The 107,012-nt window shown below is 37.6% G+C and overlaps 5 protein-coding genes, 1 long non-coding RNA gene and 2 pseudogenes across 7 annotated transcripts; 2 read left to right on the top strand and 6 right to left on the bottom strand.

The window, feature by feature from the left end:
- The first annotated feature begins 18,292 nt into the window (after nucleotides 1-18,292).
- LOC143634584 (G-type lectin S-receptor-like serine/threonine-protein kinase At4g27290 pseudogene) lies at nucleotides 18,293-19,865 on the top strand (annotated as a pseudogene).
- Nucleotides 19,866-42,543: 22,678 nt separating this feature from the next.
- On the top strand, nucleotides 42,544-43,116 carry LOC143634592 (uncharacterized). The gene is made up of 2 exons (XR_013153890.1): nucleotides 42,544-42,718; nucleotides 42,904-43,116. It is a non-coding gene; the product is annotated as an uncharacterized LOC143634592 (long non-coding RNA).
- Nucleotides 43,117-49,595: 6,479 nt separating this feature from the next.
- Nucleotides 49,596-65,730, bottom strand: LOC143634583 (TMV resistance protein N-like). The gene is made up of 8 exons (XM_077102615.1): nucleotides 65,240-65,730; nucleotides 64,601-65,207; nucleotides 57,511-58,052; nucleotides 56,626-57,244; nucleotides 51,910-52,157; nucleotides 50,947-51,559; nucleotides 50,373-50,843; nucleotides 49,596-49,643 (listed from the first exon to the last, which is right to left on the bottom strand). Exons 1-8 carry the CDS (start codon nucleotides 65,728-65,730, stop codon nucleotides 49,596-49,598), a joined length of 3,639 nt encoding a protein of 1,212 aa, XP_076958730.1.
- Nucleotides 65,731-68,727: 2,997 nt separating this feature from the next.
- On the bottom strand, nucleotides 68,728-73,178 carry LOC143634581 (TMV resistance protein N-like). Its single transcript, XM_077102614.1, has 5 exons — nucleotides 73,126-73,178; nucleotides 71,926-72,518; nucleotides 70,860-71,816; nucleotides 69,932-70,234; nucleotides 68,728-69,288 (listed from the first exon to the last, which is right to left on the bottom strand). Exons 2-5 carry the CDS (start codon nucleotides 72,514-72,516, stop codon nucleotides 68,728-68,730), a joined length of 2,412 nt encoding a protein of 803 aa, XP_076958729.1. The 5' UTR covers nucleotides 72,517-72,518; nucleotides 73,126-73,178.
- A 4,496-nt stretch (nucleotides 73,179-77,674) lies between these two features.
- LOC143634580 (TMV resistance protein N-like) lies at nucleotides 77,675-78,777 on the bottom strand. Its single transcript, XM_077102613.1, has 2 exons — nucleotides 78,332-78,777; nucleotides 77,675-78,239 (listed from the first exon to the last, which is right to left on the bottom strand). Exons 1-2 carry the CDS (start codon nucleotides 78,775-78,777, stop codon nucleotides 77,675-77,677), a joined length of 1,011 nt encoding a protein of 336 aa, XP_076958728.1.
- A 2,949-nt stretch (nucleotides 78,778-81,726) lies between these two features.
- On the bottom strand, nucleotides 81,727-86,295 carry LOC143634579 (TMV resistance protein N-like). Its single transcript, XM_077102612.1, has 6 exons — nucleotides 86,243-86,295; nucleotides 85,043-85,635; nucleotides 83,977-84,933; nucleotides 83,317-83,595; nucleotides 82,399-83,235; nucleotides 81,727-82,287 (listed from the first exon to the last, which is right to left on the bottom strand). The coding sequence occupies exons 2-6, from the start codon at nucleotides 85,631-85,633 to the stop codon at nucleotides 81,727-81,729; spliced, it is 3,225 nt and encodes a 1,074-aa protein (XP_076958727.1). The 5' UTR covers nucleotides 85,634-85,635; nucleotides 86,243-86,295.
- Nucleotides 86,149-92,303, bottom strand: LOC143634578 (TMV resistance protein N-like; annotated as a pseudogene). The gene is made up of 4 exons (XR_013153888.1): nucleotides 91,134-92,303; nucleotides 88,538-91,035; nucleotides 88,010-88,457; nucleotides 86,149-86,192 (listed from the first exon to the last, which is right to left on the bottom strand). The product of XR_013153888.1 is annotated as a TMV resistance protein N-like (transcript).
- Nucleotides 92,304-92,513: 210 nt separating this feature from the next.
- Nucleotides 92,514-95,374, bottom strand: LOC143634577 (TMV resistance protein N-like). The gene is made up of 4 exons (XM_077102611.1): nucleotides 94,790-95,374; nucleotides 94,374-94,649; nucleotides 93,466-94,287; nucleotides 92,514-93,355 (listed from the first exon to the last, which is right to left on the bottom strand). The coding sequence occupies exons 1-4, from the start codon at nucleotides 95,372-95,374 to the stop codon at nucleotides 92,786-92,788; spliced, it is 2,253 nt and encodes a 750-aa protein (XP_076958726.1). The 3' UTR covers nucleotides 92,514-92,785.
- Between the last annotated feature and the right edge of the window lie 11,638 nt (nucleotides 95,375-107,012).

The following is a 107,012-nucleotide window of genomic DNA, read 5'->3' as shown; positions in this document are numbered from 1 at the left end:
TTTGCATGGACGAGTGCCTAGTATGGTCATGGGGCAGTACTATGGGTTTGAGCCCGCTCGTAGGGGTCGCGCCTCTTTGCATGGACGAGCGCCTTGTTTTCCGGCACAACGTCCGCGCGTAACCCGCGGGACGGAACTATTTATTAGCTCGTAGGGGCAGCGCCTCTTTGCATAGACGAGCACGGTTTTTCAGAAATGTCCACGCGTAAACCGCGGGACGGCATTATATTATTTAGCTCGTAGTGGCAGCGCCACTTTGCATGGACGAGCACACTTCCAGTAATGATCGCGCGTAGCCGCTGAACGACTTTTATCAGAAATATGTGTCAGATCTATGTTTTCATACGGATTCCCAAGTATATGTTTAGACATGAAATCAGAAATGTGTTTCAATATGATTTTATCAAGACTATGATGCAATGCGATTTATATAGTTACTAAAACTTGTGAACTCACTCAGTTTATACTGATTCAAACGTTTTTACGTGTCTTTCAGGAGATAACTAGGTAGCGCATGGAGTCACACTTAGAGCACCTCACGCTGAACATCTAAAACTAGCTTTTTGGAAGATTTTAGTTCTATCCCTTCGATGCGCGTGGTTGTTCCCGCCGCGCAAGGGGATGTGGCGTGGAAATCTTCAACAGTTTTATACTTGGATGTTTTTATGTAATTTTTAAACAATGTAATGTATTTGTATTAAACATTTCATGCGCAATGAAAATCTTACTATAAACTTTGCAATGGCCCGTGCTTAATTATCAATCCCCACTCGCGCGCGCCCGGCTGTTTCCGCCGCTCAGGGCCGGGTGTGACACCGGTGGTGCTGGATGGCGACGGGACTGGTGGTGCTGGATGGCGAAGAGGCTGTGATGGTGGCCGCCGTGACTGTGGCGGCGTTGATGACCGGCGACGGGAAGAAGTTTTAGTGAGAGAGAGTGCAGCAGATCTAGTTTTAGTGAGAGAATAAGGGAAGTGTAATATGTTACGTGATACTGGATTAGGGTTTCTTATTGCATGTAATATAAAATAAATTTAAAAATATTAATATTTAAAATACCGGATAATTCGTATAATTCGGATATCCGAAAAAACTGAAAACTACTATCCGAATCCGAATCCGAATTTTCGAATATCCGGGATTCGGATATCCGAATTTTCAGATAATTCGGATTCGAATAGTTTTTAACAGCCCTACCAAACAACACTGCTATACCATTTAAGCGTTTTGATAAACAACAATATTTAGCATGTATATTTTTTTATATTTTAATTTTACACCGAAATAACATAAACCATAGACTAATTAACTTGACCTGTGCATTGTTTCTTGCTTTGTCGACATCTCTTATATTCTTCTTAGCAGTAATATTCTTAACTAAGGTATATACCCGCGTAACACGCGGGTGGAATAACATGTCACTAAACATAATAAATTTATATAACAAATTCAAGCACATAAAACTTCTTCAACTTTCGGATCAAAACGTTAATCATTTACAATGTCTAGCTAGATATTAAAAGTTTAAAGTTACAATAAGTTAGTGTACACCAAACCACAAAAAAACATCAACAAAAAGATCTAAACATGTTCTTTCATATTAAACCACCATCAACTTCTTTAAATATTCTAACAAAAAAAACTAATTTTGTTTCACCACCTGAAAATTTAAAAAAACAATATTATCCAAATTAAATATATCATTAAAATAATAACATGTTTAATAATGAAAGCCCGTGTTACACACGGATGGAAGTTATAATAAAAGTAAAAAATATATATCATTTAATACGTATATTGAGTTATATTATATAATGATTTTTATTTATGACTTTTATAATAAGATTTTGATATATTTATACACTATTAATTATAAACTATAATTTGCAAACAAAACATTGGTGTTTGATTTATTTTAAAACAAAACATTCATATCGATATCATTATACATTTTATGTTTCTAAAAATAACTTTTTAGAACAAAATGTTGTCACATATTAAAAAATGTATTTTTATAACGTTGGAAGAATTGTAGACGAAGACTCAAACAATAATGTAAAATTTTAATATCTTTCAATGGTTAGTAACATGTATCATATGAATTAAAGTTGTGTAACTATATATATATATATATATATATATATATATATATATATATATATATATATATATATATAGCGACAATGATAATAATAATAATAATAATAATAATAATGAATTGATAGTGTAATATTTATAAGAACGAATAATTTTACATTCATTATAAGGTATTACATTGTTGTTTTTATTAAAATAAAATAACATACAACAACAAATAACGTAAAATATCAACTTAAAACATTTTTGTAACTTAATCCATTAAGCCAAAAAGATATATCAATAAAAACTATATCATGATATATGAAGTCATAAAGTCTTGTTTATTAAACATCATCGAAATAGAAAGAAATATGTTATAATTTTTTATACTTTCAAAGAAGAAAACTAAAATCACTACAAAATCAATGCAATGCATTGTTAATAAGAGAAATAAAGATACAAATACAATTCACAAACTTATAAACAAATCATAAATCTCTATGTACATCCTTGGAATGAAAGAATGAATTTTATATAAGAATTATATAAATATAGTCATCATATTATCATTTTACTACTATCATGCTCATAACTATGCATAAATTAAGGATCTAAGAGTTTTATTTTAAGCAACATTTTTGACATAATTAAAATAAAATATTTTAATATAATATTGAATTATTCAAAAAACATTAACCTAGAAAGTATTTTGAGATTTAAAAAACTTTTAATTCGAGTTTTATTTTAAGCATCCATTTTGACATAATTAACATATTATTATAATATAATATTGGATTCAAATTCAATTGGAATCGTGTAACCATTAATTGGTATTTTAATGGAATTTAAAAAAAATCTTGATAATATTTTGATATTGGAGTATTTTTAATGACGGATTTTTAACTTCAAATAACATTATATAACCATTAAATTGTATTATAATGGATGTTTAACCTTAAACTGGAAAATATTATAGGTTAATGTATATATTATAAATTTAGTAAAATGTAAATGTCAATTACTAGGGTTTGAGTTTGAAGTGGAGAAGAAAACCATGATTATATCTAGGTCGTGACCCCGAAGGTCAACCACCATTGCTAATATAATTGAAAACAGATATAGGGTTTGATTATATTTGTTACTGAAATAAAATTAAAAAATATTAATAGAGTTAAAAGTGTCATTTTAGTACAAGCGGTTTGTTCAATTACGCAACTTTAGTGCCGTTTTTGAATATACTGCAAATGACTACCTTGGTTTTCTAAAATTTGCAATTTTAGTATATTTTTTAACTCAGTCTATTTTTGTCCGTTAAATCAGAGGTAATTTGATAATTTCCTTTATTTTATATATTTTATTTTTCCTTTAATAAATCCTCCTTTTGTATTTCATAACCCTAAACGCATTGTTCTTGAGTTTTTTAACCAAGGAAAGAAAAGGAAGAAGAGGGAAGGATAAGAAAGGAAAGGGAAGGGAAGGGGAGGGAAGAAATTTTTTTTAATTAGGTGTGTTCTTGAGTTGGAAGGAAATTAGAGGAAAGGAAAGGATAACTAAGTTATCCTTAGTAATCATCCCATTTTTGGGAGGATAATTTATTGGGAAAAAACATAAATTTAATCCCTCCTAACTCCTCATACTCATTTCCTTTTCATCTTAAAAATAACTCAAGAACACCCATTTTTTAACTATCCTTAGTTTTCCTTTACTTTCCCCCCTTTAAAAAAACTCAAGAACATGGCGTAAATCTAAACATCACCCCCCCCCCCCGCTCCCACACAGAATCCTCAAATCAGTAGGGATTTAGATCCATCTAAACCCGTAATCCTAAAATCTGATTTGTGTTCTCAGATCCGACATAACATGATCATAAACTGATCATAATCTGACTTACCCGATGAGTAAAACTTTCATAACCCTTACATTTCTGTTAATCTCCAAGAACCCTAGAACGCCCTTAATTCCACCCAAATAAATGGCTTTTACATGAACCTACACCTATGCACCTTCATCAACACTAGAAAACCTTGATTGAATTTGAGTCTCCATGATAAAGAACTTGAGTTGGGTTCTTCTTGATATGTACAGGGAGGTGAAGACAACGGGAAGGAGAGGGGTGTGGTAGGGGTCGATTTTGGTTGTGCGAGATTTGATATGGAAGGGGCATGGTGGCGCCGACGATGACTGTGGTGATGGCATGGATTTTTGGTGACAACGGTTGTGGTGGTTAACTGGTGGTGGTTGTTGCGTGGCATAGTGCAGTTGTAACATCTGCCCTGATCCGACCCGACCCAGGTACCCGTTTCTCTTACCCGATCTCTTTCTTTTATGATTTAATATTTATTTATACTTATATTTTACTTTTAATAATAATATATATTTTCCTTCCCGCCTCTTTCTCTCTCTTTCTTTCCGCCGTCCCGTCCCTCTCCTTCTCTCTTTCCGCCTTCTTTTCCCTCTTGTCGCCGTCCCGCCCTTAAGCCTTGTTTCCCTCTTTTTCTTCTAACTCTTTGCTTGTCCTTTGTTCCTTCCCGCCTAAGGTTGTCTGCGCAGCTCCACGCGCCAGATCCCTTACAAGGAATCCTGCGTGAAGACCACCTGTTACAGCGATACGCGAGACGAACTCTTCTCGCAGCGCGCTAAGAATTGTAATTCTTCTCGCAGCGCGCGAAGGACGGTAGTTCTTCCCGCGACGCGCTAAGGATTTGTAGTTCTTCTCGCAGCGCGCTAAGAATCGTAGTTCATCCCTCGACGCGCGAAGAATTTTAGTTCCTCCCGCGGCGCGCTAAGAAATGTGATTCTTCCCGCGGCGCGCTTAGAAATGTAGTTCTTTCCGCGACGCGTTAAGGTTAGTTCTGTCTGCCTTCGCGCTCGCGCTCTCTTGACCTTCCGTGTCAGCCTTCTCGCGCTAAACCCTTTGAGTTTTCTTCTGTTTAATCTAGCCGTTTGCTTTTGTGTTGTCTTATCTTTTGAGCTGTTGACCTAATCTGCTTTATGTCTGAAAAGCCACTTTTGGCGCAGCATGCGCACCAACCCCATTGGTTGGCAGAAAAAGTGACTGACATTATCTTTGGAGATCTGCTTTTCCATGCTTGACCTGTACCTTTATCTGACCCGCCCATGCTTTTTACTGTTTCCTGTCAGCTTTTCCTTTGCCCCCTGCAGCTGCCATATCTTTTGATATCTTTTGCTTTTGGATTCTTATGCTTTTTGATATCTTTTGCTTGATCCTGTTGAAGATCTTTTCCCCTTTTCTAGGGATTGTGTTCCCTAGGGTTTCTCTATAAATAATAATATTATTTTTCCTAACACATCACACACCAACACTTAATCTCTCCTGTTCTCTTGCTCCTTGCTCTCTCTGCCGTCTTCCTCTCTGCCTCCGTCTTCCTCCCTGTTCTGCCCTGCTTTTCCGGTAATATATATATATATATTATATATAATAATTTACTTATTAATTATGCTAACTTATAATCAAGACTTAAAACAAATCATTAAAACAATAATCTTATTTATAGGTTAACTTGTGCTTGTTTAAAGTTGGTTCTTGCTTTATCTTACACCGCATCGTTTATCAAGTGAGTAATCTCGTACCTAATCCCTTTTTGCTTTTAATGTTTTGGGATGTTCATGTGTTCATACAAACTTAGAGTCTTAAACTGTTTATGAACTTTAGTCGCGCAGTATCCCATGTGTTGAGGACGTAGACTTGGCTGTTTATTTGTATGTGTGGATCATTAACCGTCTTGTCGGTCTATTCCGCAGTTTTCATGGTACCATTAGATGAACACGGGAGAACTATCGTTTATGATTTTCTCTTTTGTTTGCACATGCACAGTTTGTCTTGTTTGTGAGCTCAATTGTGAGCACTGGCAGTCTTATGAATCTTAGAGTTGGTCCCGATCAGATTACACCCTTGTTGAAAACCAGACATACACATGTTGCGCGCAGATTTATGGTTATCTATGTATTGTATTAAACTTGATTTCTCACCAACACGCAAGTGTTTGACGTTTATTTTAACACATGTTCAGGTTTGCAGTAGCTGTTTTGGAGCTTGTGGACACATAGGAAGTTTTCTTTATTTTGGACCTAGATTAAAATGTATCAAGACAAGTTATTGCTGTTCGATTATTATGATTTATAATATATTGATTTATGATGATTTATGTTATCTTGTGTTTACCTTGCGCGTGCGCGAATAAATGTATTTATTAAATATTGACACCCAATAGTGTCACGAGTAATGAAACAATATGTGGCGCCCCGATGTATAATCCGCCTTTGGTCGGGGTGTTACAGATTGGTATCAGAGCTCGTTGACTTTAGGATAGGTGGTTAGACGTAACGGCCTAGAATACCTAAGAGTCCCTTCTCGCGCATGAGAGAAATCTCATGTTTGCGCGCTTATTGTTAATTACTCGTTATTTATGAATATGCTCGCGCTTGCGCAGTATATGATTTTATGTTTTATTCCGCGATATTTCGATTTTTGTTGAATTTCGATTTTTATTGATTTTTCTTACATATTCGTTTGTTGGGTTTGAAAATCCGAAAAGTCATGGTGACACATGAATAGTTGATTTTCAATTTCCATTTACGATTATGTTCTGAGGTTGGAGACTTGAAAAGTCATGGTGATACATGAATTGTCAACCTCCAATACTCATTTTCTTGTATGTTTTATATTGAAGATTGAAAAGTCATGGTGATACATGAATCGTCAATCTCCAATACTCGTTTGCTCGTATATTCTAAATTGGGAATTCGGAAAGTCATGGTGATACATGAATTGTCGATTCTTGATTCGAATTTGCTACCTTTATTAAGTCTGCATTTAGGGTCATTTATTTTACTTTAACTTTTGATAGTATCTAACTCTGCGAAACCAAGCTTTATAAAGTTATACTTTGCGATAAAACCAAGATATTAACTAAAAATTAAAATTTTTATAGAATGCCTCCGCTATCTCGCCGATTTCAGAGAAGAGAAGCCTCGCGCATGCGTAGACAGCAACGTTCCCAGGAAATGGCCGCCGCAATAGCCCAAGCTTTGAGCCAAAACAATACCAACACCTCCAGTTATAACATTAAGTCCTTTAACGCGGGTAACCCTCCAAAGTTCACAGGTCTTGAAGGAGCCACCGTGATGCTCCAGTGGCTTGAGAAAATAGAAAACGCTTTCCTCCACACCCAATGCCCCTCAGACAGACGAACCCTGTATGCTTCCAGTGTCCTGGAATCTAGAGCGCTTACATGGTGGAATGGAGTAGCTCATGCGCGTGGCGCAGAAGCTGCTTCCAGCATGCTCTGGGAGGAATTCAAGGAAATTCTTACGCGAGAATTCTGCCCTCCCAACGAAGTTAAGCGCCTGGAGGAAGAATTCTGGAACTTGAAGCAATACAGTGGCGAAGCGCGCGAGTACGCGACGCGCTTCCACGAGCTAAGCTTACTGGTCCCTCACCTTGTTACCCCTTCACGCCGAGCCATAGAGAAATTCCTTGGGGGTCTCCCCATGGAAATTCAAGATTCTGTATGGGCCAGAAACCCAGTTACCCTCTCTGACGCCATCGAGTTGGCCGCTGTGCTCAGCGACAACCATGTCAGAGCAGGAACCCTGTTCCTGCGGGGAACTGAGAAGACCAAACTCACCAAGACTGCCCCTGAACCAACAGAAACCAAACCTGAACCCTCAAACCATAACCAGAAACGTAGGCGCAGACAAGCTTACGCGCTTACCAACCCGCCCATTGTCCAGCAACCCATTTATCAACCTCCAGTTTACGCGCCTAACCCTCTGTCAGCTTACCCAACACCTCCTGTAGCCCACAACTATGCCTTAACCAGTCCAGCACTCCCTGCCCCGCCAACTAAGAAACCTTACACAGGAAACCATCCCTTTTGCCCAACCTGTAGATTTCACCACCCAACCCAAACCCCGTGTCGACTTTGTAACCGATGTGGCCGTACTGGTCACACTGCTGAAAACTGTAGAGTCCTTCTCGCCAATCCAATTGCGCCAACACCACCAGTCTACCCGCAGAACCCACAACCAACCTACCAAAACCCACGACCCAGATCGTGCTTTAACTGCGGTGATCCCAGTCATTTCCGGAACGCGTGCCCAAGGCTACAAGTTCAGATTATGCAAGCGAATCCGGTGAACCAGATTTCGAACCAAGTAACGCGTGGACGAGCTTTTAACATAACCGCGCACCAAGCGCAAGCGAATAATGACGTAGTTAATGGTACATTTTTGCTTAACGGATTTTATTCTTCTATACTTTTTGATACTGGCGCCGATCGAAGTTTTATCTCTCGCGCCTTCGAGCAGAAGCTTGCGCGACCGCGTAGCGACTTAAAAGAAGATTTTTCAGTTGAATTGGCTAATGGCGAAACTGTTTTAATTAACTCGGTGATTAAGGATTGCACGCTTAACCTTAACGAAAACGACTTTCTGATCGACCTCATCCCCATGCCTCTTGGGAGCTTTGATGTTATCATTGGTATGGACTGGCTTTCGAAGAATCGCGCCGAAGTTATTTGCGCCAAGAAGATGATTCGCATACCTCGAGAAAATGGTGATCTTCATATCTACGGCGAAAAACCCTTCCGCGGTCTTAAACTTATGTCTTGCGCCGAAGCCCGAAGGCTCATGCGGAAGAAGTGTGTTGCATTCTTAGCCCATGTGGTTAAACCTGCTGAAGAGAAGAAGCTTCGCGATATCCCTGTTGTGCGTGACTTCCCTGAAGTTTTTCCTGATGATCTTCCTGGTATTCCTCCCGCTCGTGAAGTCGAGTTCCGTATTGATCTTGTCCCTGGTGCTTCCCCCGTAGCTAAATCTCCTTACCGTCTTGCACCCGCTGAGATGCAAGAATTGGCCAGTCAACTTCAAGAGTTGACTGCTAAAGGATTCATTCGCCCTAGCTCCTCGCCCTGGGGTGCTCCGGTGTTGTTCGTTAAAAAGAAAGATGGATCGTTTCGCATGTGTATTGATTACCGCGAGTTGAACAAACTCACCATTAAAAACCGGTATCCTTTACCGCGTATTGACGACCTCTTTGATCAACTCCAAGGTGCCTCTTGTTTCTCGAAGATTGATCTCCGCTCTGGCTATCACCAGTTGCGCATCCGCGATGAAGATGTTCCGAAGACTGCTTTTCGAACTCGCTATGGCCATTTTGAATTCTTGGTCATGTCCTTCGGTTTAACCAACGCACCCGCCGTTTTCATGGATCTAATGAATCGGGTGTGTAGGCCTTTCTTGGATAAATTCGTGATCGTGTTTATCGATGATGTTCTGGTGTATTCTAAGACCAAGGCCGAGCATGAGCAACATCTTCGGTTGGTGTTGCAAAAGCTTCGAACCGAGCAGCTCTATGCTAAGCTCTCCAAGTGTGAATTTTGGTCGGATGAAGTACAGTTTCTTGGTCATGTTGTAAACAAGATGGGTATTCATGTCGACCCATCCAAGATTGAAGCAATCAAGAACTGGATTACGCCATCTACTCCTACCGAGATCCGTTCCTTTCTGGGCTTAGCTGGTTATTACCGGCGCTTCATTTCGAACTTCTCGAAGATCGCTTTGCCTTTAACAGCTCTAACGCACAAAGGTAAACCGTATATTTGGGGCTCGAAGCAAGAAGAAGCCTTTCTAACGCTCAAGCGTTTGTTGTGTGAAGCTCCTGTTCTTGCGCTACCTGAGGGTAATGATGATTTTGTCGTGTATTGCGATGCCTCCAACCAAGGTCTCGGTTGTGTTCTTATGCAACGAGGCAAGGTTATCGCTTACGCATCAAGGCAACTTAAGGTTCATGAAAAGAATTATACAACTCACGACCTCGAACTTGGTGCAGTTGTTTTTGCCTTGAAGATCTGGAGACACTACCTTTATGGTACTAAGTGTATCCTCTACACTGACCATAAAAGCCTTCAGCATATCTTTGATCAAAAGGAACTTAACATGAGGCAACGCCGATGGAACGAACTCATCAGCGATTACGATTGTGAGATCCGGTATCATCCTGGTAAGGCTAATGTGGTAGCCGATGCGCTCAGCCGAAAACCCTGCCAACTTAACTGTATCTTGCCGCGCACCCAGCTTCACTTCGCGCCGATCCAAAGCAACCTTGAATCGCGTATTCGTGACGCGCAGCGCGCATCCATCAGTAATGGTAACCTTCGCGCCGAGTTAGCGTGTGGCGCGGAAGCGCTCTTTGTACCTAATCTGAGTGGAATTCTCTGTTATCTCAATCGCATCTGGATTCCCTTTGATGAGAATCTTCGCGCTGATATCCTGAGTGAAGCGCACAAATCTCGGTATTCTATTCATCCTGGCGCTGATAAGATGTACAAGGATTTGCGCATAACTTATTGGTGGCCTGGTATGAAAAAGGATATTGCTGTGTTCGTAGCTAAATGTCTGACTTGTTCTAAAGTGAAAGCTGAACACCAACGCCCATCTGGTTTGCTCGAACAACCAGAAATTCCTACGTGGAAATGGGAATGTGCAGCAATGGACTTTATTACCAAGTTACCTTTGACAGCAAGCAAACATGATAGCATTTGGGTAATAGTGGATCGTTTGACTAAGTCTGCTCACTTTCTGCCCATTCGTGAAAACTACCGTGTTGAGCAACTCGCGCAGCTTTATGTCAAGGAAATTGTCTGCCGCCATGGTACTCCTTTGAGCATCATATCCGATCGCGATGGCCGTTTTATATCTCGCTTTTGGAAATCTCTCCAATCTGCGCTAGGAACTCGCTTGGACATGAGTACGGCATATCATCCTCAGACTGACGGTCAGTCTGAGCGAACTATTCAAACTCTTGAGGATATGCTCCGATCTTGTGTTCTTGATTTTGGAGGTAATTGGGATTCACACCTGCCTTTGATTGAGTTCTCTTATAATAACAGCTATCATTCCAGTATCGGTATGGCCCCATTTGAAGCACTTTACGGTCGTAAGTGCCGCTCCCCGATCTGTTGGAGCGAAGTGGGTGAAACTCAAATCACAGGACCCGAACTTGTTCAAGAGACAACCGATAAAATCGCCAAGATCCGTGATCATCTGCTGACTGCCAGAAGCCGACAGAAGAGTTACGCAGATCGTAGGCGGAAGCCTCTCGAATTTCAAGTTGGTGATCTTGTTCTCCTCAAAGTGTCGCCTTGGAAAGGTGTTGTCCGCTTTGGGAAGAAAGGTAAGCTTGCTCCTCGTTATGTTGGACCATTTAAGATTCTCGCGCGTGTGGGAAAAGTTGCCTACAGACTTGACCTGCCGCCCGCGCTCAGTAATGTGCATCCAACGTTCCATGTATCCAATCTCAAGAAGTGTTTAGCTGACGAGAACCTTCACATTCCACTTGATGAAGTTCAAGTTGATGAAACTATGCATTTCGTTGAGAAACCTGTTGAGATTATGGATCGCGAGGTTAAGCAAACCAAGCGCAGTCGTATCCCTATTGTTAAAGTTCGCTGGGAGTCCAAGCGCGGAGCCGAGTTTACATGGGAAAGGGAAGATCAAATGAAGATCAAGTACCCGCACCTGTTCTCTGCGCAACCTACTTCGAGATAAATTTCGGGACGAAATTTCTTAAAGTAGGGGAGACTGTAACATCTGCCCTGATCCGACCCGACCCAGGTACCCGTTTCTCTTACCCGATCTCTTTCTTTTATGATTTAATATTTATTTATACTTATATTTTACTTTTAATAATAATATATATTTTCCTTCCCGCCTCTTTCTCTCTCTTTCTTTCCGCCGTCCCGTCCCTCTCCTTCTCTCTTTCCGCCTTCTTTTCCCTCTTGTCGCCGTCCCGCCCTTAAGCCTTGTTTCCCTCTTTTTCTTCTAACTCTTTGCTTGTCCTTTGTTCCTTCCCGCCTAAGGTTGTCTGCGCAGCTCCACGCGCCAGATCCCTTACAAGGAATCCTGCGTGAAGACCACCTGTTACAGCGATACGCGAGACGAACTCTTCTCGCAGCGCGCTAAGAATTGTAATTCTTCTCGCAGCGCGCGAAGGACGGTAGTTCTTCCCGCGACGCGCTAAGGATTTGTAGTTCTTCTCGCAGCGCGCTAAGAATCGTAGTTCATCCCTCGACGCGCGAAGAATTTTAGTTCCTCCCGCGGCGCGCTAAGAAATGTGATTCTTCCCGCGGCGCGCTTAGAAATGTAGTTCTTTCCGCGACGCGTTAAGGTTAGTTCTGTCTGCCTTCGCGCTCGCGCTCTCTTGACCTTCCGTGTCAGCCTTCTCGCGCTAAACCCTTTGAGTTTTCTTCTGTTTAATCTAGCCGTTTGCTTTTGTGTTGTCTTATCTTTTGAGCTGTTGACCTAATCTGCTTTATGTCTGAAAAGCCACTTTTGGCGCAGCATGCGCACCAACCCCATTGGTTGGCAGAAAAAGTGACTGACATTATCTTTGGAGATCTGCTTTTCCATGCTTGACCTGTACCTTTATCTGACCCGCCCATGCTTTTTACTGTTTCCTGTCAGCTTTTCCTTTGCCCCCTGCAGCTGCCATATCTTTTGATATCTTTTGCTTTTGGATTCTTATGCTTTTTGATATCTTTTGCTTGATCCTGTTGAAGATCTTTTCCCCTTTTCTAGGGATTGTGTTCCCTAGGGTTTCTCTATAAATAATAATATTATTTTTCCTAACACATCACACACCAACACTTAATCTCTCCTGTTCTCTTGCTCCTTGCTCTCTCTGCCGTCTTCCTCTCTGCCTCCGTCTTCCTCCCTGTTCTGCCCTGCTTTTCCGGTAATATATATATATATATTATATATAATAATTTACTTATTAATTATGCTAACTTATAATCAAGACTTAAAACAAATCATTAAAACAATAATCTTATTTATAGGTTAACTTGTGCTTGTTTAAAGTTGGTTCTTGCTTTATCTTACACCGCATCGTTTATCAAGTGAGTAATCTCGTACCTAATCCCTTTTTGCTTTTAATGTTTTGGGATGTTCATGTGTTCATACAAACTTAGAGTCTTAAACTGTTTATGAACTTTAGTCGCGCAGTATCCCATGTGTTGAGGACGTAGACTTGGCTGTTTATTTGTATGTGTGGATCATTAACCGTCTTGTCGGTCTATTCCGCAGTTTTCATGGTACCATTAGATGAACACGGGAGAACTATCGTTTATGATTTTCTCTTTTGTTTGCACATGCACAGTTTGTCTTGTTTGTGAGCTCAATTGTGAGCACTGGCAGTCTTATGAATCTTAGAGTTGGTCCCGATCAGATTACACCCTTGTTGAAAACCAGACATACACATGTTGCGCGCAGATTTATGGTTATCTATGTATTGTATTAAACTTGATTTCTCACCAACACGCAAGTGTTTGACGTTTATTTTAACACATGTTCAGGTTTGCAGTAGCTGTTTTGGAGCTTGTGGACACATAGGAAGTTTTCTTTATTTTGGACCTAGATTAAAATGTATCAAGACAAGTTATTGCTGTTCGATTATTATGATTTATAATATATTGATTTATGATGATTTATGTTATCTTGTGTTTACCTTGCGCGTGCGCGAATAAATGTATTTATTAAATATTGACACCCAATAGTGTCACGAGTAATGAAACAATATGTGGCGCCCCGATGTATAATCCGCCTTTGGTCGGGCTGTTACAGCAGTGGTGGTTAGCTGGTGGTAGTTAATTAGCGGTGGTAGATGGGATAGAAATGGTGGTTGACCTTTGGGGTCACGACCTAGATACAAGTCAATCAGTGGTAGTTAATGGTTGTTTGCAATGGTAAGTTTTAGACGAAAATTGCAAATTCAAAATTACTGGACTAAAACCGCATATTTGTATAAACCAATGAGACGAAAACTGCCATTCACTGAAATAAATATTATAATAATGAAAGACTGAAAATACATGTCTACCCCTGACTTAACGATTAAATTTAATGGGGTTAGTGATTTGGATGTAACTGGCAATAATTTGGAAACGTGGTACGTCTATATGCAAAAAATAAACTTTTTAGACTAAATTCGCATTATTTGACAAATCACGGGAACGAAAATGACACTTTACTCTAAGTTCAAAGTATTGATCTATTAAGTGCCTTTATGTTTGCATGGAAGATAGGGGCATGCTTGCTGAAAATAGTTAAAGTCGATGTATATGAGAGAGGGAAGACGCTTGGATGTTTTGAACCCGTTTTTTTGTTATGAGAGAGCAAACTCCGAATAGGGCTGGTGTGTAGTCTTTTTTAAGTACCTCCATCGTGTATGCTCCCATGTCCGCTTAAGAGTCTAACCAACAAAAACTTAGACATTTTCCAATGCGAGTTGGGCACGATCTCAAGAGGCCTCCACATGGTACAACCCATTTTAACCGAGCTATACTTACTCCCAAATCTGCCCTCATATTTAATAGTGTGGTTTAGTTGATTAGTAACAGTGGCCATAGGTAGATTTTTTTGTATCGAATTGTTAGTGTACAATCATTGAATCGTGGTTAAAGAGAAGCAAAAGAAAAACAAAATAACCAACTCTAAGAAGAGAGACCTCGGCTAAGCCGGTGTAAATTTTGCTGCTTATAAGCTGATATAGCACGTATCAACTTCTAATTGGTTAGAATGTAGGTCTGATAGTACTTTTTATGTATTTTAGTGCTAAAATGCGTAAGCTAAAGCTTAGTTGTTTTGTTAACATTTAATGATTTGCTAAAGTTGTTATTATGAGGAAAAATCTCTTGGAACTTTTCTAGTCAACATAGTTGATGTAGTTTTTTTCAAACTGTGTATATCGAAGATATACTTACGAAGTTGTTCCAATTTATTGATTGGCATTACCCTAGATCGTTGCCCATGAGAAATTAATCAATACTTTCTACTCAAGCTCCATCGCAAACTATTTACATTACAATTACAACCCAATAAAAAAAGAAGGGTTCTAGTAGAATAGAAAAACGACGTCGAGCCAAGAGCACCTTCATTCCTATATAAAATGGTGGATTATCCTGCGCCGGACCCAAAATTTTTTTTCATTGGAGGCGAAAATATTTAAAGGTCATTTGTCTATCTCCATTCTCCATATAATAAATTTTTGCGGTCCATTTCGGGTCAGGTCGATCACATAAAAAAGATAAGCAAATAAAGTTATATATAATCATTTGACAAATTCAGTGTAATACACGGGTTCAAAAGCTTGTAAAGTCATATATAATCAACATAAGTACATTTAACGTCATTACAAATGCATAACAAAAATATAATATTTATAAAAATTTTCTTCGCGGGTTTTTATATATTATATAGTTAATGAAAACGGAAAACGATGTAAACAAACTAAACATCGTAATGCACAATAACAAAGATAAAAATGTCACAACCGTATAGTTAGAATTTTATAAAAAAAAGAAAATATATATTAAAATTTATTTATATTAATAAGTGTTAAATAAAAGCTAAATGATTCATTTTAATTTTAGAACTCTTATATATTATATAACTGTAACTGGAAATATACACAAAAGTAAAGTATAAGCTTTTTGTAATTTATAAAACATTGGATATACACCAAATAATTTTGAACCTAAATGTGATGATTTTATAATTAAAAATTATTATTATAGTACAATAGCGCATGGACTTCAAAAAAACAGTTAAAGGAATTGGATATCAAGATAAATGATCCAATACAATAATCCTTAATCGTACATTACGTACGTGACTCGTATCCCCGCCGATTTCAAATAACACGCAGTGGTAATACTGTAATTTTCATCAAATCTGATTCGCTGCCCCCATCGATTCCATCCACCTTCACCATGACCGTTCAGCAATCCGTCACCATCCAACGATTCTGTCCACCGTCCACCATCCAACGATTCCGTCCACCGTACACCATCTTCCTACGTCACGACTTGTTCACTGGCCAGTTGATAAAATTGACCAATTGTAATTGAAATTGTTGAACTAATTGATCAATTAAACTTTGAAATTGGTCCAATTAATCATCAATTTGGAGTTTCAATTGATCAATTTTGAGTTTTGAGTGATGGATTTTAACCAAACGTTTAAAGTTTTAAGCGCCATTTGCAGAAACCCAGTTGCAGACGTTCCATATTTTATTCATATGATCAAATTGACGGTCGATTGACGATTGTTTGTTGATTACGAGATTATATGAAGTGATTTCAGTGTTCAATTTCATGTTACATGTGTTTAGTTTTTTTTGTTAGTTTTAGAGGTTCTGAACACAAGTTCTAAACTTTATCAGAACTTCTAAACTTTTTTGAACACCCAGAACTTCTTAGAACTTCTAAACTTTATCAGAACTTCCAAACTTTTTTAAACACCCAGAAATTCTTAGAACGTATTAGAACGTTTAAAGATGTTCATTTTTTTTAATACACGGAACTTCTTTGAATGTATTAGAATGTTTTAAGATGTTCTTTTTTGGTTAGAACGTTTAAAGGTTTTCAGCTTTGTTTCAGAACGTTTAAATATAATATTTTGAACCCTAATCAGAGCTCGATTGAGTGCATTATTTCTGTAATTCTATAATCGATTGATGAATCTAAATACTTCTACACATCAATTCGATTGATTAAATTATCATTTTTGATCAATTTTGAAGATTTTTTGATGTTCAACGCCGTTCGATTTTGATTTGGTTTTTGACTCTAGAGATTTCATACTTTAAGCTGTGAATAGAGTTTAGAAATTGGATTAGATTGAGCGACGAGTTCCAAATTTGGATCAGAGTCGATTTGTAATCGACGAATTTTGATCGCGAACTACTATTGGGTTATTTACGAAATTGCCACCGCGTGTTTTTTAATCTAACGCTCTGAAAGGTCCCACACTTAATGTATGATAAACCTTTATTGTATGTTAACCCACCAACAAACTTGCAAACTTACTATTTTTCTATCGTAGTCATCAACATCTAAAACATCATCACTCACCATCTCCGATTATAATATTCATTAACACAGTTCCGGCAAATTAAGAGGGGAACTTATAAAATTTTATCGGGGGGGGGGGGGGGGATCAAAATTTTCATGTATATTAACACACCGGGAAAAAAAAATTAGCTGCCCCCCTTCTGTATAATGTAAGTCCGCCACTGATATTATCAACAATCAACAACACCAACTCCACAACCCGGAGAGGCCACAAAGCACCTACAAAGAGATTGCATTAACTCAAAACTACACCATCTTAACCAATCAAAAGTTCTATGTTTCGACCTGCATTTAAAACACAAAAAGTCATGCGACTTTATATCTCCTATCACCTCTTCAATCTTGACATCTTTACCTTGGAAAACGTTTTTGTTTCTCGCCTTGAAAATCTTCCAACAAGAAAGAATCACAATTGTATGATACGCCTCCTTCTCGGCCGAACCGAACTTGATGAATTTTTAAAGATCCAACAAGTCTCGAACCGAACACCCAAATTTTTGTATTTTGTATTTTTTGGAATGGGTTGTAGTAATTTACGCTTCTAAAATTCAAGTGAGATTCTTTTAGTAAATTAATATTAAAAAAAGTCTATTATTAAAAAATAAATATTGGGCAACGAGTTTACTGACAAGAAATAATTGATCGTGTCAGATATTTTGGAAGGTGTTGGTTGATGATGTTCCAATAAAATAATATGTTGCTCCATACAACCCATATTCAACTCGACCATCGCCACCGACATATCGTGAGTCTCTTAATCTCATTGTTATTTATTCCAAGTTGTCTGAAATTTGATACATGATCATATGATAATTGAACCAAAGTTACGTACGCATCTTATAGAAACTCAGTTTGGTGTCCAACTTATCTACACCTGATTCTGATTTTATGTTCCTCATGTTCACAAACCGTTTTCAACATCAATTTATATGAAGTTAGTATTTGATCTGCATTGCATTGCATTTTTAATTGGTTGTAAAATTTATGTTAGATTAAGAGAAGAATACCATAATGATTATGTTCATTATAGTTATTACTAGTTTTATAGGACTTGCAAACGGGTTGTGTCAGGGCGAATGAGTTAGGGTCGGAATGGAATGGGTCAAGTGAAAAAAAATTATTTTTGTTCGGGTCGAAAGGGCAAGTTTCGGGTTAGACGGATTTCAGATCAAAATGTTTTTATTTTATTTTTTTAAAATTCTGTGCATTTCATCTTTGTTTCTGGTTTTCGGCACCGTTTATCTACTTACCTGCGTTCAGGCGTAGGTTACGCGTGCTTAAATGCCGGTTACATGCATTCTAGTGCCGGTTATGCATGCGGAGCTGGTTACATGTACTGGGGCCGGAAAACGCGCGTTCAGCGCCGCGTAACGTGCGTAATCGACCCGGTCGGGGTGTTAACGAAATCCGAAATAATCCGAATCGAAACCGAAACCCAAAAAAATTGATCCCATTTCTTATTCATATCGGATCGATCTGAATATCCTAACAACTAATTCGGATTGGAATAAGAAATTTTAAAAAATTTGGATTATTCGGATATTAATCGGAATAAATAACATGTTTTTAGTGGTATTTGCCATTTTTGTATGTTTACATAGACTATTGTTTGCAGTTTAAACTTTAAATTTATGTTCAAGACTAATTTATATTTTCCGGTTTTGTATGTTTATTGTGATTCTAAATGTGTAAAAAATGTTGGGGGACCAAAAACTAGAAAAAAATGTTATTAGGTTATTTTCGGATCATTTCGGATTATTCGGATAGATTCGGATCGGATAGGAATATACCTAATTCGGATTTGATTGGATTTCGGATACTGCCCTAAAATTTTCAAATCCGAATAATCCGTTATCCGATCCAATGAAAGCAGCGGAAGTATGAGGACCCATCATTATGCTATAAAGAATGCTATGGGTATAAGACCATGTCAAGTTGTCATAAAACACAAGCACTTATAGCAAAGTCTTCACAAACGGTTATCAGGATAGATTTAATATTTTGTGGGTCTATGTTTATTTAATTCAAAGAGACAATTATGATCAATAACTGGACCTAAACTTATTGTGTCTCAACCTGCACAAGTATTTAGTTAAACAGACGACTGCAAAACGCATCAATGGAACAAAATTTGTTCAAGATAGAGCTTCTAAACAAATAAAAAACAAAAAAATTAATTTGTTCAAGATAGAGCTTCTAAAAAAACAATATGTATCAGTGTTTTTTCGCAACTTATGTTGTTTTCTAGCACTTTGTGTTGTTATCATATTCTGCTGCAGTGGACACGATAACTGCAGGCCAAGCACTCAGAGACAATGATACACTTGTTTCAGCTGACGGAACATATGAGTTGGGCTTCTTTACCCCTGGTAACTCGAGGAACCGATACTTGGGGATATGGTTTAAGAAAATATCTCCTCAGACGGTTGTATGGGTTGCCAAAAGAGAAACTCCACTCACCGGTACCACAGGCGTGCTCAGAGTCAATAACAATGGAAAGCTACTGCTGTTTCGTGATAATAACACCGTGATCTGGTCTTCAAATTCATCGGTTTCTGTCAGTAACAATAACCTTGCAGCAAAGCTTCTTGATTCTGGTAACCTTGTTGTCTATGATAATAATAATAATAATAATAATAGTAATAGCACTGACCGAGATTTCATTTGGCAAAGCTTTGATTACCCAACTGACACGTTGTTAGCCGGAATGAAATTTGGGAAGGATTTGGTAACGGGCCTAGACATGCGCTTGACATCTTGGAAAAGTATGGATGATCCTTCTCCGGGTCTGTATGTAAGTTGGATGGATACAAATGGATATCCACAAGCGTTTCAAAGGCGAGGTTCGGTTTAACAGTTGAGATTTGGACCGTGGACCGGTGTTAGGTTTAGTGTTTTTCCTAGTAAACCAAATCCAATATACACGTATGAAGAAACACTAAACGACCCCGGCCGATTAAGGATAATCTTAGGGTCAGGTAGATGTTTCCCACGAGGGTTAGGTCCGGCAAAGATGGTTATTCTTCTTGACCTGCAAAACAGACACCGTGAGCTCGTCACTGAGAAGGGGGTTCCTCCTTGTGACCACCCTCCGGCGTGAGAATCAGACTAGATTGCTCTGAATATGTGTATATTGAGAGAAATAGCTAGAGAGAGGATAAGATCATCATACCGTTCCAAGGTGTTGGAGTATTTATAGCCGAAGGTAGGTTTCCAAGCAGGTACGGCCAGCTGTATATAATATTCCTTTTCCACCAACTACAGGCTACATACGTGCCACGATGGGAGTTGGTGGGTAGAGCGCGGCTGATAGTGACATTTTGTACTGGAGCGTGCTCCTCCTCGTACTATTGTCGGTGAGCTGTCACCCTGTGATTGGTTCATGGGCTGCTTTGGTCAGATCTTGTCTATTTTGTCCATACCTGCCAAATGATCTTCCAAAAGCGTACGGACTGGCTCTTTTGGGCGGGAATATTCCCGCCTTGCTCATTCCTTCCTCAGGTGACATTGCTGAAGTATAAGAGTTAGTGCCTTATGCGTGTAGCCATACTGTTAGTGCGGGTAGCCTTCCTTCTTGGCTTGTACCCACAGCTGCGGGAACAGGTAGGGTACTGTACCAAGGGAGGCTTTCCTGCGTGAACAGCTGGCTTACTGCGTGTAAGGTCTTCATCTCTCTGAGCATGGTGGGTCATGCGGAACCAGCTGGTCCTTGCGCAGACGTACCTCTTCAAGGTATGTCTTGCGGGTCCAACTGGGCTTTGCGGGGACCTACCTCTTCAAGTCCCCCCAGTCCATTGTTCTTCTCATGAATTGTTAATAAGTGAGGGGAACTTTTGGACTTTAAGCAAGGGGATTTAAAGAGGGGTTTTCGTTTTTTAAGGTTTTCCGTGGGGATTCTTCCCGCAGTTTTCCTAATGTCACTTGCAGAAATTCCCGACTTTTCTGCCTGATCTTTGGTCATGATGCGGGTAGATGTTTAATCTCTTCGCGAGTCGGGAGCGTTGTGTTTCACTTGTATAGATTCTTCACGAGGTTTTGGTAGTTTTGGACATAGTGATCAGTTATGTTAAACCACCACTTCCACCTTGAAGCTTCAAACAATCTAGTTCTCAACGTTCCCGCCATGCGGAGGTGTTATTTCTCTTTTCGCAAGCATGGCCCATAAGATCCTTCTTGGTTTCAATTCCCTGCAAGTGCTAAGTATGTGAAGGGTTTCGCCTTGACACTGTACCCGCACTTGTCTTACGGTTTCTTGCTTTCCAAGGTAAGGGGTATACTCCCTCTTATTTTTGAATCTTTTTTAATCTTTTTGAAATTCGAAGAGTTGGTGAAAGGATAAGGACAGCCCAAACGGTTGAAGTGACGTTGGCGTCTCTTGACGGTTTCTTCTGACGGCTTCAGGACGTGCAGGAAGTTATGACGACGTGACGATATATGGTCATTCCAGACGCTTTTTCAGGCGCGTGGGCGCGAGTTTTACGGCACGCGTCCTTTTGACAGCTGTTGCCAGCTTGCTTTTTCCACGTGTCGCCGTTTCATTGCACCTGTGCTTTCTCTCTCTTCCGCATTAAATTCATCGCATTCATTGCGATGAGTATATAAAGGGGGGAGAGGGTGCATCTCAATTCATACCTTCACTTCACTCTTCTTCTTCTAAGCGATTTCCGGCGAATACTCTAACTTTTCCGTCGAGCATTCTCCTGAAATCGTTCTCTTAACCCTTACACCATGTCTTCTTCTACTTACGATTCTGAGGTTAACGTCGAGGAATCTGACATTTACCTCGAGAACCCGACGTCTGCATCCGATAAGGACGATAAGAGTACTGCTGGCGAGTGCCAGTGTTCTCTTTCTGTCGATCTATACCACTATATCGTCAAGAAGTTCATGCTCGATCCTTACGAGCCTTAGTTTCCGGAACCCCACCAGACGGTGTATGATGCCCCTAAGGGCAAGATAAGGGTTTATGCCTCATTTTTCATATATGGGAATCTCAGATTCCCATTAACAAAGTTCGTATACCGTGTTCTGGAGAAACACGGTGTACACTTGACGGAGGTGCACCCGATGGCGATCGCTAAGGTTCGCCATTTTGAATGGGCGAGCCCCGCGTCGACCGCCTGATGACCTTCTACTCCTGGAGGTGCATCCAGGGCTGGTATACTTTGGTCACTCGGATCAAGGGTTTGAAGATCTGCGCTACCGAGCGCAGTCTTCGGTCTTGGAAGCGGGAGTTTTTCTACATCTCCACTCGCGTCGTCCCCATTGCGATGACGTTCAAGAATGGGAGGGCACTCCCTAACCTTCACGCCTCCAACTACCAGGAGACGGAATGGTTTACCAAGATCTCCCAGATCCAGACTCCGGTTTACCGCTTTGCGGAGTCTGGGATGGTGATGCTTGGGATGAGCCGGGTATGGAAGGATGCCGGTTCTGAGACTCCGCAAGTACCCATCATCCTCGAATACGGTTTGAACTTTACTCCTTACGGTATGCTCCGTCTTATGTGCTGATATAGGGTTTTTCTTCTAACTGTTTTTCTTTTTATTTCAGAGGTGAACGACTTACAATCGCTCCTGCATCCGCGGGAGACTGGTGGTCCCGCCCGGCTGGGTACTCGCGATCTTGACGAGAACGAGTTGCCCATCTTGGAGCAGACGGCGGATAGATTTGTGGAGGTCTACCCGCAGGGCCACGAGATTTTGAGCGCCACGCGGCCAGGTAAGGGATTCTTTAATCCTCGCCCTCTTAATGCTCAAACTTCTGCTGGAGTTCCTCTAATTTTATCATCTTCTGATGATGGATCCGCAGATGGGCCTTTCTTCGTGAGGAAGAAGAAAGCTGCCGGCGTGAAGGGCAAGGCGAAGGTTACCTCCGCCGTCGACCTGGGAAATCAGTCTGATTCCGAGACTGAAAGCGAGGAGGCGGCGGGGAACCCTGGTGGTGGTGAGACCATTGTCTCGGAGGTTGGGACAGCTGTCACCTCCGAGCAACCAAGCGTTACGACGGTGACTGGCGTGAAGAGGCCAGTTCCATCGGGTTTGTCCCCGCCCGTCAGAACTTTCAAGATTAAGAAAACCCGTAAGTATAATTTTTATTCACCTTTCCCGCATTTCTTTTCGCCATTGTTTTTAATGTTTTGTTCTTTATGCAGGAGTGGACGCATCCGCATTCCAGAGCGGTGCGGGCGGAAGCAGTTCTGGACCCACGACGATAGGTTTGGTCAACCTATCCGAGGCGATGACCCAGGCGGCCGCGCCTGTTTCCGGTGCTGGTTCGGTTGCTCAAACCGTTGAGTCAACTATTCCAGTAATGACGTCATCTCCGCCGGCCGTCAGTGCCATCTTTACCGCATCTTTCACTGAGCCGGCGGTGATTTCTTCTGCAAGCTCCGCAGCAGCGACCACAGTTGTGAGTTCAACTCCAATGAGTTCACCTCCGATGGTCTCTACCACGGTGGCTTCTACCATGCCCCCTCCGGCGCCAGCGACTACCTCGTCCGTGGCCGGTTCTTCAGGTATGTTCAAGGTTGGGGCTTCTAGCCAATCTTTGCCCCCTTCCCATCTCCTTGACCTCTTGGATGGATATCCCTTAGGTTCGGGTGATGGGTTTGGCGGCTACCGGCCTGTTATCGACCCTACAGGCGTGTGGGGTTTATTTTGGCCTCTTATCTATTTTTATCATTTTTTTTCTAACTGTTTTTTGTTTTTGCAGTTTCGGATTCCAACGAGGTGTATGCTCCACGGTGGAAGATCCTCCGGGGAACGACCCTCCGAACGGCTGCGGACTGCGTCGAGTGGGCGCGTCATGCCGCCCCAAGCGGTGCGTTGGGGGAGGCAATGGCCAGCTACCAGGAGGGTAGGCTATCCAATGAGCTCCGGATCCTCCTTGCCCGGATGCAGCCGCGCGTCGAGCTACTCTGTCGTGAAAACGACAAGTTAAAGACGGTGCGTAGCCTGGAAGTGGCTCAGGCGCGAGCATTGCGGGAGGAGAACAAGAGACTCACTGCCACCGCAGCGGAGAAGGAGAAGGACTTCAAGGACCTTGAGGTCGAGGTCTAGGCCAGGCATGAGGCCCGCTCCAAGGCTACCCAAGCTGTCAACGAGCAGCTTAGGTTGGCCAAGGAGACTGCGCGTAACGCGACCGAGAGGGCCACCAAAGCTGAAGCCATTGCTGAGCCTCTGCGCGCCGAGAATGAGGAGCTTAAAGCCAAACTAGAGAAGCTTCAGCAGGCTCATGATGCTTTAGCCCTAGAAGACGCCAAGAAGCTCCAAGAGCTACTGGATCAGAAGGGTTTGCTTGATCGCATTGAGCGTAAGCTTAAGGGCGTTGAAGAGGCTGCGGCTAAGGATGTGTTGCTTGCCAACCTCAACAGAAATGAAGCCGAACGCGCCCGCGATCAAGCTCAAGCTACCCTTCAGGAGGCTCTGACAAATAAGGAGTGGCTTCTGCGAGAAGCGTTGCCTCAGGTACGCATAGCTTCATAATTTCTTTACGCTTTTCTTTATACTTAGAAAAGTTTTTGATATATATATATTTTTTTTGTAGGTTGTGCATCGGATTTTTGCGAACACATCTTATGACGATGCCATGAGTGCAGCCCTCAACGCTTCTCATGAGGATGGGAAAAAGGCTGGTTTCCTGCTTGGTCTGGGGTTTGTTGAGAAAGGCATCCCGCCTTCCAACTTTCCTCTACACGACGTGGACACTGAAGCTGCCTACGACCAAGCAATGAACCAGTATGCTGCCTTCCCGCATCCGGTGGTGGAGAAGGTGAACGAGATTGCTGCTGCTGATGACGGGCTAGCTGTTCTCAAGGCTTTCCTTGAACCGCCGCAGCCAACTGATGGTGCGGGTTTAAGCGGGTTTGGAGGGAGTGATCCTGAAGCGTGAACCTTGAGATCCCTTCCAACCGTTAGGATAGAGATATATTTTTGTAGGCGGGTAGATACCTAGCCATTCTTGTAATGTTTGAATTTTTATTGTGAATATAAATATTTTGTTAACGCCTTGCCTTGTAAACATTATATGTTTTGCTCATGCATATTTCAGTTTAACTTAGCAATTTTCTAAGTGTTTTGAATAAGTTAACCTTTTGACGCGTGATTGATAATAGGCTAATGTTCAGTTTCCGCTATCATGATTGTGCGGGTAGAACCGTCACTTTCACTTAGTAGGATGACCAAACTTCACCTATATCTGATCAGCGTGAAGGTTTTCCTCATCTTTTCCTTAGAAATTTTCTACCGTTTTTTGTATTTATGTGGGTTTTGCCGCTTTCCACACGCAACGACTTACTTCCTTCCTCATTTATGCGGTGAATACCGGCATATCAGTGTGGTCAGTTCATAAGTATAAAGGTAAGGCTATCAACACAATGTGATAAGGAGAATCATTTCCATTAGAAGTGGCTCTAGGCCTTTTCTTTACAAGTTTGGAATTGATCTACATGTAACATCTGCGTAATTGAGCTTCATTCCATGTTCTTGGGATGGGGGTGCCATCGAGCCTTTCGAGCCGGTATGCGCCCTTTCCCAAAACTTCTTTAATAATGTATGGCCTTTCCCAGACCGGGGCCAGCTTTCCTGGGCGCTCTTGGTTCGAAGCCTCGTTGTTACGCGGTATGTAGTCTCCGACATTGAAGTTACAGAGTTTTACCCGCGTGTTGTAGTACTTTTGCATTTGTCGCTTGTAGTCTCTTCACGCGCTGCGGCTAAGTCTCTGCGTTCTTCGGTTAGCATGAGGTATAACCGTCTTTCCGCATCATTGTCTTCTGGTTGAGTCATGACTCTTGGTGAGGGTAGACCAATTTCGACCGGGACCATGGCTTCAGTGCCATAGGTGAGGCTAAACGGGGTTTCGCCCGTGCTTGCCTTTTTTAGCGTTCTGTTCACCCAAAGGACATGTGGAACTTCGTCCACCCAGCCGGATCTATGCTCCAAGAGTCTTTTCTTTATGCCGTCGACGATGCTCTTGTTTGCTCTTTCCACCTCACCATTACCTTTTGTAAGGCCCCGAACCCGGTAGCCCTACTTTAGCGTCGGATTTACTCATAAACACAGTTCTTACAAATCAGAGTTCATTAAAACTTTCGCGGAATATAAAAACTTTCATGAAACGTTACAGCAATCCAAAACTTGCCTTAATTAAACATTATTGTCTTTCAAAATAAACGTCAATTACATTAAAACATCTTGAGTCTTCAGATGCCAGTCTCCTATTCGCCCACCATGTGCCCGCTCAAGCTAGCTGTCTCATTCTACTCACCTGCGTGCATACTAAAAGTCAGCTACGCTGAGTGAGTTCTAGTTAATCATACACTATACAATACACATAAACTTATATTCTTTCATTCATACTTTCATACTTTCATACTTTCTTTTGTATTAACTTACTTTCATATCTTACGTTATAAAGAGCATTACGCCCTACATTCCTCGAGTATTATTAGGGCTCGGTACCCTCCTTCCTCGAGTATTATTAGGGCTCGGTACCCTACTTCCTCGAGTATTATTAGGGCTCGGTACCCTCTTTCCTCGAGTATTATTAGGGCTCGGTACCCTCTTTCCTCGAATATTAGTAGGGTTCGGTTCCCTAGTTCTCGAATATTAGTAGGGCTCGATTCCCTCTTCGTTACCATACAACCATACATCATACCTCGAGTATTATTAGGGCTCGGTACCCTCTTTCCTCGAGTATTATTAGGGCTCGGTACCCTCTTTCCTCGAGTATTATTAGGGCTCGGTACCCTCTTTCCTCGAATATTAGTAGGGTTCGGTTCCCTAATTCTCGAATATTAGTAGGGTTCGATTCCCTCTTCGTTACCATACAACCATACATCATACCTCGAGTATTATTAGGGCTCGGTACCCTTTTCGTAACCATACAACCATACAACCATCATTTCCTTCTTTTATTAACTTTATCACGTTCATACACATAAGCATACATATCATACTTACCTTATACATAGCGTTACAACCTGACAGTACGTGCAATATCCGAAGATCGTTCACGTACCATCAAGCAATCATTCATACATATCACATCATTTACATAAGGCATACACTTATCTCTTAGGATAAGCGTATTAACAAACATATCGAGTATGCACACAGCCCCGAAAACATAACACATAAATGGGGCTAGAAACTCACCTGAACTCTGCTTCTTCCTCCGATAGTTGTAAATCCCTTCTTTAACTGAGCTCGGCTGACTGTATAAGTTACACGTATCAATACTCGCCTGATTTAATCTGGTGGCCTAGTATTAGCTTACTTTTACTTATCGTTTTTAATTTATTTTCTAATCGAACTTGACTTTAGGCGAAGTTAAACCTTAGGCGAACTTAGCTTTAGGCGAAGTTAAACCTTAGGCGAACTTAGCTTTAGGCGAAGTTAAACCTTAGGCGAACTTAGCTTTAGGCGAAGTTAAACCTTAGGCGAACTTAGCTTTGCAGGCGAAGTTCATCAGGCGAACTTAGCTTTGCAGGCGAAGTTGTCATCAGGCGAACTTAGCTTTGCAGGCGAAGTTGTCATCAGGCGAACTTAGCTTTGCAGGCGAAGTTCATCAGGCGAACTTAGCTTGCAGGCGAAGTTGTCCAACTGCAGGTACTGTTCGTCCTTAAATCCCTTAATCATCTTCGTTTCTTAACCAAATAACTCGATTTAGGTATCCACGGAATCGTCTGACCAGCGCCTACAAACCCCAACCATCAAATCGACCTAACATCGATGTTTAAAGGGTGCGATTTAGGCATATAGGTTACGGGTTCTTTTATCAATCGATTAACCCATCAAATCATAACCACTTTCAGTAAGTTTAGCTTTGTTGGATTCGTTTTTACCATACAAACACAGATCTATCATTTCTATACTAATCCAAACCTAAACGAACAAGTTCTCGATATAAACGTACCGTAAATGAGTCGAACTACGAACACGAGCTCGTCTTGTTGCTTTGGTTCGTCACGACGATCTAGCACCAACGAGCTCGGGTCCTCGCCTTTGGATCTTGGTTCGGGTTGTGTGTGTTTTGGAGTGTGTAGAGATTAGGATGGATAAATGGATGGAATGGAAATGATTGGGGTTTAAGGGGGTATTTATACTCCCTTAAGCCCATGGACCGAAGGCCCATATTTCCTTTTGGTCCATATCTAATCCCATCTAATTATCCTACTAAGTCTTCATATTTTGCTATTATTATTATCGTTCCACTAACTCGTTTATTTCACCCGACAAAATAATATAATAAATATTACTTTAGAAATTTCGGGATGTTACACCTTGCGGGAGTGCCACTGAGGTAAAGGTGTGGGTGATTTGAAGTTCTTTCAGCTACTTTTGTAGCTTCTGGTCAGCAAAGTTGGTGCCGTTATCGCTCACCAAATTCTGTGGAAGTCCAAAACGAAAAATAATAAATTCCCAAATAAATTTTTTGATATGTTTTGCGGTTGTTTGGGCTAAGGGTTTTGCTTCTATCCACTTGGTGAAGTAGTCGATGGCTACCACTAGGAACTGGACGTTCCCAGCTGCTGTCGGAAATGGGCCTGTCACATCGATGGCCCACTTCTGAAATGGCCATGAAGAAGTGACTGGAAAAAGTTCATTCTTTGGGCGATGCGTGTTGGGTGCGTAGAGCTGGCAGGACCTGCATTTTCTGATGTAGGCTAGTGCATCCGTATGCATCCCCGGCCAAAAGTATCCCGCGTTGTTTAGCTTAGCTACAACTGCGGGTGGACCTGCGTGTACTCCACAGATGCCTTCGTGTACTTCCCTTTGGAGGTAATCAGTATCTTGGTCGTCCACGCATCTGAGCAGTGGGCCAAGAAAATTACGCCTGTAAAGTATGTCATCAACAAGTTGATAGTTCAGCGATTTACAACGTATCTTTCTTGCCTGTGCCTTTGACTCTGGTAGTATACCCGCCGCAAGGTAATTTATGATTGGTGTCATCCATGTTTCCGTGCCGGTTTGGATGACACAAATTTCCTTGTGCGGGACTGATGGTGCCCCAAGGAGTTCAACGCGGATGTCCTTTCCCAAGTGGGTGAAGGCTAATGATGCAAGCTTGCTTAACGCATCCGCAGATTTGTTTTCGCTTCTCTTGATATGCATAACTTTACAATCGTTGAAATCGCGCATAAGGGTTTTTGCTTGTGCGAGGTACAGGGCCATTGTGTCGTTCACAGCCGTGTACGTCCCGTTTATTTGGTTGGCTACTAACATGGAATCCACGTGGGCTTCCAAGTTTTTCTCTCCCATCTTACGCGCAATTCTCAACCCGGCCAGGAATGCTTCGTACTCCGCTTCGTTATTCGTACTTGGAAAATCCAGTCGAATAGCGTAGGTGTACTCTTGGCCCGCTGGGTTAGTTAGTTTCAACCCTGCGCCTGAACCCTCGTTGTTGGCTGCTCCATCAGTATAGAGTCGCCAGACATCATCAATGTCCTGTGCTGGAGAGGGTTGAGCCTCTTCCTGGCACTCTTTTTCCCGCAAAGCGGGGATTTCTGCAATAAAGTCGGCCAAGACCTGGCCTTTTATGGCTGGTCTTGGCTTGTACTTTATTGCGTATTCTCCCAATTCTATTGCCCATTTGGCTAGGCGTCCTGACAACTCGGGTTTGCCTAGAACGTTTGCAAGTTTGAAGTTGGTGAGAATGGTGATTGGGTGACCTTGGAAATATCGTCTTAGTCTGCGTGAAGCCTGTACAAGCGCTAAGACTAATTTTTCATGGGTAGACTGAAAAAGGATAAATTTACATTGCCGAGCGAAAAAAAGGAGGCCGGGCTCAAATTTTCGATCGAAAATGGGTAAATTTACACTATATATACAAATTTTCGGGCAAAAAGTGGATAAATTTACACTATCGAGCAAAAAATCGAGGGGGTCGGGCTCAAAATTTCGATAAAAAACGGGTAAATTTAAACTATGTATAAAAAATTTCGACCGAAAAAGAATAACTTTATACTACCGAGCGAAAAAACGGAGGGGGCCGGGCCACCCCTGGCCCTATAAAAGTTACGCCCCCGCATGTTTGCCTATTTCTTTTACCAGCATTCTGTTTATCGTAATTTATAATAGTTGTATTTAATTGTTTACTTTATGCATGTTTATTATATACTTAAATTTAACAAACTTGTATTTCTATTATTACTATTATGATTATTGTTATTATTATGTTAATACTGTTATTATCATTTTGTTTTGAAAACCACTTATTTTGTTTAACTTTATTACGCTTTTAATTTTTTTCTTTCTTTGTTTTTCGTGATTTTAAAATTTTTTTATCATTACACCGATAGAGTGGGTTTTCATGTCAAAGTCCATAAACCGTAAAATATTTCAATACATCTTCCCATTTGTTTCATGACAATTGTCATTTTTTAAATATTCAAAATGATGAAATAAAATGTGTCACTAGCAGGTTTATAGAATAATTAACAATCCTACAGTTAAGACAGTTGTGTCCTTCATCGCATACAATATTCCTATAAATAAGACGGTTAATATTATCTCAGTCGACAATAGTGGCTGGAATAAGACGTACGTGATAGTGAAGCTCAAGCAACTATTTTGAAGCTAACACGTCTGAGTCACAAATTTCCTACCACATGATATTCAAGTTTAAAATTGAACCCGACATTGGCGAAACTTGGACTAAGACACTGGGGGCTTAAATTTTCGGCCGGAACGGCTAAATTTACACTACGTATAAATATTTTCGGACGAAAACGGATAAATTTACACTACTACGCAAAAAAGCAGGGGGCCCCGAGCCACCCCGACCCTAACTGACCTTCGCCCTTGGACCTAGGGGTGTTCTTCGGGTTTTCGGGTCAGGTTCTTCGGGTTTCAAAGTTTTACATCTTGACCCAATACCCAACCCAAATCTCTCACGTGTTTTTCGGGTTCGGATTTTTTCGGGTTGGGTTAATCGAGTTTCGAGTATTCTAAAAATAAAAACACAAAACTAATTTTTTTGAAAAACTATAATGCTAAAATTAAAATAACATATTCTTCTTTGCTTGTAACACAAATAATCAAAGAATAAACTAACCTAACTTGATGAAATAATTCAAAAAGAAGAGTAAAACTATCTCGAATCATAATTGTATTCAATCGGGCGTGATTTGGTTGTTTGATTACGGTTGCTATTAGCAATAAATGGAAAACATAATTTTAATAATAAGCAATCGATCCATAATAGTTAGATTGACAATTGTCGATTAAAGTCAGATTATGATAACTTTAGTGGATAAAGACTTAGCCTATTATACATAAAAGTATATTTAATTTCAAAACTAAAATTAGTTTATTCGGGTTTTTCGGGTTGACCCAAATCTTATAAATCAAACCTGAGAACCAACCTGAATTACTTCGGTTCGGGTCCTGGTTAGTCTTTTCTCGGGTTCGGGTTCTTCGAGTCGGGTTAGTTCAAGTTCGGGTACAGGTTTTTCCGGGTTGGGTTTCGTGTTTCGGATAAAAGTGACAGCCCTACTTGAAATCGGGAGAATGGAGATAATAAGTTGGTGCTTCGAGGACCAAGATACTATGTTTTTTTAAAAATACATAACAGTCAGAAGTCGAACATGCATTGGCTGGGTCAGATAAACGATAAAATGTTGACAAACTTATAAATGATGTTTCTGAATACAACATTTAATGAAAGTCAAGTTTTTAATTTCTTATGAAAAAAAGTCGCACACATCCAGAAATATCATATTTTAGTTTGAACTTGATGAACTTCCAAGTCAACATGTTTGAACACATGCAGTTTAAGAGGAGAAGTTGAAAGTTGAAAGTTGAAACTAAGATGAATCTTTGCATGTCAATTTCGGCTTGAAATATATGTTTAGTTTTTAATTGGTCAAACATGTAGTTTTACTATACAAGAACTTAATATCATTAATTCGGATCTCAAAAGTCAACACGATTGCTTTCATATTCCAAACCCATCTCAGGTAATTCATCATCTAAGTTTATGAATAAAGAACCAAAGTTTACATTAACTATTTAACACAAAAATACTAAAATAGCACATGCATGTAACCATAACAATAACCAAAAGGTCTTTGACCTAGTAGTTTCAACGTACATGTTGATAAGTGTTTAGTCCCATAGTTGTACAAAAAAAAAGTGTACTTTAGGATTAGAGTTAGATAAAACGTGAGCTACCGTTTAAAAAAAAAGAAACATAAAATTTCTAATCAACATAAAATTTTCAAAAGTTTTATCTGTTGAAGCCAACAACAATAGCGGAAAAAGAACTAAATATTTACAAAGAAATACAAAACAGGGGTAGCAAGATTGAGTCTTAGGATTGAAGAGCAACAATGACAATTGACTAGTGGACGATGCATGCACTTGCTTGAGGGCAAAAACTGTGTGGCAAAGAATTAGGCCATCAGCAAAGAACTGGGCGGTGGCCTATACGACCCATAAAGTTACTAGTCTACAATAATAACATTTCAAACCCCAACACGATAACACCTAAGTGGTAAGGAGGTGAGAATATATATTTTGGAATTATGGCCCCGATTACTATGGGACATGCGATTCACAATCATGTTGATCGTGGTACCAGTCGATAAAAGGCGCTCAATGATGACGTACACTACTTTTCAAATAAGACCCAAACCACCCAAGATGCAAAATAGGGGCCGCCATTGTTCCAATATCTAGTTTTAAAAGTCATGTATACAAATTGAATGTATCTTACATGTTAGCACATGTGTAAGTAATTGAATCATTAATTACGTCGAAACAAATCTATGCTCCATCATGATGAATTGTCATATGTCGAAATCAATATAAGATGGAACTGAAGTAGCAGAAAGACAAGACAAGCAAACAATCGTTAACAAACACATTTTTTGTTGTATAGCGTACCATGATGAAAAATATACAAACTTGTACAAAAACAAATATACCACTCAAATCTTCGCTTGAACCATCAAAGGTGAATGAACCATCTTTTAGGTATGTGACACCAACATTTGACTCAGTTACGTGGGCCCTGGCTCAAACGTTTGGCATACCACGAACTTGGTTGAGGACCAAAAATTGTCCACATAACGTTTAACAATAGTGGTCCTTGAGTGTGAGTTCATATTACAGTCCATGGTGTATGTAATTGATGACATCTGAATCAATGATATTAAGTTCATATTACATTCCATGGTGTATGTAATTGATGATGATCTGATATCAGGTGTTTATTCTCTTTAAAACATCTAAGGAAAAGAATTTCACATCTTTAATCTTTAAAATCAAGCATAGTAACATGCTTCTCTCGTTAACAATATACAATTGACGTAAAGGAATCAAGATGTATTGCTACACCAATCTACATATGAAACGAGACATATATACGTACATGATGTAATGATATTTTGTTGAAGATATTATGCTCCTAACTTTCAAATAAATTATCATTACATTACATTGTTCATGATGTTACACCTCACTTGTTCGATCATGAAAATAATTAAAGTGTGGTGTTCCACCATTCCTTTTATGTGTGCACCTGTCTGTCTGAAAATGATGCCACACATGACTATTGTTCTCCTCATGCATGCATGATATGTTGGTATACACTATTTATAAAATTAAAAGATTGAAACGAGATACATGCTCTAGTTGTTAGTTTTCTGTAGTCATAAATTATTAAAAGTTTTGAAGTATAGTCATGTATAACTTATAAAATATAATACATAAGGATTCTTAAAATATGGCACGCGGAATCATTTTCATTTTTTAATTGTAAGGTCATGTTAGAATTGTCAAAGTACCTGTCATCCTTTTGTAACCTAGCACGAGGTTGCTTCGAAGAAACGCCCGCCGCCACGTAAGCCTTACGCATTTATATGACAAGTCATACTACTTAATTATTATTTTATCCATTATTCATCTTTAATTAAATATATTTAAGTAAAACGTGATCCATGTTTAGGAGTGATTTGTGCACTTGTACGGTTGTTTAAAAATATTTGAACCTGATTATCTATCCGATCGAATATCCAAACATCCCATGTGAAATTATAAGAAAGTAAAGAGAACACCTAAACGATTTGAAAATTTAAATAAAATACAAAGTTGTTGAAAATATACATAGTTAATATACCTAATGTATCTCTAATTGTATTGTTGATGATAGTTGTATAATAGCTTGATTGATGTCATAGGCACTATCTTCATGTAGTTAGTGGTAGTTTTGGCTTAGCGTGTTATTTATGTTATAGACTTTTTCTAGGGGGGTTGTATGGTAGAGGTGATTTTCTTCTATATTTCTAGTACTTTTGTATTGTTTGTTGCTTTGTTTCGATTTTCCTAACCATGTTTTATGTTGTTTGATATATACTATATATGTAAAAATATGTTTTTAAGCTAGAGATCGGGATAGTCTCACTATTGCCAAAGATAAAGGAAATGTTTACTTTCATCACATCCTCTTTTATCCTTACAAATAACTTGCTATGAGTGGTACTTTTCTGAGTACCTTTGCTGCTTGCAAGATAGTAATATATAACTACCATATAGTAGCATATATGCATTAGAAATATTTACTAAAATTTTAATAACTATTTGGCCCATAATTCATCATGCCGTCACTCAAGTCAAATTTTGGAAACAAACACCGAGTGAACCACTAACAAATTGAACGTATAATAGAATAAAAACGAATCAACATAAATGAACACAAACACATTCATTTTGTTAACAAATGCATATGAAAAGACAAAATCCGTTTGTTTCACAACTACTAACTAAAAATATATCATGTCTTTGACTAAACTTATTATATAGATTTAAAATTTTTAAAGCATATTTGTATACATGTTTAATGTAATATCATAAAATAATTTATTTAGTTTCGACATGAGTGGACATGTATGAGACTAAATTTTAAGTAATTGGACCGGCATAACGTAATATTGTACGTACCCAACTAAAACTCGTAAGACTTTATATAATCTCATATCCTACATATATGAGATCCATGGTTATTTATGCGGCTGTTAAGAGGGGGGGGGGGGTGGATTAAACCATTTCATACAAATAGGAGATACGAGAGAGGGGCTAAGAGAGTTACACGATTGAGAGAGATGAAAGGAGCAACAATCGACATAGAGGCTCTGATGAGTGATGATTGAAAAGGGTTTGACTGGAAAAGAGGTTGTGATTCTTTGAATACTTAAATAAACAAGACAAAGTGTCAACCTGTTATCAAATAGTTTGTAGCTTAACAGTATTGAGACATGTGTGATAAAGATGTTCTTCATCAACTAGTTAATGGTTCTAGTGTCAAGTGGATATTAATGTGGATTTATAGGGTGTGAGAAAATTGTTCTAAAAATGGGTAAACTAGTAAAATAATTCAAGATGAGTCGGGATAGATATAGGTATTTGGGTTAATGGTTGGCTACTTGGCTTAACATTTAATTATTCAAGCAAGTCAACGAGCGAACCGGCCTTAACTTAAGTTCAACTCGTTTTCATACATCGCCAATTTGAATACAGATTTTTTAAGCAAATTTCAAGCGAGTTTCGGGGTAACATACCCTTTCACACAATTGTAACCGGACCACACTCAAGATAGCACATCACACACAAATCCAAAAAATATTTATAATGCAAGTTAAAAGTGTCTAGTTTTCCTTTCCTTTTCTTCTTCTTTTATTTTTTTCTTTAATCATAAATCAAAAGTCTAGTCCATATTCGTCCAGTGGTATCAATTATGTATTCATGAGTCAAAGGGTAAATTGATGGCTTCACCATATATTTTTATAGAAGAATAACGTTTTCAACATACCATTTTTTTAAATATTTGACAGTTGTTTGATTAACGATGTTTGCACAAAAGAAGAAAAAAATTCAATACCAACTTTGTTCTACGTTAAGGGACGGTATCATAATTAGAGAACTTCATAATTCATACATAAAGTATATACATTTATTGTTGATCAGTTCTTCATGTAAGTAATTTAAAACATGATAAATATTAAACCTACGAACATGTTACAATAGTGAGAGTAGTAACCGCAACAGAGAATGATGTAGACGACATGATTGTCAGCTTGGTCGAGTTCCCCTTTAGATGTATAGTTAAGGATGATGTTAGGGTTCTTGAGAGGAACCCGGTTTAGGAGAAAGGAGACACACAAAATTGTTATGTGTGTGTGATTATGTTATAATGTTATTATTCTCTCCATATATGTACACCCAAGGGAAACTAATATATAATAAGGTATAGTTAATATTTTGATCTATTATAATATAAATGATTATAATGGTCATATATAAATATAGGGGAATATTCATGTACATTTTATTCTTAGCATGAGAATGTAGGAAATAATACAAATTTATTAAAAAATGAGAGTGTAAGAAACATTACCAATCTACATAAACATTAATTGATAATAACTAAGAAAAAAACCTAAAAATTACAACAAAATAATCAAAATCAAGAACAAAATAATAACAACATATACCAACAAATATTTATAACAGCAAAAGAAAAAATCTAATAATAACAACAAAATATAAACCAGTAAATACTTATAACGTCTCATAATCGAAAATTAGCAAATATGAACAAAAAATAACAGCAAACACCTATAAAAAAAAACTTAATCATAACAACAAATTAGTTCTCACTGTTTTCATGTTAAGAATAAAATGTATTTGATTATGTTTTTATAAATATATATTATTATATATTTTTCTTACATTTACTACACATATGTAGTATGGAATTTTCTAGTGTATCTCACAAAGAAGAGTTCTCTTATCATCTCTTCTCTATATGTTAGTTGTAAGGGAAAATCAATTACAAATTAAATTAACGTGCTAATTGGGCGAATCAAATAGTGTAACTATGTAATTACACTATGTTGTTTATATAGTTAAACTATTTGATTCGTACAGTTAACATGTTTATTTAATTTGTATTTGATCTAATCCCTTTAATTTTAAACCTTAATTTCTGAGTAAAATTTATGAAGAAATATCGGTTGAAGGAAACTAAGATGAAAACTTATCATAAACTACCTGGGGTTACCTAGTGACAAAAAGCAACCCTATATGCTTGCAATCGTTAACAATGTTGGATAACTTAAGCTCATAATCTCCTGTTTCAGGTAAAATCCTATGTCCGAAGACTCACTAATTGAGACTTGAAGTTTCCAGGCCAAAACTATTAAACAAGTGGAATGATTGTTAAGTGGGGTGTTTTGTAAAGTGTAAACACAATTAAACAACTAATGATGAGGGATTGAAAAGGATTAACAATGACCATACTTTAATTTCGATAAATTTTTTTTGAACGGCCAACTAAGTAACGCCGGATACTCCGTACGCGGCCCCCAATGGCTAAAGGTAGCCCGAGCCGGCCACTAGTCCGGACGGACGAAGCCCGTAGCGGTCCATCTATTGAGGGATTCACCGGCTAAAACCCGACCCCCGTGCTCGCCAAACGGCACGACAGCCAGAAGCCGGTAAAACCGGGTGAGATCAGGACTCGAACCCTGGCAAGCCAGGGTCATCCCTCATATCTCCCATATAAATTGGTGGTAGTGAGGTTTGAACCCACTACCTCTCACTAGTAAAGTGAATGCTCTACCATTGAGCCACAACCAACTTATTAATTTCGATAAATTAACCAAAAAATCAATTACAATCCAAATTTAATATTAAAAATTTAAATAATGAAAAGAATATTGGTTGGGCCCGTGATCACTGATTCTGACAACGTCACGACGTCATCCCATCACGTATGATCAACATCACATTATACAAAGTCCATTTATTTTATTATATTAAATCATATAGTCATCAGTCTGTCCACACATAACATAACACAACTCTTATTTTTGTTACACACACATAGAAGGCCAGTAGTTGCACTTGCATAAAACTTATAGAGAAATATGTTGATGATAATAATAATAATAACAACAAGAAGCTGCTTGTAGCTTACATAATAATATTATTATTACTATTACTAATATTATTATTTAGGGTATGGAGAGAGATCGGAAGCGTAGCAGAACGGCGGACGGCGGCGGCGGAAGCGGCGGTGATCGGAAGAAGAAGAGAGAGACAAAAGGAAAGGAGCCGGTGGTGGTGGTGCCGCCGACGGAGGATGAAGTCGATGAGTTCTTTGCTATCTTACGCCGGATGCGAGAGGCGGTGAAGTACTTCGAGAAAGGTAAAGATCGGCCGGAGCCGTCGCGAGAAGCTGCCGACGGTAAGGTTTGTGAGAAGAGGACTGGAGGTGCGATTTTGGATTTGAATACTGTTCCGGATGATGGAGAGTAGCGGCGGCGCGTGGGGTTTGTGGTGGTTGGTTGGGCGCGTACGGCGTATGTTAGTTTTGTAGAGTTGTTGTTAGGCTTTTCAGTGGCTATCGTGCGCTGTATAACTGATTCCCTGGTTCAGGTCAAGTTATCCGGCTGGGATTTGAGTTTGACCCGAGATGTTAATGTCATGTTCATGTTCAAAGTTTGGTATTTTATTATTATTCTCTTTTTTACTTTTCTCAACACTTTCTTTAACGAACGAATAAAAGTCTGACTATAAAAGGCGACTTTATATGTCCGTGATCACAGTTAGCGTTTGATAGCCCAACCCACCATCTTCTTTTTCGGTGAAAACCTGCTACCCGAAGGCGTACTCCGATAAAACCCGGTTGAGATAAACTTTTTTCTTGAACGAAAAACGAATAAAACCTAGTTACAAAAGGTGATCCCATATGTTTGCGATTTGGCTAGCTCAAGTCTACCATATCCTGTTTTGGAGAAAATCCGTTGTCTAAAAACCTAATTGAGATCGAATTCAAACATACGATCTTTGATCCAAATCTTCACTTTCCTACCGTCCAAATCCAAACGTGGTCGACATTTCATATTTGTTTAAATTAAATTATTAAAGAAATACATTGGCCTACCTAATTATTGCTGTTTGGTGAGGATGAGACATCTTCCATGTGTTTAAAAAGTACGTTACTGTTAATTATTCTTTTCATTACGTATCTCCTCGTATGTATTTGATAAAATATAATCAATACGACATTACTTTAATTTAATTAGTTTAGTTACATATTTTAATATTATTATTTTGAAGTGTTTTATAAAAGCTATTAGTTAATTACATTGATAATTTATAACATAAAAAAATTAACTATTCTTTTACACTTTTACATACCACGTTTAATGTACAAAGTGTTGAGAGACCTTTCACGCAATAATTACACATTTGTAGAAAATTTCATGTCCATGACTCCATCCATTAAAAAAGAGAACTGCGCACTACGTATGTTGTCACGTGATTTGAAGATTGAACGGTCCACCATTGACTGACTTTGAAGGGTAGATACTTCGGTTTTTTAATGTTATTAATGCTATGGTTTTAAATACAAACATTAAATGATATTTATTGCGTGACCCGGTAAGTTACTGTTTTGCTACCTTGTATACACGAGTGAGTGTTTTTGAAACAGTATCTTAATTATTCATAATGATTTTGTTGCTCTAAACTAACTCACTTAAGAACATTATCAATAAGGAAAACCATCACTGTGCGAGAAAACCATTTGACTCAATTTTTGAATTTGAAACCATAAGATAATACGCCTTAACATCACCCGATGTTATTGTACCAGATCAGTGCGAGACAATATGGTATTAATAAAGGAGTTGAATTACTGAGTTGCAATGTAACATTAGCATGAAGTGATGGAAATAAAAACTGTTATATACCAATAGTTCAAGAATCTTATGTGCACATGGGCAAATAACTTGTAAATTAAATTTAATTTTTTCATCTTATATAGTTCTTAAAGGCTCGTTGAACCAAAACTAGCAATGTTATCTTTGTCTAAGTGACTATTGCTTTTGTTATTATAATCCTATTTCTCATTAGTTTTGTGGACTTCAAAATTTTCAACCACAAAGTTAGGATGTCTTAACAAATAACTTATTCCATTCACTTATATACTAGATCAAAGACTATGCTTATCCAAACTTTTAAGCAAACATTTGCAAGCTCTAGAGTAAATTTCCAGCATCTTCCTTAAATAATATCAAGAATGTCGCTGCAAAGCTTATTATTGCAGGAAAAAAAGTAGAACAAGAACACACCAATTTTACACACTACGTGAAAATTGATCTGCCTTTAGCCACACACATTTTGTTCAGGTCATATGTGGCCAAAGGTCGCGACACCGTGGGTATGATATGGCCACACACAGTTTTTAGTGGTCTTATGTGGTAATAAGTGTGGCTAAAGGGTACAGGCATTAGTTGCTGGCCATCAAGAATCCTCTCCAATGAGTGTGGCTAAACGGTAGAAAATGACCACATGACTATTTACTATGAGTGACCATTGCACGTATACAGCCACATGAATTCATGTTTCAGCCACATGAATTTTATAATAATGTGGCCAATAGGGTTGTGTTAAACTTGCATTGTGACCTATACCGTGTGGATATAGCAAAGAAATGGCCACTTAAATTAAAAATAGAGTGGCTAATTATATCATACAGACACTAGAAATTACGTTAAAAGTGGCTAAAAATGTTTGCTTGCCACCCAAACACTCATTTGTAGATTATAGTGTGGCTATTGTCTTACCGTTTGTCACACATAATGCTTTTTGTAATTTAAAGTGTGACTATTGTCAAACTTTCGTCACATAGTGAAGTATTGTGTGGCTAGTCATATCATATAGACACTGGAGGTTATTGTCAATGTGGCTAAGAATGTGAACTTGCCAGTCAAACACTCTTTTGTAGTTTGTGTTGTGGCCATTGTCATACCGTTTGTCACACATAATGCTTTTGTAATATAAAGTGTGGCTATTATCATACTTTTGATCACACATAGATAAATGTGGCTATTTCATACGTTTAACAAACACAATAACTTCAAAACAAGTTTACATTAACAAACCTTCACTAATAAGTTATGAATTCAAAATATTTGAAACTACTACTAATTACTACTGACTTCAAACTTTCTCATAAACTAATCAAATTGTTTTTGCCTCCTTTCTTCGTTTTCCTTAAGTTTTTTCCATTTATTCCATTCGTTGCGCTCGTTCTTCCAACTCGTTTCTTGACTTCTTTTCATCTTTTTCCATTTCGGCTCTAACTTTTTGAACCTAAAATTATCAAAATATTAGCATCATAACTAGTAAAGGGTTAATGTGAGGCGAAACCTCAAAGCACGACGACTATCACGCACAATCACATTAGACATAATGTATACACAAACAAAAACTTGAATCGACGACTTGTTGGTGATAATAATCAATGTCAACTGTACTAAAAAGTCCTAACATGTATTCACACATCGTATCATGGCAAATCAACCAAACATTCATCATACAACTTAACTTATGATCACTTAGTTCACGAGACAGATTATAACATGTACAAACTGATTTTATTCACAAAGAAAAGATTAAGGTAAATTTCTACAAAATTTACCACAGTATGAAATATGAATCAGGTTTCTCAAACAATTTTTATTATATTTTTCTCAAGCATAGAAAACTCACAATAATTCAACCATTACAGATAGGTACTAACAGTTCAGCAGATTGCGCAACAAAAACTAGTTTAATGGTTCTATCAACTCATTAATCTAAATTGTGCAAGACCAATCGGGTTGTCTTCAAAACTCATAATACTAACTTTCAGAACTGGAAACAACCCATTTTGTTTTGTCATTAGGGAGTTATGGTGTCGGAAAGACAGGCCAAAATATAACTCCCCGAATCAGCTTTGACCAGTGTTTTTGTAAAATCATAAAAACTATTCAAAACTTGTCCAAAAATTACAAACTTTACCTTTCTGGAAACTAGACTCATAGTACTATATCCTAGAATCAAAAATCGTTCAGTAATCATCGTTTAACATCAAGTTACATACCAATAAATAAACGAAAACGAATCCGTCAGCAAACTGTTGTCATCAAACAAGTGAAATACATATCTTTTTAGCGATGAAAGAAGACGTACTAAGCTTCAATTACAAGAAATAACACTTAAAATTGAAAATCCCCAAACTTGGTTCTTAGGGTTCTTCACACTCGACACGAATCCGGCAAAAAACGAGATAAAATTGATGAAAACCGACACCACACGTGAATTCCTCTCGCAAAAATAATTAGATTAGAGCCCGGAATCAAAGGATTTGGTTAAGAATTGAGTGAGTTAGAGAATTAATGATTGAGGATTATGGTGAGTGTAAAGAGATGAAGAAGAAGAATAATAAGAAGAAGGAATGAAGAGAAAGAAAAAAAGGTAGGTTAAATATGTGGTCAAATGAAATTTAAAAATATGAGGGTAATTCAATTTTTTTTGAAGAAAAGAGGGGGTTGAATTTAATTTGAAATTTTGAGGGAAGTGAAATTAATATGAACTAAATATGAATTTAATTTATTTTTAATAACTAAAATAAAGAGTTGTTAGTGTATATATATATATATATATATATATATATATATATATATAACAACTAATTAAAACTTATATAATATAAAAAAATTGTATTTTAAATATAAAAACATATAAAATAAATACAAGTGATATTTATAGTTGCTCTAAAAGAGTTGTATAAGAGTGTAGTAATCAGTGTTAACGCCCAATAAACCATACTTTCATTAGTGGGTCATACTAGTTCTTGATCGGTGTTAGTGTCCCATTATAACATCTATCATGTCACAATTGCTCTAAAAGAGTTGTATAGGACTGTCATTAGTCTTGGTTAGGTGTTAACGCCTGAAACACACCATACTTTCGTCAAAAGACCTTATTTGGCCTTGATTTGTGTCAATGGCCCAACATGTTATACATTCATCAATGGGCCTTGATTGGTATTAGTGATCGTTATAGCATCTATCATGTCCCCGTTGCTACAAGAGGGTTGTATATGAGTGTAGTGAGCCATAGGCATGTGTCAACGCCCGATAACATGTCATACTTTTATTAATGGGCCATATTGGGCCTTGATTGTTGTTAATGGCCAATATCGTCTCTATCATGTCATAGTTACGTTAACAGGTTGTATAGGAGTGTAGTGAGTCATAGTTGGTCGTCATACTTTGCATTAATGGGCCGTCTTGGGCCTTGATTGTTGTTAGTGACCCATTGTAGTCTCTATCATATCATAGTTGCTTTAAAAGGGTTGAATATGAGTTTAGTGAGTCATGGTTTGGTTACGCCCGATAATATGTCATACTTTCATCAATGGGCCTTATTGGACCTTGATTGTTGTTAATGGCTAGTATGGGTCTATCATGTCATAGTTACGTTAACAGGTTGTATAGGAGTGTAGTGAGTCATAGTTGGTCTCATCAAATGGCGTTGATTGGTATTAGTGGCCCATTATATCACCTATCATGTCATAGTCGCTACAAGGAGGTTGTATATGAGTGTAGTGAGCCATAGTCATGTGTCAACGCCCAATAACATGTTATACTTTTATTAATGGAACATATTGGGCCTTGATTGTTGTTAATGGCCCAATATATCTATATCATGTCATAGTTAATTTAACAGGTTGTATAGGAGTGTAGTGACTCGTAGTTGGTGTTAACGTCCAGTAGCATGTCATAATTTGCATTAATGGGCCATCTTGGGCCTTGATTGTTGTTAGTGACCCATTGTAGTCTCTATCATATTATAGTTGCTCTAAAAGGGTTGAATATGAGTTTAGTGAGTCATAGTTTTGTTAAAGCCCAATAATATGTCATACTTTCATCAATGGGCCTTATTGGACCTTAACTGGTGTTTGTGGCCCATTATAGCCTTTATCACATCATAGTTGCTCTAAGAAGGTTGTATAGGAATGTCATTAGCCATAGTTAGATGTTAATGGCCGATAACATGTGATACTTTCATCAATAGGTCTTATTGGGCCTTGTTGGTGTTAGTGGCCCATTATAGCCTTTTTCATGTCATAGTCGCTTTAATGGGCCATATTAGTGCTTGTAATCTCTTAGTGGCCTATTATGGCATGTGATATGTAACATTAGATATTTAAGGGTTATATCGTGTTATAGGGAGTCATATTAGACCATAATAGACAAATACAAGTCATACATGTCCTAATGGGCCATATTGGGCCTTGAAATCTTTAATGGCCCATTACGCATATAATTTTAAATTGTGTCTTCAGAGGTACAACTCGCCTAACCCGTCGATATACATTAAACATAGGGGTGGCAAATGGGTGGGGTTGGGTCGAAACGGGTTATGGGTCGGAATGGGTTAGGGTCGAAATGTGTCAGGGTTGGAACGGGTCAACTAAAAAAAAGGTTGTTATGGTTCGGGTCGGAACGGGTTAGGGTCAAAAGGTTCGGGTCATAACGGGTCCGGGTCAAAATGGGTCAAGGTCGGAACGGGTCAAAACGGGTCTCGAGTCTTTTTTTTTGAACAAGGACAACGGAGGAAATGTTTTAGTTTTATCATTAAAATTCATGTTCCAGTCCAGTTCGTTTCAGCACTTAACAACTCATTTTACAGCAAAAAACATGCTAAACAGCTCGTTTCAACGATTTTTCATTCCGTTTCAGCACTTAACAACTCGTTTTAACAGCAAACAGCATGTTAAACAGCTCGTTTCAGCAAGTTTTCAGTTCGTTTCAGCACGTAACAGCTTGTTCTTTTCATGTTAAACAGTTCGTTTCATCGATTTTTCAGTCCGTTTCAGCACTTAACAGCTCGTTTCATCACTTAACAGCTCGTTTTAGCACTTAACAGCTCGTTTTACAGCAAACAACATGCTAAATAGCTCGTTTCAGTGATTTTTCAGTCCGTTTCAGCACTTAACAGCTCGTTTTAACAGCAAACAGCATGTTAAACAGCTCGTTTCAGCAAGTTTTCAGTTCGTTTCAGCACGTAACAGCTCGTTTTTACAGCAAACATCATGTTAAACAGCTCGTTTCATCGATTTTTCAGTCCGTTTCAACACTTAACGGCTCGTTTCAGTACTTTTTGACCAATTTTGCAGCAATTCAGCAATAAAAAATCAATGGTTCAACTCGTTTTTGCCCGTTTCAGCAGGTTACATAACCAATACTTCAAAACGTTTTTTGTTTTTAATCCAGAAAACAAGTATAGGCAAACATTTAGTGTTTTCAAAACTAGTATGCAAGTATGTCCGTGTTTTCAATCCAAAACCTGGTGTCACGTGTAACAGAGTTTTCTCAAAACCAAATGAATGCATTTGACTCGTTAACTGTTACCTAGTACAAGTGTTTTAAGTTATGAGAGTATGTTCAACAACACATGACTCTAAGACCCACGTATGAACTCACACACAAACACAAACTTGATCCGACGAATCGTTGGTGATAATAAGTAATGTCAACAGTACCGAAAGTCCTAACATGTATCCACACATCATATCATGGCAAAGCAACCAAATATTCATCATACAACTTAACTTATGATCATTCAGTTCACGAGACAGATTATTGATAAGGATAAATTCTACAAAAATTTACCACAGTATGATATATGAATCAGGTTTCTCAAACAATTTTTATTATATTTTTCTCAAGCATAGAAAACTCACAATAATTCAACCATTACAGATAGGTACTAACAGTTCAGCAGATTGCGCAACAAAAACTAGTTTAATGGTTCTATCAACTCATTAAACCAAATTGTGTAAGATCAATTGGGTTATCTTTTAAACTCATAATACTAAGTTCCAGAAGTGGAACCAACCCGTTTGGGTTTGTCATTAGGGAGTTATGGTGTCCGAAAAATGGACCAGAATATAACTCCCTGAATCAGCTTTGACATATGTTTTTGTAAAATCATAAAAGGTATTCAATACTCATCCAAAAATTACAAAATTTACCTTTATGGAAACTAGACTCAGAATACTATATCCTAAAATCAAAAATCGATCAATAATCATCATTTAACAGCGAGTTACAGACCAATCAATAAATGAGAACGAATTTGTCAGTCAACTGTTCTCAACAAAACTCAAACCCTAATATGTTTATGACATCACTAGGGTTCTAATTAATCATGTTAAAAACCCCCGTTAGAAAATATAAATCCAACAATGATAAAAAGTAAAGATTCAAAAATGTCACTTGCAACTTGTATCAAGATTGTTTAAATTAGAACAAATACTAATAGATTGAATCCAAGACCTAATTGCTTACATTCAAACCCTCGAACACCCAAATTTCTCAAAATTATAGTATAAATCACCTACCTAACCAAGATGAGCTTCAATCGATGTTAATGAGTGATGAAAGTATTAGCAGCAGGTGATGGATTAGGGTTCAGATTGGTTACTGAAGGGTGGATGTCTGGTTGGTCACATAAAAGAATTAGAATGTGGCTATTACTTATCAATAGTCACACTTTTGTTTTAATGTAACTGTTAGCTTTTAGCCATACATAAAAATTTATAAGTGGCTATAAAATAATGCTTTATGGTCACATAAACCCCTTAAGTGTGACCACATGTATAAGCTTTTAGCCACATATGAAACAATTAAAGTGTGGCCATTAACTACTAACGGTCACACGTTTTGTTTGCTGTCACCGTTAACTTTTAGCCACATATAAAACTTATAAGTGGCTAACAAACAATACTCTATGGTCACATATACCCGTAAGTGTGGCCATATGTATTAGTTTTTAACCACATCATTATCAAACTACTGTGAGCGTATATCATATTTGGCCATAGTTTACTAAGTGTGGCAAGTAAAAGTCACATTTTTTATGAAATTGTGGCTAACGGTTTCGAACAACTGTGTTTTTTGTCACATGAATTGAAAAAGTGTGGCTAAATGTTCCAGCAGGTGTGATTTTTTGCCACAAAAATCTAATTTATGTGGCCAAAGGTTCTAACAGGTGTGTTTTTTGTCACACGAATTGAAAAAGTGTGGCTAAAGGTTCCAGCAGGTGTGATTTTTTGCCACAAAAATCTAATTTATGTGGCTAAAGGTTCTAACAGGTGTGTTTTTTGTTACACGAATTTAAAAAGTGTGGCTAAATGTTCCAGCAGGTGTGATTTTTTGCAACAAAAATCTAACTTATGTGGCTAAAGGTTCTAACAGGTGTGTTTTTAGTCACACGAATAACAAATGTGTGGCGAAAGCGACCTTTAGCCACACATTTGGACCGAGGTGTGGCAAACCGCCCAGAGCATGTATGTGGCTAAAAGCCAATATTCACGTAGTGACATGGTTCGAATATGGTGAGTAAGCAACGGACACGGGTTACGTACAACCAAGGTTTGTTAATGGTAATACTGTTCTGCCTCTCACTCTCTCGAGGGGCTATAAGTACAAGAAAGACAATATATGGATATAGAATACGGTTTTTAACTTAGAGAACAATAAAACTAAACGGACTCAAGTAAAATAGAATAAGAGCCGGCTAACAAGCCTCCCTTGTCTTCGATCTTCATTAAGCCAATAACCGGAGAATGGACCTCCAAAAACCCATCAAAACTTTCATAATAGTTTTTGGTTACAAATAGTGTTTTAAGTTAGCAATAAACCAAAGTCAAGAACAAAATACATCCCTTTCAACACTTATTTCAATGAACCTCTTGTCAAACCAATTGAGTTTAAACTTAGAATTAGAATCCACACATTTCACTTCCAAAGTTGTTATGTGGAAAGTAACAAGTGGAAGGTCGGAAAGCACTATTTGCATACATTTGCTATCATAATCGTTAAGATAATAGTCAAGGTATTTATTATCATTTCATGTGGAAGTTTTTGACATCAAATTGGCCTAATTTCTTCCATAGAAAGCAATTTGGTAATGAGAAAGAATCATCATGATTCATGAGCCTTTTTTAGCACCATTATGTACATTCATTACTAAGAGTATAGGATTCAAAAAATAGATAAACACTAAACTAAAAATTATACTGCTTGATAGAAGGTTGAATCGATTCAACATCATATATTTTATTTTTTTATTGTTTACTTACGCTTTCGGAATATAAGCCCAACTTGAAAGTTTGAAATATGATCTGATTCGACAAGTTACTTCCACTTAGGTTAAAGCCACCCAAATCCGCAAATTGATTTTTGAATTGTTGATTTTCGAACCTATTAAGCTTCAAAACCAGTGGTAGGACCATGTGTAGTGGTTGTCCAAGGGGGCGCCACTCATGACCAGGTCATCACCTTCCAGGGCGCCAAAAATGTTAAGCACGAGTACGTGGGGGTGCCAAGGGCGGAGGCACAAGTAGATTGACGGCGTTAACAAGGAAGAGAGATGTTGGCCAATGAATGATGTCATTCGGTCATGGATGATGCCTTCTTAAACAACCACCACACATAGTCTAAGTAGCACTAATTACTCATGCCTTAACCAAAAAGGTGTGGCTTCTAGAAACATGAATATTAAATATTATTTTATTTGACTACAAACTTTAATAAACATTAATTTATATTTTGAGCTAGCCTAAAGAGTCTTTGGCCTAGCTATATCAATGTTGAATAAGGTTTTACAATGCGTTGCCAAATGAGCATTTAAAGTGGAGTTGGACGTGGCTTTGAGGAACACGTTACAATTCTTGTAACAAGCCATTTTAGTGTTGTCCGACATTAGACATAAATCAAACTTCACAAAAATTTCGGGGTTTCTCTTTGTTTCTGGTCTCAACACCACACTTGCTTCATTTGCCATTTGAGAACTGAGAGTTTTTGATCGGTCGAAAATTTTAGAGATTTCAAGAGGTATAGAAGTGTAATCAAAACCAATACGCTCAATACTTATTTATACTAATAGTCTAACACGTGAGTGCAGATGGGCCTAATGGTGGCTATTTAGCTGCTTGGAAATGGGAAAAAAAACATTGTCAATGGCAATAGCCGGTTAACCGGTTATTAATCTATTAAAAATACCCAGTTTTGGTTAACCGGTTTCTAATAGTTTGGTTCCAAGCCCAACCCATTTTTGAGAGATTGAATCTTAAGACAAAAGTATAAGTTAGAACTAAAATATGCAAATGTTTATATGATAGTTGTTTATAGCCTCAAGTAATAAATGATAATTAAAGACTTATACTTGGCGTATAAAAATTATATAAAATTTGCCACCAATTTATGTTAGCTAGAGTTGCAGCTGAATGGATCAGTAGAAGTCACGAAATTAATCAAGAAACTGAAGAAGACAACAATGATCTAGTTTAAATAAGTTTCCCGCATGTGAAAAAGCACAAGTGACTAAAGGTGTAATCAAAAGTTCGAGCTTGGCTGTTTCGAGCTCCATGGTTGATCTTGACTCGTTAATAGTTTTCAAGCTTGGGTTTGGCTTTGACTCATCTGAGATGAAGAAGATTTTATCAAGAAACTAGAAATGTGGCTTTGAGATGGGAGTGCGCTTATCCTGTCACACCCATCAAGGCTGGACCTGACAAAAAATGTGTACGGGTCAAAACGGACATGGCAAAAGTTGGTTCAGGTCAAAACTTGTGTTGACAAAAATGGGTACGCGTCAAAATGAGTTGTTTGAAAAGATCACTCAAGACTCCACAGTTTTTATAAAAAGATGTTTTATTAACATCCAACACATCAAAAACACTCCAACAACAACATTCTGACAATCATCTTCAAAACAGCCTACATGAAAATTCAAACAACACCGAAGATAAAAAAATAGCATCATAAAAAATCAAAGAACATTGAAAATATATAAACACAGCATCATCAAAAATCAAAATGAATAGCAATATAAGTATGTGCATCATAGACCATCAATTGAAATAAAATATATAGCACAAGTCAGTGTGTCATAAGTGCATATTGTTATTTTTGACACAAGATGGATCATGAACAAGTGTGAAGTGTCAGTAACTTAAGTTATTGTCAATTATTAGGACAATTTTTGTTATGAAAAAGTAGGAATAACAAAAAGATCCGTGTAGACGTATGAGAATCCAGTATACAAGGAACTGAATTAAGACTGACAATAAGAAGGCCGCCATGAATGAATATGAATTGATGATCATATATATCGAAAGTGCATCAAACAAATAACAATTTACATATGCATATATTAAGATTTGAAGACTGTGAATAGCTGATCATTGAAAGACAAGCACGTTAGTGGACAAAAAAATTGACGATAGTTATAGTTCAATAGCTTACCTAGATGAAATTCTCGTGTATTTCAATAGTTCAATGCATTGTTAAGAAGGCAAAAATGATCACATTAACATATTGATTCAAGAATCTACTTGAGAAGTTGAGATTATACAATCACATATTAACTGTAATTGAATTATGGTTACAGGTATTCCCATGTCCGAAGTAAAAAGTAGGTGATGACCATCTTCCATGCTTCAATACCTCACTAGTTGCAACGGAATGGTCAATCCTGCCTAGTGTATCAAAATCTGGGATCCATGATCCTGTTCCTGTCATTGGTTTGATATCATCTTTGTATATGACACAGACCCCACATTCCATAATATCATGACCTCTAAAACTTATGATAAGATTTTCAGATTCAAGAACATGACATAGATTCCCAAGGATATCAACCGACAAGAATCCAACCCACATACCGTCTACGCTTTTGGTAGGATGTGCCGAACTACCAATCAAATTTCTCTCACCTAGCGGTTTGAACAAGATCGCGATAGAAGTTATATCTGTTGATGGTAGACGACAACACATGGCCAACCCTATTATTTCGGAGATCTGATTGTGAGGTAAATACAGTTCAGTCCTGTTACCTAACCGTTGGTTGCTGAACCAGTTGGGAATTTTGCTTCCAGGAACCCTTATACTTAATCGATGATTCACAGCAGCACATTTCTGTATCCATAAACATAATTATTTACTTTTAACTGTACTAAACAGTAATTAGTGTTCTATAGATATCAGGATTGATTAATCAACTAAGATGAAGATACAGGACCAAAGACTTCATCAACATATTATCAATGTTGCTTTGACTCTCTCTGTCCTTTAGGAGTTTGGGGCTGCCAATGACACTGATTTTAAACAGCCACTTGCATGTATTTGATAAATCTCTAATCTTTTCCAAAGATGTGCAACCATGTGCCTTCAGAACTTGAATACATGATGGAAGCTCAGGCAATTCTTTGAGGCGGTAGCAGTACCTAAGTGAGAGATATTTGAGATGAGAAAGCTGAGAGATGGTTGCAGGTAGTTGGGTGCACATGTTCTCATATAGCTCAAGCTCTTCTAAGGAGGGCCATGCAGTATGCAGATTAATGGGGAACCTGTCATCTAGAAAAGTATCACTAAGATCCAGTACCCTCAAAGAACTTAAATTCAAGGAACCCTGAATAAGAAGATTTGGTAATACTCTTATATCTGTTTCACTAAAACATCCTCCCAGAAGCAAAGTGGTAAGGCCAGTCAAAAGTCTGATTGACGTTGGCATCACACTTATGCTTTTACAACTATAAACATTTAAGAATGACAACCTCTTCATATCTGTGGAGAATTCTGGGAATCTTTTGAGACGGCGGCAGCCAGCAAGAAGTAGAAAATAATCTTCATATCTGTAGAGATTTCATCTTGATTAAGGATGGAATAATCTTAAGTCTCTCACAATGACTCAAACTCAAGTAAATAATCTTTCCGTGATGAAAAACAGACTCGTGAACCTCCACCAACTGAGCACATGCTGAAAAATTTAGCCACTCAAGGTTTGGCACCCCTAAAACACTCAGAAACATTGTCATTGACTCTGAATATTCTAAATTAATGAACTTGAGGTTGGGGAGGACGACCTAGCAGAAAAAAATGAAGTTTGCTACATTAAGGTTAAAGTAATTAAGACTAACACATCAAAGAATTTGGATTGACAAGAATGCTACCTTTTTCCCTAGTTGTAGTTGGCTTATTGAACCTTGTGTCACATTGAGTGAGGCCAGCAAGCTCGATCATATCTATTCTCAAAGAATCAAATGGGTAGTGTAACCAACTAAGCCATCTTAACTGTTTGGGAAAATATGTAGGTTCACTGGGAGTGAATTCCTCTTTAACTTGAAGCAGCCTCAGTTTTTTCATGTTCTTCAAAAGTTCTACACTAGAACAAGCGACGGCCCTGTGATCAGGGTCCTCAGACTCCACTATGGCTTCAACTGTTTCTAATATCTGCAAATAACAATGAATTACATGTATATTTGGGATTTGGGAATACGCGATACATTTGGGTGAACAGATAAATGTTGTTTCTTAAAACCATTCTTCTCTCTCTGAATTTTTATCAAAAACCAACACAAAGTGTCAGAAATAGCGTATCAAAATCTTATTACCAAACCACGACCGTTTATCCAAAAAACGTTGTTACAAGAAAGCAAAAAATACAAACAGAAAACAAGACGATAGAACAAGAACGGGCTTTTGATACAGAAATTTACAATCAGAATTACAAAGAACAAACCAAATCATTGATACAACAAAACCCTAACTCAGATAAAGATGAAAGATCTCTCAAGTAGACAACCGAAGAAGAATCAGAATATGAAACTAAGCACCTGAAGATTGATAGTGACAAGCGAGATAACAATCATCTGATGTAGAGAAGTTTCTTGATGAGCAGAAGAGATGAAAACTGGATGTGCAACAACTCCATTAACGAACCACACTTAATTGAGATGACAGACGACAATATATACTTTCAAGTCATGGGCCTTGAGCCCAATATGTCTTCAGTCGCATTTTGCCCACAATCATACACGTCTTGGCCCATATCCAAAGTCCTCAAAATATAACATGAAACAACCAAAGAAAATATATTTCAACACAAAGTAAACATGATGATATATATGCAGAATAAATTTCTTAAACAACTTGGCTCTATGGATAACTTTACTCGTTTGGCACTTTGGCAGCATCGATGATATATTTTAATAATATTTATTTGCATCTTTTTTATTTATTTTTCGTTGCATAAATATATAATTCCGCTCGATTTTATTTAATCGACATGATCAAGTTAAACAAACAACCAAATATAGAGTGTATAAATCAATGATTCTTTGGATGCACCAACTGGTTATGAAATGAGATAGATAACCTCTACTCATGTCCTTGCTCATCGCAGTCCTTTAGCTTTTCACAAAGCACTTCCGCTACTTCAAGAGTTTGTTGAGTTTCTTGTGGATCATTCTCACTACTTTTCTCCGCATTATTTACTATTTTAATTTTCCCTGTAACATTTACTAAATAGTGATTTTATTATTACTTATTCTAGCAAAACCACTCATCAGAGACATCGTTAGCCGTTTACGGTTTATCATCATGTCGTATAACGCATTTTTCAAAATACCTATGTCTACTGTTGCGGTGATAGGAGCGTGCTTTTGTGATACCCCAAGTTGTCTACTATATACAGATACAATGATTTCTTTCAATTCTGAATCCCAAACTATTCGATTATGTCAATACACAAAGATTTAAAGTCATCTCCTCAAATTGCTCTCAATTTCTAAGTTCATAACCTTCGTCGTAGCTTCATCAATGTTACATCCCAATTAGAACGCTTGTTCGGGAAGACCATCTAATTCTTCGAAAAGGATTAGCTAAAAGCCTCTAATTGTTTCCGCTACACTAAATCATTTTCCCAGAGAATCCACAAATACCTCTACTACAAAAAAAGGTTGTGATAAGAAACACTCAATATTTCACACTCTTGCTATGGTTAAACGATCTTCTTCAGAAACTTCATATAATCCAAGAATATCTATAGTATCTTAAAGTTCTTAGTAACGTTGTAAAGTTTGCTTAACATGTCGTGTAGTTTCATAACGTTCTTCACCAATGTTCTTGGGGTTGTAGACTTGTAGTATAGTTGGCGTTGAATCTAAAGGACATATTGCTAGATGGATACCTCTAGCGGCTAGCAGTAGTGGCATAAAAATGATTAAATGTCATAGCATGATGAGTGTTAGTCAAATTATCTGCTGGTACATAAACAATTCTAAATAGAAGTTATGGACCCTTCTATGGTAGAAGTAATTATTTCTTGTTAAAAATCCATTTCGGTACTTAAGATGGGTTGAATACTGATGTAACACAAAGTGTACATCTTTTAGCATCGAATTATCCTCGTATTTACTAAAAACTCCATGCAAATTCATTATTTGGTACTTATTTAAGTTATTTGTGAAGTTGCATGTCCGGGTGCCCGCTCGATGAAGAAACGAAAAAAATATGGCCCTTTTAGGACAAATATCATGAATTTGCCAGATGGTGCATGACCATGCTGAGCCAAGATGACCCTGCACTAGCAATGCCAAGCCAAAAATAACCCAGCACGACCATGCAATTTATGTGCATGACAGTGCACTTCCGAGAAGATGAGCCAGTGCACGCTATGCACCAGCTGGTGCCGAGATTTGACCTGGCACGACCGTGCATAATGTCGGGCACGATAGTGCATGCTCCCAAAGAGGCGAAGAGTAATAGATCAAGCATAATAGTGCAACTGATAGTGCCAGTCATGCACGACCGTGCACTTTAGTTGCATGATCGTGCCAAGCAACTGCAACTTTGGTCGGGCGAAATTGAAGAACTAACTTACTAAATCGGTGCACGACCGTGCACTTTATCCCAACAACTTATAAACAGTCAACTCCTCTTCATTTGTGGGTGTGAAGCCTTGGTGATTTTCTCTCAACTCTTGAAAAATATTTAGTGTGTTTCTTTGAGAGTTTTAAGGCTTCCACCATTCTCAAGATTCTTCAGTTCATTCCAATCTTCAATCCTTCTTTTTGTTTGCATTCCTTTGTTCTTAAACATGTTTAATAAGCTTATTTCTAGTTTGATTGTAGTTGTGTTAAGCCTCATGGGCTAATTATTTTTGCTATCTAGACTATGTTGAAACTCTTTCTAATGTGATATATTATCAATGCATATTTTGGTAAATTGGTTTTCTTTCAAGAATATGGTTGAAATTATGAGTTGATATTGGTGGTTTTCATGCTTGTTAGAGTTGCATAACCTTATTAGTTTTACAAATGTTTAAGCATTCATGTTGGAAAACTATGTTCTAGATATTTGTTTGTAAACTTTAAATGTTCATTTTTCTTTGTTTACATTATTAAGTTAGGAATGACTAGTAAAGATTAACTTGATTGTAATGTTATTGATGAGCATGGAAACTAACACTTGATATTGGAAAATTGATGAGTGTTGTTATGATTCTTGACTTGATGATAACTTGCTAGTTAAATTTTCATAAGTTGATATTGATTTCATGAGTTTGGCTACTTTAGTGTAATTTTAGGTGTTTAGAATGTTGTTCACGCTAGCTATCCTTTGATTATGAGACTTTGTAGTTATGACAAACAAGTTAGTCTAGATTTATCTCTTGATTGAAAACCCATCATGATGTTATTTGCTAGTATTAGGTTGCTTGATTGTAATATAGTATTTATGTTTAGATTGTTGATGTTTTTCCATATCATTGCTATTTTTTATCATATTAGTAGAGTGGATGAGTCTAGATAGTTTGTTGGATTGATTGTTTGCTTGTGTTTTTACTTGTTTATTTTCATTGTATGCAAGTTTAGTTAACATATCTACCTCACAAGTCACATTAATTAGTTATCCAACATGTCTACCTTAACCACCAAAGTGTTACAAATACTAGGCATTTTGTTTGGTGGAAAAGTTGTATATAGCCCTAGACCCATTATTTCCTAGATTCTTTTTATCAAGCGTAACAACCTCAAAAATAGAAGTAATATGATTTATTCTCATAATAAATTAATAAAGTAAAAAATATCTATTTTTTAGATAAATCTTGCATTCAAAATATACATCTGATGACACGTTAATTGGTTAATTAATAACAAATGGGAGTTATCCGAATCCGAATCCATATCCCAAATATTCGAAAATCCAAATTTGAATTATCCGAAAATTCGGATATCCTCGAATTCGGATATCCGAATTTTCGGATTCGGGCAGTGATTTCGAAAATTTTCGGATATTCCAGAAATACGAAATATCCGAAAACTTAATTTAGTTTTTTAAAATTATTTATTTTTATAATAAACATACATCCCTACTTGAAACCTTAATAGATTACATATTTTCAAAATACAAAACACACGCCACTATTAACCCTCATACCAGAATCCATTCTTTAGATTAGTTTTCTATCTCACCGGTGGAGGTTGAATTCTGGTGCCTACTTTAGAACATGATAATGCCGCATCTCGCGGTGGTGGAGTGATGGTCGGATTCCGGCCGCTATCAAACCTCAGGCCCACCATTCTTTGAAACACCATACCAGCTTCATATTCATTAATAAATTGAATTTATTTTTCTTTCTAAATTTTCGGATATCCGTTTCACTATCCGAACGGATATCCGAAATTTCGGATATCGGAAGTTCAGATATCCGAAATTTCAGATACAGATTCGGATAGTGAAATCCGCTATCCGAAATGTTCGGATATCCGAAACTCCGGATATCCTGTTTTGAACACCCCTACATACAATCATTTCAGAAACAAGAGTTCATAAAGGCCCAACGCATACCAACTTAAATGATATCAAGAGAAGGTTTTTTTTTTTTGGTTTTCCTGAAGGGGGGAGGGGGATGGCTTACATTGATTGTCGTCATTACTTCTTTGATTTCCTTAGGATCCCATACCATGGTGTTTGGATAGCATTCACGGGCAATAAATTGACCCATCTCTTGAATAAGATCATGCATTTGAAGATCTCCATATGAATTAATGCTCAAAAGAGATTTTTCAATAAGCACAGTTATTCCACTGACAGCTTCAAAACCTAAGGCATCAAGAATTCTCGTGACATGGTGTTTTTCGTTGCCTTTGAAGAAACATGCAATGTGTATAAATATTTTCTTTTCAAGGATATTTAATCCATCATAACTTAATTTTAGAACCCCATTTATCTCATTATGTGGTATTTTGGCCAAAGCTTTTAATGCACTTTGCCAAAAATCCAAATTTCTCCTACAGAAATGAGAGCCTAAAACTTTGAGGGCTAAAGGAAGGTGACCAGTATGACTTACAACAACACCTGATAGCTCCTTAAACTCTTTTGGAGGGGTGTTTTCCATAAATGCATATCTACTATAAAGCTTCATAGCTTCTATTTCTTCTAACAATTCTACTGCATATTTCTCTTGTGCATAACATAATAAATGCTCGTCTCTTGTTGTTATCATAATTCTACTACCAGGACCAAACATAATATATCTAAACTAAATACTTAATAAATAACAAATGAGTCAACCTTGAGCTTTATATATAGAGCTTGAAACGAGCTTGGATCGGCTCGTTTACATCCCTAATCACCACAATTCCACCGACTTTGAACTTTGATCCGAATAAAAAAAACTATGACCATTATATAACTACATTAGCTTTATATTAAATACAAGGAATGTGACCTCATTGTAATCAGTTTAGGATTTGGTAAACCATTGACAGTCTTAAATACTTAAACGATCAAGAGAACTAACCCACTTGCAATTCTGGATACATCCCATCCTGATAAATTGGCAGCGCTTTTTAAAGCTTCCCTCCACCTCTCAACTTTCTCAAAATCATCTACTAATATCACGTCATGTTGTTGAAATGCTGTCAGAAAACTTCTTTTCTGCCCACGAACATCATACGGGTCCACATCATAGAACACTGGTAACACTCTCTGTCCCATACTATTGGAGCATTCCATGATCTTCACAAGTTCTTCCAAACACCAGGAAGAGTTTGCATAGTTTTTGGAGAAGACAACCACCGAAACCATTGATTCTTCTATTGCTTTCTTGAGTTCAGGGGAGATGGATTTCCCTCTTTGTAGCTTCTCATCATCCTTGAACGTGTATATTCCTGCCTGATCAAGAGCTGCATAAAGATGATCCACAAAGTTGTTTCGAGTGTCTTCCCCTCGGAAACTTAAAAACACGTCATATGTCCATCTTCCGGTAGTTGGAGCAGTAGATGATGAGGATGAAGATGAAGATGCAACAAGAGCCCTATCCATGGCCGTGGGAGCAAGAGTCTAGATTTGAATTTTAAGCAAAGAAAGTAAAGTTAGAGATAGGTTCACTTAACTCAAAACATATTTTGAAAGTGAAATCAAATAATCAAGGTAATTCATGTTAGAAGGGAATTGCAATATTGGAATGAAACAGAGAAAAATCAACAAGTAAGAACTGATTGATAGAAATATTTCCAAATATTGACTCACAACAAGTAAGAACTATTTCCAAAGATTGAATATACAGAGAAAAATCAAAGATATTTCATTCATACACTCAAAGCTAAAAAGAGTATTAGCCATATATATCTCTCTAACTGCACCTTAATTAGCAATTTACTAATTAGAGACATGTACAGTGAGCTGACATCAAGAATCGAAAGAAAAAAAGAACTAAATACTCACCTTTGCAGATCTTAAGAGAATTCTTTTGTAAACATAACAGGAAAAACCACTCGACTTGAGGGGGTTTATGGAGCGACCAAACCTATTTCAAGACTCGAATAAACTTTAATTTGGTGCCTTATTTTCTGTATAAAAAAAGGTTATAACAACCATATTAGTGAATAATAAAAAAAGATATATAAACTTTAAAAAGGTTTAGCTGGAGCCCTCTGAGTTTTTAAAATTTAAAGTTATGGGAGGCGAGGGGATCAATGATATAAAACTATTAATTTTTACAACTTTATTAAGTGGTTTGTTGACAATACCGTAACCACTAAATTATATTATAAAAAAGATTCCTCTTGTCTATATTTCTTCCCACTTGTAAACTTTATAGCAATTTATTTATACATAAAACCATATAATCACAAGAGCATACAATATACAGATTTACTAGAATGATGAACAACCAACAAAAACTCTTAACACATGCATCAAGAACACTGTCAATAGATCAAGAAAAATACTAGAATCTCACAACAATAGAAAGCCCAGATCAATTCATCAAACAAACTTCTCGTACATAACAAACCAACGAGAGAGCAACTGAAATCCGAAACTTCGAGTGGAGAGACTAGATTGCAGCGATAATAATCCGCTAATCCAACGAACCCATCATTTGAATCAACAGGTAAAAAATCAAACCTAAAACCTATGGGACAGAAATAAATAGAGCTGCTTATATAATTAACTCGTTGATTTCGGACAGGAAAAGAGGAAAATTCCATATGAATTTGACTACGAAGAGTAATGAGGAAAAGTTGGTTTTTTTATCCACAACTAGAAAAAGATCAATTGGGTCCATTGAAATGAAATGTGTTTTTGCTTTCCCAATGAATGGGCTTATAGGAATGATTGTCTTTTGATGAAGCAATCAGTCAGTTAAAACAATAACGAGGAAAATCAAATAAAAAAAGAGACAATTTTTTGTATTCGAATCAAATCAAACTTTACCATTCAATTACAACCTTGAAACTTGATTTCATTGGTCTTTCTCATCTTTATATCTCTCATTCACAAAGGGTTCTGCGTTGGATCCAAGATCCTTTACTATCCAGTGGATTCAAGGTGCTTTACCAAAATAGTATTTGACCACTTAAATTATATTGCGCCCTAAGTCATACTGTCAATTGACGACAGGACAGGAGGGCAATAAAAGAATAGAGAAGACGGAAATATAGATTAGGTATATCCGCGCGTGTTAATGTTAAGTTAATAAATACAACATTCATATAGTTTTCTGGTATTCATTAACCACATACATTTATGACCTCCAAATACATATATAGATATGTCTAAGCATTTTATGGAACGTCTTGTATGCATAATTGGTGATCTAGTTTAAACATTTTATCAAACATATCGAGTGCATAAAAACAAAAAAAACCATGATGTATTCCAATGATACACCAACATTTTTGTGAGATGATGTTAGACATAATAGAGCCGGCCCTAGTTTACTTACTTAATATAGATTAGGCCTATATATATCAATGCTCTCTATTGTAATCAATCATTCAGAAATCAATATCAATTCAATTCAATAACACGGTTTATTTTGGTATCAGAGCCAAGATTAACCTAACCCTAATTCTGCCGTCACAGGCCCTAATCCCAACCCCGACGCCAACACTCAATCGCTGCCCAAGCAGCCTACTTCCTTCTCGATTTCTTTACCAATGGCCATGATCAGTTCCTTCTCCACTGCAGAGAAAACTGCTCACAACTCACATAAGTTCGCGTTCTCTTTAACACCCACCAACTATGGGTTCTGGAAGGAGATGATTCAACCATTTCTCATAACCAACAACCTTTTTGGCGATTACAGCCTCGGTTGATAACCCTAGTTATCTCCACTGGATCACTAATGATGCTCATGTTCGAATGATTATTACTTCAACCATCTCTGAAGCGTCCTTTCAACATGTTCAAGGCACGACTTCCAGAGAATTATGGCTTGCCCTTGCTCGTGCCTATGCGCCGAGTAATCCAACACGCGAGTATTCTCTCCGAATTCAACTCATGCGCATTGAACAAAAAGGTGATGAAACTCCAATTGCTTATTTGACTCGTGCTCAAGAGTATGCTAATGCCCTTGCCAATATCAACGCTCCTGTACCAGATAAAGAATTGGTCATGATCGCCATATCTGGTCTTCGACCAGAATACAACCCATTAAAGTCTTCCCTGCTTGGCCGAGTACCACCAGTAACGTTCATTGAACTCCATGGCTTGTTGAATGATCATGATTTCATGTATTCCAGATCTGCCCCTGCTGTGCCACAAGCTTTCACAGCAGCTACGGACTCCTTGATTCGTCCTAATGCTATTCAATCATCACAACTTCAATCACTGCAACAAATTGCCTCTCAACTTGGTCTTCAGTTGAGCCCCATGGCCTCTCCTAATCCTCAACCGCAAGCTTTCTATGCAGCTCGTGGCAACCGTGGCAACCGAAGTGGCAACTATCGCAACAACAACAACCGAGGAAACTATTATCGCAACCGCGACGAAGGTCAAAGCAACAATCGCACCCAACAATTTGCTTGGGCATCCACCCAAAACACAGTTTATGGACATTGTAACAGATGCGGTATTGCTCACATTCCATCTCAATGTCTAAATCAGTCCGGGCCAGGCAATGCTCGACAACAACCGCAGGCTAACTATGCTTCTTTCTCGGAAAATGCTTCTCAATCCGGCCACTCCCCATGGTTTCCTGACACAGGGTCCAACAGTCACGTTACACCGGATTTGACAAGCTTGGATAACTCTGAACCATACTTTGGTAATGAAGCACTCCATGTTGGCGACGGTAATCCTCTTCTAATCTTTCATGTTGGTTCTTCTAAATTCTATTCTCTAAACAAAACGTTAAATCTTTCTAACATCTTGCATATTCCTCAAATCAAAAAGAATCTTCTTTCCGTCCAACAATTTTGTACTGAAAACAATGTTTTTTTTTTTAATTTCATTCATCTTTTTTTGTTGTGAAGGACGAGTCTACACGGCATATCCTACTCATGGGTCCAAGTAAAGATGGTTTATACTCGCTTAGCCTACCACAACTGAAGTCTATTCCACGTGTCTCCTTTACCGCTACTAAAGCTTCGTCAACCATCTGGCACAATCGTCTTGGACACTCGCATGCTCGTGTTTTTCAATCAATTGTTTCTGCTTTCTCTTTACCTGTTTTGAATAAACTTTGTTCTTCTTTATGTACTCCCTGCCAAATGGGAAAGTAGTCTAAACTTTCGTTATCTGTTTCTAATTTTCGTAGCAATAATATTTTGGATTTGATTTATTGTGATGTTTGGGGACCAGCTCCTACTTTATCTTCTGATGGTCATCGATATTTTCTTTTGTGTGTTGACCACCATACTAGATACATGTGGTACTTTCCGTTGGCACAAAAATCAGACGTATACCAGACTTTTCAATCATTATTACCATGGCAGAACGTCAATTCAACACAAAAATTAAGAACGTTCAAACTGATTGGGGGGGGGGGTTGAATTTCGAAGCTTATCCCCCCTTCTCTCGTCCCTTGGAATTGTTCATCATCGCTCGTGCCCTCACACGAGTGAACAAAATGGTACGGTTGAACGCCGTCACCGCCATGTGGTTGAAACGGGTCTTGCCCTTCTAGCCCAATCCCACCTACCAGAACGTTTTTGGCACTTTGCCTTTGAAACGGCGGTTTTTCTAATCAATCGCATGCCCTCGCGTTCAAATTCCAACAAGTCTCCCTGCCAACATATCTTTCACCGCCCTCCCGATTACTCGTTTCTTCGCGTATTCGGTTGTCAATGCTTTCCTTATCTCCGTCCCTACAATCCTCACAAAATGGACTTCCGTTCTACCCCTTGTCTCTTTCTTGGTTATAGCCCCGTTCATCATGGTTATCGTTGCCTTGACTTAGCCACTGATCGGGTCTATGTCGCCAGACACGTTCGTTTTGATGAGGAATTCTTCCCGTGTGCACAGAAATCCAAACCGGAACCTAACCCAACCCGGATCCTTATTACTCTACTTACCCGGATCCCTCCACAATTCCAACCCATTCTACACCTCCTAATGACCAATCCCCACCCTCTTCACCCTCGGCTTCAAGCCAACACACCCCTTCAGTTGCTCCTTCAGCCCCAAATCAGCCCCAACAGCCTCCCCAACCTCGCCCTCGGCCTGCCAATTTGCGGCCAAATCCCACCCCTGTAACTCGTTATTCTCCCGCTTCCTTTCAGAGCTCATGTTACTCTTCTCTCACCTCTGAACCTACCTCCTTTACCGCCGCCAACAAGTCGCCGGAGTGGCGCAATGCCATGAACGAAGAGTTTACCGCGCTAGCGAAAAATGGCACATGGTCTCTTGTTCCACCTGTCCGAAATACTAATGTTATTGACTCTAAGTGGGTGTACAGGTTAAAGAAAGATCAGGATGGAAAAGTCACTCGATTCAAAGCTCGCCTTGTTGCCAAGGACTATCGTCAACAACCAGAATTGATTACCAGGAGACATTCAGTCCCGTCATAAAAGCTACCACCATCCGGGTTCTCCTCTCCTTGGCAGTGACAAATGAGTGGCCACTACGCCAACTTGACGTTCAGAATGCGTTCTTACATGGAGACTTAGAAGAGACTGTATACATGCGCCAACCTGCGGGCTTTGTTGATAAGGACAAACCCAATCACGTTTGTCTTCTTCATAAGTCCTTATATGGGCTTAAGCAGGCACCTAGAGCTTGGTTTCATCGGCTATCTGGCACTCTTCACTCCATCGGGTTCAATGGGTCGACAACTGACCCGTCTCTTTTCATTTTGAAAAACAACGGTACGCTGGTGTATGTCCTTGTTTATGTTGACGATATCATCGTCACAGGTAATAATCCTAATGCCATCAACGAGGTAATAAGCAAGCTTAGCTCTGCCTTTGCGGTTAAAGATTTGGGTGCCTTGCACTATTTTTTGGGGATTGAAATTGTACCTCAAGGGAAGAACATTATTCTCTCTCAACGGAAATACATCTCGGAGCTCATCACCAAAACCGGCTTAGCGGACTGCAAGCCCGTACCCTCTCCGATGAGCAGTTCTCAGATTTTATCTCTTGGTGATAGTGCTCCCTTATCCGATCCTACCAAATTCAGACAAGCTGTCGGAGCACTGCAATATGTCACTCTTTCACGGCCTGATATAACCTATGCAGTTAACAAAGTTTGCCAATATATGCATGCTCCTACGGACAATCATTGGTCGGCAGTCAAACGTATCATTCGCTATCTCAAAGGCACATCGCATTATGGATTGTTTATTCGACATGCTTCCTCAACAAATCTTCATGCCTTTACTGATTCCCAATGGTCGAATAGTCTCAAAGCATACTCGGACGCTGACTGGGCTGGTTGTCCGGACGACCGTCGATCCACGGGGGGATTCGCAGTCTATTTTGGATCGAACTTAATCTCTTGGAATGCAAGAAAACAGCGAACAGTCTCCCGGTCTTCAACAGAATCTGAGTACAAAGCGCTTGCTGACACTGTTGCTGAATTAACATGGCTAGAGGCTCTTCTCAGTGAACTTGGTATTGTCCCAAAGTCGTCTCCTACATTATGGTGTGACAATCTTGGAGCAACCTACCTTTCTGCCAATCCTGTCTTTCATGCTCGGACAAAACATGTAGAGGTTGATTTTCACTTTGTTAGAGAAAAAGTGGCCCAACGGAAGCTAAAGGTTCAGTTTATTTCCACTCATGATCAAGTCGCTGACATCTTTACCAAACTACTGCCATCTCAACGTTTCTTACTTCTACGGTCCAAGTTGCAGGTCGTACCTCGCCCTCAACTTGCGGGGGAATGTTAGACATAATAGAGCCGGCCCTAGTTTACTTACTTAATATAGATTAGGCCTATATATATCAATGCTCTCTATTGTAATCAATCATTCAGAAATCAATATCAATTCAATTCAATAACACGGTTTATTTGATGATAATGAAAGACAAGAAATCTTAATAAATTACCTTTGGTATACGAAGCGAACATTATTACAAGGCTCTAGACTTCGTGCACCCCTTACACTCATTAATTATATTAAAACTAGTATTAAAACTAGTTTTTGGAGGGATATCTGCCTTAAATGCATATCTACTAAAGAGCTTTATAGCTTCTGTTTCTTTTAACAATTCTGGTGCATATTCCTCATGTGCATAACATAATAAATGCTCATCTCTTGTTGTTATTATAATTCTACTACCAGGGCCAAACCAGTCACAAGCACCGGCTAAGAATTGGAGTTGCTTAATATTATCAACATCATCAAGAACAACAAGAACCTTTTTACAACTCAGTCTACTCTGAATCTGACACATTCCGTCATCACAATCCTTTACTTTAAAATGTTTTTGCATTAAGATTTCTGAGAGAAGCTTCTCTTGTAAGGATTTGAGACCTCTCTTATCAGATCCATTTTCCCTAACATCTTCAAGAAAGCTATGACCCTCAGATGCATACGAGATTTGACGATACACAGCTCTGGCAATTGTTGTCTTGCCTATTCCCCCCATTCCCCAAATTCCAACAAAGCAAACATCGTCAGCCCCTTTACGTAGCAATGTCTTCACATGCCGGATCCGTGTTTCCATTCCAATCAGATTTTCTTCTGGATGATATCTGGGATAGCTCAAGATAGTTCTTATGATTTGCTTGATACATTCAGCTTCATGCCTGTATGTTGCAAAGAAAAAGAGAAATCAATGAACAGATTTTGTTACATCGTTGGCAACCTTAAAGTAAACTGATAAAGCAAGAGAACTAACCCACTAGCAGTTACATCCCATCCAGATAAGTTGGCAGCCGTCTTTAAAGCTTCCCTCCACCTTTTCACTTTCTCAAGATCATCTTCAAATTTCACTTCATGTTGTTGGAATGCTCTTTGGAAACTTCCTTTCTGTCCGCGGACATCAGATGGGTCCACGTCATAGAACACTGGTAACACCCTCTGTCCCATAATGTCCTGGCATTCAATGATCTTCACAAGTTCTTCCAAACACCAAGAAGAGTTTGCATAATTTTTTGAAAAGACAATCATCGAAACCGTCGACTCTTCAATTGCTTTCATGAGTTCAGGGGAGACGGATTTCCCTCTCTGGAGCTTCTTGTCATCCTTAAACGTGTATATTCCTGCCTGATCAAGAGCTGCATAAAGATGATCCACAAAGTTGTTTCGAGTGTCTTCCCCTCGAAAACTCAAAAAAAACGCCATATGTCCATCTTCCGGCAGTTGGAGCAGTAGACGAAGGGAATGAAGGCGCAACAAGAGCGCCATCCATGGCTGAGGGAGCAAGAGTCTATCTTAGAAATTTTAAACGAAAATATCAGTGAAGTTAAAATTAGCTTCACTTGATCTGAAAATTCTTTTTTAAAAGGAATCAAACAGTCAAGGTAATTTATCTTAGAAGGGAATTGCAATGGAACGTGGTTATAAGTGACACGTATTGTTCATATGGAATGAAATTACAAATCCATTCTTTTATGATTCCATATCTTATTTAGATCTTAGCCTCAAATATTTAAAGGACAACTGACCTGTAGTGTTCTGTCTTCTTAATCTAACTTTGCAACAAATGAAAACATGAAATGTTTTTGTATATGTATGTGATTGCAATATTAAAAAAATTTGGATGGTTGTTTCTGGAGTGAGTTGTTTGAGACAACCCTTTCTAATGAAACGAGTCAAAACGGGTTGGTGTTATTTTTCAAACACGTCATAATGGGTTGGTTGATATGGGCTGGAATGCGTGTACTCCAGGTGCACGTAACACGTGTCCTGGGTTACGTTTCGTTCCGATCCGAAAATTTTAGAAGGATTTTTAAAACAATTTAGTCAAAATATTTGAGATTTCTCAGGTTATGATTTTTATGCTAAACCAACCCGTTTTGAATTGGCTGGTTTTGATCCTAATTCATTCTGACCCGTAACCAAACCTGCCCGAACCGACCCGTTTGCCAGGCCTAGTAAGCTAGCTGTATATACACTTAGAGCTAGAAAATCAAGTTCTATTTCAAAAAACTAAATACTTACTTTTGCAGTTGCAGATTTGAAGAAATCGGAAGATGGATAATATGAAGAAAACTCTGTTTCATGTGGATTTGATTTAGATGAATGCAGGTAAACCAAAGTCAAGCGTCAATTAGTCAAAAAACAACTAAGATTCCACATATGATTTGAAAATAACATAATATATCTTTTGTTATTCTTTATTTCTTTACCAACTTTCATTTGAAGTTTTGAATTATAATTTGTTTGTATTATAGAAACGAATATACTCTTGCGATCAACTTGTTTATTTATAAATAACAAAATATGATTAATGTTTTTTTTCTTTTTACCAACTTTTATTTAAATTATGGTTTTGTTTCTGATTTATAAATTTTAATATATGTGTTCTATATAAAATCGAATATACTCTCGCGATGAACTTTTTTGTATCTACATATATCAATATAAAGTTTATAAATAGTCGAGTCGTATCAAATAGTATATGTTTTTTCATCGTTAAAGATATATTATATATATTTTCAATTATGTAACTAATAGTTTTATAATAAAATACTACTATTGTTTATAACAAGTTCTATGTTAAAGTATATATTTGTGTATGTCTAGATATTTAGGTGTTTTGTTTAGGCAATTAGTATATACACAAAGAGGCTCAAGGTGATGAAAATAATGACTTTTCTTACGACACGTTTCCAAATGAATTTCATAAAATGTCAATTATAATTTAGATTATAGTTCATAAAAAACTGTTAAATAATGATGTCATTAAGTAATTTTGATGGTGTAAATATTATTTTAAAGTATTTTATAAAAAATATTAATTAGACAGATACTTTATAACTTAAAAAGGTTAATTAATCTTCAATATATATATATGGGAAGGTTATCCTAAAAATAAAGAGTTTCCTAGAAAGACTAAGAATAAATCACAACCATTAGATCATGTTAATCAATTGTTGAGATTTAAAATTACAAAAAACCGACATAGTTTCCTATAATTACTCTTTCATCACTATAACCGACATAGTTTCCTAGAATTATTCTTTAACCATAGGTTGTAATGTCACATGTCAAAAATCTATTGGTTCTTACCATTCTTAGGAAACTATTTATTTTTATTTAAACCATATATATTTATTTGTAAAGAATATATATGTATGGAGAGCATGTTACTTTACATATGACGTTAGCCGTTTGGTGTACAAAGTGTTGAAAGACCTTCCGTGAAATACTTACACGTTCTTAGAAATTTCATGTCCATCCATTAAAAAAAGGAAAACTGTGCTGTACACTGCATATGCATATGTTGTCACGTGCCTTGAAGATTGAACGGTCCACCATTGACTGACTTTGAAGGTATAGACAATTTTTTTTTAAAAGTTAAAAATGTTATGGTTTTAAATACAAACGTTAAATGATTTTTATTGTATGACATGGAAAGGTATTTTTTCAAGAACTACCCTCAATACCTGGAATAAGTCTTACTGAAACAAAATACCAATTGTCCATATTAATTTATTAAAGTTCAGGTCAGACTAATCCCAGATCACCATCAAGAAGAAAACCCACAACTGTGGGAAAACACACAATCGAGTCAGGTTACGAATAAGGCAGTCTCCTAAAATCCTTTAAAATTTTGGGCTTGGGACGAGCATAATAAATTACCTATGAAATAACGTTTTTTAATTATGTGATAAATAATTTAACAATTTTATCAATTGGGTAAATCGAAAAAAAAAATTAATAATACAAATTTACTAAAATAGCTCATATATAGACTCGTTGAACCAAAACTAATAATGCTATCTTTGTCTAAATTACTATTGTTACTGCTTCATAATCCTATTTCCTATTTGGTTAGTGGACTCCTGAAAATTTTTAATCATAAAGTTTGGATTCGCTTAGCGAATAACATATTTGATTCACGTATTTCTCAAGTTAAAGCATCAAAGATTGAGTCTTTCTTTTAATGGCTAAAAGCTCGAATAAAACTAGCTACAAACAACAAACATTGAACAATTGTTTGACATGCCGTGCAATGGTGTATCGGTGGTGAAAAAAATGAACAGCATAAACACTATAACCTAGCCTAATTATACAAATATTATACAAAAATGCATTTGTATAGATGTAAAAAAGATATGAACACATTACCATGTTGATTCAAGACAATGAGACACTGTAATTGAGATTATCAAATTATATATGGACTGTAACTGAGTTCTGGTCACTGGTCTTCCAATTCACAAAGAAAAAGGTAGGTGATGACCATCTTCCATGCTGCAATTCCTCACTGTGATAGTCATTTCTGCCCAATTCCTCGTAATCTGAGATCCATGATTCGGTTCCTGTTGTTGGTTTAATATCATCTTTGTACACAACACACACCCCGCATTCCACAACGTTATGATGTTCAAAAGTTATGATAAGATTTTCATATTCAAAACCATGACATAGATTCCCAAGGATATCAAATGCCAGGTATCCAACCCAAATACAGTCTACGCTTTCGGCAGAATGAGCTGGATTACCAATTAGCAAATTTTCCTCATATGACGATGACGGTTTGAACCTGATTGTAAGTGAATCTATATAAAATGATGATACACGACAACATATGGCCAACCCTATCATTTTGGAAATCTGATTGTGAGGTAAATACAAATCGATCTCGTTACCCAACCGTTTGTTGCTGAACCAATTGGGAATTTTGCTTCCAGGAACCGTGATACTTAATCGATGGTTCACAGCAGCACATTCCTGTATCCAGAAACATAATCATTTACTTTAAACCTTACTAGACAAATAGTCTTCTCCAATACATATAATAAGGAGAGACTAATAAATTAAGATGAAGAAGCTAATTAGTACCTGGACCAAAGATTTCATCAACATATTACTAATGTGGCTTTGACTCTCTCTGTCCTCCGTGAGTTTAAAGCAGCCACGTACCGAGATCTTAAACAACCACTTATATTTGTTTGATAAATCTCCAATCGTTTTCAAAGATGTGCAATGACCTGCCCTCAGAACTTGAATACATGGTGGAAGCTCGGGCACTCCTTTGAGGTTGTAGCAGTGGCTCAGGTCAAGAAGTTTGAGATGAGAGAGTTGAGAGATGGTGGCGGGTAGCCGGGAGAACGTGCTCCCAAAAAGATCAAACCCTTCTAAGGAGGGACATACAGTATGTTGATTAATAGGGAAGCTGCGACCTAGAAGATTCTTACTAAGATCTGGTACCCTCAAAGAATTTAAAACCAAGGAATCCTGACGTAGCAGGTCTGGTATTACACTCACTCCCTTGGCCAAAACATCCTCCCATAAGCAAAGTGGTTAGGCCAGTCAAAATTCTGATTGATGATGGCAATGCCCATATGTTACGAGAACGTTGAATATCTAAAACTGACAACTTCTCCATATCTGTGGAGAATTGTGGAAATCTTTCGAGACGGTTGCAGCCATCGAGAAGCAGAGTCTTTAGAGATTTCATCCTTATACAGGCTGGGAAATTCTCAAGACTCTCACAGTGACTCAAGTTCAAGTAAATAATCTTTTTGTGAACAAAAACAGACTCGTGAACGTTTACCAAATTATCACAAAATGACAGATTTAGCCACTCAAGGTTTGGCACCCCTACGATAGTGGGAAACTTTGTTATTGACAAAGAACTTTCTAGATTAATATACTTGAGGTTGGGGAAGATGACCTGGTAGAATAGACAATGTTTGTTACGTTAAGGCCAATGTAAGATTGATAAATTTGCAATTTGGATGAACATGAATGGTACCTTTATCTCTATGTGTAGTTGTCTAATTAAACCATATGGTATATAAAGACCAACAAGCTTGATCATTTCTCTTGTTATTCTCAAAGAATCAAATGGTTAATTGGGCCAACTAAGCCATCTTAATTTTCCAAGGCGTCACTATCGCTTCAACCGCCTCTAACCTCTACAAAAAAAAAGGAAAAAGAAAAATAAATAAATAAATAATTACAAAATGCATTAGTTTGAATCAACCAATGTTATTTCTTTCAAACAATATGTCTACACGTGCAGACGTAATGAACGTGAGAGAAAGTGTTCTCTCTCAAATATATATCAAAACAAACAACACAAAGGAAACATTAGATATGATGAATAATGCATTGAATGTGAAAGTATGCTTCTATAGGCAAGTTTACTCGTTTGCCCTTTGGCAACATTGATGATCTACACGTAGTGACGTGCATGTGTAAGGAGATCAAAACCCTGCCAGCATTTGCTTAAACAAGAGTCCAGAAAGGCCTAACGCAAACTAAGTTGCTATCAAGCACAGAAAAACAAGGCTTACATTAATTGTTGTCATTACTTCTTTAAGTTCCTCTAGAACCCATACCATGGTATTTGGATAGCATTCACGGACAACACACTGACCCATCTCTTGAATAAGATCATGCATTTGAAGATCTCCGTATGAAATGCTCAAAAGAGATTTTTCAATAAGCACAATTATTCCACTAACAGCTTCAAAACCTAAGGCATCAAGAATTCTCGTGACATGAAGTCTCTCCCTGCCTTTAAAGAAACATGCAATGTGAAGAAATATTTTCTTTTCAAGGATATTCAGTCCATCGTAACTTAGCTTTAGAGCTCCATTGATCTCATTATGTGGTATTTTGGCCAAAGTTTTCAATGCACTTTGCCAGAACTCCAAACTTCTTTTACAGAAATGAGAGCCTAAAACTTTGAGGGCTAAAGGAAGGTGACCGGTATGACTTACAACAACTCGTGATAGTTCCTCAAACTCTTTTGGAGGGGTGTTTTCCATAAACGCATATCTACTAAATAGCTTCATAGCTTCTGTTTGTTTTAATAATTCAGGTGCATATTTCTCTTGTGCATAACATAACAAATGCTCATCTCTTGTTGTTATCATAATTCTACTACCAGGGCCAAACCAATCACGAGCACCAGCTAAAAACTGGAGTTGCTTAATATTATCAACATCATCGAGAACAACAAGAACCTTTTTACGACACAGTCTTCTCTCAATCTGACACGCTCCATCATCACAATCCTTTAATTTAAGATCTTTTTGCATTAAGATTTCGGAAAGAAGCTTCTCTTGCAAGGATTTGAGACCTGTCTTATCAGAACCATTTTCTCTAACATCTTCCAGAAAGCTACTGCCATCAAACGCATACGAGATTTGACGATACACAGCTCTGGCAATTGTTGTCTTGCCTATTCCTCCCATTCCCCAAACTCCAATAAAGCAAACATCATCAGCGCCTTTATGTAGCAATGTCTTCACATGACGGATCCGTGATTCCAATCCAATCAGATTTCCTTGTGGACGGGATTCGGTATAGCTCAAGATAGTTCTTACAATTTCCTTAACACAATCAGCTTCACGCCTGTAGTTTGATCAGCAATTCAATGAGCAAAGAATATCTTAAAGTAACTAAACTAATATAGTGCAAGAGAACTAACCCACTGGCAGTTACATCCCATCCGGATATATTGGCAGCAGTCTTTAAAGCTTCCCTCCACCTCTTCACTTTCTCAGAATCATCATCTATTAACTTCTCTTCATGTAGTTGGAATGCTGTTTGAAAACTTCTTTTCTGTCCACGGACATCTGATGGATCCACATCATAGAACACTGGTAACACCTTCTGTCGCACAATATCCCGGCATTCCATGATCTTAACAAGTTCTTCCAAACACCAAGAAGAGTTTGCATAGTTTTTTGAGAAGATAACCAACGAAACCATTGACTCTTCAATTGCTTTCATGAGTTCAGGGGAGATGGAGTTCCCTCTCTGGAGCTTCTCGTCATCCTTAAACGTGCATATTCCTGCCTGATCAAGAGCTGAATAAAGATGATCCACAAAGTTGTTTCGGGTGTCTTCTCCTCGAAAACTCAAAAACACGTCATATGTCCATCTTCCGGTAGTTGGAGCAGTAGACAATGAGGATGAAGATGCAACAAGAGCACTATTCATGGCTGTGGGAGCAAGAACACGTACGTTAAAAATATAAGCAAAGAGGGTAAAGAGAAAATAATCTTTATAAAAAGGAATCGAATAATCAAGGTAATTTATCACAGAACAGAATTACAATTCCATTTTTTTATGATACTATATTTTGTTTACATCTCAGCATTAAGATGTAGAAACACAACATTATTTCTTTACAAAATTCAAAATATATCCCATCTTATTGAGATACTGTATTGTTCTGGGTTGCATATTTTATGGACACAAGTTTTAAGATTGATAAATATTCCCAAAGGTTGACTCACAACAACAGAAAAAAGTAATCTTTTACACTCAAAGCCAAAAAAAGTAATATCCATAGATCTCGAACTGCACCTTTACAGTTGACTAATTAGAGACATGTAATAACAGAAACAGAATCTTATATAGTGATGTACAATTAATGAACTCATGTTCTGCTCCGTATGAAAATGACTAATAAGGGTATAATTGAGGTTTTATGCATCACTGTGATAACCTAACTAGAGAATACAGAGAGCAATGAACTCAACAGCTAAATCCAGCCCTGAATCAAGAAATTCAAAAAGAAAACCAAAAAAACAACTGGATACTTACATGAGCAGCCAAATCCAGCCCTAAGTTAAAGCAGTATGTTGAAGGTGGTGATATACTTCTAGGAAAAATAATTTGTAAACATAACAAGAAAGACTGTAAGGTTATAAGACTCCATAAACTTTAATTTGGTGTCTTAATTATTTTTCTTGAGAAAATGTAATAACAAGTATCCCCTTTGTTTATGTTTATCATCTAAACTTTGGCTGGACCCCACTGAGTATTTTAATTTTATGTTAGTGCGCGACAGATGGGATCAATGTTATAAAATCTTTATTCTTTTACAACTTTAATAAGTGGTTTAGTTCACAAAAGTACAAAACCGTAACCACTAATTTTTAAATAAAAAACCAGTTGTTAACTTTGTGTTTTGTGTTGATGGTGAATTATATATATATATATTATATTTTACAACTCTTATCTAACTCACATAGGCACTGTCCATTGTAAATTAGGCTGTTGTTTTGCTACGATGTGTGTACATCTCATACTTAAACCTCATTCGACCTCCTTTTCCACTTTCTTACCAGTTTCACAGCTTTTCATTCCACTTTCACATCTATTACCATTCTCTCTCTTCTACTGTATCGGTTACCGCTACCTCTTCCACCGTACCGGTTGTTCCTATCACTGGCTCCGGTGTACCATTTCCGTCTCATGCATCGCCGGTGTTGTGCTGACGGTGATCGGAAGTGTGGTGTTGTTTGGCATGCTTCGTGGTGCCGCGGCGGGAGAAGGTAAGGGAGGTGGTTGAGCCACTGTTGTCCGGTGGCCTCTTACTCTGGTCCTGGCCGTGGCCGTGGCCGTGGGTTGAAAAGTTAAAAGGGGGGACTTGGTCTTTTAAGATTCTTTCTTTCATTGCTGGATGATTGAATCATAGATCAAGATAAAAAAGAAACTGGGTTAAAATGGGAAATCTCTAAAGCATGTGTATTGTTTGATAATGATAACGAGATCCCTTTGGCATTCCAAGTGTGCACACAAATATTACATTTTCCTGGATTTCAAATTCACCATCTATTGTTGTACCAAACTGATTAATATTATGGCTACCTGTGACAGTGGCGGTGACTGGTGGTTTATGTTCTCGATTTGTTGCAATTTAAATATTCGATCCGGGCGATGATGACGCTCTGCTATTTGGCATGGCAACCAACGTTGCAGCCATAGTGGAGAGCTGAGCCTAGGGTTATACGATTTCGTCTACACACTCACTGTTTCTTTGTTGTGTGCTTATGTAGTTTGTAACTTGACCAGCTATGGTTATGCATTACCGTTTAATATACAAGCGCCTGTGACGGTGGCAGTGGCTGGCGGGTTATGTTGTTAGTTTGCGGCTCAAATATTCATTAGTTTTCAGTCGTGTTGGTGGCTGGTGGTTTATGTTCTCGGTTTGTTGCTTAAATCTTCGGTCTAGGCTATGATGATCATATTCTATTTAGCGTGACAACCTATGTTGCAGCCATATAGTCATAGTGGAGATCTGAGCCATCGACACAAGACATAACACCCAACCCGCCGCAAAGGGTCTGAATTCTAGTTTCATTTATTTAGGAATGTTTTGTGTTCTAGCCAAATTTGCATAATACCCTGTTTCTTTCATACACAAAAACAGATAAGTGTGTATGTGTAAAAGATTAGTAAATAATATCTATCTAAAACATATGATCTTTAGGTGTGCTTGAATGGAGAAAGAAGAGAGATTACTCTGAACACATGCCAAACAAAAGCTTGGAATCCTTTTTTTGAGTTGGGCACTAAGATTATTTAAAACCGCTCTTGATTCAACCATCAAAACCTGTAATATGGACCTAACAAAAATTCCAAAAGCTTTTTGAGACTTGGCTGGCCTCAAAACCATCAACAGGAAATGCTAAAGGGCATAATCTCCATCAAGATTTATAATAACTCATAGCTGAGATCTAAAGCAACATTTTTGCATGATCATAAATTGGTTGTGGTTCAATGGTAGAGCTTATTTTACAAGTGAGAGGTAGGGGGTTCAAACCTTACTACCACCAATTTATATGGGAGGGATGACCCTGGCTTGCCAGGGTTTGAGTCCTGATCTCACCCGGTTTTACCGGCTCCTCGCTGTCGTGCCGTTTGGCGGGCGTGGGGGTCGGGTATTATCCGGTGAATCCCTTAATAGGTGGACCGCTAGGGGCTAGGGGCTCTGTCCGTCTGGACTAGTGGCCGCTCGGGCTACCTTTAGCCAGTGGAGGCCACGTACGGAGTACCGGCGTTACTTAGTTGGCCGTTCAAAAAAAAAAACATTTTGCATGATTACAACATAAATGTTCAAACAATATGAAAACAATATCAATGAGAAGTAGTAAATGTCATTAAAGATGTTTGTGACTTAATGAACTTCTTTCCTTTGTAGTGTGAATAATTGATGATTTAAAATTACAATTGTAAATATAAAGTATTAAAGTTAATACAAAATGAAAGTAGAGTTAAAATGATTTTTAAAGTTTTAAATTGTTTTCCAAATAACTAGAAAATAATTTAAATTGTCTGTCTCAACTAAATTTGATCTGGGTTAAACTAGTGAGCAGCTAGCCATAGTAGGAAAACCGATTAATCCAACCAACTTGGTTCTGGTTTAACCGGTTTCAAAGAAGGGGTTCTGATGCAGCGTACTAATAAAGCTTGAATGCTAATCACGTTGATTCTACTAATACTCGTGATATCCTTCCCCAAACCCCCAAATTCAACCCAAAGGCGGAAATTTGAAAAGTCAAAAGTTTTTTATTCAATTCTGATCAATGATCAGTCACAAACATTCATAACATATTAATAGAGAATTCAAAATAGGTTTGAGCCAACACAAACTACCAAAGGCCCAACAACAGCCCAACAACAGCCCAAAACAAAACACAAAAATTAGACGAAAAACACAAAAGTGGCCCAAAAGTGTAACTAGAAGCCTTATTGCGGAAAAATAAACGGGATAACCTGCCGTAGTTACCACAACGTGGCCCACATTCCAACGGTCGTTTTGACTGGTAGCACGCTTGAAATGGAGGCCCGTAGCCCAAGTTAAACCCAATTTCATGCAGCCCCTTTTGAAGCGCGATCTTGGGCTTCCAGAAACATCATGGCCTAGTCTTCTACACTTTGGCCCATATCAGGTTCTCTAACCAATTTCTTCACATTAGTGCTATTTTGAAGGCGGTCTGTGTTTTTTTAAATTCAAATATGCAAGATGCATCCATCATTCATATATACAAAGACTCACTACAACTACTAGACATAATATACGGGAATTTTATGAAACAGAAAAGACGGATATCTCCTGCAAGAGAGAATAAACCAACTACCTTTAGCCTCAGTCATGATCCCAAACTAATTAGCCGTTTGAAGTTAGAATCACTCTTCAACACCCCATACTTCAACAGTTTTGTGGTCTCCAATTTTTGTATTGTTGAAGTAAAAAGTAGGTTTGGACCATCTTCCATGATGCCAATCCTCACTACTTGTACTTTCATGGTCAATCCTACTCAACTCGTCATAATCTGGGATCCATGGTCCACTTTCTGTCATTGGTTTGCTATCATCTTTGTATATAATACACGCCCCACATTCAACAACATTATCGTCAAAACTTATCATAAGATTTTCAGATTCAAAACCATGACATATACTCCCAAGGATATCAATTGACAGGTATCCAATCCATACAACATCATTGCTTTCAGCAGCACGTGTTGCCGCCCTACCAATCAAATGTTCCTCACTTGACACTTTGAATTTGATTTTAAGGAATGCCACCATTTTGTCTAATGGTGGTAACAAGCGACAGCATAAGGCCAACCCTGTCATTTTGGTGCTATGATTTCGAGGTAACTTAATCTCTTGGAATGCAAGAAAACAGCGAACAGTCTCCCGGTCTTCAACAGAATCTGAGTACAAAGCGCTTGCTGACACTGTTGCTGAATTAACATGGCTAGAGGCTCTTCTCAGTGAACTTGGTATTGTCCCAAAGTCGTCTCCTACATTATGGTGTGACAATCTTGGAGCAACCTACCTTTCTGCCAATCCTGTCTTTCATGCTCGGACAAAACATGTAGAGGTTGATTTTCACTTTGTTAGAGAAAAAGTGGCCCAACGGAAGCTAGAGGTTCAGTTTATTTCCACTCATGATCAAGTCGCTGACATCTTTACCAAACTACTGCCATCTCAACGTTTCTTACTTCTACGGTCCAAGTTGCAGGTCATACCCCGCCCTCAACTTGCGGGGGAATGTTAGACATAATAGAGCCGGCCCTAGTTTACTTACTTAATATAGATTAGGCCTATATATATCAATGCTCTCTATTGTAATCAATCATTCAGAAATCAATATCAATTCAATTCAATAACACGGTTTATTTGATGATAATGAAAGACAAGAAATCTTAATAAATTACCTTTGGTATACGAAGCGAACATTATTACAAGGCTCTAGACTTCGTGCACCCCTTACACTCATTAATTATATTAAAACTAGTATTAAAACTAGTTTTTGGAGGGATATCTGCCTTAAATGCATATCTACTAAAGAGCTTTATAGCTTTGTTTCTTTTAACAATTCAGGTGCATATTCCTCATGTGCATAACATAATAAATGCTCATCTCTTGTTGTTATTATAATTCTACTACCAGGGCCAAACCAGTCACAAGCACCGGCTAAGAATTGGAGTTGCTTAATATTATCAACATCATCAAGAACAACAAGAACCTTTTTACAACTCAGTCTACTCTGAATCTGACACATTCCGTCATCACAATCCTTTACTTTAAAATGTTTTTGCATTAAGATTTCTGAGAGAAGCTTCTCTTGTAAGGATTTGAGACCTCTCTTATCAGATCCATTTTCCCTAACATCTTCAAGAAAGCTATGACCCTCAGATGCATATGAGATTTGACGATACACAGCTCTGGCAATTGTTGTCTTGCCTATTCCCCCCATTCCCCAAATTCCAACAAAGCAAACATCGTCAGCCCCTTTACGTAGCAATGTCTTCACATGCCGGATCCGTGTTTCCATTCCAATCAGATTTTCTTCTGGATGATATCTGGGATAGCTCAAGATAGTTCTTATGATTTGCTTGATACATTCAGCTTCATGCCTGTATGTTGCAAAGAAAAAGAGAAATCAATGAACAGATTTTGTTACATCGTTGGCAACCTTAAAGTAAACTGATAAAGCAAGAGAACTAACCCACTAGCAGTTACATCCCATCCAGATAAGTTGGCAGCCGTCTTTAAAGCTTCCCTCCACCTTTTCACTTTCTCAAGATCATCTTCAAATTTCACTTCATGTTGTTGGAATGCTCTTTGGAAACTTCCTTTCTGTCCGCGGACATCAGATGGGTCCACGTCATAGAACACTGGTAACACCCTCTGTCCCATAATGTCCTGGCATTCAATGATCTTCACAAGTTCTTCCAAACACCAAGAAGAGTTTGCATAATTTTTTGAAAAGACAATCACCGAAACCATCGACTCTTCAATTGCTTTCATGAGTTCAGGGGAGACGGATTTCCCTCTCTGGAGCTTCTTGTCATCCTTAAACGTGTATATTCCTGCCTGATCAAGAGCTGCATAAAGATGATCCACAAAGTTGTTTCGAGTGTCTTCCCCTCGAAAACTCAAAAAAAACGCCATATGTCCATCTTCCGGCAGTTGGAGCAGTAGACGAAGGGAATGAAGGCGCAACAAGAGCGCCATCCATGGCTGAGGGAGCAAGAGTCTATCTTAGAAATTTTAAACGAAAATATCAGTGAAGTTAAAATTAGCTTCACTTGATCTGAAAATTCTTTTTTAAAAGGAATCAAACAGTCAAGGTAATTTATCTTAGAAGGGAATTGCAATGGAACGTGGTTATAAGTGACACGTATTGTTCATATGGAATGAAATTACAAATCCATTCTTTTATGATTCCATATCTTATTTAGATCTTAGCCTCAAATATTTAAAGGACAACTGACCTGTAGTGTTCTGTCTTCTTAATCTAACTTTGCAACAAATGAAAACATGAAATGTTTTTGTATATGTATGTGATTGCAATATTAAAAAAATTTGGATGGTTGTTTCTGGAGTGAGTTGTTTGAGACAACCCTTTCTAATGAAACGAGTCAAAACGGGTTGGTGTTATTTTTCAAACACGTCATAATGGGTTGGTTGATATGGGCTGGAATGCGTGTACTCCAGGTGCACGTAACACGTGTCCTGGGTTACGTTTCATTCCGATCCGAAAATTTTAGAAGGATTTTTAAAACAATTTAGTCAAAATATTTGAGATTTCTCAGGTTATGATTTTTATGCTAAACCAACCCGTTTTGAATTGGCTGGTTTTGATCCTAATTCATTCTGACCCGTAACCAAACCTGCCCGAACCGACCCTTTTGCCAGGCCTAGTAAGCTAGCTGTATATACACTTAGAGCTAGAAAATCAAGTTCTATTTCAAAAAACTAAATACTTACTTTTGCAGTTGCAGATTTGAAGAAATCGGAAGATGGATAATATGAAGAAAACTCTGTTTCATGTGGATTTGATTTAGATGAATGCAGGTAAACCAAAGTCAAGCGTAAATTAGTCAAAAAACAACTAAGATTCCACATATGATTTGAAAATAACATAATATATCTTTTGTTATTCTTTATTTCTTTACCAACTTTCATTTGAAGTTTTGAATTATAATTTGTTTGTATTATAGAAACGAATATACTCTTGCGATCAACTTGTTTATTTATAAATAACAAAATATGATTAATGTTTTTTTTCTTTTTACCAACTTTTATTTAAATTATGGTTTTGTTTCTGATTTATAAATTTTAATATATGTGTTCTATATAAAATCGAATATACTCTCGCGATGAACTTTTTTGTATCTACATATATCAATATAAAGTTTATAAATAGTCGAGTCGTATCAAATAGTATATGTTTTTTCATCGTTAAAGATATATTATATATATTTTCAATTATGTAACTAATAGTTTTATAATAAAATACTACTATTGTTTATAACAAGTTCTATGTTAAAGTATATATTTGTGTATGTCTAGATATTTAGGTGTTTTGTTTAGGCAATTAGTATATACACAAAGAGGCTCAAGGTGATGAAAATAATGACTTTTCTTACGACACGTTTCCAAATGAATTTCATAAAATGTCAATTATAATTTAGATTATAGTTCATAAAAAACTGTTAAATAATGATGTCATTAAGTAATTTTGATGGTGTAAATATTATTTTAAAGTATTTTATAAAAAATATTAATTAGACAGATACTTTATAACTTAAAAAGGTTAATTAATCTTCAATATATATATATGGGAAGGTTATCCTAAAAATAAAGAGTTTCCTAGAAAGACTATGAATAAATCACAACCATTAGATCATGTTAATCAATTGTTGAGATTTAAAATTACAAAAAACCGACATAGTTTCCTATAATTACTCTTTCATCACTATAACCGACATAGTTTCCTAGAATTATTCTTTAACCATAGGTTGTAATGTCACATGTCAAAAATCTATTGGTTCATACCATTCTTAGGAAACTATTTATTTTTATTTGAACCATATATATTTATTTGTAAAGAATATATATGTATGGAGAGCATGTTACTTTACATATGACGTTAGCCGTTTGGTGTACAAAGTGTTGAAAGACCTTCCGTGAAATACTTACACGTTCTTAGAAATTTCATGTCCATCCATTAAAAAAAGGAAAACTGTGCTGTACACTGCATTTGCATACGTTGTCACGTGCTTTGAAGATTGAACGGTCCACCATTGACTGACTTTGAAGGTATAGACAATTTTTTTTTAAAAGTTAAAAATGTTATGGTTTTAAATACATACGTTAAATGATTTTTATTGTATGACACGGAAAGGTATTTTTTCAAGAACTACCCTCAATACCTGGAATAAGTCTTACTGAAACAAAATACCAATTGTCCATATTAATTTATTAAAGTTCAGGTCAGACTAATCCCAGATCACCATCAAGAAGAAAACCCACAACTGTGGGAAAACACACAATCGAGTCAGGTTACGAATAAGGCAGTCTCCTAAAATCCTTTAAAATTTTGGGCTTGGGACGAGCATAATAAATAATTTAACAATTTTATCAATTGGGTAAATCAAAAAAAAAAATTAATAATACAAATTTACTAAAATAGCTCATATATAGACTCGTTGAACCAAAACTAATAATGCTATCTTTGTCTAAATTACTATTGTTACTGCTTCATAATCCTATTTCCTATTTGGTTAGTGGACTCCTGAAAATTTTTAATCATAAAGTTTGGATTCGCTTAGTGAATAACATATTTGATTCACGTGTTTCTCAAGTTAAAGCATCAAAGACTGAGTCTTTCTTTTAATGGCTAAAAGCTCGAATAAAACTAGCTACAAACAACAAACATTGAACAATTGTTTGACATGCCGTGCAATGGTGTATCGGTGGTGAAAAAAATGAACAGCATAAACACTATAACCTAGCCTAATTATACAAAAATGCATTTGTATAGATGTAAAAAAGATATGAACACATTACCATGTTGATTCAAGACAATGAGACACTGTAATTGAGATTATCAAATTATATATGGACTGTAACTGAGTTCTGGTCACTGGTCTTCCAATTCACAAAGGAAAAGGTAGGTGATGACCATCTTCCATGCTGCAATTCCTCACTGTGATAGTCATTTCTGCCCAATTCCTCGTAATCTGAGATCCATGATGCGGTTCCTGTTGTTGGTTTAATATCATCTTTGTACACAACACACACCCCGTTTTCCACAACGTTATGATGTTCAAAAGTTATGATAAGATTTTCATATTCAAAACCATGACATAGATTCCCAAGGATATCAAATGCCAGGTATCCAACCCAAATACAGTCTACGCTTTCGGCAGAATGAGCTGGATTACCAATTAGCAAATTTTCCTCATATGACGATGACGGTTTGAACCTGATTGTAAGTGAATCTATATAAAATGATGATACACGACAACATATGGCCAACCCTATCATTTTGGAAATCTGATTGTGAGGTAAATACAAATCGATCTCGTTACCCAACCGTTTGTTGCTGAACCAAATGGGAATTTTGCTTCCAGGAACCGTGATACTTAATCGATGGTTCACAGCAGCACATTCCTGTATCCAGAAACATAATCATTTACTTTAAACCTTACTAGACAAATAGTCTTCTCCAATACATATAATAAGGAGAGACTAATAAATTAAGATGAAGAAGCTAATTAGTACCTGGACCAAAGATTTCATCAACATATTACTAATGTGGCTTTGACTCTCTCTGTCCTCCGTGAGTTTAAAGCAGCCACGTACTGAGATCTTAAACAACCACTTATATTTGTTTGATAAATCTCCAATCGTTTTCAAAGATGTGCAATGACCCGCCCTCAGAACTTGAATACATGGTGGAAGCTCGGGCACTCCTTTGAGGTTGTAGCAGTGGCTCAGGTCAAGAAGTTTGAGATGAGAGAGTTGAGAGATGGTGGCGGGTAGCCGGGAGAACGTGCTCCCAAAAAGATCAAACCCTTCTAAGGAGGGACATACAGTATGTTGATTAATAGGGAAGCTGCGACCTAGAAGATTCTTACTAAGATCTGGTACCCTCAAAGAACTTAAAACCAAGGAATCCTGACGTAGCAGGTCTGGTATTACACTTTCACTCCCTTGGCCAAAACATCCTCCCATAAGCAAAGTGGTTAGGCCGGTCAAAATTCTGATTGATGATGGCAATGCCCATATGTTACGAGAACGTTGAATATCTAAAACTGACAACTTCTCCATATCAGTGGAGAATTGTGGAAATCTTTCGAGACGGTTGCAGCCATCGAGAAGCAGAGTCTTTAGAGATTTCATCCTTATACAGGCTGGGAAATTCTCAAGACTCTCACAGTGACTCAAGTTCAAGTAAATAATCTTTTTGTGAACAAAAACAGACTCGTGAACGTTTACCAAATTATCACAAAATGACAGATTTAGCCACTCAAGGTTTGGCACCCCTACGATAGTGGGAAACTTTGTTATTGACAAAGAACTTTCTAGATTAATATACTTGAGGTTGGGGAAGATGACCTGGTAGAATAGACAATGTTTGTTACGTTAAGGCCAATGTAAGATTGATAAATTTGCAATTTGGATGAACATGAATGGTACCTTTATCTCTATGTGTAGTTGTCTAATTAAACCATATGGTATATAAAGACCAACAAGCTTGATCATTTCTCTTGTTATTCTCAAAGAATCAAATGGGTAATTGGGCCAACTAAGCCATCTTAATTGTTCGGGAAAATATGTAGGTTCATCGGAAGTGAATCCCTCTTTAACTTCAAGCAGCCTAAGATTCTTCATGCTCTTCAAATACTCTGCACTACAACAGACAATGGGCCTATCAATTTTCCAAGGCGTCACTATCGCTTCAACCGCCTCTAACCTCTACAAAAAAAAAGAAAAAAGAAAAATAAATAAATAAATAATTACAAAATGCATTAGTTTGAATCAACCAATGTTATTTCTTTCAAACAATATGTCTACACGTGCAGACGTAATGAACGTGAGAGAAAGTGTTCTCTCTCAAATATATATCAAAACAAACAACACAAAGGAAACATTAGATATGATGAATAATGCATTGAATGTGAAAGTATGCTTCTATAGGCAAGTTTACTCGTTTGCCCTTTGGCAACATTGATGATCTACACGTAGTGACGTGCATGTGTAAGGAGATCAAAACCCTGCCAGCATTTGCTTAAACAAGAGTCCAGAAAGGCCTAACGCAAACTAAGTTGCTATCAAGCACAGAAAAACAAGGCTTACATTAATTGTTGTCATTACTTCTTTAAGTTCCTCTAGAACCCATACCATGGTATTTGGATAGCATTCACGGACAACACACTGACCCATCTCTTGAATAAGATCATGCATTTGAAGATCTCCATATGAAATGCTCAAAAGAGATTTTTCAATAAGCACAATTACTCCACTAACAGCTTCAAAACCTAAGGCATCAAGAATTCTCGTGACATGAAGTCTCTCCCTGCCTTTAAAGAAACATGCAATGTGAAGAAATATTTTCTTTTCAAGGATATTCAGTCCATCGTAACTTAGCTTTAGAGCTCCATTGATCTCATTATGTGGTATTTTGGCCAAAGTTTTCAATGCACTTTGCCAGAACTCCAAACTTCTTTTACAGAAATGAGAGCCTAAAACTTTGAGGGCTAAAGGAAGGTGACCGGTATGACTTACAACAACTCGTGATAGTTCCTCAAACTCTTTTGGAGGGGTGTTTTCCATAAACGCATATCTACTAAATAGCTTCATAGCTTCTGTTTGTTTTAATAATTCAGGTGCATATTTCTCTTGTGCATAACATAACAAATGCTCATCTCTTGTTGTTATCATAATTCTACTACCAGGGCCAAACCAATCACGAGCACCAGCTAAAAACTGGAGTTGCTTAATATTATCAACATCATCGAGAACAACAAGAACCTTTTTACGACACAGTCTTCTCTCAATCTGACACGCTCCATCATCACAATCCTTTAATTTAAGATCTTTTTGCATTAAGATTTCGGAAAGAAGCTTCTCTTGCAAGGATTTGAGACCTGTCTTATCAGAACCATTTTCTCTAACATCTTCCAGAAAGCTACTGCCATCAAACGCATACGAGATTTGACGATACACAGCTCTGGCAATTGTTGTCTTGCCTATTCCTCCCATTCCCCAAACTCCAATAAAGCAAACATCATCAGCGCCTTTATGTAGCAATGTCTTCACATGACGGATCCGTGATTCCAATCCAATCAGATTTCCTTGTGGACGGGATTCGGTATAGCTCAAGATAGTTCTTACAATTTCCTTAACACAATCAGCTTCACGCCTGTAGTTTGATCAGCAATTCAATGAGCAAAGAATATCTTAAAGTAACTAAACTAATATAGTGCAAGAGAACTAACCCACTGGCAGTTACATCCCATCCGGATATATTGGCAGCAGTCTTTAAAGCTTCCCTCCACCTCTTCACTTTCTCAGAATCATCATCTATTAACTTCTCTTCATGTAGTTGGAATGCTGTTTGAAAACTTCTTTTCTGTCCACGGACATCTGATGGATCCACATCATAGAACACTGGTAACACCTTCTGTCGCACAATATCCCGGCATTCCATGATCTTAACAAGTTCTTCCAAACACCAAGAAGAGTTTGCATAGTTTTTTGAGAAGATAACCAACGAAACCATTGACTCTTCAATTGCTTTCATGAGTTCAGGGGAGATGGAGTTCCCTCTCTGGAGCTTCTCGTCATCCTTAAACGTGCATATTCCTGCCTGATCAAGAGCTGAATAAAGATGATCCACAAAGTTGTTTCGGGTGTCTTCTCCTCGAAAACTCAAAAACACGTCATATGTCCATCTTCCGGTAGTTGGAGCAGTAGACAATGAGGATGAAGATGCAACAAGAGCACTATTCATGGCTGTGGGAGCAAGAACACGTACGTTAAAAATATAAGCAAAGAGGGTAAAGAGAAAATAATCTTTATAAAAAGGAATCGAATAATCAAGGTAATTTATCACAGAACAGAATTACAATTCCATTTTTTTATGATACTATATTTTGTTTACATCTCAGCATTAAGATGTAGAAACACAACATTATTTCTTTACAAAATTCAAAATATATCCCATCTTATTGAGATACTGTATTGTTCTGGGTTGCATATTTTATGGACACAAGTTTTAAGATTGATAAATATTCCCAAAGGTTGACTCACAACAACAGAAAAAAGTAATCTTTTACACTCAAAGCCAAAAAAAGTAATATCCATAGATCTCGAACTGCACCTTTACAGTTGACTAATTAGAGACATGTAATAACAGAAACAGAATCTTATATAGTGATGTACAATTAATGAACTCATGTTCTGCTCCGTATGAAAATGACTAATAAGGGTATAATTGAGGTTTTATGCATCACTGTGATAACCTAACTAGAGAATACAGAGAGCAATGAACTCAACAGCTAAATCCAGCCCTGAATCAAGAAATTCAAAAAGAAAACCAAAAAAACAACTGGATACTTACATGAGCAGCCAAATCCAGCCCTAAGTTAAAGCAGTATGTTGAAGGTGGTGATATACTTCTAGGAAAAATAATTTGTAAACATAACAAGAAAGACTGTAAGGTTATAAGACTCCATAAACTTTAATTTGGTGTCTTAATTATTTTTCTTGAGAAAATGTAATAACAAGTATCCCCTTTGTTTATGTTTATCATCTAAACTTTAGCTGGACCCCACTGAGTATTTTAATTTTATGTTAGTGCGCGACAGATGGGATCAATGTTATAAAATCTTTATTCTTTTACAACTTTAATAAGTGGTTTAGTTCACAAAAGTACAAAACCGTAACCACTAATTTTTAAATAAAAAACCAGTTGTTAACTTTGTGTTTTGTGTTGATGGTGAATTATATATATATATATTATATTTTACAACTCTTAACTAACTCACATAGGCACTGTCCATTGTAAATTAGGCCGTTGTTTTGCTACGATGTGTGTACATCTCATACTTAAACCTCATTCGACCTCCTTTTCCACTTTCTTACCAGTTTCACAGCTTTTCATTCCACTTTCACATCTATTACCATTCTCTCTCTTCTACTGTATCGGTTACCGCTACCTCTTCCACCGTACCGGTTGTTCCTATCACTGGCTCCGGTGTACCATTTCCGTCTCATGCATCGCCGGTGTTGTGCTGACGGTGATCGGAAGCGTGGTGTTGTTTGGCATGCTTCGTGGTGCCGCGGCGGGAGAAGGTAAGGGAGGTGGTTGAGCCACTGTTGTCCGGTGGCCTCTTACTCTGGTCCTGGCCGTGGCCGTGGCCGTGGGTTGAAAAGTTAAAAGGGGGGACTTGGTCTTTTAAGATTCTTTCTTTCATTGCTGGATGATTGAATCATAGATCAAGATAAAAAAGAAACTGGGTTAAAATGGGAAATCTCTAAAGCATGTGTATTGTTTGATAATGATAACGAGATCCCTTTGGCATTCCAAGTGTGCACACAAATATTACATTTTCCTGGATTTCAAATTCACCATCTATTGTTGTACCAAACTGATTAATATTATGGCGGTGACTGGTGGTTTATGTTCTCGATTTGTTGCAATTTAAATATTCGATCCGGGCGATGATGACGCTCTGCTATTTGGCGTGGCAACCAACGTTGCAGCCATAGTGGAGAGCTGAGCCTAGGGTTATACGATTTCGTCTACACACTCACTGTTTCTTTGTTGTGTGCTTATGTAGTTTGTAACTTGACCAGCTATGGTTATGCATTACCGTTTAATATACAAGCGCCTGTGACGGTGGCAGTGGCTGGCGGGTTATGTTGTTAGTTTGCGGCTCAAATATTCATTAGTTTTCAGTCGTGTTGGTGGCTGGTGGTTTATGTTCTCGGTTTGTTGCTTAAATCTTCGGTCTAGGCTATGATGATCATATTCTATTTAAACCAACTACCTTTAGCCTCAGTCATGATCCCAAACTAATTAGCCGTTTGAAGTTAGAATCACTCTTCAACACCCCATACTTCAACAGTTTTGTGGTCTCCAATTTTTGTATTGTTGAAGTAAAAAGTAGGTTTGGACCATCTTCCATGATGCCAATCCTCACTACTTGTACTTTCATGGTCAGGGGCGGATCCAGCATACAAACGGGTGGTTCCCCGGAACCACCCGAGTTTCGAAATAATAGTGTACGGATATATAGAAGACGCGTAGGAACCACCTTATAAATTAAGAGGGAACCACCTAAAAAAAATTCCTGGATCCGCCACTGTTCATGGTCAATCCTACTCAACTCGTCATAATCTGGGATCCATGGTCCACTTTCTGTCATTGGTTTGCTATCATCTTTGTGTATAATACACGCCCCACATTCAACAACATTATCGTCAAAACTTATCATAAGATTTTCAGATTCAAAACCATGACATATACTCCCAAGGATATCAATTGACAGGTATCCAATCCATACAACATCATTGCTTTCAGCAGCACGTGTTGCCGCCCTACCAATCAAATGTTCCTCACTTGACACTTTGAATTTGATTTTAAGGAATGCCACCATTTTGTCTAATGGTGGTAACAAGCGACAGCATAAGGCCAACCCTGTCATTTTGGTGCTATGATTTCGAGGTAACTTGAGCATGATTGTGTTACCCGACTGTTGGTTGCTGAACCAATCAGGGATCTTGCTTCCAGGAACTGTGATACTTAATCGATGTTTCACAGCAGCACATTCCTGTATCAGCAAACAACATCCCTAGATACTCATTATGTGCGTATTAGCTAGAAAATTAATTATTAAGATGAAGAAGATACCTGGACCAAAGATTTCATCAAGTAAGTATCAAGGTGGCTCTCTTGATCCATTAGGAGTTTGGGGCAGTAGCTGAGTGAGATCTTAAACAACCACTTATATTTATTTGATAAGTCTCCAATCTTTTGCAGAGACTTGCAACGATCCGCCTTCAGAACCTGAATAAGCGATGGAAGCTCAGGTAACTCCTTGAGGCGAGGACAGTCACTAAGGTTGAGGTATTTGAGATGAGACAACAGAGAGATGCTTGCAGGTAGGCAGGTGAATATGTTTTCACTTAGATCCAACTCTTCCAAGAAGGGCCGCACAATATGCAGATTAGTAGGAATGGCGTCCAAAGCAAGGTTGTTATTTTTTAGATTCAGTGTTCTCATAGAACCTAACTGTTCGCAAACCTGTATGCGTTGACCAGCGTTTCTGCTAGGTTCATGTAGCGGTGACTTTCCAGTTAGTCCCATAGACAAAGTGGTAAGCCCAGTAAAAAGTCTGATGGACAATGGTAGTTCGGTTATATAGTAACACTTATTGATATCCAACACCAATAACTTCCCCATCTCTCCTAAGACTTCTGGAAATCTGTAGAGCTTTTCGCAAGAATTAAGATGCAGTCTCTGTAGAGATTTCATCTTCATATGGACGTGGAAACGAAGGAGCTTACAGAAACTCAGATCTAAGTGAATAATCTTTTCGTGAAGCCAAACAGATTGGTGCATATTTATCAAGTAAGTGCAACGTGACAAGTTTAGATACTCAAGATTTGGAACCACTGAGATGTCTGGAAAGCTGCGTATATTTATTGATTGGCGTAAATTTATGAACTTGAGGTTGGTGAGGTTGACCTGACAGATATAGATGACGTTTGTTATGATTGGTGAGGTTGACCTGTACAGACTACGGATATAGATGACAAGTTTACAAAATGGTACCTGTGTCTCTATTTGTAGATTATATATCCAACTATACATCATTTCAAGGAAGACAAGCTTGCTCATATCTCTTGTTATTGTCAAAGAATTGAATGGGTAGAATATCCAACAAAGCCATTTTAGTTGTTCAGGTAAATATGTAGGTTCGCTCAAAGTGAATCGTGATCTAACTTGAAGTAGCCTCAGCTTCTTCATGCTCCTGAAGACTTCTGCACTACAGTTGTGCTCATAATCATCATGGGTCTCCACTATGGCTTCAACTGTCTCTTGGTTCTGGGATACACAAATTAAAGCACTCAGAAATATGAATTTGGGAATACAGGGGTTGCAGCTAGGACCATGCACAACATGCGTATTAACTCTACAACAGATAACTTTGCACATGTAAACATCCAAGGAGAAATGTTTCATGGACAAATTTCTTGCAATTAAACTCCACACTTTATATGTGGACTTCTTTCGACTTCCACATTATTATCATTAAAGCATTTATAAGAATAGTGCTTACAGTGATTGTTGTCATTACTTCTTTGATCTCCTCTGGACACCAAACCAAGCTGTTTGAATAGCATTCACGGACAATGCATTGACCCATCTCTTGAATAAGATCATGCATATGAAGATATCCATTAGAAGTGGTCAAAATAGACTTTTCAATCAGGACGGTTATTCCACTTGCAGCTTCTAAGCCAAGACAATCAAGAGTTCTCGTGATATAATGTATTTTCTTACCCTTGAAGAAACACGCAATGTGAAGGAATATTTTTTGTTCTAAGATATTCAACCCATCAAAACTTAGCTTTAGAGCTTTATTGATCTTCTTGTTTGGTATTTTGGCCAAAGCATTCAAGCCACTTTGCCAAAAATTCAAACTTCTACCACAAAAATGGGAGCCTAAAACTTTAAGGGCCAGAGGAAGGTGACCCGTTTGACTTACTACATCACCTGATAGTTTCTCATACTCTTTTGGAGGGATGTCTGCCTTAAAGGTATATCTACTAAAGAGCTTAAGAGCTTCTGTTTTATTTAACAAATCAGGTGTGTATTTGTCTTGTGCATTACTTAACACATGTTTGTCTCTGGTTGTTATCAAAATTCTACTACCACGGAGAAACCATTTATGAGAACCAGCTAAGAATTCGAGTTGCATAATATCATCAACATCGTCGAGAACAACAAGAACCCTTTTACGGCTCAATCTTCTTTGAATCTGATAGACTCCATCATGACAATCCTTTACTTTAAAATCTTCTTCCATTAAGATTTCTGACAAAAGCTTCTCTTGTAAGGATTTGAGACCTTTCTTATCAGAACCATTTTCTCTAACATCTTCAAGAAAGCTGCTACCATCAAAGGCATACGATATTTGATTATAGACAGCTCTGGCAATTGTTGTCTTGCCTATTCCTCCCATTCCCCATATTCCAATAAAGCAAACATCACCAGCCCCTATACGTAGCAAGGTCCTTACATGCTGAACACGTGATTCCATCCCAATAAGATTTTCTTCTAGGTGATATCTGGGATAGTTCAAGATAGTTCTTCCAAGTTTCTTAACACATTCAGCTTCGTGCCTGTATGTTGATCAGAAAAAAGAGAAAATCAGTGCACAAATTTTAGTAAATCGTGGACAACCTTAAGGTAATTAAACTGATAGAGCTAGAGAACTAACCCACTGGCAGTTACATCCCATCCAGATAAGTTGGCAGCAGTCTTTAAAGCTTCCCTCCACCTTTTCACTTTCTCAAGATCATCTTTAAATTTCACTTCATGTTGTTGGAATACTGTTTCGAAACTTCCTTTTTGTCCACGAACGACAGATGGATCCACATCATAGAATACTGGTAACACCCTCTGTCCCTTAATATCCCAACATTCCATGATCTTCACAAGTTCTTCTAAACACCAGGAAGAGTTTGCATAGTTTTTGGAGAAGACAACCACCGAAACCATTGACTCTTCAATTGCTTTCATGAGTTCAGGGGAGATGGATTTCCCTCTTTGTAGCTTCTCATCATCCTTGAACGTGTATATTCCTGCCTGATCTAAAGCTGCATAAAGATGACCCACGAAGTTGTTTCGAGTGTCTTCTCCTCGAAAACTCAAAAATACGTCATATGTCCATCTTCCAATGGTTGGAGCAGTTGACGATGATGATGAAGATGCAACAAGAGCACCATCCATGGCTGTGGGAACACTATATTCAATATATTTTAAGCGAAGAGAGTAAGTTAAAATTAGGTTCGTTTAGTTAAAAACAATTGTTATGAAAGGAATCTAATTGTAAAGGGAATTCATCTTACAAGGGAATTGAAATGGAACGTAGTCAGATGAAATGAAATTACAATTTCATTCTTCTATGGTTCCATTTTTGGTTTATGATAAAATTAACTTGTAAAAAACAACAATTGCTGCCTCAAATTATACTTCCTTTGTTGATAATGTTCAAATATATCCCATGTAGCAAGAAAATGAAGCCCGTATCAAGAAATAAAAAAGAGCTCTACGTGGTTACCTGTGCAGACTTGAAGAAACTGAAGGAGAAGATGAATAACTAGATCACAGCCAAAGTGCTATTTTGAAGGCGATCTGTAAGTCAACATGTATAATGCATCCATTGTTGTTTGACAGCATCAACAAAAGAAAAAGTCAACACTTTTGATAATACTTTTCTAATTAAGAGAATGACATGCCAACTACAACATAATGTAAAAAAGAATTCTTTAATTGAGAACATTACAAATCTGACATAGACGATAATACAGTTTATTTTTACTAAAGTTGATAAAGTCAAATATGTATGATGTATGCATTGTTGTTTAACAGCAATAAACAAAGAAAAAGTCCAACACTTCAACAATAACTCGTTTGAATTGGATTTCAATTCCATTTACAATGTGTTTGGTTGGCAAATTAATTGGAATTTGAATTTAATATATTCCATCAAATTCCTTCACTTAAGGGACTTTGCAAATCCTTCCAACATGTGAAGGAGTGATTGACCATAAATGAGCTAAGCTCAAGCTTAAAAAATTGTTAACGGACGAGCTCGAAATTTAGAACTAGAGCTCAAAAGACACCTGCACTGTATCTTTAAAATTTGATATTAATAAATCAAAGTCAATGAAATCTATAGCCAAATACTTCCCACACTTCTGAAACATGTAACCTCAACCTTAGTCATATAACAACAGAAACACTATTTCCTAAGTCAACTATAATAAAAAAGAAAGAAAAACGAATTGCGTTGTAAAGATGCCAAAAGGATCACATTATCATATTGATTCAAGACTTTGAGAAACCATACTACCTAAGATAATCAAATTAGACAAACACTCTAAATGAATTATGGTCACTGGTTTTCCGTTGAAATAAGAGATTAGGAGCGATTGGCCATCTTCCATGCTGCAATTGCTCACCAGTTGTACTGGCACTGTAACGGTTTATCTTACCCAATTCATCATAATCTGAGATCCATGATCCAATTTTTGTTGTCGTTTTGACATCATCTTTGTATATCACAAACACCCCACATTCTATGATATCATCCATATCTAATGCAAAACTTATGGTAAGTTTCTCAGATTCAAAATCATGACATAGTCTCCCAAGGATATCAATAGACATGTATCCAATCCACATAAAGTCTGCAGTTTTGGCAGGATGTGTTGCGCCAGAAATCAACTTTTCCTCATCTGATGGTTTGAACTTGATTGTAAGTATACTTCTGGTTGGTGGTAGAGAACAACATATGGCCAGGCCTATCATTTTGGAGATCTGATTTTGAGGTATATACACTTCGATCTTGTTACCCGACCGTCGGTTGCTGAAATAGTAGGGAATTTTGCTTCCAGGAACCATGATACTCAATCGATGATTTACAGTAGCACAATTCTGTATCCGCAAAAATAATTATTTTAGTTTCTTTTTTTTTTACTTTAGTTGTACTAAAAAATTAGTGTTCTGTACATATCAGGATAGACTAATTAAGATGAAGAAGATACCTGGACCAAAGATTTCATCAATAATTTAGCAATGTGGCTTTGACTCTCTGTGTCCATTAGGAGTTCAGGGCAACCCCAAATTGAGATCTTAAACAACCACTTATACATTTTTGACAAGTCTCCAATCTTTTGCAAAGATCTGCAACGACTTGCCTTCAGAACTTGAATAAGTGATGGAAGCACAGGCAAATCTTTGAGATAGTCGCAGTAGCTCAGGTCAAGGTATTTGAGATGAGAGAGCTGAGAGATGGTCGCAGGTAGCCGGGTGAAGAAGTTATTGAATAGAAGAAACTCTTCTAATAAGGGCCATGCAGTATGCAGATTACTGGGGAAGCTGTCATCTAGAAAGATCCTACTAAGATCCAGTGCTCTCAAAGAACTACAATGCAATAAACCCTGAATAACATCCTCCTTCTCAGTTACAAAGGCAACAGATCCTCCAGCAAACAAACTGGTGAGGCCAGTAAAAAGTCTGATTGATGGTGATAATTCCCTCATGCTGTTACAAGTATGCATATGTAAAACTGACAACTTCTCCATATCTGGGGAGAATTCTGGGAATGTTTTGAGTTTGAGGCAGTCATTAAGAAGTAGAGTATGTAGAGATTTCATCTTGATACACAACGGGAGAGTCTCAAGAAACGTGCAAAAACTCAAATTCAAGTAAATAATCTTTCCATGAAGAAAAACAGACTTGTCAATCTCCACCAAATTAGATTTAAACAAATTTAGCCACTCAAGGTTTGGTACACCTGACACACTGGGAAACATTGTTATCTTTGAATTTCGTAGATCAATGAACTTGAGGTTGGGGAGAATGATCTGGTAAAATAGATGATGATTGCTACATTAAGGCCAATGTAAGACTACTGTAACATAAAAAAAATATGGTTAAACAAGAATGGTACCTTATTCTCTATATGTAGTCGTCTCACCTGACCATATGCCATATTAAGGCCAACAAGGTTGGTCATATCTCTTGTTATTCTCAAAGAATCAAATGGGTACCGGAACCAATTAAGCCATCTTAACTGTTCAGGAAAACCTGTAGGTTCACTAGAAGTGAACCAATCTTTAACATCAAGCAGCCTCAGTTTCTTCATGCTCTTCAAAAGTTCTGCATTGTAGGAAATTCCCAAATAACTGTTGATGGGTAGCACCATGGCTTCAACTGCCTCTAATCTCTGCAAATTACAAAAAATTGATGTATATTTAGGAGTACAAGATGCAATAGTCTGATCAATTTTAGGGAATCAAAAGCAGAAAAAAATATAGAGGCCAAAGCAAACTAAGTTGCTATAAACCACAAAAAAACATTGCTTACATTGATTGTTGTCATTACTTCTTTGATTTCCTCTGGAACCCATACCATGTTTGGATAGCATTCACGGACAATACACTGACCCATCTCTTGAATTAGATCATGCATATGAAGAACTCCTTCCGAAATGCTTAAAAGAGATTTTTCAATCAGCACAGTTATACCACTGACAGCTTCAAAACCAACAGCATCAAGAATTCTAGTGACAAGATGTCTTCCCTTGCCTTTGAAGAAACATGCAACGTATAGGAATATTTTCTTTTGAAGGATATTCAGTCCATCATAACTTAGCTTTAGATTCCCATTGACCTCATCATGTGGTATTTTGGTCAAAACTTTTAACTCACTCTTCCAGAAATCCAAATTTCTACTATGAAAATGAGAGCCTAAAACTTTGAGGGCTAAGGGAAGGTGACCGGTATGCCTTACTACAGCAAGTGATACCTCCTCAAACTCTATTGGCGGGGTGTTTGCTTTAAATGCATATTTACAAAAGAGTCCAATTGCTTCCATTTCCCCTAACAATTCAGGAAAGAAACCGGAAGGAGAACCGGTCGGACCAGGCCAGTCAGACCGGCCCCCAGTCATAGCACGTCGCGCCACGCGACTAGGAAGCCATACCTGGCCGCGCAGCACCTAAATGGGATTTTTCCATATAGTTTGCTTTTTTTGTTTAGTATTGGGGCCAATTTATAACAGCCAAATATTCCATTAGCTACAAACTGATTATGTGAGAAAAACAAAGGAAAGAAGAATTCCCCATCCATTAAATTAAATAGAGAAGATGACCAAGATTTTGTGATTCGTTGTCGTACTTTTTTCAAGAGAGCTCAAATTGAATCGATATTGCTATCCGAACTCTCTCTTTTTTTTTACCAATAGTGTTGTTTCAAGATATTTAATTGCATTCTAATTATCTTTAATCATATATAGTCCAAACAAATAACTTGTAAGTTACAGTCGATTTTGGGTTTATAAATTTAGTGAGTAAGATTAACAATTAAGAATTTGAAAAAACAAGAATTAAAACTAAACTATTTTGTCGAATTTGTTAAAGTGACGAATACAAAGAGAGAGAAAATGTGTAAAGAAACATCGGCTAATTTTGGGCTTGGGATAGGTCCAAATCGAACAAAGACTTTTAATCAGACTATTATGATGTTTGTTATTTGAGGCCGACAAATTTAATTGAAACTGGATCTGGGCTACTTGAGGTTGGGCCCAAACATACTATGTTTAATACTCAACAAGAAGATTAGCGCGAGCAATCAGAGGTTGACGAAGAATTCTGTTTATCCAACCCAATGGTAGTTGATTATGTTGGCAATGTTGATAATTTATGGTGATATTAGGAGGCGGTTCATGGTGGTCATAGGCGATGCCGCAATGCTTTACAAAAGTGGTTAAGAGCTACAACATACACAGGGTCGGCTAAACGTTTTTGAAGGCCTAAAATTAACTAAAATATTGAGTCCTTTATTGTGCGTATAACTATAGAGTATCCATGAACTATGTAATATGGATGTTATGTAGTGATAATGGGTGTTGTGACATTCCTCTTTAAGTTGTAGCTAATCACTAAGTTATCAATTCTAATTAAAACTCACTTTCAAAAACCCATGATACAAACCTTTATTTTAGATTGAGTCCCTGTAAAACTCGAGGCCTAAAGTCTTGGTTTTATTTGGCTTACCCACAAGACTACCCTTAACGTACACTACTGGATTTATAATGGTCATGGTCATGATAATCATTAATAATACGATATAAAAAGGTTAATAGTTTTATTGAAAGTTTAAGAACTAAAAAAATGCATAAAAGGTACATAATCAAAAGGTTTAAGAACTAAATTACCAATCTCAGGCTCCTTACTTTTGCTTATGTTTTCCTTCTCTCTTACGACAATAAGAATGCTTATTTCACTCTCAAATCCCAAAACGTTATGCATATAGTCTGTCAAATTTGAAATGCGTTTTCTTCTTAAAGTACTACACACATGTTATATGGTTAGTTTCTTCTAACGAAAGTTAACTTGTAATGGCGTGATCACGACTTTGAGCATTCTTTCAAATGGAAAGTTCAAAAGTAAATGGAACATGTGTTATGTGAAGTTTTGCTGCGGATTTAAAACACCTTTTAAGAGATGAGTTAAGAAGGTGCATATTTATAAGCGGTTAGGGAACACCGTTTTGATGCTTGCTTGATTTACCGAGTTTTGGGTGCATCTCTTAAGATGTGTTGTGTTTGTTACTACCTTGGTTAAATCTTTTAATATTCATATGAAAAAAAGGAAAGAAAGATAGCTGCTAAAAAACGAAAATATATTCCAAGTAAATGCATGGTTAGTTTCTTAATTCTCCTATTGAGATCCAAGCTATATCATCCAAGTTAATGATATTTGCTTGGATTGATCTATCGGTTTCCACTAAATGTATGTTCTAATAGAAATTAGAGGTGAGTGTGTGATATCAGTCACTTTTCAGGTTTTCTAGTTACGAGTTTTACGTTCAACTCAACATTACACTCGCTTTATAGTCTGATATAAATTAGAGCTGAGTTTTGCACACAAAGTATGCTATATCATGACTAATTCAAATTGTATGAATAAAAGAAAATAAATTATTGAAAATACATTTTATGACTATTTGAACAGTATGAAAAGCAACAAAGAGAATGAGAGCTCACCATTAAGATTGAATTGACATTCAAATTGCTTTCGTGTTTTTTAAAGAGATTTGACACAAAGAGAATTGCTTTTTCTACTAAATCACTTGCCTTTTTTCCTCTCATTTGTCATCTATTTTTGTTATTATTTCTAAAAGTTTTTTTATATATAAAAAATTATATATTTGTCTATTATCATCTATTCAAGTAAGATATTAATAACATATTTGAGTTTATGGTGAAACATTGAATTAGAGAAAATAAAGCATGTAAAATCTATTTATATATATTCCATGGAAAAAATGCATCCAATATAAATTTGGACCTATACTCAAAATATTGACTAGAAATCTATGAATCTTTAATAATAAAAAATATTTTAGTTAATCATGGAAACGTTCTATGAATTATTATTATTGGCTAAAAATTGAATTAGTGCATAAATAAAGAAATAGAAAATGGAAATGCAATGATTATTGGTACCACAAAGTGTGGTCAATTCTCAATTTGTCGGTCTCTTGATGCTATCTTTGTACACATTGTCTTTAAAATTCGAAGCACATGAAACCCATGAACTATTTGCTTTAGTCATCCAAACTTTTCAACACATTCAAACCTTTTTTATTTAAGCATACAATGTTGGGCATCATGTTCTAATTAGTTATTTTATGAATATGTTATAATAATCAAGCTTGGATTGTAATGTAGGTTCAATTAAATGGCATGCTTTCTTGAAGTTTTGTATATATGTCAAATTATATAATATATTTAAATCCGTCTTTAATTTTGAAGTTGTAATAGTTATTTTCATTTTCGTTCCGGCCTACTTTCTAAGCTAGCTTAATGAAATAAGCAAACACAACTGAGTTAGCGATACCACTATGTTAAATAAAATTTTCTTTTTCATGTGATGAGGGTTCAAATTCTATAAGTAATAAAACGATTTATGTTAGTAAATCTTTATAAAGAACTAGTGTTAAGGGATGATTTCTACCAAAGATGTTAGGCAGTATAATATATTTTTAACAAGTTGCCTAATATGTTTAAAAGCTAACTAATATTGGGGGGAAAGCATGGATTAAATGTAATTTTATAACCTAAGTAATTGTATAGCACATATGTTGTACCATTATTATTATACATAATTGAATCCACTTATTTTCTGAAATTTAAACTAACATACAAAAAATACATGAGATTCATTCATGTACTATAATTAAACCCTTGAAAATGGTTTTGTGACTATTTATTTAATTGTGTATGCTTATACACATATAAATTGTTTTATTGAAAAACAATTGATTTTATTTGGTACATTTATGTCATGCATATCAAATTCAATCTCACTGAAATGACTTTCTATTTCTATGTTTTTAAAGCATCTTACTACCTATATTGACATCTCTCTCCGTCTTATATAAAAATAATACGTAATTAACTACAATGATGCATAATATAACAATATATCATAAATAAAAACATAACACATATAAATACTCTCTTATAAAGTTATACCTTTATATCCTCTTGAATTTCTCGTGTGTGTGTATGAGGTGGGTTATAGTAAGAAGATATAGTTTTCTAGGAAGAGTAAGAATAAATATAGGCTTTTGGATCTAAGATTTAGTTGTTGAAATTGATAGTTTTTTAAATACCAAATAGTTTTCTAGGATCTAAGATTTATGTTACATAGTTCTATAAATAGACTCACATAGTTTCCTAACTTTAAATTTTATGTCATTCCTACTCTTCTTGCAAAACTATGTATTTTTATTTTAACCATTTGTTCTATATATATATATATATATATATATATATATATATATATATATATCTTCGACAATAAGAATATAAGAACCGACAATGTAAGAACATAAGAACAACGTGACATGTAAAACCAACAATCTAACATGCTATTTTCAGGAATTTGCATATGACACATTCATGACAATATGGCACATTCATGACAATATGACAATTTAACGATTATCCTATAATAATTGTTGTGTATGGCGCCGTTAACATGACTAGACAATAAAAGGTTACATGTTTCTAGGTATATTTTAATAAAAGAAAAATGACATGCTAAAAGTGGCTTGTTGTGTATTCGAAACATGAGGCTAAAAGATCATAACAGTATTGGTTCCTTTATATAAAATTGCATCACACAATTATACATTTTTATTAGAATCAATCAAATATACATAAAAAAGTTTATTATACAATTCTTGATAATTTCATAAATAAACATTATTAGGTTATTCAGATATCGTCATTGCTTCTTCTATGGGAAAAGAAGTTCACACAAAATGTCATTATGTTTTTGACATGTAATAAGTTCATGAAGTATTTGTCACTCATCAGCATCCCCCTCCATGATCAATGGTTATCAAAACTACATAAATTTATTGACTCAAAAACATATAAAGATTATGTGATGATATAGTTCCATGTTTGGTGCTCATCATGATTTGGTTTGAGTTTGTGAAGAGTTTTGTGTCACATCATAAGTAGAAGTCTTATTTTGACCAAAGTTTTCTTGGATGATTTGAACTTAGGCTGAGGGGTGTGGGGCGCTAACCTGGGCGCGAGAGCCCCTCCGCTCGCGCCCCCAGGCGCTAACCCCACACCACCGGGGCGCGAACCGCGGCGCGAACGGGGCGCGAGCGCGAGCCCCCAGGCAGGCGTGAGTGTGGTCGCGGGAGAAGAGAGAGAAAGAGCCGTTGAGCTCGAGAGAAAGAGCCGTTGGAGCTCATTATTTTTTAAAAAAAAAACCTTAAAACCTCTATATAATACCCCAAATTACTCCCATTTCAACCATATCAAAACACAAATTCACCTTACAAACCCTTATATAATATCCCAAACTCCTATATAATACCCCATTTCATCTATAAAATACCCCATTTCACCTATATCAATCACCACAACTTCAAAATAAAACCCAAAATCAACCCATCTTCCCAATTTTTTTTTAAAAAATAATGTCGTCGTACTCGTCTGATTCCGACTCCTCCGAAGAGGATGATTTGCTTCTTCATGTAGGGGGAGTTTTGACCGCAACCGTGGTCGATCTCTTGCAAAATCAAGCCCATCAACCTCGACTCCCGAGGGTTAGAGCACCACCTCGTGATCGTGATCGATCGGGTGCTAACGATACTTTGTTTAGGCATTATTTTAGCCCTCAACCGTTATATGAGGAGTCGGATTTTCGAACTCGTTTCCGAATGAGCAGACAATTGTTCATGCGTATATTAATTTTACTTTTTATTAAATATTTATTACATTTTGTAATATATATTATACGTAGGAGTCATATCGACTTACGCTCGGAGATATCTGCGTAAACCTACAATGTATGACATCCAACGCATATATGAGGTGCACGCAGAAAAACATGGTTTTCCTGGGATGCTAGGTAGCATCGATTGTACGCATGTTGGATGGGCTATGTGTCCAACGGCCTGGCGAGGTCAGTTCCACCGTGGTGATCATGAAGGGCCGACCCTTATAATTGAGGCGGCGGTGTCACAGGATCTTTGGTTTTGGCATGCTTTTTTTGGTGTTGCTGGGTCAAATAACGACCTTAAGTATTATTGTTTGTTTAATTTTTAGTATGTTTTTTTTTGTAATTTGAATTTTAAAAAAAAATGTGTGTTTTTTTTAATAATTTATGAGTTTTTTTAATAATACGTTTTTTGAATATATTTATAAAAAAATAAAAAAAAAATCCGCTGGAGCCCCTCCACACCAGGGCCAGGGGCTCCAGCGGGGGCTCTAACACCCCCCTTATCCAGTTTCTCTCTCTGCCACACGTCACAATATTATTGGCTGGAGCCCCCACTCGCGCCCCCGTTAGAGCCCCCCACACCCCTCAGCCTTAGCTTTTTACCATCATTTAACGCGCTCATTTTCTAAACTTTGACCACCTTTCATGATGGTTGTAGGGTATCTTTTTCCATTTTTTACTCATTAATATTTTGGGTTATTCTATTTAATTTTCTTTAATAACATTAACGGTAAAAAAATGAGAAGTAATATTTAAATTTTAAAACTTTAACATGCATGTCTAATTTCTTTTTCTTGAGAAAGTTATCATCATCACTTTACCCACAAACTAATACTATTACTAATCACCGATTTAACATTTGTTAATACTCTAAACCGGTTAAGAGCACATTCAACAGAAGAAGGGGACGTGTAGGTCGTGTCTCGCCTACATTGTAGGTGGCATCCATTTGAGAATGTTTCCTTTGACGTCCGAAATTCAAAACATGAGGGAATAAGGGCTGGCAATTGGGTATCTGTTAAAGACACGGTAAGACCTGTTAATCAAAAAAGTATGGTATGTAATTTTTTTATTTTCTTAAATAATTGAAATTAGTAGGCTAGACTCACTCATCATCCTTTATTGGTACACAAAACTTAAAGTTGTCTTAATTATAGGCATGACATATAAAGTAGTTAAACAAGTCGTATTCAAGTTTTATATTTGTTTCGCGCGCGCCGCCTTTTACCTGTTAAACCTGTTAAGACACGAACTGTCAGCCCTCATGGCTTGTGTGGTTCCCTCTCACACATATATTAACATTAATACATTATAGATAGAAATCTATAATCATATAAGATTACATGTTCGATCAACTCAAATCTTATATATCTAAATGGCCAAATGGGCGACCCACATAAGCATCATGATTACAGTTAGACAAGCGTTGAGAAAATGAAGCCAGGATTTAAGCAAAATGACCTTTACTCAAATCTTATTTTTACTTTATTTAAACATTTTCAGTATTTAAACTTATAGCACTTTGTTGAAAATTTATCAAGAGTCAAAAAAGTTAAAATGTATTAAAATATTTATAACATCATAACTAGTTATATTACAAAAGAAGTAAACTTTTTTAAAATTATACTCTTTAAATAATACATTAGTTATTTTTAAATTATAACCTTTTGAATTCAGATCAAATAAAAAAAATTCCGTGCAAAACATGAGTTATATGATCCGGCTTCTTGATCTCAACTGTAACACCCCGACCAAAGGCGGATTATACATCGGGGCGCCACATATTGTTTCATTACTCGTGACACTATTGGTGTCAATATTTATTAATACACATTTTATCGCGCACGCGCAGCGGGGAAAATAAAGAACATAAATTAAACATAAATCAATATATTATAAATTATAACATTCAAACAACATTAACTTGTCTTGATACATTTTAATTCTAGGTCCAAAAGTAAAAACGTCCTACGTGTCCACAAGCTCCAAAACAGCTACTGCAAACCTGAACATGTGTTAAAATAAACGTCAAACACTTTCGTGTTGGTGAGAAATCAAGTTTAATACAATACATAGATAACAATAAATCTGCGCGCAACATGTGTATGTCTGGTTTTCAACAAGGGTGTAATCTGATCGGGACCAACTCTAAGAGACAAGACTGCCGGTGCTCACAATTGAGCTCACAAACAAGACTAACTGTGCATGTGTAAACAAAAGAGAAAATCATAAACGAATGTTCTCCCGTGTTCATCTAATGGTACCATGAAAACTGCGGAATAGACCGTCCATACGGTTAATGATCCACACATACAAATAAACAGTCAAGTCTACGTCCTCAACACATGGGATACTGCGCGACTAAAGTTCATAAACAGTTTAAGACTCAAGTTTTGTATGAACACATGAACATCCCAAAGCATTTAAAATAAAAAGGGATTAGATACGAGATAACTCACTTGATAAACGATGCGGTGTAAGATAAAGCAAGAATCAACTTTAAACAAGCACAAGTTAACCTATAATTAAAGATTATTGTTTTAACGATCTGTTTTAAGTCTTGATAATAAGTTAGCATCATTAATAAGTAAATTATTATATAATATATATATATTACCGGAAAAGCAGGGTAGAACAGGGAGGAAGACGGAGGCAGAGAGGAAGACGGCAGAGAGAGCAAGGAAAACAGGAGAGATTAAGTGTTTTGTGTGTGAAGTGTTAGGAAAATATTATTATTATTTATAGGAAAACCCTAGGAGACATAAATCCAGAAAAGGTTCCAAGACAAACAGAACAAGACAAAACAAAAGATAGCAAAAGATATCAAAAGATATGGCAGCTGCAGGGGGCAAGATAAAGCTGTCAGCGAACAGTAAAAGGTATGGGCAGGTCAGATAAAGGTACTGGTCAAGCATGGCAAAAGCAGATCTCAAAAGATAATGTCAGTCACTTTATCTACCAACCAATGGGGTTGGTACGCATGCAGCGCCGAAAGTAACTATTCAGACATTAGATAGGTTAGGTCAACAGCACAGAAGATAAGACAACACAAAAGCAAACGGCTAGATTTAAACAGAAGATACAAGGGTTAAGCGCGAGAAGGCTGAGTGCGCGAGCGCGAAGGCTGGCACAACAACCCTTAGCGCACTGCGGGAAGAATCACAAATCCTTAGCGTGCTGCGTGAACTAGAATTCTAAGCGCATCGCGGGAAGAACATACATTCTTAGCGCGTTGCGGGAAGAACATGCATTCTTAGCGCGCTGCGAGAAGAGTTCTCTTCACGCATCGCAGGAACAAGATGTCTTCACGCAGTCTTCCATGTAAGGAGTCTGGCGCGTGGAGCTGCAGACATCCTTAGGCGGAAAGAACCAAAGGACAAGCAAAGAGTTGAGGGAAACAAGGTTTAAGGGCGGGACGGCGACAAGAGGGAAAAGAAGGCGGAAAGGAAATATATATTATTATTAAAAGTAAAATATAAGTATAAATAAATATTAAATCATAAAAGAAAGAGATCGGATAAGGGAAACGGGTACCTGGGTCGGGTCGGATCGGGGCAGATGTCACAGTCTCCCCTACTTTAAGAAATTTCGTCCCGAAATTTATCTCGAAGTAGGTTGCGCAGAGAACAGGTGCGGGTACTTGATCTTCATTTGATCTTCCCTTTCCCATGTAAACTCGGCTCCGCGCTTGGACTCCCAACGAACTTTCACGATAGGGATACGACTGCGCTTGGTTTGCTTAACCTCGCGATCCATAATCTCAACAGGCTTCTCAACGAAATGCATAGATTCATCAACTTGAACTTCATCAAGTGGGATGTGAAGGTTCTCGTCAGCTAAACACTTCTTGAGATTGGATACATGGAACGTTGGATGCACATTACTGAGCGCGGGCGGCAGGTCAAGTCTGTAGGCAACTTTTCCCACACGCGCGAGAATCTTGAATGGACCAACATAACGAGGAGCAAGCTTACCCTTCTTCCCAAAGCGGACAACACCTTTCCAGGGCGACACTTTGAGGAGAACAAGATCACCAACTTGAAATTCGAGAGGCTTTCGCCTACGATCTGCGTAACTCTTCTGTCGGCTTCTGGCAGTCAGCAAATGATCACGGATCTTGGCGATTTTATCGGTTGTCTCTTGAACAAGTTCGGGTCCTGTGATTTGAGTTTCACCCACTTCGCTCCAACAGATCGGGGAGCGGCACTTACGACCGTAAAGTGCTTCAAATGGGGCCATACCGATACTGGAATGATAGCTGTTATTATAAGAGAACTCGATCAAAGGCAGGTGTGAATCCCAATTACCTCCAAAATCAAGAACACAAGATCGGAGCATATCCTCAAGAGTTTGAATAGTTCGCTCAGACTGACCGTCAGTCTGAGGATGATATGCCGTACTCATGTCCAAGCGAGTTCCTAACGCAGATTGGAGAGATTTCCAAAAGCGAGATATAAAACGGCCATCGCGATCGGATATGATGCTCAAAGGAGTACCATGGCGGCAGACAATTTCCTTGACATAAAGCTGCGCGAGTTGCTCAACACGGTAGTTTTCACGAATGGGCAGAAAGTGAGCAGATTTAGTCAATCGATCCACTATTACCCAAATGCTATCATGTTTGCTTGCTGTCAAAGGTAACTTGGTAATAAAGTCCATTGCTATACCTTCCCACTTCCACGTAGGAATTTCTGGTTGTTCGAGCAAACCAGATGGGCGTTGGTGTTCAGCTTTAACTTTAGAACAAGTCAGGCACTTAGCTACGAACACAGCAATATCCTTCTTCATACCGGGCCACCAATAAGTTATGCGCAAATCCTTGTACATCTTATCAGCGCCGGGATGAATAGAATACCGAGATTTGTGCGCTTCACTCAGGATATCAGCGCGAAGATTCTCATCAAAGGGGATCCAGATGCGATTGAGATAGCAGAGAATTCCACTCAGATTAGGGACAAAATGTGCTTCCGCGCCACACGCTAACTCGGCGCGAAGGTTACCATTACTGATGGATGCGCGCTGCGCGTCACGAATACGCGATTCAAGGTTGCTTTGAATCGGCGCGAAGTGAAGCTGGGTGCGCGGCAAGATACAGTTAAGTTGGCAGGGTTTTCGGCTGAGCGCATCGGCTACCACATTAGCCTTACCAGGATGATACCGGATCTCACAATCGTAATCGCTGATGAGTTCGTTCCATCGGCGTTGCCTCATGTTAAGTTCCTTTTGATCAAAGATATGCTGAAGGCTTTTATGGTCAGTGTAGAGGATACACTTAGTACCATAAAGGTAGTGTCTCCAGATCTTCAAGGCAAAAACAACTGCACCAAGTTCGAGGTCGTGAGTTGTATAATTCTTTTCATGAACCTTGAGTTGCCTCGATGCGTAAGCGATAACCTTGCCTCGTTGCATAAGAACACAACCGAGACCTTGGTTGGAGGCATCGCAGTACACGACAAAATCATCATTACCCTCAGGTAGCGCAAGAACAGGAGCTTCACACAACACACGCTTGAGCGTTAGAAAGGCTTCTTCTTGCTTCGAGCCCCAAATATACGGTTTACCTTTGTGCGTTAGAGCTGTTAAAGGCAAAGCGATCTTCGAGAAGTTCGAAATAAATCGCCGGTAGTAACCAGCTAAGCCCAGAAAGGAACGGATCTCAGAAGGAGAGGATGGCGTAATCCAGTTCTTGATTGCTTCAATCTTGGATGGGTCAACATGAATACCCATCTTGTTTACAACATGACCAAGAAACTGTACTTCATCAGACCAGAATTCACACTTGGAAAGCTTAGCATAGAGTTGCTCAGCTTTAAGCTTTTGCAACACCAACCGGAGATGTTGCTCATGTTCGGCCTTGGTCTTAGAATACACCAGAACATCATCGATAAACACGATCACGAATTTATCCAAGAAAGGCCTACACACCCGATTCATTAGATCCATGAAAACGGCGGGTGCGTTGGTTAGACCGAAGGACATGACCAAGAATTCAAAATGGCCATAACGAGTTCGAAAAGCAGTCTTCGGAACATCTTCATCGCGGATGCGCAACTGGTGATAGCCAGAGCGGAGATCAATCTTCGAGAAATAAGAGGCACCTTGGAGTTGATCAAAGAGGTCGTCAATGCGCGGTAAGGGATACCGGTTCTTAATGGTGAGTTTGTTCAACTCGCGGTAATCAATACACATGCGAAACGATCCATCTTTCTTTTTAACGAACAACACCGGAGCACCCCAGGGCGAAGAGCTAGGGCGAATAAATCCTTTAGCAGT

Source organism: Bidens hawaiensis, unplaced genomic scaffold (genome assembly GCF_021521415.1).
Source record: "Bidens hawaiensis isolate Kalapana, Puna unplaced genomic scaffold, B.hawaiensis_p1.1 tig00007137_1, whole genome shotgun sequence".
NCBI lineage: Eukaryota > Viridiplantae > Streptophyta > Magnoliopsida > Asterales > Asteraceae > Bidens > Bidens hawaiensis.
This window is presented reverse-complemented; position numbering and strand designations above follow the sequence as displayed.

Bases quoted from the DNA above. Each gene is read 5' to 3' on its own strand.
- LOC143634583 (XM_077102615.1), bottom strand. From the start codon at position 65,730: ATGGCGTTTTTTTTGAGTTTTCGAGGGGAAGACACTCGAAACAACTTT. The intron at 57,245-57,510 runs GTTAGTTCTCTT...TATTTAGTTTAG, and splicing joins GTATCCAGAATTGCAAGTGG to ATATATTATGTTTGGTCCTG. The intron at 50,844-50,946 runs GTCCTGTATCTT...TTATGGATACAG, and splicing joins ATATGTTGATGAAGTCTTTG to AAATGTGCTGCTGTGAATCA.
- LOC143634579 (XM_077102612.1), bottom strand. From the start codon at position 85,633: ATGAATAGTGCTCTTGTTGCATCTTCATCCTCATTGTCTACTGCTCCA. The intron at 84,934-85,042 runs GCGTGAAGCTGA...CGTCATGTGAAG, and splicing joins AATTGCTGATCAAACTACAG to ACATTGCTACATAAAGGCGC. The intron at 83,236-83,316 runs GTACCATTCATG...CTATTCTACCAG, and splicing joins AACTACACATAGAGATAAAG to GTCATCTTCCCCAACCTCAA.
- LOC143634580 (XM_077102613.1), bottom strand. From the start codon at position 78,777: ATGGCGTTTTTTTTGAGTTTTCGAGGGGAAGACACTCGAAACAACTTT. The intron at 78,240-78,331 runs GTTAGTTCTCTT...TGCAACATACAG, and splicing joins TGGGATGTAACTGCTAGTGG to GCATGAAGCTGAATGTATCA.
- LOC143634581 (XM_077102614.1), bottom strand. From the start codon at position 72,516: ATGAATAGTGCTCTTGTTGCATCTTCATCCTCATTGTCTACTGCTCCA. The intron at 71,817-71,925 runs GCGTGAAGCTGA...CGTCATGTGAAG, and splicing joins AATTGCTGATCAAACTACAG to ACATTGCTACATAAAGGCGC. The intron at 69,289-69,931 runs GTTTTAGATATT...TTCTGGATACAG, and splicing joins CAGATATGGAGAAGTTGTCA to GAATGTGCTGCTGTGAACCA.
- LOC143634577 (XM_077102611.1), bottom strand. From the start codon at position 95,374: ATGACTGGGGGCCGGTCTGACTGGCCTGGTCCGACCGGTTCTCCTTCC. The intron at 94,650-94,789 runs GTAAGCAATGTT...TGTAATTTGCAG, and splicing joins AAGTAATGACAACAATCAAT to AGATTAGAGGCAGTTGAAGC. The intron at 93,356-93,465 runs GTATCTTCTTCA...TTGCGGATACAG, and splicing joins TGATGAAATCTTTGGTCCAG to AATTGTGCTACTGTAAATCA.